Source organism: Pantherophis guttatus, chromosome 4, assembly GCF_059756535.1.
Source record: "Pantherophis guttatus breed Tessera chromosome 4, ASM5975653v1, whole genome shotgun sequence".
Taxonomy (NCBI): Eukaryota; Metazoa; Chordata; class Lepidosauria; order Squamata; family Colubridae; genus Pantherophis; species Pantherophis guttatus.
The window spans coordinates 37,524,900-37,643,307 of record NC_142066.1 but is presented as its reverse complement, the minus strand read 5'-3'; the positions used below and the strand labels follow the sequence as shown (position 1 = coordinate 37,643,307).

General features: G+C 38.0%; 10 protein-coding genes and 3 pseudogenes across 10 annotated transcripts; 8 read left to right on the top strand and 5 right to left on the bottom strand.

Moving 5' to 3' along the window:
- The first annotated feature begins 3,792 nt into the window (after positions 1 to 3,792).
- Positions 3,793 to 7,186, top strand: LOC117668771 (olfactory receptor 5BS1-like; annotated as a pseudogene).
- Positions 7,187 to 11,148: 3,962 nt separating this feature from the next.
- LOC117668770 (olfactory receptor 5BS1-like) lies at positions 11,149 to 12,087 on the top strand. Its single transcript, XM_034422834.2, has one exon. It carries the CDS (start codon positions 11,149 to 11,151, stop codon positions 12,085 to 12,087), a length of 939 nt encoding a protein of 312 aa, XP_034278725.2.
- Positions 12,088 to 19,167: 7,080 nt separating this feature from the next.
- LOC117668769 (olfactory receptor 5BS1-like) lies at positions 19,168 to 20,091 on the top strand (annotated as a pseudogene).
- Positions 20,092 to 27,448: 7,357 nt separating this feature from the next.
- On the top strand, positions 27,449 to 29,761 carry LOC148114022 (olfactory receptor 5G9-like; annotated as a pseudogene).
- A 5,848-nt stretch (positions 29,762 to 35,609) lies between these two features.
- LOC117668899 (olfactory receptor 5BS1-like) lies at positions 35,610 to 37,031 on the top strand. The gene has a single exon (XM_034422953.2). The coding sequence runs from the start codon at positions 35,610 to 35,612 to the stop codon at positions 36,540 to 36,542; it is 933 nt and encodes a 310-aa protein (XP_034278844.2). The 3' UTR covers positions 36,543 to 37,031.
- A 6,325-nt stretch (positions 37,032 to 43,356) lies between these two features.
- On the top strand, positions 43,357 to 44,347 carry LOC117668898 (olfactory receptor 5AS1-like). The gene has a single exon (XM_034422951.3). It carries the CDS (start codon positions 43,357 to 43,359, stop codon positions 44,293 to 44,295), a length of 939 nt encoding a protein of 312 aa, XP_034278842.1. The 3' UTR covers positions 44,296 to 44,347.
- Positions 44,348 to 48,423: 4,076 nt separating this feature from the next.
- LOC117668768 (olfactory receptor 5V1-like) lies at positions 48,424 to 49,368 on the top strand. Its single transcript, XM_034422831.1, has one exon. It carries the CDS (start codon positions 48,424 to 48,426, stop codon positions 49,366 to 49,368), a length of 945 nt encoding a protein of 314 aa, XP_034278722.1.
- Positions 49,369 to 55,274: 5,906 nt separating this feature from the next.
- LOC117668767 (olfactory receptor 5V1-like) lies at positions 55,275 to 56,213 on the top strand. The gene has a single exon (XM_034422830.2). It carries the CDS (start codon positions 55,275 to 55,277, stop codon positions 56,211 to 56,213), a length of 939 nt encoding a protein of 312 aa, XP_034278721.2.
- Positions 56,214 to 63,436: 7,223 nt separating this feature from the next.
- On the bottom strand, positions 63,437 to 64,131 carry LOC117668897 (olfactory receptor 10A3-like). The gene has a single exon (XM_034422950.3). The coding sequence runs from the start codon at positions 64,129 to 64,131 to the stop codon at positions 63,454 to 63,456; it is 678 nt and encodes a 225-aa protein (XP_034278841.2). The 3' UTR covers positions 63,437 to 63,453.
- Positions 64,132 to 68,028: 3,897 nt separating this feature from the next.
- On the bottom strand, positions 68,029 to 68,961 carry LOC117668766 (olfactory receptor 5V1-like). The gene has a single exon (XM_034422829.1). It carries the CDS (start codon positions 68,959 to 68,961, stop codon positions 68,029 to 68,031), a length of 933 nt encoding a protein of 310 aa, XP_034278720.1.
- A 7,332-nt stretch (positions 68,962 to 76,293) lies between these two features.
- LOC117668896 (olfactory receptor 5V1-like) lies at positions 76,294 to 77,217 on the bottom strand. Its single transcript, XM_034422949.2, has one exon. The coding sequence runs from the start codon at positions 77,215 to 77,217 to the stop codon at positions 76,294 to 76,296; it is 924 nt and encodes a 307-aa protein (XP_034278840.2).
- Positions 77,218 to 85,213: 7,996 nt separating this feature from the next.
- Positions 85,214 to 86,137, bottom strand: LOC117668765 (olfactory receptor 10A3-like). The gene has a single exon (XM_034422828.2). It carries the CDS (start codon positions 86,135 to 86,137, stop codon positions 85,460 to 85,462), a length of 678 nt encoding a protein of 225 aa, XP_034278719.2. The 3' UTR covers positions 85,214 to 85,459.
- A 25,252-nt stretch (positions 86,138 to 111,389) lies between these two features.
- On the bottom strand, positions 111,390 to 112,763 carry LOC117668894 (olfactory receptor 5V1-like). Its single transcript, XM_034422948.3, has one exon. The coding sequence runs from the start codon at positions 112,761 to 112,763 to the stop codon at positions 111,837 to 111,839; it is 927 nt and encodes a 308-aa protein (XP_034278839.2). The 3' UTR covers positions 111,390 to 111,836.
- Positions 112,764 to 118,408: the final 5,645 nt, after the last annotated feature.

Below are 118,408 nucleotides of genomic sequence, written 5' to 3'. Positions count from 1 at the left end.
GAGACTTGCTAGTAAAATGAAACTTTCCCCCCTTTTTAGAACTTTGTATGTATTTTCCCATTTTAGAGCTTTGTATGTATTTTTAGAGAATTTTGTATGTATATTGATAAAAGTCAATATTTATTTATTTATATAATTTTATTGTTATTATTTAAGTAAAACATAAAGATAAAAATTAAGAAAAACAAATGATCAAAGATAGGAACAGACAGAAAATAGAGACAGAGAAAGGGATGAGAAATGGAAGTGCCAAAAGATAAAATATTTTAGAAAGAAGCAAAAGCATATGCTTTCTTTTAAAGTTGTGGTTATTGTTTAACTGCAATAAAGATTGCATTTTATCCATCATCTTATGTCTTTATGAATTCTGAATTTCATGCAATATGTAGAGAACCTTTTTAGTAGGTTTTTAGTGATTTATTTTTAGTAGTCTCTATGATGGTCCTTGGTGCTCTCTAAGCTTGGTTGTTTTCTTGCAAATGTTTCTTTACCCAAACTAGATAACATCATTGTGCTCTGATAATGTCACCTAGTTTGGGTAATGAAAGGTCTGCAAGAAAACAACCAAGCTGAGAGAGCACCAAGGATCCCACATTTCAACTCTGAGCTATAAATATTCTCCTTTATTGGTAGTCTGTATCAGGGATGGATTCTACTTACCTTTACTACCGGTTCGCAACGGGAGTGCACACACATTAACTCTCAGCATTAACTCTCACTAACTAGTTTCCTTTCCATCTCAAGGTGACAACTTGGGATAATTATAGACATACATGTTCAGAAGTGTGAATTTTGAATTCCAAAAGCATCTATACTAAAACTCCAACTGTACTTGTTTTAGGAAAAACTAGTCAGGTAGTTAAATAATTTCATGATTTCTTGGGTTTTCTTAATTTTCACATAATCATGTCAGGTGTTATGTGTTTACAAAGTGGGAGGGGATTAAGCAGGGCTGAAATGGTCCTGGTTCAGACCGGCTTGGGTGAGTAGGTAGCGATGGCGGTGGGCAGTTCGGAGAACCGGTAGCAAAAATCCCTTCCCCCCCCAACCTCCAGCTTGCTTACCTTAGCTGCTGGTCGCAACACCTGCCTTGCTTCACTTGCTGTAATCCCTGCAATCCATTGCATCAGCAGGCAACTAAATTTCCCTACCTGCAATCAAGCTCATCGGTGAGCATCTCTATCTGCCTGCCTGTCTTCCTGTAAGTTTTTTCCCCCTTTGGGAGCTTTAAAAAAAATAGTTAATTGTTTTGTTTTTTTTTAGTTGTTCTTTTTTTTAGAGTTACCCATTTAAAGTTTAGGAAGTTTTAAATTTAGCTGCTTTTATATAAAAATAAAATAAAATAAAATAATATTTGTGCAGCTTTCTGAGATTTTGTGTGTTTCTGTAATGTTTCACTCTAACTACATAAACACACAAAATCTCATAAAGCTGTATGTGGAATTTTGTGTGTGCAAAGTGTGAAAGTTGGTTTTTTGGGCTTTTTGTGGCTGTGTGAGGTTCCTGCTTGTTGCAGGGGCCATTGTTGCTAGGGGTCTAGCACAGCTGCTTTTACCTTGTGGATGAGCCAGTTGTGTTGTGTTGTGTTTTGTAGGTTAAAAAAGGGCAACAAAGTGACATCAACTTGGCCATGCCCATCTGACCAACAAGCCATGCCCACCCAGTCACCTGACCACCAAGCCCTACCCACTAATTAAGCCACACCCATAGAACCAGTAGCGAAAATTTTTAGATTTCACCCCTGGATTACAGTATTTTACCATTGAATTGACATAGTCAACTATAGAAATTGAAAAATAAAATAATAAATAAATAAAAGATAAGAAAATTCATTTCTGCTATTTGCTGCACTTTTTTATGCACTTGATGTCACAACTGGCACTATATAGCATGGTACAGCATGCAACAAAACTGACTCAGTCCTTAATGTAACTTGCTGGAGGTCTCAAATTTCTCCTTAGGAATTCTGGGTTCTCATAACAGATCATGTCTCTTGCATTCCAAATTTGATCATTGCTTTATAAAAACCAGCTTTATTCTCACCAAGTATCCTCAAAAAATGTCAAAAGAAAAGGGAAAAAAAACACCTTCCAGAACTGTAACCATTCACCTAAATGATTCAGTCCTTCTGTGTCCAAGAGAAATAAACACATTTCAAACAAAATTAATCTTTGAAATTTTAATACTCAACTATTTAGATATACAAATTTGTTTCATTGTGTATTCTAATTGGATTTTCTAAAGAAAAGTCAAATAGGAAATACAATAAATTTCAGCTAGACCTGAAAAAGTCTGGATTAATAATGGCATCTTTACTTCTATGATGTAAATATGGTAATTTCCTAGTGGGAATTCCAGAGATTCAGTAGAACTATTAGAAAGTTTGGTAAACTAAAAACTTTACACTAGTTTTAATTGGAGGCAGCCACACAGAAAGGAAGTAAAATACCAAGGTGATTCCTGCAGGTACAATAGCTGTAATTATGAAGAAAGTCAGCATACTTTTCCCAAGGGAAAGAATTCTCTATGGCACATGCTGAACTCATATGAATATTTCAAACGAACATTTATAGGTTTTTAGCACCCAATAACAGCTGCAGCATTTTTAGGCTAAAGAAAACAATAAAGAGTAACTTCATTCATTTATTCATTTTTTCCTTGATTTTCTAGAAAAAATTAAGTCAATCTTAGTTTCTTTAGAAAAGAAACAAGCTATCTAAATCTTTTTTTAAAAAAATCCACCTCCTATTTCTTCAATATTACTTCTAATAAAACAGTAATAAAACATGTTTTAGTTTAATTAAGTTAATAACTATAAAATATAGTTATTTTTAGTAAAACTAAAAGCATTATTTAAAAATGTATGCCCTTAAATTTCAAGATGAGCTAAAACTGTTATCTTCCTTCCTTCCTTCCTTCTTTCCTTCTTTCCTTCCTTCTTTCCTGTTAGAGGAAAAATGAAGCAAGGAGCTGACACTTGAACAATCCATGTATATATTTTTTTGTTCTGTTTTTTCTTCATAGTATTGTATTGTTTCCTGGAAACCATGTTTGAGGGGCAATTCCTATAATCTGAAATCATGTCCACTTTTCTTTTACGGTGAAATTAAAATTAAGAGGTGGCATGTTGCGAAGAGAGGGTTGAGAGGCTTTTTAACCATGCTTTTAGCTAAAATTTTAAGGGGTTCTGGGGGGGGTTGTTTTAAGACTGGACCTGGGGGAGTCCCTACAGATCAAGGCACTAGCCTGTCAGATGGTGGCATCGGGGGGTGCAGGGAGGAGGGGCCGGTTGGGGTACGGCGGGTCGAGGGTCATTCTATGCCCATGGTGGTTAGGAGGAGTGGTAGTGGACAGAGCAGAGGGCATAGGGATACTGGTGGGGTGCGCCCCCACTGCTTGCAGCGCATTCAGTGCTCCAGCCCTCGTAGCTCCACCTGCACTCCGGGGGGGGGATGGGAGTGCAGAACCTGGAACTCCAGCTGGTGTATGTTAATGCCAGGTCTGTTGTGCATAAGGCCCCCCCTTGTCTGTGATTTGATTGACGAGGGGGATGCGGACCTGGCTTTCATCACGGAGACCTGGTTGGGTGCGGAGGGAGGAATTCCTCTGTCCGATCTATGCCCACTGGGTTTCCGAGTATTACACCAGCCGCGACTGCACAGAAGGGGTGGCAGGGTGGTGGTTGTCATCAGGGAAGGTCTTAGACCTAGGGAGGTCACTGTCCCTCAGATTGGCAGGTGTGAGTCCCTTCTCTTGAAATGGGACTCTGGAGTGTAGTCGGCTCTGTTGATTATGTACCTGTCTCCCAGCTTCGTGTCTTCAGTCCTGCCCGCACTACTCAAAGTCTTAGCTGAACTGATGGTTGAGCTCCCCAACCTGATGGTTGTGGGAGATTTTAATCTCCTGTCAGTTGGCGAGACATCAGAGTTGGTGCGGGAGTTCATGGCCTCCATGACGGCTATGGACCTGCCTCAAGTTGTACAGAGTGTGTGGACACACACTCGACTTTTCATCTCTGGGCAGTAAATAAATGCTCGGGGTAGGGGTGACCACCTGTCATGGACCGACCATTCCCTCCTTCATCTAGACTTTCCTTCCACCAACCCCCACCGCTGGGAGGCGGAACCGACTCATTGGTTCCGCCCCAGGTGCCTGATGGATCCTGATAGGTTCCTGACAGAGCTTGAGACATTTCCCACTGACCTATCCCATGATTCACCAGAGGCCTGGTGGATGCCTGAATAGGCAGCCACCGGGGCACTGGATCGAATTGTTCCCTTGCGGCCTCTCCTCCGACAGGGATCCCGGGCAGCTCCATGGTTTTCTGTGGAGCTCAGGGAAATGAAGTGTTGGAAGAGCCGCCTAGAGGGCCATTGGAGGTCTTCCCATTCCGAGTCTGACCGAACACAGTTAAGAACCCATATTAGGTCTTATCTTTTGGTGATGGAAGCGGCGAAATGTGACTATTTCACTGCTCTCATTGCATATGCAGAAAATCGCCCAGCAGCCTTGTTCTGAGTGACCCGCTCCCTTCTTCATCAGGGAGTGAGGGAGGATCCCTTGCAAGGCAGTGCTGAGGATTTTGCGCAATTTCTGCAAGACAAAATCGCTCAGATTCGGATGGGATTAGACTGACTGACTCTAACTGTTTCTATGGTGGAAGTGGACAGGATAGTGGATAGACTGGGGGCCTCCACATGTTTACTGGACCCTGTCCCTCCCGGCTTGTTGCGGCAACCACGGAGGTGACTGGAGACTGGATCCAGGCAATTATCAACGCTTCATTGAGAAACGGGGTCTTCCCCACCTTACTCAAGGAGGCGGTGGTTTGTCCCCTCCTCAAGAAGCCTGCCTGAATCCGGCCTCCCTGAACAACTTTCGACCTGTCTCCAACCTTCACTTTATAGTGAAGGTGGTTGAGTCTGTGGTGGCGTACCAGCTTCCATAATTCCTGGAGGAGACTGATTATCTAGACCATACCAATCAGGCTTCAGGCATGGACACAGCATGGAAACGGCATTGGTCGCCCTGGTGAATGATCTCTGGCGGGCCCAGGATGGGGATTATTTCTCCATCCTGGTGCTACTTGAACTCTCAGCAGCTTTTGATACCATCGACCATGGTATCTTACTGCGATGTCTCGGGGGGATTGGGGGTGGGGGGGCACTGTTTTCATGATCTCTCGGTTGGATTAATGCAATGCCCTCTACATGGGGATGCCCTTGGAGTGCACCAGGAGGCTCCAACTGGTCCAGAATGCAGCCACGTGAATAGTTACGGGTGCGTCCCACTAGTCCCATATAACACCACTATTGCGTGAGCTGCACTGGTTTCAGGTAGTCCTCCGGATCCGCTTCAAGCTGCTGGTACTCACCTATAAAGCCCTTCATGGCATGGGCCTGGGTATTTGAAGGATCACCTCCTACCGGCCTCCCACCGCCCAGTGTGCTCACATAGGGCTGCCCTCCTCCAGGTCCCCTCAGCCAGACAGTGTCAGCTGGCGGTCCCCAGGATGAGGGCGTTCTCTGTGATCACACCGACCCTCTGGAATCGGTTGCCCACCGGGCTCCGGATGGCCCCGGACCTCCACACCTTCTGCGCTCACCTAAAGACACGGCTCTTTCAGCAATTTCCCTGATCTGCCGTTGGTTTTAACTTGGGGATTTGGGGATTTTAAATTGGTTTTTAATATTATTTTATCTTTATCTATTGTCAAGTTGTTTTATTTTTGTGAGCCACCCCGAGTCTTACAGGAGAACGGCAGCATATAAATCTGACAAACAAACAAACAAACAAACAAACAAATAAATAAATGAGAAAGAAAATAAAATCTGTGGAAATTTTTTAAAAGGTCAAACCAGCAGCCTTCTCCTAATCTTAAAAACTGATACTAAATTTTAATTTTAAATTTAGTTTTCCATGCTACTTTTGTGAAATATAAATATTTTTATAACATTATGAAAATGTTATAGAGAGCTCAACCAAATGAGCTCCCTATGTTGTGCACTGACAATAAAGATTTGAAATTTGAAATTGAAAATGTGTTATTTTTCTTACAATTCTTAGAATATACAGTAAAGGTTTCACATTTATCTTCTAACATCTTGAGGGAAAAAAGCTGATGCCAGCAATTTTACAACAGATTTCTCTGTTTTAATTCTCAGACAATATCTTAGCTGAAAATGGTAGAGAAGGCACTTTGAGGATGTTGGTTGATGCAAATGATATAGGAAATAGGAAGCTTGAAATAACGCTATTCTGATTTAATACAGGACATCTCCCATAGTTTAAAGTAGAATGCCCTGGAATTTATTGAACTTTGATCCACTACACATTGAAGATTTTCCTGCCATGTTTTAGGATTTGCTAATATAGATAACATGTATTTATTATAATCTCTTCAGGGTAATGTTTGGATATTATTTATAATTTTTGACTTTCATCTCAAACCAGTAGAATTTAATTGTGTATAATATTGATGTCCCAAGCTCTTAGAAATTTTGACTGAAAGGCAGACAATTTCATATTCTGCATGTTTTGCTTGAATGTTCTTCTTTCTTGTATCAGGAAGTAATGAACCTTGCATTCTTGCAGCAATGGCCTATGACAGGTATGCTGCCATTTGCAAACCACTCTATTACGTGAAATTATGAATAAATCATGTTGTAGATGGCTAGTGGGTGGTACCTGGACAATGGCTTTATCATATGCCTTGATAAATACATTGCCTGCTTTGAAGTTGGGTTTCTGTGGAGCAAATTTTATCAGGGATTTCAGTTGTGAATCGCTACTTACCTTATCTTGCACAGACACATTCTCCAATTCGACATAGTTACTCATAACTAGTAGCACCATTGCCATATCTTCATTAACTGTGATTCTGTTTTCCTATAGTTATATCATCTCAACTACCCTGAAGTTGAAGTCCATTAAAGCAAAAAAGAAAACTTTCTCTACCTGTAATGCTCACCTTATTGTTGTGGTTTTGTATTATAGCACTGGATGTTTTAGGTAGATGAGGCCCAGCTCAGCCTCTTCAATTATTATGGATGAACTTTTCTCTGTTCAATATAGTATTTCCACACCCACGCTAAACCCCCTTATATACAGTCTGAAAAACAAAGAAGTGAAGGAAGCCATCAAAAAACTAATGGGCTACAAATCTTTGATTTCTCCCATTATATAAAATGATTTCATAATAAAGCAAACTGAATATTATGCAAAGAGTGAGCTATGAAATGAGCACATTGTCTTGGAAAGATATTCCAAAGCCCCCCCCCCCCTTTTTTTTGTTTCATATAAATTAACAGATATGGTAGAATCAAAATAATTGGACTTCATTAGTATAATCTAATAGGCTTTTTTTAAAAAAAATGACAATCAATTGTTGTTCAGTTAATCTCTTGAAGGCAGATATTTTTAGAATTGTTGTCTAAACCTCCTCTACTGATGAGTCTCATTTGGATGGTTATTTTGTATAGCAAGGATACATATAATTTGTGGTTGTAGAACATTCTAAAATAATAAGTGAATCTGTGTGATCATCCTCGAATCTTAATACTTATGGTATTGTTGTTGTTATTGATGATGATAATTACTGATGATGATAATCAAATTATGTAATTTGATAAAAAGTGAACGTTTATTTAATTAATTTTGAATTGTTATTTTTTGTATAGTTGATCAATCTCACATTTAAATAATGTAACATTATTTTTCCTGTAAAATGGGATTTCTTAAACTTTTGTGTGCTATGAGCCCCTTAGAGAGTCTTGTAAAATATAAGGATCCTAATTATGGTCAACTATAGTTATCCAAATATTATTTTTAAAAATTAATAAAACTGGAATAGATGTGAACATATGTGAAAGGGAAGTTGCTATTTTTATGATCCAAATTCATAGACTCCCATTCATAGAAATATATTCATAGACAACTGAGGGGTACATCAAGTCCAGGCTAATTGCTATTCATCCCACTAACTTGATCTTTTGGTCACCAGATACATTCCTGGACAACTCCACAATTTGGGTGAATGAGTTGTAACACATAAAGCCCTCAAAAGTTATAGCATATTGCTCAAATAAGAGATATCAAAAAGTACTAGTGGAGCTTTTTTTGCTGCCATCTTTTGGTTGCACTTTATTTTGAAAAGTATAGTCTATATACTATATTTCTATAGTCTATATTTGGAGGCATAACACAGAAAAGTAATAAAACTCCAATGTGATTCCTGCAGGTGCAATATTTCTAATTACTAAGATGGTTTGTAAACTTGCCTCAAGGGAAACAATTCACTATCGCAAATACCAAACTCATGTGAATGTATGAAATGAACATTTATAAATTTTTCACAACCGATGACAGATGCAGCATTTTTCAGGCTAGAAAATTAACAAATCAATAGTGAACTTCAGTTTAAAAGCAAGATAGGATTTGGTAAGTTTCCTGAGAAAAGAAGCAGACTTTATAATATTTTTTTTTACCAGTTCCAATTCTTCATTATTACTCCTAGTAAAGCATTATGGGCTTATTATGAATAATTCAGTAGTAAAACATTTTAAATTAAATTAAATTAAACTAACCATATTTTGTATTCTTGGGGAACAGAATTAAAGAATCTGTAGAAACTGTATATTCTTAAATTTTAAGCTAAACTAAGCTTGCTTCCTTCCCTCCTTCTCTCCTTCCTTCCTTCCTTCCTTCTTTCCTTCCTTCCTTCCTTCCTTCCTTCCTTCCTTCCTTCCTCCCTCCCTCCCTCCCTCCCTCCCTCCCTTCCCTTCTCTTCCCTTTCCTTCCTTTCCTGATGGGGAATTGCTGCTTTTTCAAGCAAGGATTTGACACAAAAACAATCCATGTCACATTTATTATTTCTTTAATAATTTTTTCTTGGTGTACCATTTAGCTGCCCTGATTCTTCAGAGAGGGGCGGCATATAAATTGAATTAAATTAAATTAAATTAAATTGTTTCCTGAGTCATTATTAAAAAAAAAAAGAGGCATAGGTATCTTCTGACACCAAATTCAAATATGAAAATATGTCAAATCTTATTTTGAAGGAAAGACAGGTGAAACTGGGAGAAATTGGAAAAAAATAATAAAAATGTTTTATGCAAATTTTCCATAGAAATGAATTCAGCAGAACTTTCCCTAATTTTTCTTAAACATTGAAATACATTTATTTTTCTATATTACTCTTGCTTTATATAGATCTTTGCAGAACATGAGGGAAATGTGATTTCTTTTCCTAACATTTTTAAAATATATCTTATAAATTATTTAACATAATGATTAATGTTTGCATATTGTTTATCTGCAATCCTTTCTGATTTTCATCCCAAACCAGTTCATTGGTAGGTTCTGGATAACATTTATCTGAGATAAATTCTGCAGAATAAAATATTGATTTTTATCCCAAACAAGTTCAATGGTAGAATTTCTATTCACTTATGTATGACATCTACATTGTATTATCACTGGGAATCAAGGATACACAGATAAATTCTGGCTAGAAAATACTCTCCAAAATAAGGAAATTATAATATGCCAATATAATAGGTAGTATATGAGTATAATTTAATGTACATATAAAATATACTTTGCATTTATGTTTGTTTGTTTAAATCAGCATTGTTTATTGTTTTGTAATTATTCCTTTTAACATTTAACAAACTGCTCCACTGCACATTGCATCATAAAATGAATTAATTGTGATGTTGAATGAAAAGAATGGCACTTAGCATACGGCCAATAAGTTATTAGGATTTCCTACTTCATGTTGCAACAGATCTTCCAGATCTCAATTAGGAATAATTGAGTTATGGACCTGAAGATGATCAAGAACCCACCAAGGGACTACAAATCCTCCTGCATGCGATCCTGACAATCTCAAAAGTGTATGGTTCCATTTAACAAATATACTGAATTGCTACATGTTTGTTTCTTTTTTCCACTCACTGATTTTCAGTGGGAAATAAAAGTTATGTTTCCTCTGACCAGCTTAACATGTACATTACTGACAAAACTCATTCCTGCCCCTGGAAAATTAAAAAAAAAAATTGTTCCAGGTTCCATCCTGCTTCTTCAGTTACATTATCATGTGATGACTATTTCCGTGGGGCTGTTGACTATCAGAGATATATACATCACAAAATGTAAATCCATTAATGGAAAGTAAGAAAATAATTGCTCACTTATAATGAGATAGTGATTTCTTTTCTTTCATTTTCATTATATTTGTTATATTAAAATGCAGCCTTACATCCAATTTATGTTCTCTCTATGCTAAAGTTGTTAAAACAATCTCAGCTAATTAGAATTTAATTCATCAGAAGGTTAAATTTGATTAAGAAACCATGAATGTCAAATTAATTGAATTAGCTGAATGGAAGCACAGTTTGTATTAGAGACTGTGTAATGCAAGGCGAATTTTTACATCAACAAAAGAAAGTTTATTTTTCTTTATCTAAAACAGAACAGAACAGAACAGAATAACAGAGTTGGAAGGGACCTGGGATGTCTTCTAGTCCAACCCCCTGCTTAGGCAGAAAACCCTACACCACTTCAAAGCAATTTAAAATATTTCATTATTATAGGAATCTTTCTGTAGCCTTTTGTTTCCTTAATGTCACTGGGGAGTTAAATAATGGCTTCAGATTCTAGTGCAGAAATGTGTTTCAGAACATACTTAAATAGAACTTGCCTGACAGTCTATTAAACAGCTATGCATTTCCTGAGATAATCCAATTGTTATTTTTGATTTCATATATTTGTATTGAATCTTACAGCTGAAGGATCATGTTGGAGACAGATTAATCCATTGGGTCACTAAGAATCAACATGATTTGATGGCATATAATTCATCCTTCAATGTTGAGCTCAAATCTGAATTTTTGGAAGCAATGTCAAACTCATGAAAAGAACATTTTCAGAAAAGAAATCCACCCCTCCCATTTATTCTGTTGAAAGTATAGAATAGATTGTAGGTTTTTAAGTGGGAATCACAATTTTCTCTATTCCAAATTTTTCTCTGCTATTTCACCTCTCCCCCGCCTGCCGCCGCCTTACTGTGCACTATATGGCAACCTAATTCATCCTAATAAAACTTTGTTTTCTCTCTTTTTCTTGATGTTTCTACATCATCTGAACATGGAAACAGAAAATCAAAATACCACAATCACTTCCTTTGTCCTTTGGGGATTCTCAAATAATTTACCAGTGAATCTCTTCTTCTTCTTTATGTTCTTATTTATTTATCTCCTAACATTACTGGCAAATATAGTGATTATGATTGTTACAAATTTTCTCTCAAGCCCCATGTACTTTTTCCTGGCTCATCTGGCTTTTCTTGATATTTGTTTTTCTTCTGTTACTGTGCCTAAGCTCTTAGAAATTTTTACCAAACAACAGGCTATTTCATACTCTGCCTGTTTTGTCCAAATGTTCTTTATTCTTCTAACAGGAAGCAATGAAATTTGCATTCTTACAGCAATGGCCTACGATAGATATGCTGCTATCTGCAAACCCCTCCATTATGTACAAATTATGAACAAAGCATGTTGTAGATGGCTGATGGGTGCTGCCTGGGTAGTGGCTTTTTCATATGCCTCAATAAACACATTTCCTGCTTTGAAGCTGGGTTTCTGTCAGGCAAATTTTATCAGGGATTTCAGTTGTGAATTTCCCTCTCTAATTGCATTATCTTGCACAGACACATTCTTCAATTGGACATTGTTACTCATAACTAGTGGTACCATTGCTATATCTTCCTTAATAATAATTCTGTTTTCCTACATTCATATCATCTCCACTATTCTGAAGTTAAACTCCACAGAAGCAAAGAGGAAAACTTTCTCTACCTGTAGTGCTCATCTTATAGTTCTGACTTTGTATTATTTCACTGGGTTGTTTAGATATATGAGGCCCAACTCAGCTTCCTCAATTATTGTGGATGAAATCTTCTCTGTTCAGTACAGTGTTTCCACACCCATGCTGAACCCACTTATCTACAGCCTCAAAAACAAAGAAGTGAAGGACACCATCAAAAAACTAATGGGTTATAAATCTTTGATTTTTCGTACCGTATAAATACCATATCATATGAAGGAAATTATGGAGACAGTGGACTGTGAAATGAACACATTATTTTGGACAGGTATTCCAAAGTTTGTTGTTTCATATAGATTAACTGATATAGGGGAATCAAAATAAATGGATTTTATTTGTGTCACCATATGTTATGATCAATAATTATTCAGATACAATCTGATGAAACCAGACATTTTTAAACTTTTGTGCAAATAGCTTCCTCTAATGATTCCCAATTCTGTCTCATGTAGCAGGGAATTTCAGTTTGTGATTGTATGAAATACTAAAATAATGTGAATTTGAAACCATCTACAAACATTGTAATATTGATTGTGATGATGATGATGAAAATGATGAGGACTGCTAGTGGAATGAATCTCTCTTAATTTGTGTAGAGGTTTTTTTGCATTAAAAATTCTGTATGTAACTTCATAAAAAGTGAATATTTATTTATTAATATTATTTTATTAATTTTTATAATATAAAGATAAAAACTAACAAATCAAATGGTCAAAAAAAGGAATAGAAATAAGAGACACAGACAGGAGATAGAAGTGTAACAAGATAAACTTATAAAAAGAAAGAAAAATGCAGGTTTTCATCTTATCTGCCAATGTCATTCACACAAACTTTTTTTTTTTTTTTTGTGAAAAGCTGCTTCTAGGATTTATTATGCTTTTGTAGGAAGCAGAACTTTCATTTATCAATATCCTGCTAAACAACAATTATTTCAAGGGACTTGAAGATGGAAGATTGGACCTCCTAAACTTTAAACTGCTTCTCAAGACATAACCTTGCCAAGTGAAGTCTTGTGCTATTCTACCTCATTAGTCATAGGTCAAATCATTCACATTACTGTGAATCTCAGCATTAACTCTCACTAACTGGGTTCCTTTACAACTCAACAAGGCCACAACTTGGGGGTCTAGGACAACTTGTCACATCTAACTTGCCATGGCCAATTTGCCGTGGCCAAATTCACCATGGAACAACTCTCCATGGGACAAGAGTTACATTAATAGTGAAGAAATAGTGGAATAGAATTATTTAAAAAGATGCAAAAGGTAAGACAAAATGAAATGTGAATGACAAAAATTAAAATTATTTTAAATTATTTTAAATAATTACACTGAATTGTTTTTTTTTATTATAAAGTTTTTTATTATTTTTTAAAAAAACATAAAACACATATTTTCAAAACAAAGCTTTTGATCTGGTCACAAATTAATACAAATCACTAATAAATTTTAATTTTCAATTAACACAACTTAATATTTTACTCAGTTATTTCCCTCAAATCTATCTATTTAACTATGCCATTATCCCCAAAAACCCATTATTTAAATCTTAAATCCTAACCAATTATCATTCCCTTTTTCTCTTTCATTTGCTTAGATGGATATATATTCATACAATTATTATAAACATTCATAAAAGATTTAATTCCAACATAATCATTTTATTTTTACTATTGAACTCAACATTTATAATCTTTATTTCTATTATTAAACCTAATTTATTCATTTCATTTTAACTATTAATCTCAACATACCCGTCCTTATTTTGGCTATCCCACCTCATTTTATCTTTACTATAAAACCCAACATCTTTATCTTTATCTTTGTTGTTCAACCAATCATTTTTATTTCTTGGCTGTTAAACACAGCATAACCATTTTGTTTTTGGCAGTTAAACACAGCATACTCATTTTTGTTTCTTGGCCATTACACAGCATATCCATTTTTATTTTGGCTGTTACACAGCATTACCATTTTTGTTTGGCTGTTAAATACAGCATAGTCGTTTTTATTTTCTGGCTGTTACACAGCATATCTATTTTTATTTTTTGGCTGTTAAACACACATAATCATAATTGGTTTAACTATTGATCCCTTCTTAGTCCTTTCTTTGTTGTTTCCATCTATCTATGCATTGCTTATTTTAAAATAATCATATTTATCCTTATCCTTTTCCATGACAATTTAACATTGAGACAAGGTTCTTGCTTAAGTCATATCTTTAAATATATTTATAAATTCCTTTTAACATTTTTAATTAATCATATTTATCCTTATTCTTTTTCATAACAATTTAACATTGAAACATGGTTCTTGCTTCAAACATATCTTTAAATATATGTGTAAATTCCTTTTCAAGGAATTTACATTTAACATTCTTAATTTCTATAAAAACCTCCTTTTTATTACTACAATCCATTATTTTATTTTAAATCACATTGTTTAAATCTTCTTTTTTTCCTTTTTCCAGTCGTGTTTATCTTACTTCTTCATTTGCTCACCTGCAAACATATATTTCTTCCATTTTCAAAGTTTTCAATTTTGTTCTCCATAAATCATATTAAATCTTTTTCTTATTTTTATTCCGGATATAATGTATGTCCCTCTTTTTAGCCTGTGCTTAATCCTTTTTTTGTTCCTGCACCAATTTTTTAGTTATTGTTGTTTCAACTATAGGAGTTCCATTATAGTTTCCTTTTCTTTTCACCAAATCCAGCTGCCTGAAGACAAGGGAAAAAAAAAAAAAAACTCCTCCGCAAAGTAGGGCTCAGAATTTTCCAAAACAAAAAAAAGTTACAAAGTTCCTTTTTAAACCAGATGGTGTCTCTCTACAATTCACATTTTCCATTAGTCATGCAAGTATCCATTTTGTGCAATTCTCCTTTTAATTTTAAAAGTATCAAATCTTTTTTTTTAGAATCCAATTCGAATTTTAAAGTATCCAGTCTTTTTACCATATCTCAATAATTAATTCCCTTAGTTCTGTTCAAAAATTAGTTGTTTCTTGGGTCTTTGTCTCTTTAAGGTTGCAGTTTAAAACTTTCCAAAGCCCCTTTGTTGCACGCTGCTATTTTAGGCTCGGGGTCTTCTAAATAATAATAGTGCTCCACACGTTGTTGCAAGCCTGGGTTTGTTGTCACTCATCCGGCTTCAAAAAGCTCCGTTTTATTCTGCTTTCCTCCAGCACTTTTCTTAGCCCGGTTGTTCCAGCTTCGTGGCAGCTTCCATGGCTCCCTCCCCCCGCCGCTGACTCACAGAGGGTTCCCTCTGACCTCCAAGGAACTTGCCTGTTCTTCTTGGTTGTCCAAGGTGCCCCTTCTTTTTCTGCAGAACGGTTCTGGTCCAAAAACCCATTGGCAGCGGTTCGGCAGCCAGGGTTTTTGCAAGACTCATCAGAGCCCACTATTTCCCTGACTGTCTCGCCGTGATGCTAAACCATAAGTCTTCAATAAATAAATTGAATTGTTGAAAGGTCCACGTACCAGTTGTCTCATGGCAAGGTGGCCTTGTGAATTAGCTATAGCAAGTTGGTTGCAGCGAGTTGTTCCCTTCTGATAAACTGGGGTAATTATATGTATAAATGTTTAGTCTGGATTCCATAAGCATTTAATCTATAACTCCAATTTGGGGACAGTTAGAATAACCTAGTCAAGTAGTTGGGCCATGGACTCTTCAAATTACATAAATTCATGATTTCTTGGGCGGTCTTGACTTCCTTGTAATAAAGTCAGGTGTTATTTGTATAGAAAGTGTTGAGAGGTTGGATTACAGTATTTTATAGAGTTAATTAGGTTGAGATGTTCAGCTATAGAAATTAAACAAATAAAATAATAGATAAATAAAAGATCCAATATATTTCTGTTATATGCTGGGTTTTAGTATGCACTTGATCCCATCACTGCCACCATAAAGCAGCATATAGAAACTGAGTCAGGTGGACCAGATAGGATATATACTTAGAGATCTCAAATATTTCCTCAGGAATCCTGGGTTCCCAAAACATGATCCTGTCTCTTGCCTTTTAAATAGCAGCTTGGTCATTACTATTATCAAAACCATCTTTCATCTCACATAGTATCCCGTAAAAATACCAAAACAAAAAGAAAAGAAAAAAATTGTAGTGTACCCATGCAGCTAGAAACTGAAATCTTTCTTCCACCCCAAATGGAAGTAAAAACATTTCATAGAAAAACAAATCCAATCTTTGAAATTTTAATATTCAAGTTTTAAGATCCTCAATTCTGTTTCATTGTTTATTTTATCTTGGTCTCCCAAAGAACAGTCAAGTTTAATAACACAGAACAAAAACAGAACAAAAATAACATAAAATGCCAAGTTTAATATTCTTGCAGGTATAATATTTCTAATTATCATGAAAGTCTATAAGCTTGTCCCAAGGGAAACAATTCACTAAGGCAGATCATGTGAATATATACTATAGATGCAGCATTTTTTCAGCCTTGGCAATCAACAAAGAGAATGAGGTAAACTTTATTCTACACTGTTTTTTATTTGATTTCCTAGAAGTAAAGAAGGATTTGGTAAGTTTCTTAAGAAAAGAAACAAGCTTTTTATTTTTTTTTAAAAAAATCCAACTATTGACTCTTCAATATTACTTTTAATAAAATTTTGTTGACTAATACTGAATAATTCAATAATAAAACATATTTTAAATTAATTAAGGTAATACTAAACATATTTTTCTTTGTTCAAGATGGATTGTGATATGTATGTATGTATGTATGTATGTATGTATGTATGTATGTATGTTTTGCCATCATTCTGCATAACTTGTCCCTTTTGAATGCTGCGACTGTTATCATATTATTTTTGGGATGGTGACACTGTTTGGTGGATGGTGGGTTTTTGTTTCTTTTGAGAGTGGGCATAGGAATTTTATTTTAATGTGTGCCAGTGTATACACATTAAAATGATAATAAAGATTATTTTATAATCTTATAATTTTATTTTATCTTATCTTATCTCACCTTATTTTCTTTTTTGGGGTTAGTAAAACTAAAAGCATCTTTTTAAAATGTATCTCCTTAAATTTTAAGTTAAGTTAAAACAATTATTATCCTTCCTTCCTTCCTTTCTTCCTTCCTTTCTGATACAGGGGTATTGCTCTTTTTTCAAGCAAGAAACTGACACTCTGAATAATCCATGCCAGTTTTTTTTTACTAGTACAACATTATTTCCTGGATTTATATGTTCCAACAATATATGCAGCTCCAGACATCAAGCTTTCTATAATCTGAAAACATGTCAATTTTCCTTTTGAAGGAAAGTTAAAATTAAGAGAAACAAAGGAAAAAATAATCCTTTCTGCAAGTCTTCCATAAAGGTAAATCCAGCAGCCTTCACTAAATCTTAAGACATTGAAAAGCATTTAATTTTCTATGATACTTTTGTAAAATACAAATATTCTATAACATTAGTAAAATGTAATATTTTTTCTACAATTCCTCAGAATATATAGTAAAAGTTCCACATTTCACCTCTAACATCTTCAGGGAAAAAAGAGCGGATGCCAGCAATTTTCCAACACATTTTTATATTTTAATGATCAAAGAATATGTTAGTTGAAAATAAAGTATATTTTGAGGACATTGGTTGATGAAAATGATATAGAAAATAGGAAATAGGGAGCATGAAATAACACTGTTTGGGCACCTTCCAAGTTTAAGGGACCACTCCATGAAAATGTAGTGAACTTTAATTCAATTCAATTCAATTCATACCGTTATTGTCAATGCACAACATGTTTACAATGAGATTGGATGAGTCTCCCCTAGTGCACCCCCCAAACACAAAATACAGCTCAATAACTCATAAGTGAAAGAAAGAGAGGGAAAAAGAAAGGGGGGAAAAGGGGGAAAACCCCTAATCCAATAGATTACCAACAGACACACAATCCTATATATATATATGTGCATGACATTACATTATATTGTATTGCACCAATGTAGACATCTTGCATGCTGTGCTGGCCCTGCAAGTACATCACACCAAATAATTATGGTGTTACATTGCATCCAGAAATCTGATAGCCCATGGATAGAAGCTATTTTTCAGCCTGTTCGTTCAACTGGCTATACTTCTATATTTCCTGCCTGATGGTAGGAGAGTAAAGAAGAGCTGGCCTGGGTGTGAATTGTCCCTGCACATTGCACATAATCCCTTGCACATTGAAGATTTTCTGCCTTGTCTCAGGAAAATACAAATATGAATAATATTTATTTTTTATAAATTCTTCAGTATGTTTGCATAAGTTTTATCTGCTTTTGACATTCATCCCAAAGCAGTTCAGTGATAGAATTTAGCTCTAGATAATATTTATTTGCCATAAATTCTGCAGAATGAAATACTGAATTTATGCTAAACCTATTCAATTGTAGAAATAAATGTCAAATTAATTGAAGCAGCTAAGTGAAAGCCTTTGAAGAGGATTCTGTGTAGGTATAGTTTGTATTAGAGGCTGTGGGATGCTAGGGGAATTTTTACTGCACATTGACAAAGGAAAGATTATTTTTCTTTAATTTCAGGATTTCACTATTTTGCTATTATGTGAATCTTTCTGAAGAAGTCTATAGATGAGAAGCAAAACATTTTCAAAAGAAAAAAACAAGAAAGTCCAGTTGCCTCCTGAAAAAAGCACCTTTGGGACTTTTTTCTGCAGACTTTCTTCTTCTTCATATATAACAGAGTTCATATATAAGAGAGTTTGGGACTTTTTTCTGCAGACTTTCTTCTTCTTCATATATAACAGAGTTAAATATGGTCTTCAGATTTTAGCCCAAAAAAGTTCTTCTGAACATACTCAGGAAGCCCTGCTCATGTGTTTCCTGGGATAGTACATTTTAAAATTTTTATTTATTTGTTTTGAATGCTTATATCTGAACGATCAAGTTAGAAACAGATCATTACAGATAATCCATGTGGTCACTAAGAGTCAACATGACTTTGATGGTATATAATCCATCCATCAATCCATCAATGCTGAACTCAGATCCAAAGCCTTGCACAGTTTAAAAGTAGTCCCAAATTGAGAAACAGAAAATTTTCAAAAAAGGCATCCGACACCCCCCATTTGTAGTTTAAAGTATAGAATAGGCTGTTGCCATATAAGTGGAAATCACAATCTTCTCTACTCCAATTATTCTTCTGCTATTCTACCTCCACCCTTAGTTAGGCAATTCATGATACCCTAGTTCATTGTATCCTAATTCATTCTTATGTTGATTTTCTCTCCTTTTCTTAGAATTTTCTTTATTATCTGAAAATGGAAACAGAAAATCGAAGTACCACGATCACTTTCTTTGTCCTTTCTGGATTCTCAAATAATTTGCCAGTGAATCTCTTCCTCTTTTTTGTATTCTTTTTTATTTATGTGCTAACTTTACTGGCAAATATAATAATTATGGTTGTTACAAGTCATTTCCCAAGCCCCATGTACTTTTTCCTGGCTCATCTGGCTTTTCTTGATATCTGTTTGTCTTCTGTTACTGTGCCTAAGTTCTTAGGAATTTTTAATGAAAGGCAGACAATTTCATATTCTGCCTGTTTTGTCCAAATGTTCTTTATTCTTCTAATGGGGAGCAATGAAACTTGCATTCTTACAGCAATGGCCTATGACCGATTTGCTGCTATCTGCAAACCTCTCCATTATGTACAAATTATGAACAAAGCATGTTGTAGATGGCTGGTGGGTGGTGCCTTGGTAGTGGCTTTTTCATATGCTTCGATGAATACATTTCCTGCTTCGAAGTTGGATTTCTGTGGAAAATGCTTTATCAGGCATTTCAGTTGTGAATTTACATCTGTACTTGCCTTATCTTGTACAGACACAATCTTCAATTTGACACTATTACTCATAACTAGTGGTATGCTATGCTACTTGCTATGTCTTCATTCACTGTGATTCTTTTTTCCTACATTCACATCATCTCTACTATCTTGAAGTTGAATTCCCCAGAAGCAAAAAGAAAAACTTTCTCTACATGCAGTGCTCATCTTATTGTTGTGGCTTTGTATTATATCACTGGATGCTTTAGGTATATGAGGCCCAATTCAGTCTCCTCAGTTATTGTGGATGGGCTTTTCTCCATTCAGTATAGTATTTACACACCCATGCACCCTTATCTACAGCCTGAAAAACAGGGAAGTGAAAGAAGCCATCAAAAAGCTAATGGGTAGACATGCATAATTTCTGGTACTGTGTAAAATGGCTTGATATAAGGCAAATTGAATATTATGAAGACAATGATCTAAGAAATGAATTGTTGTATTGGAAAAATATTCCAAGTTTTTTGTTTTGTTTTGTTTTTGTAAGCTTGTTTCATATAAATTAAGAAGGCCTGCTGGATCAAAATAACCGGATTTCATTTATGTAGCCATATATATCAATAATCATTCAGATAAAGTTGATAACATCAGACAATTTAAGAACTATTGTTAATAATAAGAAAATTTGTGTGATCCTCGATGATGATGATGATGATGATGAGAATGCTAGTGGAATTAATCTTTCTCCATTTATGTAGAACTTTTTGAATGAAGAATTTTGCATGTAACTTCCATAAACCTCTGACTTATCTATACAACTCATTCCTCCCAAAACACCAAGAAATATGCCAAAATATTTTGTCTTTATTTGGGCTATGAATAGTTGATTACTTAGATTATAAACATGCATGCACACATACATATATTTTATATATGTCTTCACATTTATGTATTTATCTCCCTCTGTGTATGTATAGTCAAACACATTCTCTCTGTGTCTTTGTGACTCTCTGTCTCTGTATTTGTGTTTCTTTCTGTGTGTGTCTCTGTTTCTGTCTCTGTCTTTCTGCCTCTGTCTTCCCCCACCTCCCCTCTCTCTCTTTGTATTTAAACTGATCAATGATCAATGCAATGTATTTGGATGCTGTGTAAACTGTATGACTTCCCATCCCCCATAAACCATGGTGATGATGATGGTGATTTCCAGAATTATAACTGTTACTAGAATTAAAATAAGTCTCACCAATCCCTATGGGCTTTTTTGTTTTGAGAAATAGACTTTTAAGAAGAGATTGGGCAACCATTTTTCTGAAATTTGTATGGAATGTTCATGTGTCTCACTGATTTCATAAAACTAAGTCTGAAAGAATAAGACTTCCTTTTTAGCTAGAGTAGCTGCTACAATTGTCACTGTACTCTGTATTCTACAAGCTTAAGACATCAAGATTCATTGCCAATTAAGTGGCTGAGCATGATGGAATCACTACGCCTTTCTATGTATGAAAGTAAGCAATCAGCTATAAAACTGCTGCAGAAGCCTCATATTGGATAGGCTTACCAGCCTTTAATTGCACATCTTTAAGACCACGCTGAAAAAGTAATTTGATTAACCTGACCACATTCTACTGAGCATAGATGCCTCTAAGGAACAGTCAGGAGTGAATAAAATGTTTCCATCCTTCTATCTGCATCTGAGTGTTATTTTTCTTCCCTAGTTGATATTACATTATCAGCAATGGCTTGGGAAGCCATTGAATGAGTGCAACATTTTTATCTGTAGCTATGTAATGTGGAGTGTGAACTAGACCAGGGCCAGTGGTGGGATTCAGCCAGTTCACACCACTTCGGGAGAACCAGTTGTTAACTTTCTGAGCAGTTTGGTAAACTGGTTGTTGGAAGAAATCATTAGGGCAGAGAACCGGTTGTTAAATTACTTGAATCCCACCAGTGGCCAGGGCCTTCTTTTCTCCTACATTCAGATATTTGTGATGTTCTGTGCCTTCCCATAAGAGAGATTGCTGCAGATTCTGAGCTTCTTATCTGTATTTCAACCTTTGTGGCCTCCAAGAAATGCACAGTTTGAAAATTCTTGTGATTCATAGAATTTTTGTGATTTATTGCTATTTATTTTATTATACTTTATTTGATTTTAACATGTCAAATTTACCATTATTGCTCCACCTCATTTTATTTTATTTTTCTGTAAATGATAGGTAAATTAGGGTAATTTTTGTTTCCTCTTTGGCACATGGATTTTATACTTAAAGTGCCTTGGGCCAATATTGGTCACTGATGAATGAGGAGTATATAATAGATACTGTGGCTCTCTAAACTTTGAGTATATTATTAAACACCATTATCTAGTAGATAATGGAAACTGGAACCATCCTTTATTACATTCATTTATGTTACAGGTACAAGAGAATTCCTATTGAAGTATTCACAGGCATCTATCAATAACCTCTCAATCTGCTTCATTTGGATATCATTTTGGAACAGACAACTTGCAAATTCAGATTTGATGCATATTGGTTATAAAGGCCACAAGTTTATATATATAAATGTTTACCCACCAGTGTGACGTCTGTATTCACAAGCATTTAAACCATAACTCCCATTGTCTTCCTCATTTAGAAACATTAGAAAAATTTGGTCAGTTAGTTAGGCCATCAACTATTCAAACTGCATAGTAGTTTGACTTCTATGTATTCAAGAGTGGGGAGTGGGGGAGAATGTTTTGCAGAGTCAATCAGATTGTTATGGGGTGAATAGTAATTGAATAAAATAGTAAATGAATTACAAGAAAATCTGTTTCTACTATGTGAATCCCTATAATAGTTTGCATGTAGCAAAACTGACTCATGGGATAGGTAGTTGGAGGTCTCACATTCTTCCCCAGGATTTCTGGGCTCTTGTAACATGATCCTGCCTTTTTCACTCCAATTAGCACTTCATCATTACTGTTATCACTACTTATTTTCATCTCACCTAGAATCCTCAAAAAACATTTTAAAAAGAAAAATAAACAACTTTCTGTAGTGTAACTATGCAGCTATAAGATTCAGGGTCCCCCCCCCACTCCCAAGATGGAAGATTGCAAAGCTAGACCTTCTAATGGAGCCTCAATCAGGAAATGAATTTTCATTTTAACCATGCAATAGCAGTAGTATTTAGACTTATATACTTATTCACAGGGCTTTAAATCCCTCTCTAATCAGCTTACAGAGTTATCATGTTGCCCCCAACAATCTGGGTTTTCATTTTACTGAGCTCAGAAGGATAGAAGGCTGATCTTGAGCCAGTGAGGATTGAATATCCTGGCAGTCAGCAAAATTAGCCTGCAATACTGCATTCTAACCACTGTGCCACCACAGCTCTTCATGCTCTTTTCTTATGTGGAATAGCTCATGAGAGCTATTAGGAAATCTGTGAGACTGAAAACTACACATCAGTTATATTTGGAAGCATAATACAATATTCCATATTGCATAATTCCATAATATTATGGAAGCATAATACAAAAATCCAAGCTGATTCTTAATTCTCTAATTACTACAAAGGCCTGTATGCTTATCCCAAGGGAAACAATTCATTACGGTAAATGCCAAAGTCATGTGAATGTGCCAAACAAACATTTATAACTTTTTAGCAGCCAATAACAGATATAGCATTTCTTAGGCTAAAGAAATCAACAAAGAGCATCACTGAGTCTAGAAGCAAGGAGTGAATTAGTAAGTTTCTTAAGTAAAGAAGCAAACTTTTAAAATGTTATACCACCTCCCAATTCTTCATTATTACTCATAATAAAACACTGTGGGCTAATTATGAATAATTTACTAGTAAGAGATGTTTTAAATTAAATAATGTAATACTATATTTTGTATTCTTGGGGAGTAGAGTTATAAAGATCCTTAAAAAATGTAAGTCCTTAAATTTTAAGCTAAACTAAATTTCCTTCCTTCCTACCTTCCTTCCTTCCTTCCTTTCCTGATAGAGTGTATTGCTGCTTTTTCAAACAAGAATTTGGCACTCTGAAGAATCCATGTCCCTCTATGTTATTTCTATATTTCTTTCTTTCTTTCTTCTTCTTCTTCTTCTTCTTCTTCTTCTTCTTCTTCTTCTTCTTCTTCTTCTTCTTCTTCTTCTTCTTCTTCTTCTTCTTCTTCTTCTCCTCCTCCTCCTCCTCCTCCTCCTCCTCCTCCTCCTCCTCCTCCTCCTCCTCCTCCTCCTTCTTCTTCTTCTTCTTCTTCTTCTTCTTCTTCTTCTTCTTCTTCTATAGTATTATTTATTGGATCACCCTGTTCCAGGAACATAGGCATCTCAAGACACCAAGGTTTCTATAATCTGAAACAAATGCTAATTTTCCTTCTTTTTGGGGGGAAGACAGTTGAAATTAAGTTGAGAGATGAAGTCCAGTTGAGAGATGAAGTCCAAACAAATGAAATAAAGCCCTCTGCTTTATTTCATGAAATAAAGTATAGAGTACTACAAGAATGATCTCCGCCTGTTCTAGCAGAAGTTTTCGAACTACCCTTGGAATGAGGGGAATCGGCAGAAAGGCGTACAGCAGGCCTTGAGGCCAAGGGGAGCGCAGGGCGTCCACAGCTTCCACCTGTTGACACTGGAAATGGGAGAAGAAGTGAGGAAGCTTGGTATTCTGCTGGAAGGCGAACAGGTCTACTTGTGGCATGCTGAAGTGATCTGCCAACATCTGGAAGAGGAGGGGATGGAGACTCCACTCCGAATGATTTATCCTTTGGCGGCTCAGCCAGTCCGCCATCACGTTCGCATCTCCCGATATATGGTCCGCCTTCAGCGAAGCCAGGTGGTGCTCTGCCCAAAGCCTCAGTTGTTTGGCTTCCTGCATCAGAGACTTGGACCTGGTGCCACCCTGACGATTCATGTGGGCCTTGGCTGAGGTGTTGTCGGTGAGCAGTAGCACATGGGTGCAGCCACCAGCTGATGAAAGGCCCGAAGTGCCAGGGAAATCGCACAAAGTTCCAGCCAATTGATACTGTGAGCAGCATCCGCGGTGGACCATTTGCCCTGAGCAACTTGTGCCCCACAATGAGCTCCCCAACCATACTTGCTGGCATCAGTGGTCACTATCACCCATTGAGGCTCCAGGAACAGGCAGCCTTTGGAAATCGCAGGGGATCGCCACCAGCGAAGAGACGCGAGCACTTCCCTCGGAACTGCAATTCTGGCTGAAGAGGATCCCCTGCCTGCCTTCTGCAAAGGCAAGAGAAACCATTGAAGGTCTCTAAAGTGTAACCTGGCCCAGGGAACAATAGAGATGGCTGAGACCATCTTGCCCAAAAACTTCGAGAGGAGTAAGGGTGAAGCCCTTCTATCTTCTATGACCTTGGCCATCATCAATCTCAACCCGGTTTGTCGATCCAGGGAGAGAAAAACCTTACCCTCAACTGAATCAATTATGGTTCCTAAATGAAGAATTCTAGTCGAGGGGTTCAGATGGCCTTTCTCTATGTTAATAGAAAAGCCGTGTGAGGCCAGTGTCTGAATGGTGAGTTGGAGATCCGAAATGGCCTGCTGAGGGGAACTAGACATAATGAGGATGTCATCCAGGAAACACTGGAGACGAATGGCCCGAAGCCTGAGGTATGCGGCTAAAGCTGCCAAAATTTTGGTGAAGCTATGGGGAGGGAGGAAAGGCCGAAAGGTAAAGCCCTGTACTGGTAGTGAACCCCAGCATAACAAAAACGAAGGAACTGTCTATGATAAACTTGAATGGGGATATGGAGATAAGCCTCTGTAAGATCTATTGAGCAGAGGAGATTGCCCTTCCGTACGCCATCCAGAATTGATCATAAGGATTGCATTTTGAACTTTCGGTAGACTACAAATTGGTTCAAACGTTTAAGGTCCAGGATAGGTCTCCACCCACCCGATGACTTTGGGACTAAGACAGACTAAGACTGAGACAGCGGACAGTGACTAAAGGACAAAGGGGGTGGTGGAAACGAATTCAATGGCCAGCCCCGATTGAATGGAGGCCCGGACCCAGCAATCCGAAGTAGTACACTCCCAAACTTTGGCAAAGAGTCCCAATCTTCCGCCAATGGGAGGCTCCCCGGTACTACTAGTGATGGCGATGGATGGAATGACCCCCTCCCCCTCGAAAGGGCCATCTAGACCCATTAGGCCTCCCTCTGGGTGGTCTTTCCTGAAACCTCCGCTGTCTGGGAACAAAATTATTGGTGTTACGGGAAGATTCCAAACCCCCATCAGGTGGTCTGAACTGGGGCCGAGGTACATAAGGAGCAAAACGAGGCTCCCCTCTGCGGAAAACAGTAGATAATATTTTCCTCTTATCTTTGGTTTCCACAAGGAAAGTGTCTAGTGGTTCCCCAAACAATTTTGTGCCCAAAAAGGGGACTGATGCCAAACACCATTTATGTCTAGCGTCAGCCTGCCAGTGGTGAAGCCACACTAAAGGGCGGACCGCAATGGAGGAAGCCAAGGATTTAGCTGCAAACCAGGCCGCATTCAAAGTAGCATCTGCAGAGAACTGCATGGCAGCTATAATCTTGTTCAAATCCTGCTTCAATCTTGAGTCGTCAGAGGAGATTTTATCCTGTAGCTGGCGAAGCCACAGGAGAGTCAAGCGATTGAAGAATGAAGCTGTGGAGGCCGCTTTGATGGCCCAGGCTGCTCCGAGATGAGCCCGCTGAAGAACCTGCTCCGACCTGCGCTCTTCTGGCCGAAGACCCTCTTCTGGGTCACCAGGAACCGAGGTAGAGGTCAGCAAGGCCGCCACTGGAGCATCAACAGAGGGCACCTGGAGCAAGTTAGTCAGCTCAGAAGAGGAGGTAAAATTCTTCCTACCATCAATGAAGGAGCTGGGACTGAGTCAGGCAACGCCCATTGCCGCTTGATGACATCCATGAAGAGAGGAGGAGTCGGAATGGCGGTGACTGGTTTGGAGGGTTTGGCAAGCAAAGGGTTCAAGGAACCTGGTGCCGGGGAAGGTTCAGGTTGAGGAGTAGCAGTCCCAAGCTGAGCAGTATTTACTGCCTTGAACAGCAGCGACTTGAAGAAAGCCTGGGAAAACAATCCTGTGAATGCAGGTTGATCAGGAGGTAAACCTTCATCCTCCGACAATTCAGGCTCTCCAATTCGTCCAGGAGAGACGGCTTACTGACACAGGAAACGGCCGGAGAATCCGAGCCTGCCAGCAAAATGGCATCCTGCATATCGACCCTGTCAGGCGAGGTCGAGGGATCGGAGTGAACCAAGTGGGCGGCCTCCTGTCTGGATGTAGACAACAAATGGGCTGACAGGGATTGTTGTACTGCCACCGAAATCATTTGCTGAATGTCCTCAAGTCGCAAATAGGTTTGGACATTGTGCCGGGCCGGTTCAGCCTCTGTAGAGGCTTGAACCAGAGCAGAAGAAGAAGGAAGTGGACGTGCCACTGTAACGGTGGGAGCGCTAGACTCCACTGTGTTGACAGAGTCACAGGAAAGCCAGATCCCCATAAGTTAGATGATATATCTGAAAGGGGGTAGTCTTGCAGTGACAATTGATCTAGGGTCAAAGGAGGATCACACCTCCGTGCCCCTGAAGCAAGCATGGCGGCTGTAGCCTGAGGCTCACCAGCCTTATCACTGGTCTGTCGCCAAATTAAGTCTCTGCCCTTATCTCCACAGGATGCCTTCCCAGAATGTGAATCCACCTGAAGAGTCTGCTTGGAGACTTTGTTCTCCAGAGACTACAAGGTATCATTCCGCTGGGAAGACCTTGACTGCTGACGGATGGTTGCCTTGCGGCCATGTTTTGATTTTGCAATAACTTTGAGCTTGATGAAGCCAGAAACCCAAAGGGTTAATGTGGTAACTGCCGGGTAAGCCAATAAGGGCTGTATGGTGCTCGCAGATGTAAAAGGAGGCCCTAAGCAGTTGTAACCCAGAGGAACTGAACTCCTTCAAAGAGGGCCTGACAATGTTCAAGGTTGGGTGTAGCTATGGCTCAAGGCTTAGGAAGGCAAGGCTGTGGCACCCAAGGGCAAGCAGCGATTCTGAGGAAGGCTCCACACGCCGCCTTCGCCTTTACAAAATGGCGGTGGGAGCTGACGCAACTTCGCCCCATCACAAAATGGCGACTGGGACTGAGGAGAATGGGAGCGTGAAGCTCCACTACCACCAAGGGCGCATGCTCAAACGCCTTTACTCCAGCTGCTGATTAATGCCCGTAACAAAGCAGCCAAGTAACAATTGTTTTTTTTAAAAAAAAACAATTGAAGCCTCTGTGCAAGCTGACAAGCAACTAAAAGGTGGAAGCGTGAAGCTCCGCTTGCGATAGCATGGCTCAGCAGGCAGCTCGTTAATGAGGCAGGCTTTTTAAAGAAACCCGAAGCCTCTGTGATAGCCGACAAGCGGCAAGAGTCAGGAGCGCGAAAAGCTCCTCTATAGACCAATCGGCTCAGCGTGTAGCATCTGAAGCCAGAAAACTTCACTCCTCCATGAAAATCCGACAAGCAGTTAGTGACAGGGAGCATGAAAAGTGCCTCTGTCCACAGATCGGCTCAGCGATAAGATGGCCGCACATTAAGTTCAGGGAATGCTAGGCTGCACAGCCGCTCGATGTAGAAAGTGGCGGTGGATTCTTCAGGCCCTGCCAACGACTCTCCCCCCCCCATGGGAGTGGAGAGCTCCACCAATGATGTAATTACTGACCAGCCAGTGATGATCCTGAGGGGCAGAGAGTAGAACTCGAACTCAGGGCTGACAGATAGCCTCTGAGGTTTGAAACCAACAGTCCAGCAACTAGCGGTGTAGTCAATAGCAGATCCAAGGTCAAAATCCATAAAATCCAAATAAGAAAACACTATAACAGCTAATAACTGTCAGAGTCACTAAACCACACAACTGTCCAGTCTGACAACTGAGCAAAAAGCTGGAAGCCCCTAGCAACAGGGGCGGAATTTAGTTGAATTGACAGGCTCAGTCCCTCATTCTGACCAATGAGCACAACCCACGTCTGGTTGCTGTCTCCACCTTCAATGGAGAATAGGTTGTTGTGTTATAAGTGAGAGTGACTATTTTCAAAATTCCATTTTTTTGTCTGCTAATCAATCCCCACTCTTAATTGTGCACCATATTCTACCCTAAATTGACCCATTTTCTACAACATATGAAAATGGAAACAGAAAATCAAGTACGACAATCTCCTCCTTTGTCCTTTCTGGATTCTTGAACAATTTGCCAATCTCTTCTTCTTCTTTGTATTCCTCTTTATTTATGTCTTAACTTTGCTGGGAAATATAGTGATTATGATTGTTACAAGATAACTCTCTAGTCCCATGTACTTTTTGTCTCATCTGGCTTTTCTTGATATCTGTTTTTCTTCTGTCACTATGCCTAAACTGTTAGCAATTTTTACTGAAAGGAAGACTATTTCATATGTTGCTTGCTTTACCCAAATGTTCTTTATTCTTTTAACAGCAAGTAATGAAACATGCATTCTTGCAGCAATGGCCTATGACCAATACGCTGCCATTTGCAAACCCCTTCATTATGTACAAATTATGAACAAAGCATGTTGTAGATGTTTGGTGGGTGGTGCCTGGGCAGTTAGTTTCTTTTTTGCCATGACAAATATATTACCTGCTTTGAAGCTGGGTTTCTGCAGATCAAATCTTATAAGGCATTTCAGTTGTTAATTTCCCTCTCTACTTGCCTTATCTTGCATAGACACATTCTCCAATTTGACACTGTTCCTCATAACTGGTAGTACTGTTGCTATATCTTCGTTCACTGTAATTTTGTTTTCCTATATTTGTATCATCTCTGTTATCCTGAAGTTGAATTCGGCAGAGGCCAAAAGGAAAACTTTCTCTACTTGTGCTGCTCATCTTATTGCTGTGACTATATTATTGCACTCGATGCTTTAAGTACATGAGACCTAATTCAGCCTCTTCAATTATTGTGAATGAACTTTTTTCCATTCAGTATAGTATTTCCACACCCATGTTGAATCCCCTTATTTACAGCCTGAAAAACAGGGAAGTGATGGAAGCCATCCAAAAGCTAATGGACTACAAACCTTTGATTTTTTGTACTCTGTAGTATGGCTTACTGTAAAGTGGATTGAATAATATGTAAACAATGAGCTGAGCAATGAATGTATTGTTTAGAAAGGTATTCCAAAGCTTGTTGTTGGTTGCATATATATTAATAGATATGATGGAATCAGAATAAGTGGATTAGTAATTGATCACTTTTTTGTGATCATTTTAATAATGTCTTTTGAAGCCCAATATTTTATGACTATTGTCCAAATAAGTTTTACTGATGAGTCTCACTCAGATAATTGCTTTGTGTAGCAGAGATTCTCAGAATTTTCATGATTTCATGAAAACCTAAAATAATAAGTGAATGTGTATGACCATCCTTAAGACTTATGATATTGATCATGGTGATGATGACAACAATGAAGAGAATTGCTAAAGGAATGAAACTTTTTCATTCAAACCATTTGTATAAATATACAAACCATTTGTATAAATATTTTTGGATGAAGAATACACACACAGACACATATATACATACTCATATATATACACAAACAACACATAGTACATTAATTCTTCATGTGAAAATACACACACACACACACATAATGATGAAAAGTGAATATTTATGTTGATGAAATATTTATTTATCTAAATATTTGTTTTCATGTGTCATGATATATCATGGAATTAATCAATCTCACATTAAAATAAATAAACATTGCTTTGCCCATAAAACATGAGTTTCTTAACCTTTTGGGCCTTGAGCCCCTTTGAGAACCTAATCTAAATCTAAGGACCCCAGTTATGATCAACTACAGTTATCAAAATTGTTTTTAAAATTAAATTAAAATTAAAAACCTGTAAGAAACTAGCATATATAAAAATTGTTGCTATTTTTCACATTCATAAATCTCTGAAATATATTTATAGAGCACTAAGGGTCCATTAAGATCAGGCTAAGGTCCCATGATCTAATGAGTATTTACTCCTCTCTGTTTTATTCAGAATTTGAAGCCATCATATTAACTCCCAGTTAGCTGAGGATCATGGGATCTTCTCTCCTTTCTGCAAATATAAGTAAAATAATTGCTGCTAGATTTACTAGATAGACCAGGAAAAAAACACAACCAGATTAACTAATTTAATTGCAAAGCTATATTGACAAAATCTTTCAAGTCTGAAAATATAATGTTCTGCACCCCACTGATGGGATTAAAGTATTTTTACTACTGGTTCTATAGGCGTGGCTTGGTGGGTGTGGCTTGGTGGGCATTGCAGGGAAGATACTGTAAAATCTCCATTCTCTCCCCATTCCAGGGGAAGATTCCTGCAAAATCCCCATTTCCTCCCAATCAGCTGGGACTCGGAAGACAGAGACTAGATGGGGGCAGGGCCAATCAGAGGTGGTATTTACCAGTTCTTCGAACTAATCAAAATTTCTACTACCGGTTCTCCAGAACTGGTCAGAACCTGCTGAATATCACCTCTGCTCCACCCCCAAGAAACTAGAGAAAGCCCTTCAGAGTCTCTTATGCCACTCACTATCCCGCTGTAGGTTATTCTCTGGCTGCCCTCTTCATAGCTACTCTTTGCCCCATCTCTTTTCAACTTTAATAACCTTTTTTGATTGATTGATTAGCTCTTGGGCCATATTAAAGTGCAGAGTTCCAAAAATAAATTATTACTAAAATTTGATAAAAGCAATTTAAAATGAAATTGGAATAAAATACAGTAATTTGAGATATAATTAAGTATGATAAAATTATATTTTGGTGTCACCCCTGCAATCTACCCCAATCAGTCCCACATATGCATATCTCAACCAAACCATTTTGCTTAAGTACTGTACTGTGTTAATTTCATGTTCTGGCCACACATAAGGTAAGTTGTTTTGATATGGGGATCCCAATGGGTCCTTAATTCTTTGGGCAGGCATAACTCTTCAAGATCTGCATGGCTGTTCACCGCCCCGAGTCCTTCGGGAGAGGGGGCGGTATAAAAATCTAATAAATAAATAAATAAATAAATAAAATCTTTCCCACATATCATTACAGATGGAGAAAATTTCCTTCTGGGGAGTTATAGTTTGTTAAGTGCCAAACTTCACTTACCAATACCCTACTGATCTAAAATTCTTTCAAAAGGTTGGAAGACTGGGCTTTCTAACATTCAGGCTGGTTCTCAAGAGATGATCTTGCTTAACTAGGACTTGCTTTTTTCTTCCTCATCAGCATGGGCCACATCAAGAATGAGCTTCTTCCCACTTGCTTTCCCCAGAACTGTGCATAATTTGAACTCCCTTTCTACTTTCCTTTCATCTCATCTCTATTCAGATACTGAAGTAAAAATTTGATACTATTGCATTACATATCAACATTTCCTTCCGTTTATTTGTTTGCTTTAATGTATCCTATAAGTATGAATGCCACTTTCTGACCTTTTAGTAACAATATTTTTTATGTAATAAACAGTTTACATTTAGCCAGAATTCACTGCAAACCAGCATTAAGAAACTAACAGTACAATATAGATATAGATGACAGAGAGATACAAATACAGATGCAGATACATATAGATATAGAGATCGAGATGAGAGAGACAGATAGATATAGACACAAACAGATGTAGATGTATAGATGTAGATATAGATATAGTAGATATTTAGATAGAGATGATAGGAGATGATATAGATATAGATACATATATATGTGTGATCCATTTAAATCAATTATCTAATACAAGAACTACCAAAATTTAAATTGGTATGGAATTCTGTCCTTCAAAAGAAAGGTTCTTCCAATTTATTTAAAACTCTTGGGAGAAAATGGCCCTTCTCAAGCTATTTAGGTTGTAAGTATGGGGAAATCACTTCCAAAGAGCAAGAGGTGGATGATAAAAAAATCTAGTCAGGCTGTGAGAAAGAAGAAATAAGAGTGAATTGGGAGAGGCCAATGATATTCTGTATGAGAATTGGAGAACAAGCCCAGAGTCAGAAAATTCACACAATAGATTGCTACAACAGTTCATATGAGACTGTACAAGTATAAACTAATTGCTTAGCTAGCTTAACAACAATAAAAGGATATATATCCAGGAAGTAAAAACTAGTAGCTTTTGTAATCTTATCACTGTAATTGTCATATCACCGTAATTGACATGCATAACCTTACACTTCTAGAAACATTAACACCTGACAATTCTAAAAATGATTTTAAAAATAAAATAAAAAGAAAGAGAAGGAGAAAAACGAGGAACAATAAAGTAAACCTGTGTTTGATTTAAAAACAGTAGGTAGAATCAAGCATGTTGGCATATATAAAAGTCATGTTAAAATTTTAGTCATATTGGGGTTAAGGGGGGAGGTTGAGGAAGGGATTTGGAGAGAATCTTTTCCATGAGCCCCTGCTTATAGCCAAACTAACTTTTCCAAAAATAGCAATAATTATACAAAAAAAAATGTTTACAGTTCTTTTGGATAGCAAAGAGATTCCTGGACCACCCTGGGGCTCAATTGCAACAAATAACCCATCAGAATTTCTAGCACATTGCTTAAATAATAGAGGTGCAATAAGAGTCTTTTTGCTGACATCTTCTGGTTGGAATTCATTTTGAAAAGTATCTAATTTACTCTTCCATTTGTATGAGAACAAAACATCCTGCTATATTTTAATACCATATTTTAATATTTCTGGAGCATCCAATGGAATCTCTTTCACTGACAGTCTCCTTGAATATATTGTCATCCAGACTATATTCCATTGAGTTGTATTTATCTGAAAGGGGAAGTCTGTCAATCAATTTACAATTTTAGAATAGTAAGCCACTTAAAGTCCCTTGGTTGAATTGGACAGCTATATAAAAGGAATGAACAAATGAACCAATCAATGAATCAATCAAAACTCCTATGATTGCTAATAAAAGAAGGGGAGAGAAATCCTGGCTGTATTTGTTTGAGAGCCAAAATTGGAAGTGTTGTGAAGAAATAAAAACAAGAGTTGGCAAAGCCAGGTTTTCCCGTAATGCCCCCCCCCAAAAAACACACACAGACACACACACACGCGCACACACACACACACACACAAACCCAGGAGTTGTTATCTCAACAGTGTATGCTCTCTTAATGTGCACAGGAAAGTGAAAGGCCCTGGAGACTATTAGAAATTTATCAGCCTGGATTGGCTACATGTGACACAACTGGAAATAACAAGGAAAGGAAATAAATTCAAATGTTATTCTTGTACATACATTAATCCTATGATCTGTATGGCACCATTTGTTCCAAAGGAAACTGTTGATATTACTGACACCAAAGACATATCTGCATATCAAATAAGAAATCACAGATCTTCAGCAGTCAAGAAAAGATACAGCACTTTAAAATTACAAAATCTTTATAGATTATAGATTTGACTTCAGTATAGATTGCTTGCAAGGAGCTTCTAGAAGAACGACATGAATAGGTAAGTTTTCTAAGAAAAGGAAGCATGTTTCTTTCCTAAAAATGATGAAGAAAATCCAACACAGTGTTATATTAAAATAAAATTGATTGCTGTTTGGCTTTACTCTTCTGAAATTGGTCAAAGCAGAATCCCATCTAATTCATTCTGTGTAATTTTCAGCGAATTGTTCAGATAGCAAAGGATAAGACATTGTTAAATATTCCACAAAATTTCTATCAATACTTGAAGAGAATTTTTTTCACAATACAATGCCTTCTAAATAGGTTTCATTGAAAATTATCTTCATCTTTCATCAAATTGTGGGAGCTTTTCTGAAAGACACTTGTTGGGGAAATATTATAGGGAACATTGAAATAGGATTTTTTTTCCTTTTTGTGACTTCTGTAGTTCATTTTGCTACACATTGAAATTAGCTAAGTTTTTGTTAGTGTTTATCCTATCATAAATTCCTTGGGAATGAAGTACAGAATTTTATGCAAATAGAGTTAATGGTACAATATATTTTCATTCCTACTTATGGCTTGTATTTTGCATTAATGGTGGAGAGCGCCATTGTGCAAAAATGCACAAATAAATTCTGGTTGTTTTATTAAAATCACTGATATATTTCAGTTTCTCTATTCTTTCTTTCTTTCTTTCTTTCTTTCTTTCTTTCTTTCTTTCTCTTCCTCCCTCCCTCCCTCCCTCCCTCCCTCTCCCTCTCTCTCTCATGTTAACCCTCTATTATGTTTAATATACATATTATCATTACAAGGAACATTTCCTGACCATAACATTGTATTGCTGTGGTCTTTAGTGGTAAAAATAAATACATTTTAAAACTGCATCCCTGTAAAATATATATCCAAATATCTGTGTATGTTGTAATTTCATGTGGCATATTATTGTTTAAATTCTGAAATCAGTTTTGACAAACTTTTATTAATGTTTTCAGCTTTGAATTCCCATCTCCATTTGCCTTATCCTATACAGAAACCTTCCTAATTGGATCTTATTCCTAATAACTGGTAGTTTTGATGCAAGTTCTACATTAGCTATCCTGAAGTTGAACTCAACAGACACAAAGAGTAAAAATTTTCCTATGTGCAGTTTTCACCTTATAGTTATGAATTTGTGTTACTGCACTACCTGGTTTGTGTATATCAACCTCCTCAATCATTTTGTATCTCTATTTTTTACCTTCCAAATCCCAACTAATACACATTTTGAAAGTAATACAACTTTAGAAAAAAATACATGTGATACATGAGTGTTTTTTTCTCCATTTTGTGTGGGTTTGAAAATAGAAAATGTGTTTTTCTTAATATACTATAAGTTTCTGTCATAGTTTTTCCCCTGGTATTTGGCCCCCTCCTATGTAATTGTACAATGCATCGTATTATGTAACAAAATATTATTTTCTATTCTTGTTTTTAAGTTTCTACAGTATCTGAAGTGGAAATGAAAAATCAGAACACCAGCGTGACTTTTTTTGTCCTTTTGGGATTTTCGTACAATTATCCAGTCAATAGTTTCCTTTTCCTGGCATTTTTCCTGATGTATGCTTTGACTTTATTTGGAAATATGATGATTATAGTAGTAACAAGTTATCTCTCCAGCCCCATGTATTTTTTTCTAGCTCATCTGGCTTTTCTTGACATGTGTTTGTCTTCTGTTACTGTACCCAAACTGTTGGTGATTTTTTGGGCGAAAAAGATTATTTCATATTCTGATTGCTTTATTCAGATATTCATTGTCTTTCTTACAGGAGGCACTGAAGATTGTGTCCTTGCTGCAATGGCTTATGACAGATACGCAGCCATTTGCAAGCCCCTCCATTATATACAAATTATGAATAAATCATTTTGTAAATGGCTGGTGGGTGGTGCATGGGCAGTTGGTTTTTTATGTGCTTTTGTAAATATATTACCTATTTTGAAGCTAGATTTCTGTGGACCAAATTTTATCAAGGATTTCAGCTGTGAATTTCCATCTCTACTTGCATTGTCCTGCACAGAAACATCCTCCAATTGGATGGCATTTCTGATATCTGGTAGTTTTGTTGCAAGTTCTTCATTGATTATCATCCTAGTCTCCTATATCCATATCATCTCAACTATCCTCAAGTTGAATTCAGCAGAAGCAAAAAGGAAAACTTTCTCTACCTGTAGTTCTCACCTTATTGTTGTAGTTTTGTATTATGGCACTGCCTGCTTTAGAAACATGAGGCCCAGCTCAGCCTCCTCAATTATTGTGGATGAATTCTTCTCTATTCAATATAAGATTTCAACACCTATGCTGAACCCCCTTATCTACAGCCTGAAAAATAGAGAAGTGAAGGAAATAATAAAAAAATTAATGGGCTACAAACCCTTGATTCCTTCTTCTGTGTAAATTGGTTCAATGTTGGATAAATTAACCATTCCATGGGAATTTAATTGAGAAGTAAATGTATGTTCTTTTGGAAATCTAGTTAAAACACGTTGTTTGGAATATGTGTAATATATTGGTTGAATTCAAAACAAATGAATTTAATTTGTAAAGTTTGATATGCTTACATTTAGTGACAAATATTAAGTCAGAAAATATGTATTGGAAGATGGATTTTCCCTAAAAAACACATCCCTATATCTACTTATGAAGCATATTCAGATGTTTATTGTATACAACAGGAATTCTCAAAGTCTGTGGTTGTGTGACATCCTAAAGTAACAAATGAATTTGTGTGAATATGATATTGATGATGATGATGATGATGATGATGATGATGATGATGATGATGATGATGATAACTGGTAGGAGAACAAAACTTTAACTTTTGTCTGAAGACTTTTGTATGAGAAATTTGTATACAACCTAATAAATAGTGAATATCTATTTTAATGAATCTGTTATTCATTTACCAGCACTCATATTCTGTTTTTCATCTCTTCTTCATTCCATCAATCTGACACCTCAGTTATGATAGTCTTCATCTTTAATCACTGACATTTTTTCTTTCTCTATTGTACTCTAGAAACTCCTCAATTAGTGAAGATGATGGAATATACTGCTAAAGCATACAGTAACTCCAAGAGAGGCCCATTGGCCTTTGATTATAGAACAAAGGTTATTCTTCTTTTTTACTATGGCAGGCTTCACCTACTCTACCTTACTACATTCAAATGTTTTCAAGGGGCATGCAGATGGGAAGCTGGATTTTCCAACCTTTTGTGTGGTTTCAGAAGCTGTCTGCTCTTCCCGTGTAATAATACCTATTGAACAATGGCTGGTAAAAATATGGATATTATTTTTATCAGCAAATATCCAACATGCTAAACTTGATGTTGCATTTTCTTCCTGACTATGAGGACTTGCCTCTATTTGAGCAGATCCTGTGTCTTATCTCTTGATCCATAGGAGATCACATGCAGAGGGGGCTTCTACATGATTTGGGACTAAATTAGCTCAGGGATTGTCTTTTACCTGTCTGATCAGATTCAGCAGATTGAGAATGCTGCAATTCCCATCAGCCAAAGAGTGCCAACTAGCAGGAACTAGAAAAGGTCTTTATTTGCTGCAGCCCCTGCCTTATATAATATTCTTCCTTTAGAATGGTTTCAACCCTGTTTACTTTTCAGAAACCTTTAAAAACTTGTCTTTGTACCTGAGCCTGGGCCTCAGAATGTGCGAAGTGGCCTGTTACTTGGATCCACTATTAGTTGATTCACCATGGCTACTGTTTATACTTATTTATTTTCTGTATGTTTTTATTGTTTTAAAGACTTTTAAGTTATTTTTAACTATTTTAGAAGTTTAGAATTGTAAGCCCTCCAGAATCACTTTGTTAACGTAGGTGGCTATAGAAAATGAATGAATGAATGAATGAATGAATGAATGAATGAATGAATGAATGAATGTATATGCACATGCACATACATATACATATACATATAAACATACACATACACAAAGATGTTTTATCATCAATGTATATATCCTGTATTTGGGATGTACAAATCAAACCCTCTTTGCAGTTTATCTGGATAACTGTGTTCTCTTTTGGATTTTTTCCATTTTTAATTAATTTGCAAGCTGCCATTTTACTATTATCTATGCAACTCTATAATATTCTTTTTTGCACTGAAAGTTTCAATTTTAATACTGAAAATGCTTTACAGAGTTAGTTTTGTATTATGTTCATGGTATACTGTACTTTAAAGCAACTTTCCCAAATAATCTTCAAAGTGTTGCAGAATCTAGTATATGTTAAAAACTGGTGACCCCTAGGTCATCATTTCAGAGATTTCTTTATCTAAACAGAAAAACTAAATGACCAAGGGAGAAAACAAACCAGTGGGAACAACTTATAACTTCTTTTTCACTTGACCACATCGGTCTGCCCTACAGGGGCTGATGGGGGGGGGGGTCTGAAAGGCTAGGGTTGGATCAATTTATGTCTGGGGTTCCCAATCTCCAGGCCAAGGTGGCATGAAGTACTGAAGCTACAGATTTGCTGAATTTCAGTCCCACAGGACTCATGGGCCCTGGATTTTGAATATATTTTGCAAGTTTATACATTTGAGCTAACTGGTTCAAAAATTGTTGCCCTATATTTCACCCAGTTGAATATTACAGATATAAGAGATTTAGTAGTATCTGGATATAAATTGAGACAGGAACAATATGTTTGTAGATTGCTGTACTTAACTGCACTCCATTTCAACAGTTACATTACTCCATAGGAGTTTATGTTGTTCATAAAATAATTCCTTTAATAAAGGAACTCCTTAGCTTTCCTAAAATTATAAATCACACTCTAAAATTAAGTTAATTGAATCTACTTAAGTTAATCAGTGATTTGCCTTCTTCTTAATCATTTTCTAATAATCTTACTGCCTTTAGGTAAGTATAGGTAATCTTTGACTTACAACCATTCATTTAATGACCATTCAAAGTTACAATGTCATTGAAAAAAAAAAGACTTATGATCAGTTCTCTCATTTGTGACCATTGCAGCATCTCCATAATCGTGTGATCAAACCAGATGCTTTTCAGCCTGCATATATTTATAACAACAGTTATAGTGCCCCAAGGCCCTGGAATTATCATTTGCAATCTTCCTAGGGAGCTTCTGACAATTAAAGTCAGAGAAGCCAGATTCACTTAATGAACACATGATTTACAGCAAAAAAGGTCATAAAGGATCGGTCCTCTTGCCCCTTCTATTCAGCATTTATGTGAAGCCGCTGGGTGAGATCATCCGTGGTTTTGGGGTGAAGTACCATCAGTACGCTGATGACACCCAGCTGTACATCTCCACCCCAGACCACCCCAATGATGCCCTCGAGGTGATGTCCCGGTGCCTGGAGGCCGTACGGATCTGGATGGGGAGGAACAAACTCAGACTCAACCCATCCAAGACCGAGTGGCTGTGGTTTCCGTCGTCCCGATATAGTCAGTTGGCGCCATCTCTGACTATTGGGGGTGAGTCGTTGGCCCCCACAGATGGGGTTCGCAATTTGGGCATCCTCCTGGACTCACGGCTGTCTTTTGAAGAGCATATGACGGCCGTAGCCAGGAGGACTTTTTATCAGGTTCGCCTGATTCGCCAGTTGCATCCCTTTCTGGATCGGGGCTTGTTACGCACAGTCACTCACGCCCTTGTCACCTCACGCCTGGATTATTGTAATGCTCTCTACATGGGGCTCCCCTTGAGAAGCACCCGAAGGCTCCAACTGGTCCAGAATGCGGCCGCGCGGGTGGTGATGGGAGCAATGTGGCGCTCTCATGTAACCCCCTTCCTGCGCGAGCTGCACTGGCTCCCAGTGGTCTTCCGGGTGCGCTTCAAGGTTTTGGTTACTATCTTTAGAGTGCTCCATGGCTCAGGACCAGGGTACTTACGAGACCGCCTCCTGCCACCAATAGCCTCTCACCGACCAGTTTGCTCCCATAGAGAGGGACTCCTCAGGGTGCCATCGGCCAAACAATGTTGACTGACGGCCCCCAGGGGGAGAGCCTTTTCTGTGGGGGCACCTACCATCTGGAACGGGCTTCCCCCGGAGTTACGAAACATCCAAGATTTACACATATTCCGCCGTGCCCTGAAAACATTTCTATTCCAACAAGCTGGTCTGGCCTAACTCTCCCTTTTTAATTGGCTTTTAAACTGGCTTTTAAATTGGGTTTTAAACCTCTTTAGATAAATTTGGATGTTTTTAATCTTTGAGCCTAAATTACTTAATCTGTTTCTTAATAGTTTTTAACTTCTATATGTATTTGTATTTATTATGGCTGTTCACCGCCCTGAGTCCTTCGGGAGTAGGGCGGTATACAAATATGAAAAATAAATAAATAAATAAATAAATAAATAAAATGGGGCAGGTTTCACTTAATATTTTCCTTACTTGGAAGCAGAAATTTTGGGTTCAATTGTGAACCTAAGTCAAGGACTAACTTGTCGATTCCAAATTTTCCATTTGCTGTTAGAAAGCAAGATGGTATCTCTAATAAGACTTGACAAAGTTCCTTATTTGTTAATTTTAAGCTCTGGAGTCTGATCCTTTAGAGATTTTGTTCCCCTGGGTTTGCATATTATATGTTGATGAAATGACTTTATTTGTATACACTATTTATGGTGGATTTTACACAGGAAAATATATTGATAACTTACATAGAATTTGGCTATTATTTCAAAATATATCTACATACTGCTTCTCTTATACTTCCATTTTCATATACCTTGTTTGCCTATGCTTTTCTACTTATACTTCTGATTGCCCTCTTGAAGAATAAGCTAGTTTCAGATACATGGAGTTCATCAAGGCAAGTAGAATCATGCAGCTGAATTATTGCATGGAATAATTTCATTTTAATGCAAATTGTAAAGTTGTTTGAATTGATTCCAGTGATTCCCCCCCTTTTTTTTAAATATCAAGAAATGTACACAATATTTTTATATGGATGTTATTTTATGAAGTCTTTCTTTTTTACTGAAATAAAGCAATACATGTCTTTTTGTTTTTATTTAAATGACAAAACTAGTAGTATTCCTAATTATTTTAGTTTATATGCTTTTGGGTGTACACAAACATACAAACATGCTTGGAGAAGATGAAATATCATGCAAAAATAAAAATTTAGACGTAGCAATATCCAAGTCAGATTTTTCCCATATTGAAAGAAAAAAAAATGGTAGTGGAAGAAGGGCTTAAATAGAAACCTATAATGTACATTTATGTGTCCTTCTGCAAGGCCAAGTAAATTAAAAACTAAAATCCTAATCAATGTTCACTGAAATCAATAGAACAAGAAGGGAAATACAGATACAGAAGAGATTACAGAATTGCAGTACATACAACTAAGAGATATTGATTGATAAATGATGGTGATAGATGGGAGGGAGGGAGGGAGGGAAGGAGGGAAAGGGAAAAAAAGATGATAGATAGAGGGGGGGAGGGAGAGAGAGGCAGACAGACTGACAGACAAAAACCAGGATGCTTGCATTAAGATTCTCTTCTCCATTACCATCTTCTTTCACATTTACTCATGTAAAGTGAAAGCATAATATCCAGAATTCTTTTAATATTCATATATCTGTCAAAATAACTCTGCTGTTTCCTGATTATGGGCTTTCTGCCTCTTTCTTTCTTTTTTTTCCTTCCTTCCTTCTTTCCTTCTTTCCTTTGTTCTTTCTTTCTTTCTTTCTTTCTTTCTTTCTTTCTTTCTTTCTTTCTTTCTTTCTTTCTTTCTTTCTTTCTTTTGCAGGAGGAAAGTTCTATTGATCAGGTTCATTTTTTCATTTTTGGGCTGCTGAAAAGGGTTATCATATTTCTAAACTGATCCCTAGAACTGTAATCACACTGGTCACATTAGTCATGATGAGTATTTTTTCACTGAAATCAGCAAAATTACATTTTTTTCTCCTTTTTTTTTTAGTAAAATTTATATTTAATTTAAAGTAAAAAGGTAGCTTTGCCAAACTGTTTGTAACCTTTTTTCTTTCAGGAAGAAAGTATATATGTTTGATTGTTGCTCTATATAAAATAATGTAAAATAAATATCTATTGTAGATAAGAAGAAAGGAGGAGTCACTTTTTGAAAGATAGTGATTTTTCTTATTCATACATGAGTGTTCTAATAGGACACTCATAATAGCTCATAACTATATGAGTTATTCTGCCTGTAATTTAAAATGGTAATCTAAACTGATATTCAGCATCAAATTTTTGTTTTATTTTTTATTTAAAAAACACTAAAAATGACCACCAAATCTCAAAGAGTATCCATCATTTTCTATTTGCATAGCTTTAATCTGATTTGATGTCTGCTATGAACCCATAGAATAAAATATAGTAATATTTTACATTTGCTTCTTGATATTTTTTTAATTTAAATGTTTTAAATCAGTTATGTAAGCAAAGATGTATATGTTATATGAATAGGTTAAGAACTGGAGTGCCTAAATGTAAAACCAATATGCTCCAGTGAATGCTCTTAGCGGATAGCAGCATGCTATGTGAATGTGGAGAGACACAGAGCCTGACCCATCTGCTAGTATGTCAACTATTATCAGAAACATATACTGATAATGATTTATTTTTGGTCAACAACAAAGCCAAGAAGATGGTTTCATTCTGATAATTTAAAGTTTAATCTAGAAATGGAAGGAGGAGGAGGAGGAGGAGAGGGAGGAGGAGGAGGAGGAGGAGGAGGAGGAGGAGGAGGAGGAAGAAGAAGAAACAAAGATCTAATGCCACATATGTCACAGCAGACTAAAGCACTGTTAAGTAACACCAGCTGCCTGCAATTACTGCAAGTTCAAATCTCACCAGGCTCAAGGTTGACTCAGCCTTCCATCCTTTCGAGGTAGGTAAAATGAGGACCCGGTTTGTGGGGGCAATAAGCTGACTTTGTATAAAAAAGAACACTGCTTTGGGGGGGAGGGCGAAAGCCTTACTAAGCAGGTATATACAAAAGTATGAAGGCTATTGCTTAACGCATTGTAAGCCGCCCTGAGTCTCCAGAAAAGGGCGGCATATAAATCGAACCAATAAATAAATATTTCTTTTGTCTAATTTAATCCCTGAACTGTTTCACCTGTTATATAGCTTTTTGATATTTATGTTTCTGATATAAATGTCTTATGAACTATAGTATTAGATTAAAAAAAATTCATTCACACTTTTTTAAAAAAACTTGTTTCTACAGAAGCTGCAGCAATCCTAGGATGGAACTTTCCAATTATACTACAGTGACTGAATTTGTTATTGCAGGATTTTCCAACTTGGAAAAGACCAGAATTCCATTATTTGTATTCATTCTAATAATGTACACATTAACAATAATAGGAAACACAATTATAGTCTTCATCACCAGTTATGAGACTTCTCTCAGCACCCCAATGTACTTCTTCCTGAGAAACTTTTCCTTTCTGGAGATCTGTTTTACTACAGTTACAGTCCCAACCATATTGGCTGACCTTATTAGAGAAAAGAATGTTATGTCTTTCAACTGTTGCCTTACTCAGATATATTTTTTCCATGCTTTTGGTGGCATTGAATGCCTCCTTCTGGCTGCAATGGCTTATGATAGATATGTGGCTATACGTTTTCCCCTGAGATATAATAGAATTATAAATAATATTGTCTGTTCTCAACTCTCCATTTGCTCTTGGATTACTGGTTTGATCCTGCCATTAATACCAGTTTTTCTAATATCACAGCTCAGCTATTGTGGAAGCAATATTGTAGATCATTTTTTCTGTGACATATTGCCATTGCTCAGGCTAGTTTGTAATCAGACCAAACTCAATGAAATGTTGAGTTTTTTCATCTGTTCTTTCATTCTTGTTGGATCATTCATGTTAACTGCAATTTCTTATGCTGCCATCTTGATTGCTGTTCTGAATATTCGTTCTTCAGATGGACGTAAAAAGGCCTTTTCCACCTTTGCTTCCCATTTAACAGTGGTTGGTATCTTTTATGGAACCATGATGTTCATCTATGTCAGGCCCACCCGAAATCTCTCTTTCAATATGGACCAGTTGGTTGCTATGTTCTACTGTGTTATTACTCCACTTTTGAATCCCATGATATATAGCCTTAGGAATAAGGAAGTTAAACAGGCCCTTAAAAAAATTGTATGTAAAAGGTTGGAAGACCTATAGTGCTGAAGAAGTATTCTGAAAAACATTAAGTGTCAGGCATACACAAAGGGAACAAAAACGGTGTTGTATATGCTAGCTTCTGTTTTCAATTTTGTAATCATTCAATCTGGAAATAACTGTTGCTTCTCTGTAGGTCCTCTTTCTGGGTATATCCACATACAGTTGCATTCTTAGTAGCAAATATAATTAACACTTCATAGCATATTGACTACTGAAGTTAAAATTCTTGTTAAAAAGAAGGAAAGGAGAGGAGGAGGAAGAGGACAAAAAAGGAAATATGTAGTTTTCTGAATCCAGCTTTAAATATCAGAAATCATTTTTCTAAGTGGTAAAGCAGGTTTCACTTTCAATTTGCCAAATGTAAGAAGAAATATACTTTCACACTACTCTGCATATTTTATCTTGCATATAAATAAAATGATACATTTGTCTTCTGTTTTGCAGTGAATAATAAATGATGACAGCTGTCTTTAAATTTTCTTTTCTTTTATTATTATTTATTTATCATTTTTTTTAGAACTGTCCATCTCCCTTAACTCGGGACTCTGGAAGGTGAACAAATAAAAAATAGTGAAACATAAAATCAGAATATAAAGTTTACAATTTAAAAAGGAAAGGATTATACAATAATATTAAACATTAATTAAAAGATAGGTAGAAGAGTTTCTGGGTGCTATCCAACAGCTGCATGCTCTTTTGTGGGCTCCAAGCAAGATCCCACAGCCATATTTTTACATCTTTCCAAAATTTCTGCCTGCCTCACCTGTTGGGAGAGAATGGCAGAGAAAACTAGACCTCACTAGTTAGAATTGTTTACCTGACAAGGTTCACAATACACAATCCCTGCCTCACAGGTGGCCTAGTCTAATGTAATGGGATGAAATTTCCATAGATAACATGGCCCCAAGCAATATCAGTTTGCTTAGTGAAAGGTAACTTAAAAGCGTATAACAAGGTTAGTGAAAGACAAAGCACAAACCAAAGATATATACAAGAAGGATGATTACACAGGAAGAAAAAAAACAATGGCATTATTTTTTTGCTATGACTCTCTATGTACATTTTCAGTATAACATTAATATCTTATGATCATGCTGGTTCATCATACTGTGTTGTTTCATTATAACTGTTGCACATTGATTGATTATCAGTATGGAGTTTGTCACTTAAATTACTATCCAGAATGGGTGGGAGGAGGATGGAATATGAAAGGCAGACAGTGATAATATCCTTATTATTTTTAGAAAAAGGAAATATTTACATGTCAATAGCCTAATTAATAACAATTATATCTAGGTCATATTTAAGAAGACTTTTACTAAATTACAGGTGTAGCTTTAAGCAAGACAATAGCTTGAAGTCAGTGTGTTTTTGCTTTCCAGAAAGAAAGAAGAAAACTATACTGGCCAATTTATCTAGCTCTATTAAATATTTTTATAATCAATATGATTTCAAACTATACTAGGAATGATAGATACCTCATTGTGCTTCATAACTCTCCATAAGAGGAAACAACATAATTATCATTGCTTCTACTTCTATTAAATCATGCTGCAAGCGGACACACTTGTAGCATGATTTAACATCCTTCGTTACTTCCATCACAATAACACTAATGAAGAGAAGCTAATAGTGTTATAGAATAATCACAATGGTTTATCCCTTAATAATGCCAATGATTAATTCTGGACCTGAACAATGAAGACTTGCATTTATCTTCATATCATCCTTATGATATTCTTCATATCTTTAGCATAGGAATGTGAAAAATTATTAATTAATCAAATTTGTGTATTCCCAACTTCTAATGATCCTGGGCACCTCAAAAGAACTAAAACAGGACAAAATTAGCAAGAAAAACAATCTTTGTTCCTAAAATCTAGGAAACAGCATTATACAATATTTCAAGGAGTTAAACCCTTTGAAGTATGGATTTTATTTTGTTTTTTACCTAGAAACAAGGAAGATATGTATTGAAATTTCATCTGAAATGTAAGAGGTAGAAAAAAGGGTGTAAATATAACAGTAGCAGTTTAAAAAGGGGTATAAATGCAAATTTGTTTCATCATGTGCATGAGATATTGAAAGCATATTTTAATTTTTTTTTTTTAGAAATCTGTCTAAATGTCAGCTAAAACGTGTGCATGGTTACACTCTTCCTTAAGTCTTTCATGTTTAGGGAAATACATGAATAGATCCATTAAGTAAGTATGCACAACTTTTTGAACTGTTTAAATATGTGTGTGCATGCACACACAGACACACACATAAAGGGATGCTACTTAAGTTTGACCAATCTTCCTAAAAACTTGTAAACTTGTAAGAGGCCACTTCATATAAATTATGAGCCATATGTTCAAATGTAGTCTTGATGTTATACAACAAGTACATCCAGGAAAATATTTTGACTAATAGAAACCTTCAACTAGATAAAAGAATCCTGGTCCTTTTCTAATGAAAAAATTTAACTCAACACAATATGTTGCATGATTATTAAACACTAGCATAGAACTATGGCAAAATCTCCATCCATAGAATGAAAAGGATGGAAAGGAATAACAATAAAATACTTCAAAAAGTATTCAGAATGTATATCAGAGAGACCTGAATTCCTGAGAGAACTGAGAAAAACACAAAACCCACTGGGAAGCAGTAGGTCTTAGAGATGGTTGTGGAATTGAAACCTGTGGGAAAAACCTGTGTTTTAAATATCATAGAGTCATTTCAATAGCTAATATATTATTTTACCAATGCTATCTTCTATTAGATGAAACACAACTTTTTCACACTGTTATTCTGTTATACTTCCTTCTCAAGATTTTGTGAGAGAAGCAAGCATATCACCTACTGGCAAGCTTGAGTGTAAATGGTAAAAGTATTTCTTGCTACAAATTAATTCTACTTGTCACCTATAGATGTATTTTTTCTTTCATTATATTGTTTTCAGTAACGCATTATTGTTTTATCTCTGATTAATTTTATCCCTTATTAATTAGATCTTCTCAAGCATCCACTGGCATAGATGAAAATCTTTTGCTTTGCTTTATCACAGCATACTGCTTCAAAAAAAACAAGAGTAATGTTTCTTGTGCAAAATAAGCAGTTAGTGGAAATGAAATGTGTTTATCTATATTTGATGTTTAAACATTAATAATATTAGATGTCTAACTTATTTTACAAGGAAATGCAGGGCATAGTTCTGAGAATTAGAGAAGAAAAAATGACTGAAAGGGAACCAAATGAATACTATTATAAGACTATCCAAACCAAATGAGTGTTGGGGCACATCTGTTTTAAGTTTGGTTAAATTTTGTCAGAGATTTTTAAATTATTATTATTTTAGTATTTTAAGGCAATCTATGTCCTTGTAGCTACCTCACTATAGAGTTTTCTCTCTTTTATACTCCATTCTGCCCACCAGTATTTCTTTCTCAGCATTTTAATAATTGGAAGGTATCTTAAGATAAATTAAGTTAAAAAAAATACTGATGAAAAATACATAAGTCACAATGTATTGTGTTGATAAAGAAGATTGGGCCTACATTAGGGACAAAGTCATTAATGATAAAAAAAAAAGAGTTAATCTTGTCATAGGAATGGTCCAAAATTCACTTAACAGACTTCTTTTTAATTATACAGGTCAAATGCTGCCTAGATTGTAGCATAACTGTATTTTTATATAAAGCAATAGTCTCTTTTGCATTTCTTAATTTAAAAAGAGGGTTTCTAGGCCAAATTATATACATGATAGAATTGATACTAAAGAAATTGTGGTGCTGAATCTGATAATGTCTAAGGTAAGATTTTAATTTGAAAATATTCTGATTCAAAGCTAAAACTTTTTCAGTAGGCAAAACTCTCCTGTTATGAATGGGAAATGAGAAAAGCATCTTAAAAATTATAGCCATGAAAATAGTATGGGAGAATGAATGAAACTTGAAGACATAGTTGAAATGCAAAATACTAGCAATGTAGTATTTAGTCTGAGAAACTGAGGATCTAAAATAATAGTATATAATGATAATACATGAACACATAATAAAAAAATATTGGCCAGAGCCATGTTTAAGCACATATGTGATAAAATAATCTGTACTTTTTTCTCCCTCCATATCCAGTGTAAACATCATGTTCTTATCAGAAACTGGGAATCAAACATCTGTTACAGAATTCATACTATTGGGATTTTTAAATATTACACATGGAAGGAACTTCTTCACCATACTTTTCCTTACTATGTATATTATCTGCATTTCAGGGAATTCATTCATAATTACTGTAACTATGTTAAATCAATCTCTCCACACACCCATGTATTTTTTCCTTGGCAATCTTTCTTTCTTGGATATTTGTTATATCTCTGTGACTGTACCAAAAATGTTAGCAAGTCTTTGGCTGCAGTGCCCCATCATTTCCTTGGCAGATTGTATTGCACAGCTTTATTTCCTTGTTGCCTTGATGGGCACTGAAGGATTCCTACTCGCCTTCATGGCTCTTGACCGCTATTTTGCTATATGCTGCCCTTTGGTCTATACCAGACTCATGACTAAATACACCTGTCTCCAGCTAGCTACCATATCTTGGGTTTGTGGCTTTCTAAATTCTTCTCTCCATACAACACTCACATTCCGTTTGTCTTTCTGCCAGTCTAATAGGATTAGTCACTTTTTCTGTGACATCCCTCCATTATTGAGTATCTCGTGCTCTGACATATTATTTAATAAAATTGCTATTTTCACAATAGGCATATTTATAGGTCTTAGCCCTTTCTTTTTTACATTGGTTTCTTATGCATTCATCCTTCATGCTATTATGAGCAATGATCACAAAGGACGACATCACAAAGCCATTTCTACTTGTGCATCTCACATTCTAGTTGTGATTCTGTTTTATGGTTCTGCTATCTTCACATATTTCAATCCCACATCTACTCATTCATTTGAAAAATATCAGCTTGTTGGGGTTTTATATAATATTTTGACCCCCACACTCAATCCCATAATCTATAGTTTACGGAACAAAGAAGTGAAACTGGCTCTGAAGAAATTGATGTGTTTGGTCCATGGAAGTTAGGATCTAATTCAACTGTCTTAAATCAGCTTTATTCAAATGATGCGGTATAGGGAAGAAGATGAACAAAAGAAATATTGTATAAAATATGTTATCAACCAACATGTGGCACATGAGATGAATCATGCTGCAAATCTTCTTTCTTTCTTTCTTTCCTTCTTTCTTTCTTTCTTTCTTTCTTTCTTTCTTTCTTTCTTTCTTTCTTTCCTTCCTTCCTTCCTTCCTTCCTTCCTTCTTTCTCTTTCCTTCCTTCTTTCCTTCTTTCTTTCCTTCCTTCTTTCCTTCCTTCCTTCCTTCTTTCTTCTCTTTATTCATCCAAAACCTTTAACTTTTTCAGCTACAATTTTCTGCTTTATGACATACTGCTGATAATTGCCAAAAGAAAGTTATATTTAATTAAATTTGTTCAATAGTTCCTAAATTATGTGAATGCCAGAAAGAATTGTTGTGCTTGAAAAACATGATAAATCTTTCAATTTTTAGTGATATTTGTCCTCTTTGTTTATCCTGAATTGTAATTTAGGGAACAAATTGATAGCATACATGTCCTTAAATGTCTACATTATATTGTTGGATATTACTGTCATTAATCAACTTTGGGGTAAGGGCTATTTCATTTTCTGTTTGGGGAAAATGCATTGCAAAATATAATAAATAGAAATATCAAATACTTGTTATTTTAATATTGTTTTTAATATTCATATCTTGCAACACATCAGAAAATCAATTCAAAGAAAATTTATGAAGAGATGTTACAGTTCAGCACAATGCATTTAGGATTAAAGTTTATATTTGAAAATATAATATAAAAAGTTTCAAGTCATTTTACTTGGTTACATCATTTCCCATCTAACCCTAACCAGTTCCTAAATGAAATGCATTAATGTTACTGAGTCTCATCCTACGTTAGTTGGACATTATTATAACTGACTCCATATTTTCAAAAAATTAAACAAAATGGCTGAAAATGGCTACTGAAAATATAAAGATGGGACTTGTATCAATTGAAATAAGTATCTCTACATAAATCTTTAAAATAGTTCAAATTTTAAGAAACAAAACACTCTTAAGGAAAGAAGGAAAATGTAAAAAAAGAATATCTGAAGTATCTACAATTTCATTTTGCAACAATGTAAGTTGTAACAACTTTTATTTTAAATGTGCAGAAGGAACTCCTATGATCAATAGCTTATAAATCCAATTAAAATTCCCAATCCAAACATCAAATTTGAGAAATAATCAATATTGCTCACCCTTCTGTATTATTTCTACCATTAAAAAAAAAAAAAGATCAAGAAACAAGATAGGGTGATTCTGTGTTTTCAGATCCACTGAACAATTTATTTTGATAGATATACAAATAATTTTAGCAAGACAATGTTATAGATGTTTGAGTTGTGCTACATACTGAGTAACATACTCTTCCTTTTAGCAAGCTCTAAAAATATTTTTAAAAACTAGCACATCAGAATAATGTTTTTATTATGTTGGAATCCTTTATAAATAACAGCCAAATATATTATATAAGGAAAAATAAGAATCAAATAATTTTGCTACATGTATTAAAATTCCCATTCCATCCCTTCATTTGGATTTTTGTAACCAAAACATCTTGGTAGACTCAGATTGCAGAATATAGTTTTATATCATGCATTTTACACAATAGAAGTCATGCTTTGTGTTTTATTTTTATAGTTATAATGTACACTGAAGATGGCATTTAATTTGGTTGTATGAAGTGCAATGACAATAAAGTAAAGTAAACTTGATTAACAACCTGGAAGAAGTTAAAAGATAATTATTAAAATAAGAAAAGAATTAAATGTAATGAATACATATTTCATACCATATTTTGGGACTGGATATTTGTTATATCTTCAAATCACAAATAGGATATTTGTTTTTTTCACCTCAAGATAGTCATGCTGAGGGCAGCCTCAGTGAAATGCTCTCTAATAATTTTGATGTTTTTTATTATTTTCTATGACACACACAAAAGATGAGATTATGAACATCAAGCAATAGATTCTGAATATCAGGCAACTTTCTAGGAATATTCTTTCTCCTGCCTTTACAAATGCAGAAGAAATTTTGACTGACAGAACAGGAACAGCAGCTATTGGCAGCAAGACAGATTGACAATGAAAAAGGAAGTAGAGAAAGAGGAAGGACAAGTGAGCAGGAATTTTCCAGTGTAGGAAGTATAAGAATTGTATATGTAAATGTAGAAGGAAAAGGTGTGAATGCAAATTTTGCCCCATTGTTTTCACATGTGCCATCTGCCATTTTAAGCATGTTTAAAACATGCACAAGATATTGAAAACATGCTTAGAAATCTTTTTTGGGGGGTGGGAGCCTACATGTGTTGTGCTTTTGCTCTACCTATTTCCTTAGACTTTTCACTTTAAGAGAAATACATGTATAGACCCATTAATAAAGCATACAAGACTTTTTAAACTGTTTAAACACAAACACACACACACACACACACACACACACACACACAGCTTGGGATGCTATTTAGGGCTTGACCTATCTTCCCAAAATATACTAGAGTAATATAAATCTTTAACTGAGTAAAAAGAATCCTAGTACTTTTTAATGAAAAATATAATCACAGCACAATCTGTTACATTGCCACTAAATACATAGAATTATGCGTAGAATTATGGGAAGATCCCCATACACCCCCATTCAAGGTTTCCGTGATCAAGTAAGAGTTGCTAAGTAAGAGTTCAAGACATTGAAATTGTGATTTGTGAGGAATAGTCTTTGGATGCTGAGTCAGAAGACTTGAGCTTTTACAAAATAATACACACAGTCTCATAGAATTTTCAAGTGCCGAAGTATTCAGAACATGTATTGGGGAGATCTGGATTCCTGTGAGAACTAAGAAAAACACAAAGCCCATTGGGGAGGAGTAGATCTTGGAGATGGTTGTGGGATTAAAACCTGTGGGAGAAACCCCTGTTTTAAATGCCATAGAGTCATTACAATAGGTCCAGGTAGTATATTATTTTACCAAGATTATATTCTATTAGATCAAACACAACTATATTATTCCCTTATTCTTTCTCCTGCTGTTATTCTTCCTTCTCAAGATTTTTGTAAATGCTTTGACCAAGCACCTCATCAAGTCTAAATGGTAAAAGTATTTCCTGCTAATTAATTCTGCTTGCCATATATAGATGTATTTTTTTCATTGTATTGTTTCAGTAATGTACTGCTCCTTTATCCTTGATTAATTTTACCCCTTATTAATTAGATCTCCTCAAGCATCCATTGGCATGAATGAAAATCTTTTGCTTTGCTTTATCACAGCATATGGTTTCAAAAGGAGCAAGAGTAACGTTTCTTGTGCAAAGTAAGTGCTTAGTGCAATGATGGTGAACCTTGTAGAGACTGAGTGCCCACACTGCAATCCAAAACCCACTTATTTATAACAAAGTGCCAACACGGCAATTTAACCTGAATAATGAGGCTTTATTACCCAAAATATTGATGAACATCAGAGTTCAGCTAATTGTTCTAAGAAAAATGTGATAAATGCATTTTTATGCCCTTCATTTTTTTCCTGCTTTTGAAATATTACATTTAGCAACTATAAAAAAGAAAAACATTTGTAATATCATTTCTCTTTCCCTCCCACTCTCTTTCCCCCTCTTTCTCTTTCCCTCCCCACTCTCTCTCTTTCCCTCCCCCTCCCTCTTTTTCGCTCTCTTTCCCTCCCTCTTTCTGCCTTACTCTCTGTGTCTCTTTCTCTCTCTTTCACCCCCTCTCTTTGCCTTCCTCTGTTTCACTCTTTCTCTCCTTCTCTCCCTTTCTTTACCTCTCTCTCTGTGTATTATCCATCCATTCGCCTATCTATCTATCTATCTATCTATCTATCTATCTATCTATCTATCCCTCCATCCATTTTTGCCGGCCGAGCCAACGCAGGGTCGCATTTTGACTCCGCATCATAATGGGCTTGAGGAGGAGGGGACCCCATCTCCCCCATTGTGAAGCATGTGAGTAAAAAAAGTTCACTCAATCAATTCCAACTTTGCAAGATCTTTTTCTTTTGTCAGAATTTGGAATTGATTGAGTGAAACGCAATGGAGAAATGCGATTCGAGCTGGGCTGGGGCAACTATGTACATGCCCTCAGAGAGGCATGCCCTCTGCATGCCAAGTCTGGCATGTGTACCTTATGTTTGCTATCACAGGCTTAGTGGAAGTGAAATGTGTTTATTATATCTATACTTGATGTTTTAAACAGAGAATAATATTAGATGTCTAATTTATTCCACAATAAAATGAAAGAAATACAGTACATAGTTCTGAGAATTAGGGAATAAAAAAATGACTTAAGGAGAAATCAAATGAATACTATTATAAGCAAGATTGAAACCTGTAAAAGTAGATTTCCTCAAGCATTAATTGCATAAATGAAAATCCTTTGCTGTACCATAGTATACTGCTTCAAAATAAGCAAAAATAATGTTCCTTTTGCAAAGTAGGAATTTAGTCGAAGTGAAATGTATTTATGGTATTTCTATCAACTTTAAAAAAAAACAGAGAATAATATTAGATTTCCAACCTATTTCACAATTAGAATGAAAGAAATGCAGTACATGACAATTAGAGAAGAAAAAAAATGACTTATAGAGAAAACAAGTGAATCTATGATAAGCACTATCCAAACCAAATGAATGTTGGGACAAATCTATTTAATGTTTGGATTAAATTTCTGTCAGGGATTTGAACTTCTTTTATGTTTATACAGTCTACAACTTGATTATGGGATCTTCTGGTCTTGTTTTCAATGTTTCCCACCAGCATTTTTTTTCTTAGCTTTTTAATAATGATAAAAAGACAATAATAAAGTAAAATCTTGACACAAAAACTGACACAAATCTTAAACAATTTGGATGATTTAAAGAAGTAGCAGATATAAAAATACCATTCTTAATTTGTCTCAGGAATGAACTATATTTCCTATGCCTTACATAACATAAATTATTATGGAACTTGAATCACTACAATTTGATAAATTAAGAATATGGATAACTTCCATATAATATTTGAAAATTTGAGGATTGAGTGAGACATGTGTCATATTATGTATTAATTAAACACTTATTTAATATGCATGAAATACTGACTTAGCTATTTTTTTCCCACTTTTTTATAGATAGATACTCTTGGAAAAGTTATCAGGACTGCAACTTACAGAACATGATTATTCCTTTCTTTAATACCAGAGTTGAGATGAGTTTCTCCAGTTACTACTACCTGCAGGGAAAAAGCTGCTACTATATGCATTAACTTACTGCAAACACACCTTGCATGCCTAATCAATCATGCTGTATATTACCATAATAAAACATTAGATATAGTTTCCACTTGGCTAAAAATAAACCAATCATAAAATTAAGAGATATATGAAGATGTTATTTGCAATGTTTCATTTAATTAATATGCAGCTTGGCCATTAAATTATATTCTCCAAATCAGGATAAAAATAAGTAGCTTTCAAAGTGTGATCACAAATCATAATGTGCAAAGGAAATGTGGATTAACCTTTCTGGGCCTGGAAAAAGAAACTGAGAAAATTGGAACCTTCATAAAAGAATTCATAATTTATTTAGGATTATTGTGTACTGTATGCCTTCCTTTCTTGATAATGTGCTAATTTAGGAGACCAAACAGGATTGAAAGCCAAGAAGGAATATTCAGAATGGTAATCAAGGCAGTGAAGTTTTGCCAAGTGAATATTAGATGCTGGAATCCTTCTGAATGACACAAACTCTTACTTTATGTGCACAGGAACTATCAGGACCAAAGGCAATATTGGATAAAGCACAAAAACTGTACAACATATAGGCTTAAATATCATTTTTATTCATGGTAGTCTGCTTATAGATCATGATTTCAACATATGCTGAAAATCAAACATTTGTTACGGAGTTTATATTCTTGGGATATATGAATATTAAAAAAGGGAAGATTTTCCTCTTCCTCCTTTTTCTTATTATGTATATTATTTGTTTAGTGGGGAACTCACTCATGATCATTGTAGTTGTGCTAAATCAATCTCTCCACAGTCCCATGTATTTCTTTCTTGGCAATCTCTCATTGTTAGATATATGCTACATCTCTGTGACTGTGCCCAAAATGTTAGCAGATCTCTGGGTGGAAACTCCACGCATTTCCTTGATGGGCTGTGCTGCACAATTATATTTTCTGATAGCATTGGTAGGCACTGAGGGATTCATCTTAGCCTCCATGGCTCTAGACCGTTATTTTGCTATATGTTGTCCATTGCGGTATACTAGATTCATGAATAAACATATCTGTCTGCAGCTAGCTGGGATTTCCTGGGCTTGTGGCTTTCTTAATGCTTGTCTTCATACTGTATTCACATTCCGTCTGTCCTTTTGCCAGTCAAATGGAATTAATCACTTTTTCTGTGATATTCCTCCGTTGCTAAGTATCTCATGCTCTGACACATCAATCAATGAACTTGCGTTATACACTTTGGGTGTTTTCATTGGGCTTAGCCCGTTCTTCTTTACGTTAGTTTCTTATGCTTTCATCCTTCATGCCATTTTGAGCAACCAACAGAAAAGACACCTTCACAAAACCATTTCTACTTGCGCATCACACCTCACCATTGTGATTCTCTTCTATGGTTCCAGCATTTTTACATATATTCGACCTATTTCCAGCTACTCATTGGAAAAAGACCAACTTGTGGGAATTCTATATAGTATCTTAACACCAACTCTCAACCCAATCATCTATAGTTTACGGAATAAGGAAGTGAAAATGTCAGTAAGGAAATTGATAGATGAGAAATATTAACTTTAAATAAAATGTCAGATTTTAGGTAACAGGAGAAGTCCTGTGGCCAGTTTCATATAGCATATTGTTACAAACTTTCTGTAGAAATAAATTGATGAATATTGCATAACAATAAGATTGTAGTAAGAACAATATTATAAAATCCTTTGGTATTTTGTCTTATTTTAAACAATTTGCTAATGAGAGTTTACTTGTAGGTGTTATCTAATCATTCGTGATTTTTCCATATCTCTCAGTTTTTTGAATATGGGAACAATTATGATTTTGCCCCAATGGTCTGAAAGACAACCAGAAACATCTATGAAGGCGGAAACTGATGTAAGGACTGAAGACTACCATTCCATGTTGGACTTGAGTACTCCTGGCATGAAATCATTTCTTATTTCCATTTTATATTTGTTAGAAAATTATACTGGGTAACTTCCAGTTAAGTTTGTCACCAATACAATCTTAATCCCTATATCCAGATCAGATCAAGTACATGCACAGCTATGGTAAATTCTGTTAGAAAAAAAAGGTTAAAGTTTATTTATGAAAAATCAGAAAACAACAAAACAGTTAACTTATACATTGCCTTCAGTATGTGGAATTGATTATTAGTTAGGAATCTCTCAACAGAGATGAGAGACTCTTGTTTATTATACTAGTCTGTTTCCATGAGGATATGTAGTAATTGAGATGGGAGCAAGTGATATTACACAAGCACTTTCAATAATGGCCGAATAATCAAACTATTTGACCTCTAAATCAGGATCTCTTTGGACTATATATGTAACCTCATGAATGAAGACAAATATATGTGTCCCAGGATAATGTTACAGGATCCAATCTGGGTCAGTCATCAGGATCAGAGGTTTTATCTTATGAGATTTTGGGCTCGTGCTGCAGCCCATCTTCAAGGAGCTCCTCTCTTGTTGTTCTCTATGTGGTATTTATAGTGCTTGTTCAAAGTGGATTTTTAGATGTTTATTTTAGATTGGGGTATGTTGATTGATGCCTGACTTTTAAGTCATTATGTCTGTCACTGCGTTTTTGTATTTACCAGATGAGCTCTTATTTTTGAACTCTAAGACTTACCGTAGCTTGCCAAGTTCTTATCAGTAAGCTAACTGCGCATGTCTACATTCCTACACTCTTCTAACCTTCTTTGTTCTCCTGCCAAGAGGTCCAGCCAAGAGAGGTGGCCGGGAAAGCTTTGCCAAGATGTAACTAATTAGATTAGTAAGATGTTTTATTTTCTTTATAACAAATAAATGAGTTTTTCTTAGAAAATATATCTTCAGGTTTATTTTCTTAAAGCATGCTTCAAGGGAAAAGCCTCGATCCACTTCTCTAAATCAAAATGCGATTACCCAAAAGCAGAATGGGATTAATTAGCACCCTGACAATGTCAACTCTGAAGCTGGCCTGACCAAAACCATTTTGACTGCTTCGGTGTTGCCACATTGGAGTTAAGAGATTTGAGATAGAAGGGATCTTGTAGCCAAAACAAAATACCTTCTCCTGAAAACCAAGGACATTCTCACACTTGGTCGGAGGAAGGCAGAGTGATGCTACCCAATTGCAGTACTGCATCATGATTGGACCATGTTTCTGATTATTTTGAGAAAGAAAAATGTTTACTTTCGAACCACTACACCTTGCCACAGGGAGACGGAGCCGACCAGGTGGTTCCGTCCCAGGCACCTGATGGACCCGGATAGGTTCCTGGCAGAGCTTGGGCCATTCTCTGATGCTCTGGCTCATGGCACAACTGAAGAACTGGTGGCCGCCTGGGATAGGGTGGCTGCCAGAGCTCTGGATTGTGTCGTACCTTTGCGGCCTCTGACCCGGTGCCGATCTCAACTGGCTCCCTGGTTCTCTGAGGAGCTGAGAGAGATGAAGTGCCGGAAAAGATGCCTGAGAGTGATTGGAGGGCCAGTCACTCCGAATCTGACTGAACACTGGTGAGGTCTCATATTAAGATCTACCTAGTGGCGATAAAAGCGGCAAAACTTAATTATTTTTCCGCTCTTCTCAGTCTGCAGAGAACCGCCCAGCCGCCCTGTTTAGGATGACCCACTCCCTCCTTCATCTGGGAGCGAGGGAAGACCCCTTGCAGGCCAGGGCTGAGGATTTTGTGCAATTCCTGCATGACAAAGTCACTCAGATTTGGGAAGGTCTGGATTCTGATTGGGTAGATCTGGATGGGGTGACGGAGGAGGGTCTTGATAATGTTATCTGGGAGGGTTTGTCACCTTGTGACTCCCGAGGATGTGGACAGGATTCTGGGGAGGCTTAGCGCTGCCACATGTTTATTGGATCCATGTCCCTCATGGTTGGTGCTGGCCTCCTGGGAGGTTATGTGAGGCTGGCTCCAGGGGATTATTAACGCTTCTTTGAGTGAGGGCTACTTCCCTCCCTCTTTGAAAGAGGCGGTGGTGAGGCCTCTCCTCAAGAAGCCTTCCCTGGACCTGGCTGTATTAGCCAGTTATCGCCCTGTCTCCAACCTTCGCTTTGTGGCGAAGGTTGTTTAGAGTGTGGTGGTGCAACAACTTCCCCAGTACCTGGATGAAGCTGATTATCTAGATCCGTATCAGTTGGGCTTCAGGCCAGGGCACAGCATGGAAACGGCATTGGTCGCATTGGTTGATGATCTCTGGAGGGCTCGGGACAGAGGTTGCTCCTCTGTCCTGGTCCTATTAGATCTCTCGGCGGCTTTTGATAACATCGACCATGGTATCATGCTGCGATGATTGGAGGGGTTGGGAGTGGGGGGCACCATGTTGCGGTTGTTCTCCTCCTTCCTCTCTGACCGTATGCAGTTTGTGTTGGCGGGGGGCAGAGGTTGACCTCGAGGTGCCTTGTATGTGGGGTGCCACAAGGGTCAGTCCTCTTGCCCCTTTTGTTCAACATTTATGTTAACCCGTGGGGTGAGATCATCTGTGGTTTCGGGGTGAGGTTCCATCAGTACGCTGATGATACTCAGCTGTACATCTCCACCCCAAACCACCCCAATGATGCCCTTTACATGATGTCCCAGTGCCTGGAGGCCGTGCAAAATTGGATGGGGAGAAACAAGCTCAAGCTCAACCCTTCCAAGGCTGAGTGGCTGTGGCTTCGGGCGTCCTGGTATAGTCAGCTGGAGCCATTGCTGACTATTGGGGGTGAGATCCTGGCCCCCCCAGAGAGGGCTCGCAACTTGGGTGTTCTCCTGGATGTACAGCTGTCTTTGGAAGATCATATGACGGCCACGGACAGGGGAGCTTTCTATCGGGTTCGCCTGATGCACCAGTTGCATCCCTTTCTGGACCGGGATGCCCTGCGCACGATCACTCATGCCCTCATCACATCCCATCTGGACTACTGCAATGCTCTCTACATGGGGCTCCCCTTGAAGAGCACTCAGAGGCTCCAACTCATCCAGAATGTGGCTGCACAGGTGGTTATGGGTGCGAATCGGTGCACCCACATAACACTCCTCCTGTGCGAGCTGCACTGGCTCCTGGTGGTCTTTGGGATATGATTCAAGGTGTTGTTCACCACCTCTAAAGTGCTCCATGGCTTAGGACCGGGATATATATGAGACCGCCTTCTGCCATCAACAACCTCCCACCGGCCAATACGCTCCCACAGAGAGGGGCTCCTCAGGTTACCATCGGCCAAACAGTGCCGACTGGTGACAGCCAGGGGGAGAGCCTTCTCTGTGAGGGCACCAGCCCTCTGGAATGAGCTGCCCCTAGAGCTCCGTCTTAGCCCCGACCTGCGTACTTTTCACTGTGCCCTTAAGACCCTCCTGTTCGAGCAAGTCGGACTGGCCTAATATGAATTTTATTGTGGGTGTATGTGTGTTTTAAATTTGTGGGCCAATTTTATATATTGATTTTAATTTGGTTTTAAATTTTATAAATTTATGTGTTTTAATATGGCTGTACACTGCCCTGAGTCCTTCAGGAGAAGGGCGGTATAGAAATCTAATAAATTTGAAACTTGAAACTTACTTTTAATTAGGTGAAAACCATGGGAGTCTTTAGGTTTTCACCAGATATGTGCCAATATGATATTTCCAATAAAAATATTTCTTGAGGAATTTACCTGCTTTGGAGTTTTGCTTGCCATGGATTTATTACTTGGAATTCTTACACATTTCACTATATATATACAACCTAGTTAGATGTTGCTTAGCTCAAGTAAGTTATTCTCCAAATCTCCATATCTTAAATGGTGCTACACAAAAAGACTATAACAGTCACTTTATGTCTTGGTCAACTCTATACTTTCAACTATTACTTTATGCATTTCCATACTGAAATGTAGATTTCGAATTTAAATCTAGAAGTGGGAATGATCATTTATCTCTTATCTGTAGCTGTCTAGGATGCTGCCAATCAAATATGTCAAAGGAATTCTTTTCCTGTAGTTAAAAATAAGTTAAAAACAAAATTTCCCTTGAATCAAACTCAACTTTTGATGTCTGCATAGATGTATCTATGTTACAAACAATGATGCAAATATAGTTTGCCATGACCTTATTCAAAGAAGTGCTAGATTGTTTATTCATTTCTAACCTAAAGCTTTCATAATTTTTGACAATGTCAAACCACAATATTTTTTTTAGTTCAACCAATATTATCTAGTGAAAGCTTTTTTCTATAGAAACAGAACTATTCACTATACCAGGAGATGATGAAATATAGGATGACTGATGAAGTCTAGATTACAAGTGTTGCCTTAGTGAACATTCGAATGTATGTAATAAGTATCCCTAGCATTTGCGAACAAGGCCCAAAACTATGAATCTTGCAGTACCACAGCAGTTGTTCACCCTTACGAATGACTGTAGAGGCTCTGCAACATTCATCCTGCACATTGCCGACAGAAATGGAGCTTCTGAGGGGCAGATTCATCCCTCAAAAGTCTCATTTTGGTGTCCAGAGGTCTCCCCCAACCTGTTGCTGACTGAAATACATCTGTTAGAATACATCTTCCAGAAGCCTCCCCCAGACTGTTTCAGCCCAAAATGGAGTTTCTGAGGGCCAGATGCAGCCCTCTGTGGGCCTCCCCAGGCCTGTTGCAGGCTGAAATGGAATCTCTGGGAGGTGGTTCTGCCTCCCAGAGGCTGCATTTCGGCCTGCAGCCTGTGGAAGGCTGAATGGAGCATTGAAGGACCAAATTAGCTCCCCAGAAACTACATTTCAGCCAGCAACCAAGATCTAGCTTGCTAGATCTTCTCAAGGTAAGTGACCTGGCATGGCAGGTTGTGCAGGAAGCAATTGTGGGGAGCATGAGGTCACCCCCAATTCCAGTGGGTTGGGGAAGCCTTGCAGATGGCCTGTTCCATCAGTAGGCCTCCCCATGGCCTTCCCCATCCTGAAATGTCTCATGTGCACTTAACGAGCCTTGCATTCAATTAGCAAATGCGTGGCAAAAGGAGGTGAAATATAATTTTTTTTGCTATCGGTTCTGTGGGCATGGTTTAATTAGTGGGCGGGGCTTGGTGGTAAGGTGACTGGGAGGGCGTGACTTGTTGGTCAGGTGGGCATGGCCAAGTCAATGTCACTTCTTTGCCCTTTTTTAACCTACAAAACACAACACAACACAACTGGCTCACCCACAGTGTAAAAGCAGCTGTGCTAGACCCCCTGCAACAAGCAGGAACCTCACACAGCCACAAATCCCCCCAAAAAAAACAACTTTCACACTTTACACATACACAACACAACACAACACAACTGGCTCACACACAATGTAAAAGCAGTTGTGCTAGACCCCAAATGGCCCCCGCAACCAGCAGGAACTTCACACAGCCACAAAAAGCCCAAAAAAACAACTTTCACACTTTACACACACAAAATTCCACATACAGCTTTGTGAGATTTTGTGTGTTTGTGTAGTTAGAGTGAAACACTGCAGAAACACACTAAATCTCAGAAAGCTGCACAAATATTATTTTATTTTCATTCATTTTCATTTTATTTAATTTGTATACCGCCCTACTCCCGAAGGACTCAGAGCGGTGAACAGGCACAGAATAAAACACGTGAAATACAAAAATTAAGAACAGAAGTAAAATCGAATTAAATCAATTTAACCCAAGACAAATTTAAAACCCCAGGTTAAGAACAAAAAAAATTTGTTCTTAATAAAAATAAAAATAAATTTTTTATATAAAAATAAAAAAAAATATTTTTATATAAAAGCAGCTAAATTTAAAATTTCCTAAACTTTAAATGCCTAGCTCTAAAAAAAGAACAACTAAAAAAAAACCCAATTTACTATTTTTTTAAAACTCCCAAAGGGGAAAAAACTTATCCAATAGAACAGGGGTCTCCAACCTTGGCAACTTTAAGACTTGTAGACTTCAACTCCCAGAATTCCTCAGCCACCTTTGCTTTGCTTTGCTGGCTGAGGAATTCTGGGAGTTGAAGTCCACAACTCCCTGCCTGCTTGATTGCAGGCAGGGAGATTCAGTTGCTTGCTGATGCAATGGATTGCAGGGATTACAGCAAGGCGTTGCGACCAGCAGCTAAAGTTAGCAAGCTGAGGGGGGGAGGGGTTAGCAAGATGAGGGAGGGGAGGGATTTTTGCTACCGATTAGCAGGCAACTCAGCTGAGATTGTCAGAGCTTGGATTGTCAGAGCCATTTAAAAGAAAAAAACTTTTTTTCTTTTAAATGGCTCTGACGATCCAAGCTGAGTTGCCTGATTAGCAGGCAACTCAGTTGGGATCGTCAGAGCTTGGCTCGTCAGAGCCATTTAAAAGGAAAAAAAAGACTCTGATGATCACGCGGCTCAGCTGGACATGGGGGGCGGGGGCAGAGAATTTTGCTACCGATTCTCCGAACTGCCCGCCACCATCGCTACCTACTCACCCGAACCGGTCCGAACTGGGAGCATTTCACCCCTGTAGTGACCCGTTCAATATATGAGATTCACTCCCATGAATTCTTAGATTATGAATGGAATGGGCAGGCCCCATTACATTTGTAACTCGAGGACTACCTGCATAGTAATTTAGAAGCCAACCACTTCTATACCAAGTATGTCATTTCAATAGTCCTACAGAGCTTTAGGAAATGACAATATATGCCTCTCCTGATTTTGTACATTTCTTATATAATTCTAGAATGATGTACAGAACAGTTTTTTGTTAAAAGAATACTTGCACAATTTATTGGCAAGAAAACAGAGTCAGAAAAGGATAAGTTTCACAAATATATACATTAAGAAGATTCATCCACAAAGTATTCATAAAGCAAGATTTAATTCACTTTCCCCATTGCTTTAACTAAGGCCTCTTTAATATCTTTGTTCCTGAGGCTGTAGATGACAGGGTTCAACATAGGAGAGACCAAAGAATAGAAGACTGCAGCTTTCTTCTCTTGATCTGCAGAGAGGTCAGACTGGGGCTGCAAGTATGTGAAACAGATGGTGCTGTAGAACAACACAACAATAATGAGATGTGTGGCACAAGTAGAGAAAGCCCGTTGTCGCCCCTCAGTTGAATTCATATTAAAGATCACCCTGCCAATCTGGAAATAGGAGAGCACTATAAAGCCAAGAGGCAGCATGAGGACAATTACACTCAGAGCAAAGATGAAGACCTTTATCATATAGGTGTCCAGGCAAGCTAGTTGAAGCACAGCTGGTGCTTCACAAAAGAAATGGTTGATTTCATAAGGTCCACAGAAGGGAAAATTTACTGTGCATACTGTTAGTGCTGCAGCATTGAAAAAGCCTCCAAACCAGCATATCCCAGCCATCTGTATACACTTTGGCATTCTCATGATGATGGGATATCGCAGTGGCCAGTTTATGGCCATATAACGGTCATATGCCATAAGAGCTAAGATGAAACATTCCGTCATCCCACAGCAGAGGGTTAAGTTCATTTGGGCCATGCATCTGTTGTAAGAGATCATTTTAGTTTCAGAAGCCATGTGGGCTAGCATTTGAGGGGTAGTGATCAGTGTGAAGAATATATCCAGCAAAGATAAGTTTCCAATGAAAAAATACATTACTGTGTGGAGACGGGGGTTGATCCAGACCAAGAAGATGATCAGGCTGTTTCCAAGAACAGTGATAATAGACATAGTGAAAAATATCATAAAAAGGAATGGCTGCAAAATGGGATGAGTGGTAAAGCCTAGAAGAATGAATCCATTCACTGCAGTCTCATTCTGAGTCCACATTTCACCCACCAAACTTCACCTATATGATAATCACAACAAAAATTGATTTTTTCAATACTTAAGCTGAGAAAGAAATATTATTTTCCATTTTTATTTTGATTGTTCTGTGGATTCTGTAGTTTTATTTTGGTATGTAAACAGAGACCTAAAACTAATCAGAAACTTTAATACAAGCACTAAGCCTAATACTGATGAAACATATTGCAGAATAAATCATCTCATACAGATTTTGTACATTTTTCATGAAAATGTCAGTGTGTCAACAAGAATACTATTTACCAATCATGCTTGACAGAATTTAAATCTCATTCTTCACAGATTTGACTTCTCAATAAATAGAAGAGTTTCTTTTTTTCATTTTTGTACCAAGGCTAATGTATTTATGGCTTATTTTCTCTATAAATGCATGCATTTTTCTATCATTTTCTATCATTAAAGGAATTTCAAGTATTATATAATAGGTAGCACCATTCCATTGGCAATCAATAAAAAATAAAATACGGCTAAGCAATTTAAAGGTTTTATAGATCAACTGTCTGATGGATGATATGTGAAAGATACTTATTAGGAGCCTTGGTGGAGCAGCGGACTAAAGCGCTGTTAAATAGCACTTAGCTGCCATCTGCCTGCAATTACTGCAAGTTCAAATCTCACCATGCTAAAGGTTGACTCAGCTTTCCATCCTTTTGAGGTAGGTAAAATGAGGACCCGGATTGTGGGGACAATAAGTTGACTTTGTATAAAAAGAACACCGCTTAGGGGGGGCTGAAGGCCCTACTAAGCAGGTATATACAAAAATATGAAGGCTATTGCTTAACTCATTGTAAGCCACCCTGAGTCTCCAGAGAAGGGTAGCATATAAATCGAACCAATAAACAATAAATAAATAATGTGCATGCTTCCTTTCTCCTTCAATTTATGGTTAGTAATGAGTTTTATACAATACATGCTAAGAAGCTCCTTATATATAATTTAGATTCTCAGTTGAATTTATTTAAAACTTGGAATAGGACCTTTCTTTATGATTATATATGAGTATTTAGATTATCAATCTAATTTCTCAAGATAAGAAAAAGTAGTGTGGGTCATAGAGCTATTGCCGTTGCTAGTCATTACTGTAGTTACAATTACTAAATAAGTATAGGAATAAACATGCCTTCTAATAACTTATTCTGTTATTTAAACTTCATTCCCCAGAATGAAGAATCCTTCTAACCTTTAAATTGAATCATCATAAATCTGACGAAAACGCTTGGAAATATCAGTGGATTTTAAACTTGTAGCTTAGTATTCTATACACTTAACTGCACTCAAAACTCAGCCACACTTGCAATATGATGCTTCATGAAAAAAACAAAACTCTATACATTTTTAAAGAAGTCACTTAATTCAATATTTGTGAACTGTCCTAGAAAAATAAAACTTTTTTTTTTTTTGGCTCCTCTTTAATATTGCACAATTTTTAAAAATGATTTAATATGCATTTTGGCTTAGTAATGAATATTAAGTGTAGTCTTGATGGAAATTAACAGTTTATATGGAAGTTATGAAATCTGAAACATATGTCATTTCCTAATTAGTACAAGTCACTGCATGATCACAAAATACAAAAACAGAGCATAAACAAGCAGACAATTATGAATATGGTTTAGTAATGTAAACTATAAGATATAGTTTTTCTTTCAAAATCTTATCCCATATTTAAAGATTTAGTAAAAATTCATAATTCGAAGCTCTCAACGTTCTTTAAGAAAGTAAAATTGCATGGCATAAATCAAATGTTTTCATTATTTCATGAGTTTCATTAGTTCATTATTTTATTTTTATTTCTTTGTTAATTTGTGGCTGTGATTGGCTCTTCATTCATACAACCACATGTAGTTCCAAGTCCCACTTACCTTTTGTTCTAACCATTTAGAATGCTAATTGCATTTGTACATCGTCTATCTGTCTATCTACCTATCTACCTACATACTTATCTATCTATGAACAACAACACTGAAATAATTGAACAATTCTGCATCTTCACCATGTTCTGAAATGGAATATGTTTCAGAAAAAGAACTAGATTAAAATGGAAATCTAACAAGGAGAAACTCTTACTTTCTCTGAAGTATTCAAAAAATTTCCCTTGAGATTTTCCAAGCCTATTAACTTTTCATTCCTTAGGGTTACCTAACGTTAAAGAACAATTAATTTGAATCTCTAGGTTTAAAAAGGTAGAAAGTTTTGTGTAACTATGCAAAAAAGAAATTTGTTTCTACACATTTGGGTGGTGACAGTGGTAGTGGTCAGTGAGAAAACTACTTATAGTGAGGAACATCTGACTGCTTTAGCAACCATTTAGACATCATAGCAGTTTGTCCTGAGGCGTGCTTTAGCCCAAGAATCTGCAGCAAATAAGTGCTTATAAATCTTGCTTTATGGGAGAAAATTATAGATTCATAACTTTACTGTAGATGAAAAAAAAAATCTATCCAGTGAAAATATTTTGAGTATCTCCTTTACTGCATTTTAAATATATTCTACAGCATCTTGATGAAAATTGATTAGCATTCCATAAATTATTAATAAATTTAAAATAAGTAATCTATTAACCTTAGCATAGAAGAGAACTCACCATCATCATAAATTGAGGAGTTCCTTCCAAAATTAATTATGAAACAAAACACATTTTCAGAGATTAAGGTTTGAAAGTTTTATTTCTTGGTTATATGATCACATAACATTCCTTGTGATCTTGTTGATTTCACCATTATCAGCAGATACCAATGGAATTTGTATTTGAAAACAGTAGTCTATGAAATATAAAGCAGCTTAAGATTTTACATTTAGTTGATTATTAAAGGCATTTAAGAAATTCATGGAAATATGAAGCCAATTCATGTTAACCAAAGAATACCTCCAGTTTTAGAAGTGATTCGTGTATACTTAATTTGGCGAGGGATGACTGATGTAAATTCTTGACTACATACACAGGGTATGGTATCACCTGATGATGCATTGATAACCATTTAAATTTGAAGATATTCAAGGGAAGTCAATATTTCCATTTCTTTCAGAGTTTATTCTGAGATTCAACACAAGATATCCAGTTACTTAAGGAGTTGTAGGGAACCATGGAGATGACCTTGAATAAAGCAGCCAGAGACTGTTAAAGAAGAAACATGAATTAAGTTTAGGTGGGCAGAAGACTATGTAAAATGGAATCAAAGCAGTTCTCTCCCTTAAATTCTTCTGATATGAAAATGAGGAAATGGAAAACAGGCAGTCTTGCAAGATACCATTTCTATACTATCTTTATTATCAGAAACAGTATACTTCAAACCAGATATTTAATCTCATCTAGCATTCAAACTTCTATTCTCATAAATCATGGTATACTAAAACTGTTTTAAATTTACATGATGAAGAAAAAATTAAGTAACCTAGATCTGCCAAAATTCTTTCTACTGTATACTGAACAACATCCTTCTAGATATACCTCTTATATAATTAATAAATTGTGTGTTAGAATAAAATAATAATCAAATTATCATAAATTTTAGAAAAAAGAAATATTGAACATTATAATACATAAATTGAAATTATGGAAATAATATTGAGAAAAATATATCTACTTATTATCAAATTATCTATCTAATCTTATAACTTAACTTCTTTAATTGTACTTCTCAAGGCATCTTTTACATCTTTATTGCGTAATGTATATATGATAGGGTTTAAAAGTGGAGTTAAGATACTATATATTACTGAAATAAAATTAGCCTGATTTGAAGAATAACTAGAATCTGAGCTCAAGTAAGTGAGAAAAGCACTTCCATAGTATAGAAGGACCACTATGAGATGGGAGGAACAGGTGGAGAAGGCTTTTTGTCTTCCTTCTGAGGAATGCATACTTAAGATAGCTGAAATGATATAACCATATGACAGACAGATGCATGCTAAAGGGGTCCAAGCAATAAAAATCCCAATAGAGAACAAGAGAATGTGGTTAAGAGATGTATCTCCACATGATAATTTTAGCAGTGGAGCAATATCACAATAGAAGGCATCTAGGTGGTTGTTGTCACAAAATGGTAACTGGAAGGCAAAGGTGGTATGTATCACTGAGTTGACTAAGCCACCGGTCCAGCAGGCTGTAGCCAGTTGGAGACAAATTTCTTTGCTAATTATCAATGTGTAGCGTAGAGGATTACAAATAGCAACATAGCGGTCAAAGGCCATCACTGCAAGCAGGAGGCACTCAATGCCCACAAAAGAAAAAAAGAAATATGTCTGAAGTACACAGCCCATATAGGAAACGGTGTTTTTCTCTGAGAGTAAATGAGTCAACATCTGGGGGATAGTGGTGCTTGTATAGCAAATGTCCAGAAAGGAGAGGTTCCCAAGGAAGAAATACATGGGGTTTCGGAGTTTCTGGTTCATCAATGTCACTAGGATAATGAAGGTATTCCATACCACAGTGAAGAGATAAATGATGAAAAACCCAGTAAAGAGCAATAGGCGGATCTCCTGCAGATTTCTAAAGCCAAGTATGATGAACTCAGTCAGATCAGTTTGATTTTGTATTTCCATATCTCAATGAAAACAAGAATTATTCCTATAAGGAATAAGAAAATCAGTTTTGGTAAGTTTAAATATTATATACGTAGAATTAAAAGCAGCATAAAACAAGAAATATGACAAAGTTGTGGTTTCAGTTAGTGGTGGGTTGCCACTGTTTCAGACCAGTTTGCAAGAACTGGTAGTAAAACTGGCAGGAGACCCCGCCCACCATCACAGATGTCATCATCAGCGATCTGTGCATACTACCGTTTCGCAATCCTGTTGCGAACCAGTAGTAAAGATAGTAGAACCCATACCTGGTTTCAATGTAATCTTCATTTTAATGAAGATGAACATAAACATTGTAAATATAATGCATCAAACCATTTAGGCACAGCATCTTCTTTTTAATGGACATATTACCAAACTAATGGGAGAAGTACTGAAAATAAAAAGAAAGCAAAGTATGGACTAAAACATGGAATAAAGTAAGGAAATCAGATTAAGAAAAACTGATTTCCCTCTCCTTCTTCATATTATTGATATTATTATCAATAATCAGCTTTTTTTTTCATGAAGGGTTGTTTTGCCCTTAAATGAGGACCCAGTTTGTGGGGGCAATAAGCTGACTTTGTATAAATATACAAAAGGATGAAGGCTATTGCTGAGCACATTGTAAGCCGCCCTGAGTCTTCGGAGAAGGGCGGCATATAAATCAAATTTAAAAAAAAAAAAAAATAGAGATGAATACTGATAAATTATTATATGTCATATCTGAGATAAGGGGGACTTTTTAAAATGCATGCTACTTGATAACACCCTTATCCAAATTGATTTTCAGCACTATTTGCAGATGCACAAAAACTTAAACATCCATGAAGTAGTCATAAATCTTTAAGAATCTCTCACTAATGTTAGTTAACAGTCTCTAATACATTTACAATAAAGTGTGCTAAATTTGGAGTTTCTTATTACATAAATATTCCAGAATTTAAAGGGAATTTAAATAAATTTAACAGAGGTCATTGAAAATACAAATTCTTTATCATCTTACCAAAGACAGAGGCACAATGTTACTGTGGGTAAAGCTATGCATTTCATTTCCCATTCATCATCCAGTGTTCTGGGCTGAAGGACAAAGTTCTTCAACAAGTTCATTCAGCATAATGTTTCAGAGCAGAAGAGGCATTAATAACAATGATCTGAGACGTAGGATAGTTGAGGTTGATGGTTCCTCTCCCCACCCCAAATATTTCTACTAAAAATATAAGGTATAATGATAATTGCTGCACATACAATAAGCCTCTTTACATTTTCAACAGTACATAATTTTCACCTAACTTAATAATAGGATCATTAATACCAAATCTTTGAATATCAAACAACAAAACATCAAAAGTAAATTATGTCTATTTCAAGGTGTAAAATATCATACTGTCTGTGTCCTTTCTAGGTATGGTTTACAAAGTAATATTTATTATTTATAGACATGCATAGCACAAAGATCTCTAGGGATTTTCTGCCCAAGATAATATCACCTCATTTTCCAAAGAGCAACATATACTCCATTGATTGGTGAAAAATAAAGTATGTTTTAAAATGATTATTTCATTTCATGTTTCATTACATGCCACCGTATGTCCAGTAAGATGCAATAGAGGAAGATGGCTTTAGATGAGTTTTATAATAAATATCTGAATTCTAACTATCAGCATAAGAGAAATATAAAGTTAGTCTGAAAAAAGTAAGTCTGTGCTGAAAAAATAGCTACTATATTTTGAGAGGTTTTTTTTATTGGTATTTTGGGTAGTATAATGTTCATTGCTATATGAACCATATGCCTCCAAGTCAGGGTTGACTGAGTCAGGGCAATGAAGTACTGGAGCACAGTTCCTGAGGTGGTCTTGGTGCCCTGCTTGAGCTACTTGGGAATCCCAAAACTGCCACAGCCACTCACAATTCTCAAGTGAGCCCCGCAAGGCTAAGGAGGTGTCCCACTTCCTTAGCCTTGACCAGCACCAGGAGCCCAGTCAAAACCATTGTCGGACATATCAGCCTCATCCAAGGTGAGTGGCTGGGAGGGACAAGGGTTGCACCCGAGGATGATTAGCTACTGATTTGGGCGAACCGATGTGAACCGGCTGAATCCAACCACTTGGTAAATCCTATTTATTTATTTATTTATTTATTTATTTATTTATTTATTTGTTTGTTTGTTTGTTTGTTTGTTTGAATTTCTATACCGCCGTTCTCCAATATAGGACTCAGGGCGGTGAACAGCCAAAGTAAAAACAAGACATACAAAATCTAAAAACTGTTTAAAATAATTAAATATTTTGGCCGTAATTAAAACAATTCCAATTTAAAATCAGTTTAAAATTTAACTCAAGCCAGCCCAGGTAGTTGAAATAAATGGGTTTTCAGGGCCCGACAAAAAATCCGGAGGTCTGTTATTATACGTATCTCTGGGGGGAGGTTGTTCCAGAGGGTGGGCGCCGCCACAGAGAAGGGTCTCCCCCTGGGGGTCGCCAGCCGACATTGTCTGGCGGACGGCACCCTGAGGAGGCCCACTCTGTGTGAGCGTACTGGCCGGTGGGAGGCTATTGGTGGCAGAAGGCAGTCTCGTAAATACCCCGGCCCTGAGCCATGGAGCGCTTTAAAGGTGGTCACCAACACCTTGAAGCGCACCCAGAAGACCACTGGGAGCCAGTGCAGCTCGCGCAGGAGAGGTGTCACATTGGAGCGCCTCGTCGCCCCCATAATCCCCTGCGCGGCCACGTTCTGGACCAGCTGGAGCCTCCGGGTGCACCCCAGGGGGAGCCCCATGTAGAGAGTGTTGCAGTAGTCCAGGCGGGAAGTGAGGAGTGCCTGAGTGACTGTGCGTAGGGAGTCCCGATCTAGAAAGGGGCGCAATTGGCGTATCAGGCAAACCTGATAAAAAGCCCCCCTGGCCACAGCCGTCAAATGATCTTCTAAAGACAGCCGTGCGTCCAGGAGGATGCCCAAGTCATGAGCCCTCTCCGTGGGGGCGAGTGATTCACCCCCAATAGCCAGCGATGGCATCAGCTGGCTATATCGGGACGCTGGAAGCCACAGCCACTCGGTCTTGGAGGGGTTGAGTTGGAGCCTGTTTCTCCCCATCCAGGCCCGCACGGCCTCCAGGCACTGGGACATCACTTCAAGGGCATCATTGGGGTGGCCTGGGGTGGAGATGTACAGCTGGGTGTCATCAGCGTACTGGTGGAACTCCACCCCGAAGCCACGGATGATCTCACCCAGCGGCTTTACATAAATGTTGAACAGAAGGGGCGAGAGGACCAACCCTTGTGGCACCCCACAAGCAAGGTGCCTCGGGGTCGACCGCTGCCTCCTGTCAACACAGATTGTGACCGGTCAGAGAGGTAGGAGGAGAACCACCACAGAACGGTGCCTCCCACCCCCAACCCCGCCAACCGGTGCAACATGATACCATGGTCGATGGTATCAAAAGCCGCTGAGAGGTCTAACAGGACCAGGATAGAGGAGCAACCCCTATCCCGGGCCCTATAGAGATCATCCACCAATGCGACCAATGCCGTTTCCATGCTGTGCCCAGGCCGGAAGCTGGACTGGAGCGGGTCTAGATAGACAGCTTCATCCTCATCCTTCATCCTATTATGTCCTAAACATCATGTCCTGTCCTTAGAATTTGGGTGGGGAATATAAATTGCTAATCCCTTCAACTCCAGCCTTATGTGGTAGCTGTGGCTGAAGGCGTTTTGTTTATGAATAGATTGGCCCATTCTTCCTGAATGGATACAAAATTTGCATTCCCAAAAGCCAGACTCTTCAACTTTCTTAGTTTGAAGCTGTTTTCCTATGGCAGGAAAACTGGGGCTTCTATCTGCCTTTGTTAAGATTTTTCTCCAATTCTCCTTTGGGGAAATATGATATTCTGCCTCTTTTTAATATTAAGAATAAAGAATATTTTAATCTGGGTAGGCGTGGTTTCCTACACACCTATGGACAACATCTTGACAGACTGAGGACTTGCATCTGGAATGCAATCTGTTAACTATTAAGGAGGGGCTATCTTTACCATCTTTCTCCCACACATCATATCTGCACTGGTCTGTGAAAAGCAGGAAAAAATGCTTGAAAGTAAGTGTCATCTGACAATTCCTTGGCAGTGTTTGTCAGGGGGGGCAATTGCACCATTCTCCAAGGTTCACATGGCTTGAAGAAAAATATGGTGCATCTGATGTAGAAACGTAGGAAGATGGCAGATGGTTCAGAATGCTGAAGGCCTTGGGCCTCTCCTTTGGGCTCAGCCTCAGTACTTCTACCAAGAACCACTATATAGGGGAAACCTAGATCAAGGGCAGATAGCACGTGTGGGAAGCTGTACATCTCTGGAAGATGCAGGGACAACGCAAACTCCGAAATGGAGCCGGCGATACCAGAATGCACCTCAGTGGGTGACAATAGTCTGTGCCTCTGTGGTGGCATGGTCTACCTCTAGTTGTTGGTACGCTTGAACCATGTCCAGTTTCACAAAAATGGTACTTCGCTCAAGAAGTGTAGGATGTGCTGGACCACAGGAACTGGATAGGGATTTGCTTGGGAGAGCCCGATTGATTATTGCCTTGTAATCAATGCAAATTCGTATAGAGCCATCTGATTTGATTGGAATGACTATAGGCGTCTCCTACCTGGTCTGTTCTACAGGTTCTAATATCCCCTGTGCTAACAGATTATCAATCTCCTCATCAACCTTTGGGCAGAGGACGAAGGGAACCCTGTGCAGCTTAAGACGATGGGAGCTATTTGAGGATCCATATTAAAAGATATAGGAGCCCCTGTGTATTTTCCCAGCCCCCCATTGAATACATCCAAGAACTCTTTAACAAGGTCTGAGAATATGTATGATGTGGTGGTATGTACAGCTGTCACGGCCAAACCCAGGGTATTGAGCCACTCTAGACCAAGCAGGCTGGGCAGTGAACCGTCGACCACAACAATTTTAAGGTGGATGCTGAAATTCCTGTTGTTTACCCTTAATCTTCCACACCCTACTATGGGAATTTCATTTCTTTGGTAATCGCGTAGTCTGAGCCTGCAGGACCACTATTCCTCACCATCGAGGGCACTAATTTCTTAAGCGTGTTCCACGATATAATGGACACAGATGATCCTGTGCCAATTTCCATTCTACAAGGCTTGCCCTCGATAACTACTGAGAGGAATATCTTCTTTTTAAAATTATTGTCAACCTGGTCAACTATTTCTTCCGGCTAGCTGCACACAATTGTAAAACAGTCTTCTTCCATCTGGTATAGACTATTTTGTCGCCGGTACCCTCAAGTGTTAGGTCTCATTAGTCTACCACTCACTGGTTGTGCTGCCCTACAGACCCTTGTGAGATGCTCCCTTTTCCCGCACCAGCTGAAATCTGCATTTTTAAAATGGCAAGCAGAACGGTGGTGGTTTCCACCGCAGCTCCCACACAGACCCTGAGCCTTCTTTTCCTCAGGTTCTCTATCCTTCCGGGGAGAAGTTTTAAGGTGGCTGACCTCCTCCTCCTCCTCACTTGCCTGGTCCGCCCCCACTTCCTCATGGTGGACAGTGGATGGTTTATTCGCTGTTGCTGGATTAACAGACTTCCTAATCTCTGTATCTGACTGATCAGATAACTCAAAGGCTCTAGTGAGTATCAAGGACCCCTCATTTCAACCCTGAGCTACATATAATTCCCCTTATTGATAACTTTTATTAAAATGCAAATCTCTTTTAATGAAGAAACTATTATTATTTTTTAAATGCTGAGAGATCCCTTGAAATTCTTCCAATCTTATTAACTTTTCTCATTCTTTAGCGATAGATACCATTAAATAATAATTATTTGGATCTTCCAGGTTAAGCTAATTATGTCAAATAGAATTAATAATACTTGGGTTTTGTAACAATAGGAATGATAAAGACACATGTATGGGGAATATCTCACAGGTTTAGCAACTTCTTACAGATCACTTTTTTTCAGAGATTTGATGTAGTCACAAAAAGTATCAGCAAAATAGTAGGTAGCATATAGGAGTGGGAGGAATGATCGTTAAGTTCAGATGCTGTAAAATTGAATATTAAGGCTGTGAAAATGTGCTTATTGTAATGCTTCATGTATTATCACTATATACAAAATCAGCATTTCACTAAATACCAATCATTGAAAAAAAAATCCAAAGTCAATATTCTGTAGGTGCTCACATAGTCAAAAAATTTCAACCAGTTAAAATCTTTTAGTCTTATTTCTCAAGACTACTCTTCTGTTCTCACAGGCATAATAGAGTCATGATATAAACAATCTGTTTCAAACACATGTGATAAAAAGAAGTTTGAATAGGCTAACTGTGCAAAAATTGCTGTAGGCATTTTTATGAACTAAAGTGTCATTCCTTAAGAAGAACAATCAAGTTTCACATTGCAATAATTATGATAAATAAACACATTGCAGTAAATGTTGGGGAAACCAGTACACATTGAAATACATATGTATATCAGAATCTACATATTTCACAATAGTATTAATTAAATATTCATTTCAATTGAAAAGACCATCTAGGAAACAATTAGCACCTCTATAACTGTCTGGTTCAGTTCTGCAACCCAACAAGACAGACACAGACTTCATAGGATAATTAGAACTGCAGAAAAAACAATTACTACCAACCTGTCTTCCATTGAGGACCTGTATATTGCACGAGTCAAAAAGAGGGCTGTGAAAATATTTACAGTCCCCTCATATCCTGGACATAAATTGTTTCAACTCCTACCCTCAAAACAATGCTATAGAGCACTGCACCACAAGACAACTAGACACAAGAATAGTTTTTTCCCAAATGCCATCACTCTGCTAAACAAATAATTCCCTCAAAGTGTCAAACTATTCACTAAGGCTGCATTACTATTACTAGTAATAGTACTAGTATTACTATTAGTCTTCTTACCATTCTATCACCCATCTTCTCCCACTTATGACAGCATGACTGTAACTTTGTTGCTTGTATCCTTATGATTTATATTGATATTGATTGTTTCCTGATTGCTTATTTGTACCCTATGACTTTCATTAAGTGTTGTATCTTATGATTCTTGACGAATGTATCTTGTCTTTTTATGTACACTAATAGCATATACACCAAAAACAAATTCCTTGTGTGTCCAATCACACTTGGCCAATAAAGAATTCTGTCTGTCTGTCTGTCTTTGGTCTGTCGGTCAGTCAGTCAGTCTGTCTGTCTGTCTGTCTGTCTGTCTGTCTGTCTATCTATCTATCTATCTATCTATCTATCTATCTATCTATCTATCTTTTAAGAAAAAAAAGTTTAATCATTTTTTAATTGCATTTCTCCAGGCATTCATTACATCTTTATTGCGTAAGGTATATATGATAGGGTTTAAAAGTGGGGTTAAAATACTATATATTACTGGAATAAGTTTAGCTTGATTTGAAGAATTATTGTTATTTGACCGTGAGTAAGTGAAAAGGGCACTTCCATAGTATAAAAGGACCACTGTGAGATGGGAAGAACAGGTGGAAAAGGCTTTTTGCCTGCCTTCTGAAGAGTGCATACTTAAGATGGTTGAAATTATATAACCATAAGACAGAAGGATGCATGCCAAAGGAGTCCAAGCTATGAAAAAGCCAATGGAGAGCAAAAGAATTTGATTGAGAGAAGTGTCTCCACATGATAATCTCAGCAATGGAGCAATATCACAATAGAAAGCATCCAGGTGATTGTTGCCGCAAAATGGTAACTGGAAGGCAAAGGTGGTATGTAGTACTGAGTTGAGTAAGCCACCGGCCCAGCAAGCTGTAGCCAGTTGAAGACAAATTTCTTTGCTAATAATAAGTGTATAGCGTAGAGGATTGCAAATGGCAACATAGCGGTCAAAGGCCATCACTGCAAGCAGGAGGCACTCAATACCCACAAAAGAAAAAAAGAAATATGCCTGAAGTGCACAACCCATATAGGAAATACTATTTTTCTCTGACAGTAAATGAGCCAGCATCTGGGGGATAGTGGTGCTTGTATAGCAAACGTCCAGAAAGGAAAGATTTCCAAGGAAGAAATACATGGGGTTTCGGAGTTTCTGGTCCATCAATGTTATTAGGATAATGAAGGTATTCCACACCACAGTGAAGAGATAAATGATGAAGAACCCAGTAAAGAGCAAAAGGTGGATTTCCTGCAGATTTCTAAAGCCAAGTATGATGAACTCAGTCAGTTCAGTTTCATTTTGTACCACCATGTCTCAATGAAAATATGACCTATTCCTATAGAGAAGGAAAGATTAAATATTATATACATGAAATTAAAAACAATATAAAAGATGAAATGTGACATAGTTGTGCTTTCAATGTAATATTTTCAAGGGAAGACGGCATTACTTGGCGTAAAACACACAAAAAAAGTTTGAGAGTTATCTATTTTTATTCCTTATGTCATTAATTAAGGTATTAAGAGTTGTCAATCTTATTTTACAAAGTTTTTCTCTCTGGTAACGCTATACTTCAAACTAGGGCATATAAAACCTTTGCCAGACCTATACTTGAATACTGTTCACCTGCCTGGAATTCTCACTGTATTTCAGACATCAATACATTAGAGAAAGTCCAGAGATATTTTACTAGAAGAGTACTCAAATCTTCTGCTTGAAATAAAATTCCCTATCCCACCAGGTTTGAAATTTTAGGTCTGGACAGCCTCGAACTATGTCATCTACATTCCGACCTATGCTTAGTTCATAAGATTATTTACCAAAAAGTCCTACCTGTAAATGAGTACTTTCATTTCAACCGTAATAATCCAAGGGCTATCAATAATGTAATTTGCTCTAATCTTGATTGTAGAAAATATGATTTCTGCAATATAGTAGTAAATGTCTGGAACAGTCTACCTGATCATGTTATTAGTCTCTAATCCCCATAACTTTTACCTTTAAACTGTCTACCGTGGACCTTTCATGTTTAAGAGGTCCCTGAGGGGGTTGTGCATAAATGCACCAGCATGCCTACCATCCCTGTCCTACTGTCCCCATTTATATGTAATCATTCTGTATTTATGGCTATGTTTTCCCTATTTATATCCTTTTATTTGTGCCAATTTTTTTCATGTGTCCATGTCTATGTCTATACTGTTACTCATTTCCTTGTACTTGTAAATAAATAAATAAATAAATAAATAAATAAATAAATAAATATATATATATATATAAATAAATAAAGTTAAGTAAGTAAGTAAGTAAGTAAGTAAGTAAGTAAGTAAGTAAGTAAGTAAGTTAGTTTCTAAAACTGGCTTATCCTCTCCATAAAATTTGAAGCATTTTTCATTTCTTATTGTGTACCTTTCTTTGGTCTTTGAGGCATTTTCAACAATATAGCAATAAGAAATAGAGTACAGAATTTTTAAAACCGTAAAAATAAAACAAAATATTCAACTGTTCCAAATCTTCTGAAATCAAATACAAAAGCCCCTAATGTTGTATTCCTCTCTCCATGCACCAGTATATGCAAGGTGATTTCCACAACTTCTTTGTTCATTTGTGAACAGAAATCCCACTTTATACAAGAAAAAAAAATGTTTTCTATTGGATAGAGTATTTACATTTGATCTAAATATTTCAAAAGTACCTGTGACCCATCTAGTCATCATCTTCTATTTATCACCACCTATTTCTGAATAAAAGCAGACAATTGCAGTCTCTTGTAGAATTAAATATGGAGTGCTTTATTTGCTAATATTTTCTCTAAAGTGCTGAAACAAAAGAAATCCCTTGAGGTTCTTCCAACCTTATTTGCTTTTCTCATTCCTTAGAGATACCTACCATTAAATAACAATTAGATGGAACTTCTAGGTTAAACAAATTATGCCAAACAGAATTTATGCTAATTCTTGCATCTTGTAGCAATGATAGCAATGAAGAAGCCATGTACTATAGAAAACATTTGTCTCAGGCTCCAAATGTCAAGAAAGACATGCTACATTACTTCAAAGCAGTTTCCTTTATTATTCCTCACCTATAGACAGCAATCTTGCCAAATTAAAGCAATTATTGGTATCACTAAATATATACTCTGAGAACTTATAGGTAGGAACTGTCTTGACCATTTTCCTCTCAAAGAAACTATTAATCTTCACCTTCCCTTCCACCTGTGGAATGCTGCCCCTCCCTCCTGGGAATCCAGGCTACATTACATCACAATCTAAGTGATTGTGTTTAAAAATTTACGAGGATATAAATTAGAAGAAGAGGTAGTGAAAGAAAATATGATAACCTGGGCAAAAAATTTCGGTTATAGTATTCAATTAGACAAATGGGAAAAACTATGGAAAATAAATTATAAATTGACAATGTCTGTACCCTATAAAGAAAATCTCTATAAAATGTTTTATAGGTGGCACTTGCCACCAGCCAGATTGGCAAGAATGTTCCCTGGCACGCCATCAACATGTTGGAAATGCAACCACCACAAAGGCACCTATTACCATATGTGGTGGACCTGCCCAATGGCGAAACAATATTGGCAAAGGATCAAAATACAAATAGAGGAAATAACACACCAAAAGATAGAACTAAGACCAGAAAACTTCTTATTAGGCATAGTGAATGGATACTATGAAAAAGAAATAACTTATTTAATTATACATATGATAACAGCAGCACGAATACTATACACGCAACACTGGAAGAGTAGTGATATACCAACACCAGATAAAGTAATCAATAAAATTATGGAATCTGCGGAATTAGATAGACTCACAAAGGAATTACAAAATAGGGAAGAACATGACTTTTACTTAGTATGGGAAAGTTGGTTGAAAGATAGGAAAGGGATAGAGCAATAGGAAGTAAATAAAATGACCAAATATAATATGATGGAAACAAAGAACAGACATAGGTTAACAAAGATCAATATTGGATAGATAAAAGGGAATGACCAAATAAGGATGACTCGCCTCACTTGTGCATGTCATCCCCGGCCTCCTTTTCATTGTCAGAGGCCTTCTGGAACTTCTTCTGAGCTGGCAAGGCTTTCCTGAAGGCCTCTGAAGCTGATAACAGAGCTCTGAATCGATCCAGAACTCTGTTATTGGCTGCAGAGGTCTTTAGGAAAGTCTCGCAGGCCTAGCTGGCTGTAGAAGAAATGGGCCGGCAAGGCAGGTGTCGAGATGTGTGAGGCCTGGCTGCAATTGTCTGAAGGTAAGTAGTAGGGCAGCTTCACCACCCCCATCCCCACTTTAGCTTAATCTTTACCCATGCACCCTGGAGTGGATGGGGTCTTAATTAAGGCTTATTTGGGGGGGGGGCGTAGGATTTATATTGGATGCATGTCAGGGGTGGGTTCTACTTACCTTTATTACTGGTTTGCAGTGGGACCTCATGTGCGCGCTTACTTAGCTCGCGTGCACAGAAGCTTCTACGCATGCATAGAAGTGTTTTGGTGACATTGGGGTTGGTGGGCGAGGCCTCCCGCCGGTTTTACTACCGGTTCTATAGAACTGGTGCAAACTGGGGCAGCCCACCACTGGTGCACATGTAAAAATCAAGATAGAACTTACTTTTGGGGTAGGTTGTATATTCGGGAAAACACAGTATTCTCAGAAACAAACTCTACATATTTCTAAGTACCAGTCACTGAAGAAGTCAGTATTCCCCTGCACTCTTAATGTACTTTCACAGACATTTGAAAGGCAGAACTTTCAATTGGTTAAAAATATTTAGTCTTATTTTCAAAGACTATTCTTCTATTCTCAAGATATAGCCAAGTCATGGCATAAACAATCTGTTTTAAATACATATTAGAACATTTTGAATAAACCAGCTATGCAGGAATTAGCTGTATGTATTCTTATCAAATGAAGTTTCATTCTAATGCCCTGTAATTCATATATACATTCGAATCTATATATTCACCACAGTTTTAATTACTTAAATATTAATTGCAATGTTGAAGATAATCTAGAAAACAATTAGCATTAAGAAATAAATGTTTCACCTTTTTTCATTGTACTCCTCCAGGCATCCATTATACCTTCATTGTGTTAGGTATAGATGATAGGAATTAAAGGGGTGGGTGGGTGAAAATGCTGTATATTACTGGAATAAGATCAATAAACTCAAATAGGTGAAAATACCATTTCTATAGTATAAAAGAACCACCATGAGGAACAAGTAGAAAAGGTTTTTTGCCTGCTTTCTGAAGAGTGCATCCTTAAGATGGTTGAAATAATATAGCCATATGACAGAAGGAGTCCAACCAGTGGTGGGTTGCTCCCGGTTTGCACCAGTTCTATAGAACTGGTAGTAAAACTGGTGGGAGGCTCCGCCCACTGACCCCGATGTCACCAAAACGCTTCTGTGCATGTGCAGAAGAGTGTGCACGCAGCCCTGATGCAAACCAGTAGTAAAGGTAAGTAGATCCCACCCCTGAGTCCAACCTATGAAAAAGCCACTGGAGAGGAGAGTAAAAAAACCATGATTGAAAGAAATATCTCCACGTGATAATCTCAACAATGGAGCAATATCACAACAGAAAGCATCCCGGTGCTTGTTGCCACAAAATGGTAACTGGAAGGCAAAGGTGGTATATACTACTGAGCTAAGTAAACCACTGGCCCAGCACGCTGTAGCCAGTTGGAAACAAATTTCTTTGCTTATAATCAGTGTATAGTGTAGAGCATTGCAAATGGCAACATAGCTGTCAAAGGCCATCATTGCAAGTTGGAAGCACTCAATACCCACAAAAGAAAGATTTCCAAAGAAGAAATAGATGGGAGTTCAAAGTTTCTGGTTCATCAATGTCATTAGGATAATGAAAGTATTCCACAATGAAGGTATACCACAGTGAGGGTATACCACAGTGAAGAGATAAATGATGAAGAATCCAATGAAGAGCAAAAGATGGATTTCTTTCAGATTTCTAAAGCTAAGTATGGTGAACTCGACCAGTTTAGTTTCATTTTGTATTTCCATATCTCAATGAAAATAAGACCTATTGTTGAAGAGAATAAGACAATAAATTTAATAAGTTTAAATATTAAATATTTAAATATTAAACACAGAGAATTAAAGGTAGCATGAGACATGTCATAGGACAGAGTTGTGGTTTCAATGTAATATCATTTTCAAAGAAAATGAGCAGAACTAGTGTGATCTAATGCATTGACTTTTTATGGTGTGATCTCCCGCTTCTATGAACAAAGCTGTTTTATGTATAATTTATGTCTTTTAAAACTGACCTGAGGAATATGGTAATAAAAAGTGAGAAGACATTATTGTAATATAAATAAAGCACAGTAATCACATAAAAAAAAATTCAATTCACTCTTTTGGCTCAAATGATTTTCTCAATAATTGATAGTGTCTTTAAAATAAAAAATTAAAAATATGAATTATTTAATAATTTTGGCTTTTTTTAGTCTGTGGAGATTATCAGAATTTATAAAAACTGTCTAGAAAGAATGAATGATTTGAAATGAATCTGATTTGAATTTATCCTATCAATACAAACCCTCTCCAGATGGGTTTTCCGCAGTGGTGGAATTCAAATAATTTAACAACTGGTTCTCTGCCCTAATGACCATTTTAAGTATAAAAAATGATAATAAGTCTTATTATCCGGGGATGTCTTACTTTATAGAGGTGGAGGGGCCAGGGCCTGTACATAATTCAACACCTGGTGCTTAGATGCCCTCACTTAGGTTTCTGTACATTAGACTCATTCCATGGACAGTATAAATCTTATTATCTGTGTTAAGGTTATAGAGAATAGCAGACCTAACAGTATCAAAATGGTGATAGTATATATTTTATATAGTTTGTCACAAATTCAGGCTTTATAATTTAACACTTTGGTGCAGAGACTTTGGATTCTTCCTTACAGCTGAATTAAACTCCTATTCACTATTGCTTGAACTAACAAGAAAGTATCCCAACTTAAAATTTATTGTTCCTATACCAATCTATTCCACTATAGTAATGAAGCTGATGACCAACATTATTTTTACTAACTATTTTAGTGTCAAATTACGGAGACATCGTAGCAGAGAAAGCCATGTTAGTCTATAGTGTCAAAAAATGAGGAGTTTGGTAGCACTTTTTCCAATTAGTTCATTAGTTTTCAATCTCACGTCATCAGAAAAGCTTCTGCCTGTTTTTTTCAAATGTTAGTCAGAAAAGGCACCATGCAGCTAGATTCTTTCTGAAGTTAAGGAGAGCAGTCAATGTCTTTTCCCTACCACCAAGCATCATAGGTTGGTATGGAAACAATCACCAATCACTCTCTCTAAAGTGGGGATGAAAAAAGATAGGGCAGATCAAATGGAAGGTTGCTTAACAGATGGCAAAAACTAAGGGAAAGGAGGGAAAATAGGAGAAAGCAGGAGGGTCTCCTCCCACAATGCTCATGCTAACTTCTCCCTTGCGCCTTTTCTGAAAAAAAAATAGCCCAAGGGAACATGGGTGAAGAAGGTCATAAGGTGAAGCTGAGGGAGCAATGGTATACTGCAAGCACATGGCTGGGAAAGTGACCAATAAATTTTCAATTCTCCTGTCCAGGGGCATCCAGAAGAAGCACATGGGGCTATCAAAACAGAAATGGAATAGGCAACATTATTCTCCCATGGTGCATTGCACAAAAAAATCCAAGGGAACTGGCAATGAGTCTAAAATGCCCACCCACCTCCATCCCTCTTTCTCCCTCTCTCTGTGTCTCTGGGTTCAGCTGGAGCCACAGTCCACTACACAGACCTGGAGCCACCCTTCTACCCTCAACAGGTTTGAGTTACTGCTGAAGAAAGGTGCTGATGACCCCATGGGCATCCCTTTCTCTCTCTCCTCCTTCCACTCTGGGGGAGTGAAGGCACCACTTTGGCAAAAAAGGGAGTCACTCCCTTAACCCAGTCTTGTTTGCCTCCCTCACCCACCCCCGCTCACACACAAACAGCCCAGGTGAGGGAACCCGGGTGGATAGGCATGGCCAGCATGAGTGGCAGTGTGTGGGGGGGCAACTGTCTGGCAACCCCTTGGGGCTTGCCCTTCTCTTTCTGGACACAGTGCTTCTGCTTGTTGGGCTGTTTCCCTGAAGCCAGCAGCTCCATGGCTTTGCTTTTTCCCTCTTTTTGGGAGACTCACGGGAGGCTTTTTGGCAAATGGGAGAAAAATGGGGAGGGAACATTTTCCTGCCTGTCATCCATTCCTCAAGCTCAGCACAGACTGAGGGAAGGATGGCAGGCAGGAAAATTTCCCCTCTCCATTTTCTTCCCGTTCGCCAAAAAGCCTCCATTCTGATTTTGAGCTCATGCTGGAGCCTATCTTCAGGGAACTTCTCTCTAGATGTTATGTGTGTGGTATTTCTAGTGCGTGTTGTAAGTGGATTTTTAGATGTTGATTTCAGATTAGCATGCATTGATTGATGTCTGGCTTTTAATATTACATTATATACGTAACCTAGCTAGAGGTTGTTTAGCTTAAGTAAGTGATTCCCCAAATCTCCATATCTTAAATGGTGCTGCTCAAAAAGACCATACTGGTCACTTTATGTCTTGGTCAAGCTCTATACTTTCAACTATTATTTTATGCATTTCCATACTAAAGATGTAAATTTAGAATTTAAATGATCATTTATCTCTTATCTGTAGCTTTCTGTCTCGGTTGCTGCCAATCAAATCTGTCAAAAAAACTTTTTTCCTGTAGTTAAAAATAAGTTAAAAACAAAAATTCCCTTCAATCAAATTCAGTTACTGATCCCTGCATAGATGCATCAATGTAATTTTACAGTGATGCAAATATTGATTGCCATAACCTTCTTCAAGGAACTGTTAGATTGTTTATTCATTTCTGGCCTAAAGATTTCAGATTTTTTGATGATGTCCCACCACAATAATTTTTTTTAGATCAACCAATATCATCTAATGGAAGATTTTTACTATACTACCATAACTGTTCACTATACTAGGAGATTCTGAAGTATAGGATGACTGATGAAGCCTAGAAGAATAAATCCATTTGCCAATGCCCAATTCTGAATCTACATTTTATCCACAAGAGTCCACTTACAGTGATAAGCACAGAAAATTAAGCCATTCTTTACTGTTAAAAACTATAATATTGGCATTAAAAACTGGCAATATCCTTAAAATATTCTTATTTTTAACATAATGTAATTATTGATATCAAAAATATTAAAAAGTAGATTTCTTCAATGTTCAAAGTTGTCTTATTTTAATACATAGAAGTACTATAGTAATTTAGATGGCAACCACTTTGTGTACCAAGTATGTCAGTTTAATAGTCCTATAGTGCTTTAGGAAATGAACAATATATACAGCTTCAGATTTTGTACATTTCTTACATAATTCTAGAATGATGTACAGAACAGTCTTTTTAAAGAATACTTGCACAATTTATTGGCAAGAAAACAGAGTCAGAAAAGATTTCACAAATATATGCATTAAGTGGATTTATGCACAAAGTATTCATAAAGCAAAATTTAATTCACTTTCCCCATTGCTTTAACTAAGGCCTCTTTAACATCTTTGTTCCTGAGGCTGTAGATGACAGGGTTCAACATAGGAGAGACCAAAGAATAGAAGACTGCAGCTTTCTTCTCTTGAGCTGCAGAGAGGTCAGACTGGGGCTGCAAGTATGTGAAACAGATGGTGCTGTAGAACAACACAACAATGATGAGATGTGTGGCACAAGTAGAGAAAGCCCGTTGTCGCCCCTCAGTTGAATTCATATTAAAGATCACCCTGCCAATCTGGAAATAGGAGAGCACTATAAAGCCAAGAGGCAGCATGAGGACAATTACACTCAGAGCAAAGATGAAGACCTTTATCATATAGGTGTCCAGGCAAGCTAGTTGAAGCACAGCTGGTGCTTCACAAAAGAAATGGTTGATTTCATAAGGTCCACAGAAGGGAAAATTTACTGTGCATACTGTTAGTGCTGCAGCATTGAAAAAGCCTCCAAACCAGCATATCCCAGCCATCTGTATGCACATTGGCATTCTCATGATGATGGGATATCGCAGCGGCCAGCTTATAGCCACATAACGGTCATAAGCCATAAGAGCTAAGATGAAACATTCTGTTATCCCACAGGAGAGGGTTAAGTTCATTTGGGCCATGCATCTGTTGTAAGAGATCATTTTAGTTTCAGAAGCCATGTGGGCTAGCATTTGAGGGGTAGTGATCAGTGTGAAGAATATATCCAGCAAAGATAAGTTACCAATGAAAAAATACATTGCTGTGTGGAGACGGGAGTTGATCCAGACCAAGAAGATAATCAGGCTGTTTCCAAGAACAGTGATAATAGACATAGTGAAAAATATCATAAAAAGGAATGGCTGCAAAATGGGATGAGTGGTAAAGCCTAGAAGAATGAATCCATTCACTGCAGTCTTATTCTGAATCCACATTTCACCCACCAAACTTCACCTATATGATAATCACAACAAAAATTGATTTTTCAATACTTAAGCTGAGAAAGAAATATTATTTTCCATTTTTATTTTGATTGTTCTGTGGATTCTGTAGTTTTGTTCTGGTATGTAAACAGAGACCTAAAACTAATCAGAAACTTTAATGCAAGCACTAAACTTAATACTGATGAAATACATTGCATAATATATCATCTCATACAGATTTTGTATATTTTTCATGAAAATTTCAGTGTGTCAACAAGAATACTATTTACCAATCATGCTTGACAGAATTTAAATCTCATTCTTCACAGATTTAACTTTTCAAGAAATAGAAGTTTCCTTTTTTTTCATTTTTGTACCAAGGCAAAAATTTATTGCTTATTTTCTCTATAAATGCATGCATTTTTCTATCATTTTATATCATTAAAGGAATTTCAAGTGTTATACAATAGATAGCACCTTCCCATTGGCAATCAATAAAAAAAAATATTGCTAAGAAATTTAAAGGTTGATATGTGAAAGATACTTAATATGCATGCTCCTTTCTCCTTTAATTTATGGTTAATGATGAGTATTATACAATACATGTCATGAACCTCCCTATGTACAATTTAGATTCTCAGTTGAATTTATTGAAAACTTTGGAATAGGACCTTTTTTTATGATTATATATGAGGCTTTAGATTATCAATCTAATTTCTCTAGATGAGAAAAAGTAGAGCTATTGCTGTTGCTAGTCATTACTGTAGTTACAATTACTAAATAAGTATAGGAATAAACATGCCTTCTAATAACTTATTCTGTTATTTAAACTTCATGATTTACCCAGAATGAAGAATCCTTCTAATCTTTAAATTGAATCATCAGATATCTGAAGAAAACGCTTGGAAATATCAGGGGATTTTAAACTTGTAGCTTAGTATTCTATACACTTAACTGCACTCAAAACTCAGCCACACTTGCAATATGATGCTTCATGAAAAAAACAAAACTCTATACATTTTTAAAGAAGTCACTTAATTCAATATTTGTGAACAGTCCTAGAAAAATAAAACTTTTTTTTTTGGCTCCTCTTTAATATTGCACAATTTTTAAAAATGATTTAATATGCATTTTGGCTTAGTAATGAATATTAAATGTAGTCTTGATGGAAATTAACAATTTATATAGAAGTTATGAAATCTGAAACATATGTCATTTCCTAATTAGTACAAGTCACTTGCATGATCACAAAATACAAAAACAGAGCATAAACAAGCAGACAATTATGAATATGGTTTAGTAATGTAAACTATAAGATATAGTTTTTCTTTGAAAATCTTATTCCATATTTAAAGATTTAGTAAAAATTCATAATTCGAAGCTCTCAACGTTCTTTAAGAAAGTAAAATTGCATGGCATAAATCAAATGTTTTCATTATTTCATGAGTTTCATTAGTTCATTAGTTTACTTTTATTTCTTTGTTAATTTGTGGCTGTGATTGGCTCTTCATTCATACAACCACATGTAGTTCCAAGTCCCACTTACCTTTTGTTCTAACCATTTAGAATGCTAATTGCATTTGTACATCGTCTATCTGTCTATCTACCTATATAACCTACATACCTATCTATCTATGAACAACAACACTGAAATAATTGAACAATTCTGCATCTTCACCAGGTTCTGAAATGGAATATGTTTCAGAAAAAGAACTAGATTAAAATGGAAATCTAACAAGGAGAAACTCTTACTTTCTCTGAAGTATTCAAAAAATTTCCCTTGAGATTTTCCAAGCCTATTAACTTTTCATTCCTTAGGGTTACCTAACGTTAAAGAACAATTAATTTGAATCTCTAGGTTTAACAAAGTAGAAAGTTTTGTGTAACTATGCAAAAAAGAAATTTGTTTCTACACATTTGGGTGGTGACAGTGGTAGTGGTCAGTGAGAAAACTACTTATAGTGAGGAACATCTGACTGCTTTAGCAACCATTTAGACATCATAGCAGTTTGTCCTGAGGCGTGCTTTAGCCCAAGAATCTGCAGCAAATAAGTGCTTATAAATCTTGCTTTATGGGAGAAAATTATAGATTCATAACTTTACTGTAGATGAAAAAAAAAATCTATCCAGTGAAAATATTTTGAGTATCTCCTTTACTGCATTTTAAATATATTCTACAGCATCTTGATGAAAATTGATTAGCATTCCATAAATTATTAATAAATTTAAAATAAGTAATCTATTAACCTTAGCATAGAAGAGAACTCACCATCATCATAAATTGAGGAGTTCCTTCCAAAATTAATTATGAAACAAAACACATTTTCAGAGATTAAGGTTTGAAAGTTTTATTTCTTGGTTATATGATCACATAACATTCCTCGTGATCTTGTTGATTTCACCATTATCAGCAGATACCAATGGAATTTGTATTTGAAAACAGTAGTCTATGAAATATAAAGCAGCTTAAGATTTTACATTTAGTTGATTATTAAAGGCATTTATGAAATTCATGGAAATATGAAGCCAATTCATGTTAACCAAAGAATACCTCCAGTTTTAGAAGTGATTCGTGTATACTTAATTTGGTGAGGGATGACTGATGTAAATTCTTGACTACATACACAGGGTATGGTATCACCTGATGATGCATTGATAACCATTTAAATTTGAAGATATTCAAGGGAAGTCAATATTTCCATTTCTTTCAGAGTTTATTCTGAGATTCAACACAAGATATCCAGTTACTTAAGGAGTTGTAGGGAACCATGGAGATGACCTTGAATAAAGCAGCCAGAGACTGTTAAAGAAGAAACATGAATTAAGTTTAGGTGGGCAGAAGACTATGTAAAATGGAATCAAAGCAGTTCTCTCCCTTAAATTCTTCTGATATGAAAATGAGGAAATGGAAAACAGGCAGTCTTGCAAGATACCATTTCTATACTATCTTTATTATCAGAAACAGTATACTTCAAACCAGATATTTAATCTCATCTAGCATTCAAACTTCTGTTCTCATAAATCATGGTATACTAAAACTGTTTTAAATTTACACGATGAAGAAAAAATTAAGTAACCTAGATCTGCCAAAATCCTTTCTACTGTATACTGAACAACATCCTTCTAGATATACCTCTTATACAATTAATAAATTGTGTGTTAGAATAAAATAATAATCAAATTATCATAAATTTTAGAAAAAAGAAATATTGAACATTATAAGAGGTGGCATGCCGCAAAGAGGGGGCTGAGGGTTTTTTTTAAATTGTCTTTGTGTAAATTTTTAAGGGGTTTGGGGAGGGGGGTGGGGAGGGAGGCCAGTCTGGCTGTTAATGGTGCCATAGGGGGTATGGACTCTGGGGGAAAGGGGACTGTTAGAATGCCCTCTATTGAGGGCTTCTCCATCAATACGCTGAGTGGGAGGGGCAGGTATGGCGGGAGCAGGGGGCTGCATCATGTGGTGGGGGCACGTGCTCGCTATCTCCGAGCGATTGCATGCCCCGGTCCCCTTAGCTCTTCCCGTTCCTCAGGCTGCTTAGAGTCTCAGGGCCCGAGTTTCCGGCTGATGTTGTGTAATGCCAGGTCCGTAGTAAATAAACCCCCCCTCATTTGTGATCTTATTCAGGAGGGGGGGAGCGGACCTGGCAGGTATTACAGAGACCTGGTTGGGCCATGAGGGGGGGTTCCCTCGTGGAGATGTGCCCATCAGGCTTCCGTGCATTTCATCAGCCGAGAGCTCAGGGCAGGGGCGGGGGGGTGGCGGTCATTATAAGAGAGGGTCTTGATCCGAGGGAGACCACTGTGCCTCAGATAGCCGGATGTGAGTCCCTTTTCGTGAAGTGGAGTCGTGGGGTGCAGATGGGTCTGATGATCATGTACCTGGCTCCCTGCCACATGGCGACGACCCTGCCTGAACTCCTCAATGTTATAGCCGAGGTGGTGGCTGATACCCCCAGACTTCTGGTCATGGGGGATTTCAACTTGCCATCCATTGGTGAAACTTCTGAGGTAGCTCGAGTGTTCATGGCTTCCATGACGGCCATGGACCTGTCCCAAGTAATTTTTTTTTTTAATTTGATTTATATGCCGCCCTTCTCCGGAGACTCAGGGCGGCTTACAATGAGTTAAGCAATAGCCTTCATTCTTTTGTATGTTTTATACAAAGTCAGCTTATTGCCCCCACAAACTGGGTCCTCATTTCACCTACCTTAGAAAGGATGGAAGGCTGAGTCAACCTTGAGCCTTGGAGAGATTCAAACCAGCAGAAATTGCAGGCAGCTGGTCTTAATAACAGGGTGCACTAAACCCCTGTACTATCAAGGCTCTTTCACGGCCCTACTCACATGGGGGGACACACTCTGGACTTAGTTTTTGTCTCTGGTCAGTGGTTGAGTGGCCTTGATATAGGGGATATAGATACTGAACCCTTGTTATGGTCTGACCACTCGCTCCTTCGACTTGACTTTCTGACCGCCATACCCCGTCGCAGGGAGGCGGAGCCGACCAGGTGGTTCCGCCCCAGGCGCCTGATGGATCCTGATAGGTTCCAGATGGAGCTTGGGCCATTTCCTGAAACTCTAGCTCACGACTCGACTGATGATCTGGTGGCCACCTGGGATAGTGCAGCTGCCGGGGCTTTGGACCGGGTCGTGCCTTTGCGGCCTCTGACCCGGCACCGAACTCACTTAGCTCCTTGGTTCTCCGAGGATCTGAAAGAGATGAAGCGCCGGAAAAGACGCCTAGAGAGCGGTTGGAGGGCCAGCCGTTCCAAATCTGACTTGACACTGGTAAGGTCTCATATTAAGACCTACCTAGTGGCGATAAAAGCGGCGAAATCTAGCTATTTTGCCACTCTTATCGCATCATCAGATAACCGCCCAGCCCTGTACAGGGTGACCCGCTCCCTTCTCCATCTGGGAGCGCGGGAGGATCCCTTGCAGGGCCGAGCTGAGGATTTTGTACAGTATCTGGATGATAAAATAACTCAGATTCGGGAAGACTTGGCCACTGACTGGGTTAGTTCAGACGAGATGACTGAGGCAGGCCTTGAGAATGTTATCTGGGAGGAGTTCGATCCTGTGGCTCCCGAGGACATGGACAGGATCTTGGGACGGCTGAACGCCACCACATGTTTATTGGACCCGTGTCCCTCCTGGTTGGTGCTGGCTTCCCGGGAGGTTACACGAGGCTGGCTCCAGGGAATTATCAACGCCTCTTTGAGTGAGGGTGTCCTGCCGGCCGCCTTGAAAGAGGCGGTAGTGAGGCCTCTCCTCAAGAAGCCATCCCTGGATCCAGCTGTTTTGGCTAACTATTGTCCAGTCTCCAACCTTCGCTTTATTGCGAAGGTTGTTGAGAGTGTGGTGGCGCGACAGCTTCCACAGTACCTGGATGAAGCTGTCTATTTGGATCCGCTCCAGTCCAGTTTCAGACCTGGGTACAGCACGGAAACGGCATTGGTCGCGTTGGTGGATGATCTCTGGAGGGCTCGGGATAGGGGTTACTCCTCTATCCTGGTCCTGTTAGACCTCTCAGCAGCTTTTGATACCATCGACCATGGTATCATGTTGCGCCGGCTGGAGGGATGGGAGTGGGAGGCACCGTTTTGCAGTGGTTCTCCTCCTATCTCTCCGACCGGTCGCAATCCGTGTTGACAGGGGGGCAGAGGTCAACCCCGAGGCGCCTTGTTTGTGGGGTGCCACAAGGGTCGGTCCTCTCGCCCCTCCTGTTCAACATTTATGTGAAGCCGCTGGGTGAGATCATCCGTGGTTTTGGGGTGGAGTTCCATCAGTATGCTAATGATACTCAGCTGTACATCTCCACCCCAGACCATCCCAACGATGCCTTGGAGGTGATGTCCCAGTGCCTGGAGGCCGTGCGGGTCTGGATGGGGAGAAACAGGCTTCGACTCAACCCTTCGAAGACCGAGTGGCTGTGGCTGCCGGCATCCCGGTATAGCCAGCTGACGCCATCGCTGGTTATTGGGGGTGAATCATTAGCCCCCACGGAAAGGGCCCGCAACTTGGGCATCCTCCTGGACGCACGGCTGTCTTTAGAAGGGCATATGACAGCCGTGGCCAGGGGGGCTTTTTATCAGGTTCGCCTGATACGCCAGTTGCGCCCCTTTCTGGATCGGGACTCCCTACGCACAGTCACTCAAGCACTCGTCACCTCTCGTCTGGACTATTGTAACGCTCTCTACATGGGGCTCCCCTTGGGGTACACCCGGAGGCTCAAACTGGTGCAGAATGCGGCCGCGCGGGGGATTATGGGAGCGACTGGGCGCTCCCATGTGACTCCTCTCCTGCACGAGCTGCATTGGCTTCCGGTGGACTTCTGGGTGCGCTTCAAGGTGTTGGTGATCACCTTTAAAGCACTCCATGTCTTAGGGCCAGGGTACTTACAGGACCGCCTTCTGCCACCAATAGCCTCCCACTGGCCAGTTCGCTCCCACAGAGAGGGCCTCCTCAGGGTGCCGTTTGCTAGACAATGCCGGCTGGCGACCCCCAGGAGGAGAGCCTTCTCTGTGGTGGCACCTACCCTTTGGAACAATTTACCCCCAGAGATACGAGTGATCTCTGACCTCCGGACCTTTCGTCGGGCCCTAAAAACTCATCTCTTTCAGTTAACCGGTCTCTCTTGATTTTATGATTTTATGGTTGGTTTTAAATTTTGATATGGATTTTAAATTGATAAATTTTAAGCTATGGGCCAAATTTAATTATTTTAAATCTATTTTTAATCGTACTTATGTATAAATGTTTTTTATTTTGGCTGTTCACCGCCCTGAGTCCGAAAGGAGTAGGGCGGTATAGAAATTCGAATAATAAATAATAAATAAATAATACATAAATTGAAATTATGGAAATAATATTGAGAAAAATATATCTACTTATTATCAAATTATCTATCTAATCTTATAACTTAACTTTTTTAATTGTACTTCTCAAGGCATCTTTTACATCTTTATTGCGTAATGTATATATGATAGGTTTTAAAAGTGGAGTTAAGATACTATATATTACTGAAATAAAATTAGCCTGATTTGAAGAATAACTAGAATCTGAGCTCAAGTAAGTGAGAAAAGCTCACTATTTGTGAACCGTCCTAGAAAAATAAAACTTTTTTTTGGCTCCTCTTTAATATTGCACAGTGCTTTAAAATGATTTAATATGCATTTCGACTTAGTAATGTAAACTATAAGTTATAGTTTATTTTTGAAAATGTTATCCCATTTTTAAGGTTTTCATGAAAATTCATAATTCAAAGGTCTCAATTCTTTAAGAAAGTAAAATTACATGACATAAATCAAACATTTTCATTATTTCATTAGTTTCATTAGTTCATTAGTTTAATTTTATTTATTTGTTAATTTGTGGCTGTGATTGACCCTTCATTCATACAACCACATGTAGTTCCAAGTCCCACTTACCTTTTGTTATAACCAATTAGAATGCTAACTGCATCTGTACATTGTCTATCTGTCTGCCTACCTACCTACCTACTTATGAACAACAGCACTGAAATCATTGGACAACACTGCATCTTCACCAGGTTCTGAAATTTCACTTTAAAAATTCTGCTGCCATCTAATGGCTGCCTAAATTTTTTCTCACGCCAGATATTGACAAGCTTAATGCTCATGGGGAGAGGGAGTGAGCAGTAGCTTTGAGTTTGCTCTCCTTTTTACTCTCTATTTTTATCCTTAAAATACTCTTTCTATTTTTAAATCAATTTTTAACTTTTAACTTTGTTCTCCTTTTTACTTTTTACTTTCTATTTTTATTTTTTATTATTTTTAAAAAAAAACACACTCTACTTTTAAATTATTTTTTAACTCTTAACTTTTAAATTTAAAAAGTTTCAATTTTACTACTTGAGAGGTTCATCTTTTATTTCAGCTTTTACCCCAGTTTTTTACTCCAGCTAGTAAAGCAGGTAGTGAATGAGAGGAAAGCCTTCCTACTAATCAAACCAGCTATCCATGGCTGTGAGAACACACAACCTAAGATCTTGACTGTGGCTTCTTCATCCAGCAACTAAATTACCCCAGGGAAGAACCTTTGCAGCTGTGTATAACTGGAATTCAGATGGCCTCTCCCAAGGGGAAGAAAAGAAAGAAGGCACAGTAGTCACCAAATAGTAAGGAAGGTGGAACCAATCCACAAAAACAACAGAAAATTGATGGATTTTGTCAGCCTATACAATCAACAGTGGGTCGTGCATCCTCCCGCCTTTCCCTGCCAGGTAGCTGTGACGGTTTGGCATTGTCTTGGAAGGGGCATTGGTCCTACCTGATACGCCCCTTCTCGTTGAGTGGAGACAGCAGCCAGACGTGGGTTGTGCTCATTGGACAGAGGTTGGACTGAGCCTGTAAAATCTTCTTAAATCCTTCCCCTGTTGCTAAGGCAACCAGTTTTTGTCGAAGGAGAAGGAAACAGACTCGGTGTGTGGAAAGAAAAAACAAGAAAAACAACGATAAGAACAATACCAGCCACAGTAATGACCAGACTGAAAAACCAGGGTGGGGCTGGCTGCTGTCTCCACTCAACGAGAAGGGGCGTATCAGGTAGGACCAACGCCCCTTCTCCATTGAGGGTGGAGACAGCAGCCAGACGTGGGACATACCAAAGATCACTGTCCCATTTCACGGGCGGGGACAGTCTGGGCAGAAGACCCCTCCCGAGTGACAATACCCTGTAACACACGCCTCCCAAAGTCAGCCTCTGCAGAGGCGAACTTATCTAGCTTATAATGTCTAATAAAGGGCGAAGGAGACGTCCAAGTTGCCGCCCTGCAGATCTCATCCAAGGAAGCCTTCGAGGTCCAAGCTGCCGTGGTCGCAGCACTTCTGGTAGAATGGGCTGTGACAGAAGCAGGAGGAGGTAACGACCGGAGTTTGTAAGCTGTTGTAATCGTCGAACGGATCCACCACCCCACCGTGGAGGAAGTTACTCTTTGACCTAAGGAAGATGGTAGAAAGGAAACAAACAGTGATTCTGTCCGCCGAATATCAGCAGTCCTGCGGAAGTAGAGGCTCAGTGCCTGGCGGACATCCAACGTGTGTAAACGGCTCTCCACCGGATCGGAAGGAGAAGGATAGAAATCTGGCAAGACCAGTTCCTGCAGACGATGAAATGGAGAGTTAATCTTAGTCACAAATGTCGGATCCAATCTGAGGACCACCCGATCTACATGAAACACACACAAATCATTTCTGATGGACAATGCTGCTAGTTCTGAAATTCGACGTGCCGACGTAATTGCAACCAAAAAGGCCACCTTGCCAGACAATAAGCGCAAGCTGACCGAATCAAGCGGTTCGTATGGTGACCCCATAAGAGAGTCCAGCACGAGAGAAAGATCCCAAGAGGGATACCTATGTAGAACCGGAGGACAGAGATTGGTTGCCCCTCGGAGGAAACGGCGAATCAGAGGTTGCTGAGACAATGAATGTATGGAATTATACGTTAGAATAGAAGAAATTGCCGCAACTTGTCTCCTGAGGGTGTTAGGAGACAGACCCTTGTCCAAACCCGACTGAAGGAACCGAAGAACTTGCAAGACGAAAGCTTGAAGAGGAGAAAAACCTTGGCAAGAACACCACGAGGAAAAAGCTCGCCAAGTAGCCGAATAAATCCGTTCTGTCGATGCTCGCCGTGAGGCCTGGATGGTATGGATCACGTCCGAGGGGATGTGGTCTCGCTGCAAAGCCGCCCACTCAACCGCCAAGCGGTCAGCTGAAGCCACTGAGGCTCCGGATGAACAATCGACCCTTGGCTGAGACAATCCGGGAAACATGGAATCGTCCAAGGCGGAGATACTGACAGATGAATGAGGTCTGCAAACCATGACCTCCTCGGCCAATGTGGGGCCACCAGCACAATCTCCGCTTGTTCCAGTAATAGCTTCCGAATTACCCTCGGGATGAGGGGAATTGGAGGAAAAGCGTACAGCAGACCTTGCGGCCAAGGGGAGCGCAGGGCGTCCACAGCTTCCGCCTGATGGGAAGGGAAGCGGGAGAAGAAACGAGGTAACTTGTTGTTCTGAGGTGAAGCAAACAGGTCTATTTGTGGGGCTCCGAAACGAGCCGCTATCCTCCGGAATAGGAGCGGGTGAAGGCTCCATTCTCCGTAGTCTAAGTGCTGGCGACTCAGCCAGTCTGCTGTCACGTTCGAGACCCCCGAAATATGGTCCGCCGTCACGGAGGCCAGATGCCTCTTTGCCCAAAGGCCTAGTCTCTTTGCTTCCCGCATCAGCAAAAGTGACCTGGTACCGCCCTGGTGATTGACGTGCGCCTTGGCCGAGGTGTTGTCGGTCAAAATCAGCACGTGTTCGCCGGACAGCAGATGTTGAAAGGCTCGGAGAGCCAGGTAAATTGCCCTCAGCTCTAACCAATTGATGCTGCGGACTCTTTCCACAGAGGACCAAGTCCCTTGCGCGAAGTGAGTCCCGCAGTGAGCCCCCCGGCCGGATTTGCTGGCGTCGGAAGTCACCGGTACCCTCTGGGGTTCTAGGAACAGACAGCCCTTGGAGAGCGCAGGAGATGTCCACCAGCGAAGGGATGACCGCACTTCCTGTGGAACTGCCACCTTGGCCAAGGAGGAGCCCTTGCCCGCTTTCTGAAAAGGCAAGAGAAACCATTGAAGGTCTCTAAGGTGTAATCTGGCCCATGGGACAATGGAGATGGCCGAAACCATCTTCCCTAGTAGTCTGGAAAGGAGAAGGATGGAGACTCTCCTCTCCCCCATGACCTTAGCTACCATGGATCTTAAAGCTCCCTGTCTGTCCGGGGAAAGGAAAACTTTACCCTGTGACGAATCAATAATAGCCCCCAAATGAAGGATCTTAGTAGAGGGTGTTAGGTGGCTCTTCTCTAAGTTAACAGAGAAGCCGTGTGATGCCAGTGTCTGAATCGTAAGATGAAGATCCGACAAGGCTCGCTGATGAGAAGATGACATAATAAGGATATCATCCAGATAGCACTGGGGACGAACGGCTTGAAGCCTGAGATGAGCCGTTAAGGCCACCAAAATTTTGGTGAAACTATGGGGTGCGGAGGAAAGACTGAAGGGTAATGCCCTGTATTGGTAGTGCACCCCAGCATAGAAAAAGTGAAGGAATCGCCTATGGGAAGGGTGAATGGGGACATGGAGGTAAGCCTCCGTGAGATCTATTGAACAGAGGAGATCGCCCCTCCGTATGCCGGCCAGAATTGAGGACAAAGATTGCATTTTGAACCATCTATAGACCACAAACCAGTTCAATCGTTTTAGGTCCAGAATAGGTCTCCACCCCCCCCCCCGATGATTTAGGGACTAGAAAGACCCTAGAATAGAACCCCTGACCCACCTGGTCGCGAGCACTCGCTGAATAGCCTTAATGGCTAATAAATGAGCGACAGCCGAGTCCATGCGGGCTCGACGATCGGCTACGTGGGACAGAGGACATCGGATAAAAGACAAAGGAGGGGTGGAAATAAATTCAATGGCCAGACCAGCTGAAATGGAGGCCCGGACCCAGCAATCTGAGGTAGTACCCTCCCAAACTTTGGCGAAGAGGCCCAATCGTCCGCCAATGGGAGGATCCGTGGTACTACTAATGCAGGCAATGGATGGAACGACCCCCTCCCCCTCGAAAGGGCCGCCGAGGACCAAAATTCCTCCCCCTAGCTGGTCTCTCCTGGAAATTCCTTTGCCTAAAATTCAAAGCCCCAGGATAAAGATTACCCGTGTTCCTGTGGGGACCCATTCCCCTTCGGACGGACGAAAATGAGGACGAGGAGGATAAGGAAAGACCCGAGGTTCCCCCCTACGGAAAACCGCAGGTAAGACTTTTCTTTTATCTTTGGTCTCTACGAGGAACTTATCGAGATGCTCACCAAACAGTTTTGAACCAGAAAAGGGCACTGAGGTCAGACGCCATTTATGCCGCGCATCGGCTTGCCAATGGTGAAGCCACACTAAATGGCGGGACGCAATGGAAGATGCCAGGGACTTAGCTGCAAAGCGAGTGGCATGCAAGGTGGCATCTGCAGAAAATTGCACCGCAGCTATAATTTTATTCAAGTCCTGTTTCAACCTAGAGTCCTCCGACGACATCTTTTCCTGTAATTGTTTAAGCCATAGGATTGTTGTCCGATTAAAAAACGATGCGGTGGTAGCAGATTTAATGGCCCAAGCCGCACCCAGGTGAGCCCTCTGAAGAACCTGTTCTGCTCTGCGCTCCTCAGGGCGGAGACCCTCCTCTGGATTACCAGGAATGGAGGAGGATGAGAGCAAAGCCGCAACAGGACCGTCAACCGACGGGACCTGAAGCAGGGACTCTAGATCTGAAGAAACAATGAAGTTTCTTTTGTCAGTGGAAGTTAGTACAGGAACCGAGGAGGGAGCAGACTACTGCTTCTGGATGACCTCCAGGAAAAGCGGAGGCATAGGAATGGCTGTCACTGCCTTAGGTTGCTCGGCAAACAGCGGATTCAAGGAGCCCACAGATGGAGGAGGCTCTGGCAGCGAAGAGGGACCCAGTTGAGCTGTATTTACCGCCTTAAACAGCAATGATTTAAAAAGAGATTGGGGAAAAAGGCCCGTGAAAGCAGGCTGATCAGGGGGCAATCCCTCATCCTCTGAGAGCTCTGGGTCCTGGGGTTCCATGTTCACATCCTTGGAGTGATCACTGACCCCTGAAACAGATGGACAGTCTGAGCCTGCCAGAGAAATGGCATCCTCCATATCAAACCCAGTCAGAGACTCTGCCTGTTCTAAAAGGGCCGAGCGAGTGGGAGCAGGTCCCGGAGCCTGATTGAAATGGGTAGACAACGATTGATGTACCGCAATGGAAATCATTCGTTGAATGTCCTCCGGCTGCCAATTGACCGGATGTTGGCCTGGAGCCGGGCCGGCCTCTGAAGAGGCTCGGACCGGAGCAGAAGTAATAGGAGGGTGACCCATTGGGAGAAGGGGAGCGCTAGACTCCACTGTAGAATGAGCCCCCGGCAGGGGAGCTGAACCCCAGACCTCAGTTGAAGGAACTGTCATTTGAAAGTCCTGCAAGGACCTTTGATCCGGTGTTAAAGAAACGTCCCGTCTCAAGTCCTCAGAAGACCCTCTGGTCCTACAGATAGGGGCTCCAATACCAGGCTGCCTTTTAGAAAAGTCATTGGTAGGTTTCCCCTGCAACGTAGGTGCCTTGAAAGGAAGCGAGGGTCTCTTAGTGGCGAGGGCAGGGGCTCGCACCCCTTCGCCCAGAGCCTGAACCTGGTTTTCCCGTAAGGAGGCCTCAGACTGTTCACGGATCGTGGCCTTACGGCCATGCCTAGATTTAGATTGTGTCTTAGGCATGATACAGTAACAACAAACGAACCAGGTAGGCCAAATGATAATAAGGAAGAACCAGCTGTTTAAGGTGGGACACACCAGTGAGGGACAGTACAATACAATATTGAAAGACACTGCAATAGTCAGCCAAACTATCAGGAAGGACACTGTAAGGAATCCCTTACAATGGTCACTTCCTATACCCACTCAGAGTCTAACTGCTAAGGGAGGGAAAGGTTCTGAAGGCCTTGTTAAACTCCGCCCTCCCTAGAAGAACTGTGTCCAAAATGGCGCCAAACAAACAGACAGGGAATGAAGAGCTCTCCTGTCACAAAATGGTGCCCAGAGAAAGACCGTTAGAGCGCTAGGCTCTTCATATAAACAACGCGCTCGGCGTTAATAATAGAAAGGGGAAGCCGGTGAGGGCGAGAATCTCCCAAACAGTGAAGAAATGGCCAGAAATCACTTACGACGCTAAAAAGCGTCAGCTAGGCGAAAGAACGGCTTTTTATCAATTAATCAAGCCGACAAGCGGCTAAGGCAGGGAGCGCGCCGCTCCACCTCAAACTTCAGCGCCAAACAGCTGAGCTAAAGGGCGATGGCCGCAGCAGCTCCGTTTTCCCGCCCCGAGCTTTAAGCCGGCTATATAGCGTCCAATTACTAGCGCTCGTAGAGGCGAAGACCCAGAGAACTACCTGGTATTAAACAGTCTCCAAGAAAAAAACAACAATAAGAAGAGGACAAGTAATAGCCAACGAGTGGCTAGCCCAGGAGAGCGCGAAACTCCACGATAAATTATAAGAGACCAACGAACTTTAGAAGCAGATGGGGGGGCGCAAGGCTCCACAGGCTTCAAACACCAGGTAACGTGGTTTATTTAAGAATTATAAGGCAAGAGTTGACTAACCCCTTTTTTTATGAGGCTGACAGCAACCGAGGAGAGAGATCTCAGCAGCTCCAAAGGAGCTGCTGAAATAAAAATCACCAAATCCAATCCAGCAGGCTAGAGAATAGTCAATAAGGAATCCTTAGTCAAAAAACAATCCAGAATCAATCAGATAGCAATAAAATTCTAACTCAATAGAATCTAGAGAACACTTTCCACACAACTGTCCAGTCTGACGACTGAGCAAAAAACTGGGTGCCTTAGCAACAGGGGAAGGATTTAAGAAGACTTTACAGGCTCAGTCCAACCTCTGTCCAATGAGCACAACCCATGTCTGGCTGCTGTCTCCACCCTCAATGGAGAATGGGATCTGCAGGCCGAGAAGAGCCAGTCAAGAAGCCAGTTAAGAGGCTTGCTAACCCCTCCATGTAATCGGATGACAAATGACTCAACAACTTTAAGTGAATCAGCTCCATGCCAGGATAAGGGCCTAAAGTCGGAGTTTTACAACCACAGTGAATTAGCTTTAGAGCTTGAAAACCAGCTAAGTGATAGTATAAAGGATTTTATCAGCTGGCACAGTATGCTCACTTCTCAGACAGTCTTGGCCATTTTTGACCAGTTTGCAGAGGTGCGTTTAAAGTTGGACTCCGTGATCAATTTTATTGCTGTGGTACAGACAAAAAAGCCGCAGGTAATTTCAACATGCTGCCAGACAGAACGACCTGGCCAGATACCATCAATGGTGCAACCGAGGGAAGGAGTAAGCGGACAGCATATTGACTGTAATCGTGGGGGAAAAAAAGAGATGGTGAGCTGGTTGGGCCTGAAATCCCACAGTACAGGAGTGGCGGGGGGGGGGACTGTCGATTTTTGAAGGAGCAGATTGTATTGAACATATATAATTCTGAGATAAATGCGGGTAGATGGACTTCAAAAAGATGGATAGTGACCTCTTTGTCACAGCTTACTCAGACTGACAAGGGGGCAATAGATTTGGCAGCATATGAATATCTTCCATAATGTGATAATTATTTCAGAATTCTTCTTAAGTTCAAACAACAGCTCTTTCCAAGACTGCTCATGCGAATGAGAGGATTCTTGGCTTTTTATCGAATTTTACCTACCCAAGTTTTTTCTAGTGGTGAGGTCAGCCCGCTGATCCAGACAGCCCCTAGGGAGAGCATGGCAGTGCATGGGACAGCTGATTGAGAAAGTGGACTGAATAGAGAAAGCAGGTTGGCTGAGGCAGGGAGGAGATTTAGTATTACAGAGGAAATGTCGGTTGGGGTTTTGGATCCAGCTGATGTGAAACTTCCTTCAATTGACTTGATGCAAGATGAGACATTTGATTTTGCCTGCTTGGAAACTTTTTCCTCACTTTCACTAACGGGGCAGCAAGAAGTACTTAAAAAACTTAAAGAGATGAGGAAGCTGCTGAAGCAGACCATTTCCTTTGCCACTCCTTTGGCGTAATTGTTCTGCCCCCATCAAGGCATGATGCAGTTCCGGAGAGTCAGCAGCTTATAAACCCAGGAAGCCTGATGCCCACATCTATACAGCACAAAGTGCCAGAGACAGCAGATCTGATAGTGCAAAGTGCTGTGGGACAAACATCGGAGATGGAAGGCACCCAGGAAGGAATCCCCCAGTCCCCCTTAGTGGCAAAGATGATACCAAGAAACGATGTAAATGTGGTGCCTCGTGTAAAAAGAGCCTGTAGTACAGTGGACTAAACACTGTTATTAACATCTGCTGCTTGCAATTACTGCAAGTTCAAATCTCACCAGGCTCAAGGTTGACTCAGCCTTCCATCCTTTCAAAGGTAGGTGAAATGAGGACCCAGATTGTGGGGGCAAAAAGCTGACTTTGTATAAATATACAAAAGTATGAAGGCTATTGCTTAACGCATTGTAAGCCACCCTGAGTCTCCAGAGAAGGGCGGCATATAAATTAAAGCAAATATATAAAAAAATAAAAATAAAATAAAAATAATTTAGTGTGGAGGCAGAGATTAATAGAGTCCATGGACCTGCCACCCCGAAAGTAACAGGCAGAGCAATGATGCCCAAACAGACTTCTATGGAGCTCAGGCGATTAAATAGGTGTGTGAGCGTAAATGAGGGAGGACGGGTGGGAGAGATTATTCAAGAAGCCTGACTAGGAAATAGCAAGCAATCACTTTCTTAAAGAGTACACTTCCTCTCTTGGAATGTGGAAGGATGGAGAGGAAGTTGGCGCACAGACGACTGTATTAAATTTTTAAACAGGTACCATGTAATTGCCTTGCAGGAGACTTGGGTTAGCAGCGATGAGGCCCCCACTCAGCTCCCTGCAGCTGCCAGCAAAGAGAGTAGCTAAAAAGGGAAGAGCCTCAGGAGGATTGGGCATCTTGGTAAAAGCCGAATTAGGATGGAAGGGAAATGAGATATTCTCAGACTCCGGCCCTTTATTTTTTCAAGCAATCCATTTGGCATATGAAGGGAAGTCAATGGTATTTGTAAATGTGTATGTTAATCCAGCAAGGGGCGATTTGTGGGAGGCACTAGAGGTAAAAATATTAGATATACATAAAAAATTTATAAAAACACATTTAATTTTGGCAGGAGACTTTAACGCACGTGTGGGTCCCTCATTGGAGCCTTTCATTGAAAATGGTACAATTCCAAATGGAATTGGTTGGTTACATACCAATTTTTTCTTATCCCAAGATAAGAAAAAGAACAAAGATGGGGGGAAATTTCTAACAATGGTATACAACTGTAACCTTCAAATTGCAGGCCAGTATTCGGAGGTTAGAAGGTACCCCATAACTTTTTTTGGCCCTAAGGCATGTAGCTCCATTGATTATTTTTGTGTTTCTCACAGCTTAGTATCAGGGGCAACGTTACCAAGGCCAGAAAGTGATCATCTTCTGATTGAAACGTCCCTGGCAATCCCTTCCGACTTAAGGAAAAGGAATCGAACAATTCAACAAATAGGCTTCAACTTAGAAATAGTCCAAGAGAGCAGACTAACATGGAAGAGGGTTGATGGCAAAGCAGTGACAGAATTCATGAATTCACCATGTATGGAAGCCTTAGTGCATACATGCTCACGGGTGAACAAGAGTTTATAGTATTTTTTTGCGGAAATATGCCATAAATTGAAGCATTTTTTCATGACTACCAAGCCAATGGGCCAGTCTGATTCTAGTTACTCAACATTGTTTGATAATAACTGTAAGGAAAGGAAAAAACAGCTCAGGAAATCACTTAGGAGATACTTAATCAGCTCAAACATGGAATTACAGAAGGAGTATATCACCAGAAGGCAGAAATATAAGCAGCTATTGAAGAGAAAAAAGGCCTTTTATATTGACAATTTATGGGTTGGCCTAGAACAGGCAGCAAACCTGGCCTCACCTACACTTTTCTGGTTTGAGGTCTCAAAAATTATTAGAGATAGAAAACCAATAAGTGACCCAAATATTAGTGCAGAAAGTTGGGAGAAGCATTTGGCCACTCCAGCAGCAGCGGAAAGCTCTGATGAGGCTATATCCTCTCCGAGCTTGATACAGGGATATAAAGCCTTACCCCAGTGGGAAGAAATGTCAATCATGCAGGTGAGGCAATTAATCTCCTCTCTGAAGACAAACAAAGCTCCAGGACAGGATGTGCTCCTGGCATCTTTATTTAAAGATAACATAGCTTGGTGGGCGCCTGTCCTGGTGGGTCTCTTTACTTTTATTAATAGAACAGGGCAAATTCCTGCCAGTTGGCGTTTATCAATAATTATTCCCTTACATTAAAAAGGCTCTAGAGATAACCAGATAATTTCCGTTTAATTAGTCTAATCGATATTTCAGCAAAAATTTATACTAAGCATTTGCTTCATAAATTAGAGGACTGGATAATGAGAAATAACATTCTAGCTGAAAAACAATCATGTTTCAAGAGCAGAAGATCTACTATGGATAATTGTTTTGTGCTGGACCATCTAATAACAAAGTTTAAGTTTTGGAAAAAACCACTGTATGTGGCATTCATAGACCTGAAGGCAGCCTTCAACACAATTGATAGACAAATTTTATGGGATAAATTAGAGGCCATGGGAATTGAAAAGAAATTGTTATATCTAATTAGATTGTTATACACGGAAACCCAGGTAAGGCTCGGTAACAAATACAATCCCAATAAAGAAGGGTGTCAGACAAGGTTGCATCTTAGCCCCAACACTTTTCAACTTATATTTAAATGACCTTCCAAAATGTTTGGAAGATATATCACTCCATGGGCCTAGTATAAGAACAAGACAGGTAAATTGCTTATTATATGCTGATGATATAATTTTGCTGTCGACCTCACAGGTGGGGCTATGAAGGTCACTCGGGAGGTTGGCAGCATATTGTACAAAAAATCGCTTGACAATTAACAAAGAAAATCAAAGGTAATGATATTTAGCAGGCAACAAAATATGAGGAGATGGGTTTTAAATGACAAAAGAATAGAACAAGTTCAGTCATTTACCTATTTAGGGTTAGTATTTCAGACAATTGGCAAATGGAATAAGCAAGTAAAAGCCGGAGCTCAGAAGGCCATGGCTCGGATGGTTCAATTAAACAAACTTATTTTAGAGAAAACTCCATCTTCATTAATCCCAGTGCTAAAGGTCTTCCAGTGAAAATCGAACCAGTATTTACTTATGGGGCAGAAATATGGGGGTCGGTTAAGTTGCCTGGGCTGGAAACTCCTCAAAATAAGTTCCTGAGGAGAATTTTGGCAGTGTCCCCTTGAACCCCAGCATGTGTAGTAAGGGCAGAAACAGGAGTCCATGCGATTGGCACTAGGGCCTTGTTGAAGACCATTTATTATTGGTTAAGAATAATCGAGATGGAGGAAGGGAGGTTACCAAAATTAGCACTAATGGATCAGATTATCTCAAGTAATAAAAATAACTGGTTATCAAGAGTTCTGAAGCAGGTATCTTGCTCTGGTATTCCTTTAAATTGGCAGCAGTACGATCATAGGCAAATCTGAAATTGGATTGCACAGAGATTTAAGGACATAAGTGCACAATCGGATATTGCACAGGTGATAGCAGTAAAAGTTTGTCCCTGGTTATCAGCCAATAAACAAATTTTTAAAATAGAAAAATATTTAACTATGCCTTTATTTCCTGTCATAAGAAGATTTTTTACCAAATTGAGATTAGATCAACTTCAAACAAACATGCTTTGGGGAAGGTATAAGGGTATCCCTGTAAGAGAAAGAGTCTGTTTATGTGGGACAGGGGAAGTTGAAACAATGTCCCATGTAATTTTTGATTGCACCCTGTACTCAGATTTGAGGGAACATCAGCTGGGCAGGATCTTGTATACCAGCACCCCTAAATCTAAAGAGCGCTTCTTGCAATATTGTCTGTTAGGTTCTAACTTGCAGCTGGTGAAATGGATTGCCAAATTTGCAGTAAAGTTGATGGGGAAAAGGACAAAGTTGGTGCAACAAAATGTGGTAGACTGTAGGAAAGATCATTTGATTTAATAATGTAATTTCAATAGTAGTTTTAAGACTGATTGGGTAGATGCAGGGGTGACATTATAATATAATTCTAATCATATTTAATTTGTATATCAAATTATTATACTTTATTCCGATTTCATTTTAGATCCTATTTTATTCTAATTTCATTTTAAATTGTGTGTTATTCCAATTTCGTTTAAATTGTTTTACCAAACTTTTGTAATAATTTTTTTCTAGAACTCTGCACTTTAATATGGCCCAATAAATAAAGATAGACAACATGGCATCTTTACCAGGTTCTGAAATGAAATATGTTTCAGTGAAACAACTAGATTAAAATGGAAATCTAACAAAGAAAAACTTTTACTTTCTCTGAAGTATTCAAAAAATTTCCCTTGAGATTTTCAAGCCTATTAACTTTTTCATTCCTTAGGGTTACCTAGCATTAAAGAACAATTAATTTGAATCTCTAGGTTTAACAAAGTAGAAAGTTTTGTGTAACTGTGCAAAAAAAGAAATTTATTTCTACACATTTGGGTGGTGATAGTGGTAATGGTCAGTGAGAAAGCTACTTATAGTGAGGAACATCTGACTGCTTTAGCAACCATTTAGACATCACAGCAGTTTCTCCTGAGACGTGCTTTAGCCCAAGAATCTACAGCAAATAAGTGCCTAGAAACCTTGTTTTCTGGAAGAAAATTCAGAACTTTACTGTAGATGTAAAAAAATCCATCCAGTGAAAATATTTTGAGTATCTCCTTTACTGCATTTTAAATATATTGTAAACCATATTATGCAATTGGTAAGTCTGGGACAGTGCAACCCTATCCATGACCAATGATGATAATTTTCCAAGAACCAAGGACCAGAGCCTCTGTCTTGCCAAAGTTTAGTTTTAGCCCATTCTTCACCATCAAGACCTGAATAGCTTTCAGACACCAAGAGAGGGTGGTCACAGCATCATTTAGTTCACTATGGGCAGATATTTATAGCTGAATATCATCATCATATTGATGATATCTCATTCCATGCTGTCCATGTTGACAGATGATCTCTTCAATGGTTTTATGTAGCAAAGAAAGTACTGACCCCACAAAGCAAGGGCAGGGATCAGACCTCTTAGAGTTCCATTCAGGGGTGAAATGCTCCAAGTTCAGACCGGATCGCCTGATCCAGTAGCGATGGAGGCGGGTGGTTCAGAGAACCAGTAGCAAAAATCCCTGCTCCGCTCCCCACCCCATGCCCAGCTGAGCTGCACAATCATCAGAGGCTTTTTCTTTATTTTTAAAAGCATTTTTCTACAACTTCTTTGGCCAAAAAATGCTTTTAGAAGTAAAAAAAAAATTGGCCACGCCCACTCAATCATGTTACCCACACACAAACACACACCAAGCCATGCCCACAGAACCGGCAGTAACAACTTTTAGATTTCACCACTGGTCCCATTCAATGCTGACTTATCACCATTTTCTTAAATAAAAATCATGATTTTTATTTAAGCCCATGCAGTTTACTGGTTTTTCTTAAGTGATATGTCATTCCTCCTTTTTAAGTCTGAAGGAAATTGACTATCCCAAGATGACACAGTTGGTTTTGTGTCCAAGCCTAGACTACAAATCGAAATCTCCCCATTTCAAGTCTGATGCCTTAACCACAACACCAAACCTTGATCAAACCATTAACCATCTATTAATCTTGAAATCCTATTCAAGTGACAAAGTAGATACATGAATCTCCAATTTGTAATTACATAGTTATCAAATATCAAGGATAGATAGGATGCTAAAGAAGAAGTATAGTTTTTGAACTTTTGATCAAGCAAGATTTTAATAATGGTAAAAATATTCCATAGCCATGAACAGATATATGATTAAGCACTTTTCAAAAACTAATTCAGGATATTGATCTCTTCCACACCTGAAAAGCATAGAAGAATGAATTCAGTCAACACAATCTATTTCACAATTCTATGTCTAAACTATATAATAGAATTGCAATATACTGTATCTTTCGGAGTATAAGACACACCTTTTTCTCCCCTAAAAGGGGATGAAAATTTATTTTTGGCGTCTTATACACCGAATGTAGCCCTTCCCACCCACTGGCCCCCACCCTTTGGCCTCTGCCTTGTAGTAGTTACCTCCTTGCAAGCAAACAGCAAGAAAAAACAGCTCCTTTCAGCTTCAGCACAGCCTAATTAGCACAAGTTGATTGGATCGGCCTCCCAACTCACAGCTGATTTGTTCTCAGCTGTTTTGCCCAGGGCTCTGCTGCTTGCTGCAAAGAGGTAAATTGCTGGAGCAGTTATTTTTTTCCGTGTGTTAATCAAGCTATGCTGAAAATGAAAATGAAAGTAAAGCAGGCTGTTTGTTGTTTGCTGCAACAAGGCAAAACTGAGCAGAGGCAGAGGGAGATTTCTTTTTCTTCTTTTCCTCACCAAAAAAGGTAGGTGCGTCCAGGGCCGGATTTTCCTATAGGCTAACTAGGCTTCAGCCTAGGGCCTCAAGATCAAGAGGGCCTACACAGTGGTGGGATTCTGGGGGCGGGGGGGGGGGAAGCCAGCAATTTAACAAAGGGTTCGGTGTTTTTTTTTTTGTAATTTTATTGGCCCACGGAGCTTCAGCATAGGCTAATTGGCCTCCCGGCTCTCAGCTGATTTGTCTCCGCTGTTTTGCTCAGGGCTCTTCTGCTTCCTTGCAAAGAAACGAAACTGAAACTGCTTTGCTGTTGCTGCAAGGTTGGAAAATTAGGCAGGCAGAATTCTTTTCTTTTTCCTCACCAAAAAAGGTACGTGCAAACAATGGGAAATTTAGGGAAAAAGAGGAGAGTTCAGGATTTTAAAACACAAAAGAAAAAAAGCTCTATTTAACTAGGGAATTGTAATAATTGAGATACTATTAATTGTATATTGTGTTGAAAGCAGAAATGGTTAAGTTGTGGTATGGAGGAATATATGGGGGAAATTATTTGGTTTATTATTATTGGTAAATATAATTAATTGATTTGTAAGAAATTGGATTGCATGGAAATAATTGGAATATTCATGTTCATATTGATTAATATACAAAAACAGTAGTTATATAACTAATTGATTTATATTAAAATGTTGAATTTATATTAAACAACTGTAATATTACATAATTAACCAATGTGAGGATGGATATAAAAATAGATGACAATGGGAAGGGGTATAATATAGAATAGAAGGGAAAAATTGAATTTGATTAAGATTAGAGATGAGGATGAAGGGTAATATTGGTTTTTTACAAAAATAGATGAGGAATAAATATGGCAAAAAGGAAATATAGAAATTGTAAATTTAATTGAAATGACTAAACACTGTTTAAATTAGTGAACCGGCCAAATACTCTGTTCAAAGAAAATACATTGTATGTTTGTATGTGTGTTTCTAATTATTGTTATTTATTCATATTTGTTCTCTTTTATTCTTTAAAGTTTAACAATTCATTCTTTATCTTAATATCTTTATATTTGTTTGGGGTTGGCTTTCTTCCCTTTCATCTTTTTTATTGTACAGCAATCTTTCTCCTCAAACCTACCACCTCTCTCTTTTCTTTCCTTCTTACTTTCTCTTCCTCCCCCTCTTCTTCTCCTCCCTACTTCCTCTTCCTTTCTCCTTCTCCTCCTCTCTTCCTCCCTCTCTTACACTCACTCCTACTCTAATTTCCCTTCCCTTCCTTCATCCCTCTCTAATGCTGTATCCTTTTATGCATATGGACTACTCAGAGGGCTGAAAAAGTTATTTCTGACTGGTCCTCGCACTTTTGACCAGTCCTCGAACTTACGACTGTCCTCACATTTTACGTTTTTGCCCTATCTTGTCACCATGGTGAAGAGAAGCAGTTGTGAAACGAGTGACATGGTTGTTAAGAAAGCTGCACGGGCATAAATGTGAGGATGGTCATAAGTGTGGGGACCGGTCAAAAGTGCAAGGACCTGTCAGAAATGACTTTTTTCAGCCCTCTGGGTAGTCGTTTTGTGCATATGGACTACTCAGAGGGCTAAAAAAGTTATTTTTGACTGGTCCTTGCACTTTTGACCAGTCCTCGAACTTACGACTGTCCTCACATTTTACGTTTTTGCCCTATCTTGTCACCATGGTGAAGAGAAGCAGTTGTGAAATGAGTGACATGGTTGTTAAGAATGCTGCAATGGGCATAAATGATGACCAGTCATAAGTGCGAAGACTGGTCAAAAGTGCGAGGACCTGTCAGAAATGACTTTTTTCAGCCCTCTGGGTAGTCCTTTTGTGCATATGGACTACTCAGAGGGCTAAAAAAGTTATTTTTGACTGGTCCTTGCACTTTTGACCAGTCCTCGAACTTACGACTGTCCTCACATTTTACGTTTTTGCCCTATCTTGTCACCATGGTGAAGAGAAGCAGTTGTGAAATGAGTGACATGGTTGTTAAGAAAGCTGCACGGGCATAAATGTGAGGATGGTCATAAGTGTGAGGACCGGTCAAAAGTGCGAGGCCCAGTCAGAAATGACTATTTTCAGCCCTCTGAGTAGTCCCTATGCACATAGCCACGCCCACCCAGTCACATGATGAGCTACCCACGCCTACACAGTCATGTGACCAGCTAGCCACGCCCACCCAGTCACATGATTGCCAAGCCACACCCCCAACTAAGCCACGCCCACAGAACCTGTTGTTAAAAAAATTGAATTCCACCACTGGTGAAAGGGCCTCATAAGTGGAATAGCCTAGGGCCTCTTTTCATCTAAATCTGGCCCTGGGTGCGTCTTATACTCTGGTGTGTGTTATACTCCCAAAAAATAGATAATAAATGATTAATGCTTGTTATAACATGCAATACCCTGTTTCCGCTAAAATAAGACATCCCCTGATAATAAGCCCAATTGGGCTTTTGAGTATATGTGCTAAAATAAGCCCCCTCTGAAAATACGCCCTCCCCGAAAATATTAAAATGCACTTGCAGCTGGTCCCCACCATTTCCTCTGGTTTTCTCCATGCGCCCCAAAATAATAAGACGTCCCTGAAAATAAGTCCAAGTGCTTATTTCGGGGTTCAAAAAATATAAGACAGGGTCTTATTTTGGGGAAAACACGGGTAACTATCTGAGATTAATGGTTACCTTTTTATTAGGTATACATCAACCTTACCTTGAAAGTTAGTACCTAATACAGTAAGGTATTAGGTAGCAAATCTATCTGACTTTGTCTGAGTCTGAAAAACTAACCAGGGGTTGTTAGCACTTTGATAGAAAAACCATAGAACGGAAGCTTGCCAAATGCTAGAAAAAAGAAAATGTCAAGTTAATGTTGTATGTGCAGGCCATTATCACAAGACAAGGTTCACTCATGGGAGTGAATATATTTTATTTTCTTGTACTCCATTTTCTCTTCCACCTTGTTTTTTGATGGAAAAAATACAGGTAAACTCTGCTTTAGCAGGTTAAAACAGATTAAAATCTATCAGACATTATTTCAAAACAAAACAAAAAAGGCCAGTCTATTTAAAGCATCTTTGATTTATCTATTTCTTTTTTACCTAGTATCAGAGTACTCTGGACCATTTATTAATTTAATTAAAAATGCATAAGTAAAAATACATAAGAAATTCCATGCAATTCGAATCATATTATTATAATATGATGAGCTCATATTATCACCTTTAAAATACCTATAAAGCCCTTCCTAGCTTAATACCACATTGGGGGAAAGGGGGGGGACTCTTTTTTTCCTGTATACTTCTACCTGAATGTTACAATATTTAAATCTTTCCCATTATACTTCTCCAAGCATTCTTTACATCTTTGTTACGGAAAGTATATATAACAGGGTTTAGTAATGGAGTCAAGATGCTGTACATTAGTGGGATCAACTTGGTATTAATAGAAGACTGGGAAGGAATAGGTCTCAAGTAGGTGAAAATGCAACTGCCATAATAAAGTAGAACCACTGTAAGATGAGAGGAGCAGGTGGAAAAAGCTTTTTGTCTTCCTTCTGCAGAATGCATCTTCAGGACTGTGGAGATAATGGATGCATATGAGAGAAGGATGCAAAAAAGAGGTGTCCATGCTATCAGTAATCCAATAGATAGCAAGAGCTTTTGGTTGAGGGAGATGTCTCCACATGACAACTTTAGCAGTGGAGGAATATCACAGTAGAATGCATCTAGGCGATTGTCTCCACAAAAAGGTAACTGAAAGGCAAAATAAGTATGTATTACAGAGTTAAGAAAACCTCCAACCCAGCAAGCTATAGCTAATTGGAAGCAGACCCATTTTCTCATTAATAAAGAGTAGTGCAAAGGATTGCAAATAGCAACATAGCGATCCAAAGCCATTACTGCCAGAAGAAGGCATTCTGTCCCTACAAAGGAGAAGAAAAAGTACAACTGGAGAACACAGGCTGTGTAAGAAATGCTGCTTCTGTCTTTGAGAATAAGATCCAGCATCTGTGGAATCGTGGCGCTAGTGTAGCAGATGTCAAGGAAAGACAGGTTCCCCAGAAAAAAATACATGGGGGTTCTGAGCTTCTGATCCAAAATTGCAATAGTGATAATGGAGGTATTCCACAGCATTGTGAATAAATAGATAGTCAGGAATACACTGAAGAGCAAGTACTGTAGTTCCTGCAGGTTTTGAAAGCCAAGGATAATGAAGTCTGAAAGCATAGTTTGGTTTTGTATTTTCATGTCTCATCCCAAATAAGGTACTCCTTGTTGTGGTGGTTGTGGGGTAACTTAAAAGAAAAAAAAAATCAAAGTAAATTCTATGCAAGTTGTCAATATTTGAATGAAGCCATAAAGTAAAGAAATCCATCCTGTTTCAGATCCAGGACCAATGCCTTTCAGCACCTAAGTTCTTTTCCAGCCATATATATTTATGTGGAATTCAAACCAAAAAAAAAAAAAAATCTCTTAAAATTTTATGTAACTTTTTAGTGACTAATTTGTATAGTTACACTAATTTACATAATTACAATAATTACATTAATTTGCATAGTTTGGAATTTTGTTGTTATTGAATTCATGTCTACTATTGTTTAAAGAGAGTGACATATCACCTATGTTTTACATGCTGAATTCTGAATCTATCCATTTGATTTCAAGATGAGCTTGAACTTCTCAGTTATAGCCATGGAATTTCCTTGAAAGCAACATGGAAGTAGTTTACCAGTGTTTTCCTTCCTTCCTTCCTTCCTTCCTTCCTTCCTTCCTTCCTTCCTTCCTTCCTTCCTTCCTTCCCTCCCTCCCTCCCTCCCTCCCTCCCTCCCTCCCTCTGTCTGTTTTATCCTAACTACTTACACACAAAACTACTTACAGTAGATAATGCATGGAACTATTTATCACATGGAGAATTGATCACCTCAGCCTTTTTTAGAAACATTAACTAGGCATGATTTTGTGGAATGGACTTCAGTTGACAATGTGACTGCAATTATTTCTATCAACCCAACATTAGTAGATAATTCACATTTCTTTTAAACCTGTTATTTCATACCTTAGATTCTTTCATAATTAAATAATGCCATACATATGGAATATATGGCAGGACAATGAATAATCCATGTCATTATGCAAATAACATTTGTCATACACATGAATCAAAATACAGACATTAAAAAACCAGATTTTTTTAAAGAGAGGGTTGTTTGCCCTTCCTTATGTATTTACATTTTTTTAGTAATCTCATAGATTAATGCTAATCTAAAGGTAATCAGAAGATAATCTAAAGATTATCAGAAACAACATATTACTAGATATTAATCTTTTAACCACTTAATTGTAATACAAGTGTGTTTTAAAAATAATAAAATAATCATAATATAAAAATGCATTGTTATTCAAAATATTTAGGACTGCAAACATAGCATAATTGGAAATATTTCCAGGTCTGTAGTTGTAAAATGTAGATTTTACAAAGCCATTAAAGGTTGAATTAATACGTGTTAATAAGACAACCAATAAGCCAGAGTTCTTGAGCAATCTCAATCCCTTTCAGTACCATTTCAGGGACAACATATTTGAAAGATGGGAATCTTTTTAAATCTATTGTATAGCGTATTTAATGGCAACATATTTAATCTAGTTTTTGAAAAGTCTATTTTCTATTTACTTAAATGTAAACTAATAAGGGATACACTAACCGGAAACAGTGTGCTTGTAATTGATTCCAAAATTCAGAAGTAAACCCAAAGCTTTGGCTTTCACCTTTAATTTCTGTACTGAGCTTTTTCATAAACTTTGTGTAATACAATAAAATGCTAATGAAAGGCCACTAGAAAACAAATAATTTGGACAAATATCAATCTAATAACTTTTTTGGGGTCATCTGTTTAAACCGTATATCTATATAACAATCATCTGATAGTTCACATGGCAATCCTTTGTTTTTGAAAACATAAATTTGAAACCATGGTTTAATATTATTTAACTCCGTTTTAATATACTTAGCCAATCTGGTTTTCATGAGAACAGTGTTTAGAACACAACTTGGAATACTTAAAGATTTTTAAAATTTCACTTGTACTTGCAAATTCTATTGTAATCCAAATTGGAGCTATAAATAAAATTTCAGATGCAATTTTTTGCATTAAAAATTGGATTTCTGCAGTGACAAACATCCTTCCTTTGAATAAAAACATTAAAGCAAGGCTACAATTTTTGCTTTTGATTTCAAAGCTATCACCTTGTAATGCTATTGCCAGAACAGAGCATGCATAAGTAAAATGCCCAGATAACTCTTGATCTTGAATTTTCCAACTATATTTTTAAAAACACTTTTCTCAGAAATGTGAATTTTAGTTTATTTCTAATTGAGTTTTAAACCCAATCTAGTGTATGAGAGCAAAATTTTCTACATATAGCAAAACACATTTTTTCCTTTAGGTTAATAATGAACAGTAATAATCAACCTGAAACAATATAGTTTCCAAATCATTGATGCAGATGCAATTTTTAAAGTTATAAAAAGATAAAGTTATAAGAGATTTGTGAATCAATCAAGATCCCATTTCAATTTGATTTTAAAAGGTGGCGAAAAGTGAATTAGTTGAATTCAAATTCAAATTCAAATATTAATTCCAATTAATATTTGATTTGATGAAATATGCAGTAAATGCAGTAAATGCAGTAAATGCAGTAAATAAACTGTAAGAGGGAAATATCAAAAGAGTTGTAGCTTCATTTTTCTCGTTCCCAACTTTTGAAATGGGACAAAAATGCAGACATAACAGGCCCTTTAAAGGGCATTTACCTGAAAGGAATCATAGCAATAAATGTTTAAGCTACTAAATATTTGAACTCTTTGAACTATTCCTCAAAGCCACTTTTAAAGCCAATCAAGAAGAGATGAGAAAAGAATAAAACAGAAACATTCACATTGTCTAGAAAAGATATTCTAGAAACTATAATGAATTAATGCTGAATGTATATTAATCTGAGATGCATGTTAATCTTAACTAAATTTTTTTTAAAAAAATTAGAAGTAGAAGTAAGCTTACTAAAAAATGAGAATTTTACTGTTCCATGACTACTTCAATTTTTGGGGTAGGAGCCTTGTTGGCTGATTTGATGTTTGAGATTCTTGGTTTTTCTTTGTTTTGTTTTTAATTTTCAAACTAAAAATATGCTTTGAGTTGTCCAAAATATAGGAGGGGATACAAGATAGAAGTACCAAACCATTTTGAACCTCTTTGAAGTGATTCAAAGGCATTTGATTTTATTTAATAGCTGCCCTGAATTTGAATCAGCCTTGAATAATCTCAATCACATTATATGTACAACAAACTCAAATTATATTACATTACAAGTTTTAAATAATTCCTGGTTTATTTACATTGCACCAAAGGGAATTTTATTATGTGAACTAAACTATTCCTTCAATATAAGTTTCCAATGTAGGTTATAGAAATATGCTTATCTACCCCTAAAATGATCTCTTTGTTACCTGCAAAAGAACCATTATTGTTTCATTCTTTTCCTCCCAACTGATCCATGCTCTTCTGCATTTAATTTTCAAACCTGAAAGAAGTAGTTCCAAATTTCTACCTTAAGAGTCCCTAAACTATAAGTATGGAGTTACTCCCAGATGTATTGTAAAGTTTTTAGCTAATCAACAGCACCATAATAAATTGCATAGAAAGTTTCTGTGTTTTAGTAAATTAAGACATGAATAATCTCACTTAGCAACTGTATTTTTTAGAAATATGCATTGTTTGATTACATCTATCTATCTGTCTATCTATCTATCTATCTATCTATCTATCTATCTATCATCTTCTATCTATCTACCAAATTTATGTAGCTTTAAAAAATAAAATCCATTAAACTAAATTAAATTAAACTTTGCAGGAATTTACCAAATTAATCCAGGAAGCCCATCATCAGGGAATTCATTCAAAGAGAATTTTCCAAAATTTTGTTTCTTATTAATATGGTTTGCTGTACTGTTCTGGAAACATACCATGAACTGGAAATACCACAGTAGTAATGGGAAACTTTAAGTACTCTGATATCAACGGGAGACAACTCTGCAGCAAGTGGAAGATGAAACAGATTCTTAACCAACGTAGCTGACAACTTTGTCATCCAAAAGGTAGAGGAGGGAACTAGAGGAAACACTATACTGGACTTAATTTTTACAATAAATTCTTCTTCTTAATTCTTAATTCTTCTTGTAATAGAGAAGAAGTGATAGAGAGAGTTGAAGTTGCTGGAACTTTGGGCAACCACATCTTATTGGAATTCAATATAATGCAAACACAAGCAGTAGAAAATAATCCAGCCAGTGTTTTAAACTTTAACAGAACTGATTTAACAAATTCAGACAGACCAGAGGAGGTATTCAGCAGGTTCTGACCAGTTCTAGAGAACCAGTAACAGAAATTTTGAGTAGTTCAGAGAAACAGTAAATACCATCTCTGACTGGCCCCACCCCCTTCTATTCTCTGCCTCCCAAATCCCAGCTGATCAGGAGGAAATGGGGATTTTGGAGTAACCTTCCCCTGGAGTGGGGACAGAATGGAGATTTTACAGTATCTTTCCCCTGCCAGACTCACGAAGCCACACTCACCAAGCCATGCCACGCCCACCAAGCCACACCCACAGAACTGGTAGTAAAAAAATTTGAATCTCACCACTGAGACAAACCCTAAGAAAAATTCCATGGATGAAAATCCTAAAGGGGAAAACAAGTCAAGAATCATGGGAAACTTTGAGAAATATTATCATAAAAGCACAATACCACTGAGAAAAAACCCCCAAGAAATCCAAGAAGAAACCATGGTTGCACAAAGATCTCTCTGATAAACTGAAAGACAAAAAGGACAAGTACAAAAAATGGAAAGAGGGACACATAACTAAGGCAGAGTATCAACAGATAGCCCGAATCTGCAAAAATTTAGTTAGGAAAGTAAAGGATCGGAATGAACAAAGACTTGCAACAAAAGTCAAAGATAATAATAATAAAAAGTTTCAACATATAAATAACAAGAAAAGTCAAGAAAAAATAGATTCACTTACCAGAGAAGGTAACAAGGTACTAATAGGTAGCAGAGAAAAAACAGAACTGCTTAACCATTCTTTCACGCAAAAAGAAACTATAGCCCAATCTACCAAAAAACTAACTTAAAAGACAGACTAGAAATAAAAATTAAAATAAGCAAGAAAATGGTTAGAGAACAATTGTCTGATCTTGATGAATATAAATCACGGGAACCTGATGGATTATATCCCAGAGTTAAAAGGAACTGGCAGATGTTATCTCAAAGCTATTGTGCCATATCTTTCAAAAATCCTGGAACAACAGGAAATTACCTGAGGATTGGAAGAGAGCTGATGTGATTCCCATCTTCAATAAAGGAAAAAAGAAAAAAGACACAGGAAACTACAGACCAATCAGCCTAACATCAATACCTGGGAAGATACCGGAAAAGATAATTTAAAAAATAGGTTGGTGAACATCTATCAACAAATAAAGTTATATGTAGTAGCCAGCATGGATTTATTAAAAACAGATCATGCAAACAAATCTTATTTCATTCTTTGACATAATGACTAAATTAATAGACCAGCAAAATACTGTGGTCATAGTATATTTAGACTTTAGCAAGGCATTCAATAAAGTAGACCACAACCTACTTCTTGGGTAAGCTAGGAAAATGTGGGATAGACAGCATCACCATCAGATGGATTTGTAACTGGCTAGCAAACCATACTCAATGAGTATGGTACTACATCTACTTGGAGGGAAGTAAGCAGTGGGGTACCTCAAGTTTCCATCTTAGGCCCACTATTCTTCAGTATCTTCATAAATAACTTAGATGAAGGAACTCATC

Bases quoted from the DNA above. Each gene is read 5' to 3' on its own strand.
- LOC117668770 (XM_034422834.2), top strand. From the start codon at position 11,149: ATGGAAACAGAAAATCAAAATACCACAATCACTTCCTTTGTCCTTTGG.
- LOC117668899 (XM_034422953.2), top strand. From the start codon at position 35,610: ATGAAAAATCAGAACACCAGCGTGACTTTTTTTGTCCTTTTGGGATTT.
- LOC117668898 (XM_034422951.3), top strand. From the start codon at position 43,357: ATGGAACTTTCCAATTATACTACAGTGACTGAATTTGTTATTGCAGGA.
- LOC117668768 (XM_034422831.1), top strand. From the start codon at position 48,424: ATGTTCTTATCAGAAACTGGGAATCAAACATCTGTTACAGAATTCATA.
- LOC117668767 (XM_034422830.2), top strand. From the start codon at position 55,275: ATGATTTCAACATATGCTGAAAATCAAACATTTGTTACGGAGTTTATA.
- LOC117668897 (XM_034422950.3), bottom strand. From the start codon at position 64,131: ATGGCTTCTGAAACTAAAATGATCTCTTACAACAGATGCATGGCCCAA.
- LOC117668766 (XM_034422829.1), bottom strand. From the start codon at position 68,961: ATGGAAATACAAAATCAAACTGATCTGACTGAGTTCATCATACTTGGC.
- LOC117668896 (XM_034422949.2), bottom strand. From the start codon at position 77,217: ATGGTGGTACAAAATGAAACTGAACTGACTGAGTTCATCATACTTGGC.
- LOC117668765 (XM_034422828.2), bottom strand. From the start codon at position 86,137: ATGGCTTCTGAAACTAAAATGATCTCTTACAACAGATGCATGGCCCAA.
- LOC117668894 (XM_034422948.3), bottom strand. From the start codon at position 112,763: ATGAAAATACAAAACCAAACTATGCTTTCAGACTTCATTATCCTTGGC.